The 129123-nt window shown below is 32.0% G+C and overlaps 13 protein-coding genes, 2 long non-coding RNA genes and 1 other non-coding gene across 17 annotated transcripts in view; 12 read left to right on the forward strand and 4 right to left on the reverse strand.

Moving 5' to 3' along the window:
• LOC139095045 (peroxidase-like) overlaps positions 1 to 1255 on the forward strand; it is a 3437-nt gene extending 2182 nt beyond the window's left edge. Inside the window, exons 4-5 of the mRNA XM_070646292.1 lie at positions 259 to 921; positions 1080 to 1255. Of these exons, the coding sequence (XP_070502393.1) occupies positions 259 to 921; positions 1080 to 1255 (839 nt within the window). The remainder of the gene's footprint in view (positions 1 to 258; positions 922 to 1079) is intronic.
• A 2870-nt stretch (positions 1256 to 4125) lies between these two features.
• LOC139095046 (uncharacterized) lies at positions 4126 to 17256 on the reverse strand. Its single transcript, XM_070646293.1, has 7 exons — positions 17137 to 17256; positions 13399 to 13581; positions 11264 to 11356; positions 9437 to 9856; positions 4857 to 4979; positions 4710 to 4796; positions 4126 to 4401 (listed from the first exon to the last, which is right to left on the reverse strand). Exons 2-7 carry the CDS (start codon positions 13516 to 13518, stop codon positions 4282 to 4284), a joined length of 963 nt encoding a protein of 320 aa, XP_070502394.1. The 5' UTR covers positions 13519 to 13581; positions 17137 to 17256; the 3' UTR covers positions 4126 to 4281.
• A 4902-nt stretch (positions 17257 to 22158) lies between these two features.
• TRNAR-ACG (transfer RNA arginine (anticodon ACG)) lies at positions 22159 to 22232 on the forward strand. Its single transcript has one exon. It is a non-coding gene; the product is annotated as a tRNA-Arg (tRNA).
• A 1062-nt stretch (positions 22233 to 23294) lies between these two features.
• LOC139094996 (very long chain fatty acid elongase 7-like) lies at positions 23295 to 24838 on the forward strand. Its single transcript, XM_070646239.1, has 4 exons — positions 23295 to 23379; positions 23452 to 23503; positions 23637 to 24083; positions 24528 to 24838. Exons 2-4 carry the CDS (start codon positions 23479 to 23481, stop codon positions 24836 to 24838), a joined length of 783 nt encoding a protein of 260 aa, XP_070502340.1. The 5' UTR covers positions 23295 to 23379; positions 23452 to 23478.
• A 3805-nt stretch (positions 24839 to 28643) lies between these two features.
• On the forward strand, positions 28644 to 32206 carry LOC139094885 (very long chain fatty acid elongase 7-like). Its single transcript, XM_070646103.1, has 3 exons — positions 28644 to 28986; positions 29060 to 29506; positions 30821 to 32206. The coding sequence occupies exons 1-3, from the start codon at positions 28959 to 28961 to the stop codon at positions 31129 to 31131; spliced, it is 786 nt and encodes a 261-aa protein (XP_070502204.1). The 5' UTR covers positions 28644 to 28958; the 3' UTR covers positions 31132 to 32206.
• LOC139094884 (glutamate decarboxylase-like) lies at positions 30762 to 33927 on the reverse strand. Its single transcript, XM_070646102.1, has 2 exons — positions 32974 to 33927; positions 30762 to 32913 (listed from the first exon to the last, which is right to left on the reverse strand). The coding sequence occupies exons 1-2, from the start codon at positions 33841 to 33843 to the stop codon at positions 32251 to 32253; spliced, it is 1533 nt and encodes a 510-aa protein (XP_070502203.1). The 5' UTR covers positions 33844 to 33927; the 3' UTR covers positions 30762 to 32250.
• A 21582-nt stretch (positions 33928 to 55509) lies between these two features.
• LOC139094982 (keratin, type I cytoskeletal 9-like) lies at positions 55510 to 57080 on the forward strand. Its single transcript, XM_070646220.1, has 4 exons — positions 55510 to 55747; positions 55808 to 55865; positions 55922 to 56492; positions 56629 to 57080. The coding sequence occupies exons 1-4, from the start codon at positions 55690 to 55692 to the stop codon at positions 57043 to 57045; spliced, it is 1104 nt and encodes a 367-aa protein (XP_070502321.1). The 5' UTR covers positions 55510 to 55689; the 3' UTR covers positions 57046 to 57080.
• A 5009-nt stretch (positions 57081 to 62089) lies between these two features.
• On the reverse strand, positions 62090 to 65224 carry LOC139095019 (uncharacterized). Its single transcript, XM_070646267.1, has 3 exons — positions 64877 to 65224; positions 63695 to 63917; positions 62090 to 62792 (listed from the first exon to the last, which is right to left on the reverse strand). The coding sequence occupies exons 1-3, from the start codon at positions 64878 to 64880 to the stop codon at positions 62696 to 62698; spliced, it is 324 nt and encodes a 107-aa protein (XP_070502368.1). The 5' UTR covers positions 64881 to 65224; the 3' UTR covers positions 62090 to 62695.
• Positions 65225 to 66342: 1118 nt separating this feature from the next.
• LOC139094969 (synaptic vesicle glycoprotein 2B-like) lies at positions 66343 to 69876 on the forward strand. The gene is made up of 4 exons (XM_070646204.1): positions 66343 to 66999; positions 67591 to 67673; positions 67924 to 68809; positions 68917 to 69876. The coding sequence occupies exons 1-4, from the start codon at positions 66545 to 66547 to the stop codon at positions 69149 to 69151; spliced, it is 1659 nt and encodes a 552-aa protein (XP_070502305.1). The 5' UTR covers positions 66343 to 66544; the 3' UTR covers positions 69152 to 69876.
• LOC139094970 (protein takeout-like) lies at positions 69842 to 71902 on the forward strand. The gene is made up of 5 exons (XM_070646205.1): positions 69842 to 69981; positions 70044 to 70127; positions 70187 to 70453; positions 71315 to 71341; positions 71424 to 71902. Exons 1-5 carry the CDS (start codon positions 69924 to 69926, stop codon positions 71726 to 71728), a joined length of 741 nt encoding a protein of 246 aa, XP_070502306.1. The 5' UTR covers positions 69842 to 69923; the 3' UTR covers positions 71729 to 71902.
• A 168-nt stretch (positions 71903 to 72070) lies between these two features.
• On the forward strand, positions 72071 to 73707 carry TrpRS (Tryptophanyl-tRNA synthetase). The gene is made up of 4 exons (XM_070646168.1): positions 72071 to 72228; positions 72292 to 72559; positions 72713 to 72895; positions 72990 to 73707. The coding sequence occupies exons 1-4, from the start codon at positions 72153 to 72155 to the stop codon at positions 73633 to 73635; spliced, it is 1173 nt and encodes a 390-aa protein (XP_070502269.1). The 5' UTR covers positions 72071 to 72152; the 3' UTR covers positions 73636 to 73707.
• Positions 73708 to 80576: 6869 nt separating this feature from the next.
• LOC139095120 (death-associated protein kinase 1-like) lies at positions 80577 to 105228 on the forward strand. 2 transcript variants are annotated; one of them, XM_070646372.1, is made up of 9 exons: positions 80577 to 80810; positions 83706 to 84363; positions 96047 to 96137; positions 96238 to 96441; positions 96645 to 96903; positions 96994 to 97076; positions 97235 to 97508; positions 98631 to 98763; positions 102510 to 105228. In XM_070646372.1, the coding sequence occupies exons 2-9, from the start codon at positions 84330 to 84332 to the stop codon at positions 103541 to 103543; spliced, it is 2112 nt and encodes a 703-aa protein (XP_070502473.1). In that variant the 5' UTR covers positions 80577 to 80810; positions 83706 to 84329; the 3' UTR covers positions 103544 to 105228. The 2 variants fall into 2 exon arrangements, with proteins under 2 accessions (XP_070502473.1, XP_070502474.1); XM_070646373.1 differs by having other exon boundaries at positions 80579 to 80810; positions 102852 to 105228.
• On the reverse strand, positions 105212 to 107798 carry LOC139095121 (uncharacterized). Its single transcript, XM_070646374.1, has 3 exons — positions 107382 to 107798; positions 106979 to 107316; positions 105212 to 106907 (listed from the first exon to the last, which is right to left on the reverse strand). Exons 1-3 carry the CDS (start codon positions 107549 to 107551, stop codon positions 106843 to 106845), a joined length of 573 nt encoding a protein of 190 aa, XP_070502475.1. The 5' UTR covers positions 107552 to 107798; the 3' UTR covers positions 105212 to 106842.
• A 202-nt stretch (positions 107799 to 108000) lies between these two features.
• On the forward strand, positions 108001 to 109252 carry LOC139095001 (uncharacterized protein DDB_G0284459-like). The gene is made up of 2 exons (XM_070646246.1): positions 108001 to 108160; positions 108224 to 109252. The coding sequence occupies exons 1-2, from the start codon at positions 108044 to 108046 to the stop codon at positions 109214 to 109216; spliced, it is 1110 nt and encodes a 369-aa protein (XP_070502347.1). The 5' UTR covers positions 108001 to 108043; the 3' UTR covers positions 109217 to 109252.
• A 486-nt stretch (positions 109253 to 109738) lies between these two features.
• On the forward strand, positions 109739 to 110247 carry LOC139094998 (uncharacterized). The gene is made up of 2 exons (XR_011544823.1): positions 109739 to 109991; positions 110050 to 110247. It is a non-coding gene; the product is annotated as an uncharacterized lncRNA (long non-coding RNA).
• A 486-nt stretch (positions 110248 to 110733) lies between these two features.
• LOC139094991 (uncharacterized) lies at positions 110734 to 111494 on the forward strand. Its single transcript, XR_011544822.1, has 2 exons — positions 110734 to 110967; positions 111026 to 111494. It is a non-coding gene; the product is annotated as an uncharacterized lncRNA (long non-coding RNA).
• The last annotated feature ends 17629 nt before the right edge of the window (positions 111495 to 129123 follow it).

Raw genomic sequence — 129123 nt, forward strand, 5'->3', positions numbered from 1 at the left:
GATGAGTCACTTGTGGCATTCAACTGAGTCAGAGTTGTCTAAACTATGTGTCGCGGTGTACTAGAGGACTGCTGAGCAACGTCTAGTATGCCACAAATGTCCAAAGCGTGTCTTGACCTTTACAAGGTTGGACAACACTGATCTTTAACCCAAAAAGTCGATCAAGTCAAGTTGACTTGACATTTTCCCTACTTGAATTCAACTTGACTTGCCTGCCAACCAAAACCCCAAATTAAAACCATTTAATTACCTTTCCAGACTTCACAATCCCATCCACAAAATGCTACAATCCAAAGGTAAATGCACAAGTCAGTCTAGAATTCAACATTGCATTCCGAGTGCTGCATTACTTCATTCGCGATAAAATGGGACTTTATGATAGAAAGAACTTTTTAGTAAATGAAGGTATTCGTGGAAAAATGCCAACATTGACTGATCAGTCAATCCTTATAGATAATTTGACAGAATATACGAGCAATAAATGTGGATTGATGCATGGTCTTGTTGATACATCTTGGAATCTTGGTGGAATGGGAGATGTTGTGCATTGTAAATTCTTCTCGAAAAATTCATCGCAAGTTGGAACAGATTTACGTTCAATGGACTTCCAGTTTGGCAGAGAAGTTGGCGAACCGTCTTACTTGTCGTTCCTTAGATATGCTAAGCAGATCACCAAATGTGATGGTGATGTTAATGCTACAGACTTGAGTAATTCATTCGATTCTGGAACTTTGAACTTCTTAATGAAAAGATATCAAAATAAAATTTACGAGATGGGCTTGTCGATTGGATTTGACTTTGAGGCACGTAATGGAGCCATTCTAGAGCCTGGTGTGCAAGCTATAATAACAGATCAACTTCAGAGAACGATTTGTGGTGATCGATTCTGGTATAATCATGATAATGGGCTCTTTACGCAAAGTAAGTGGACAAATTTAACAATTCGAAAATTAAATTTCGAAATTTGAAATTCGAAAATCGAAAATCGAAAATTCGAAGTTCGAAATTCGAAGTTCGAAATTCGAAATTCGAAATTCGAAAATTCGAAATTGTGCTAAAATTCTCATTCCCCATTCCAGGTCAACGAGACAGAATAAACACAATCGACATGAACCAACTTCTTTGTATAAATCATGGTTGCAATGGCACAAGAATCCAGTTCTTCCCATTCTTATCAGCTGGAAGGAGTAATCGCAAAGCTATTTGTCCGACAACAGCAGACATTATAGGAATTCTTGATCTTAAAACATGGTGAATAATTTATCAATTTTATGGCAATAAAATGTTCAGCTAGTTTCAATGTATACCAATGTATATTGCTTAGTTTTTAATGAGGATTGGTGATTAATATACTTTAATAAAATTGTGAATCATTAAGTGCATTTTGAAATGTTGTTTTAATGGGTTTTACTAGGAGATACCAGCGTCAAGCATGGCAAGATTGTGGAACATCATGTCTAGTCCATACAATTCATAGTAGATCAATAGGAACCAATCATGTCCAGTCTAATAGAATCCACCTCATTTATGCTCTAAAAAGGCATTTGATCGCCTATTCAGTCTGATTATCTCACGTTTTTACATCCATTTCAATTTGCATCAAAACAAAATCACGAGACTGACAGCCAAATTTGTAAATAAATTACTGCTTAATTGTCGCTTCAATTTTATGACTTTTGATCATGATGGATCATAATGGATAGGCAACTTAGATTTTCCCATTACTTTATTGACGCTTGCGTGATCGGAGTGATCAGCAAGAGATGCATGATGAAGCTTCTTTGTTACAATTTTTTACTGCAAAATGCAAACAGGGACATGCTATATAGGATTGCGATACTCGCAATCATGAATATGGGGATCAGGGTTGACTTCTCCGGAGTAGGACGACACGTATAGGTACAGCATTTGCACGGGACAAGTCTACCACTTTGTCATATCAGGTGCACCATTGTGCCGTACCTGTGACGTGCCTTTCCCGTTCCGTACCTGTGATGTGCCTTTCCCGTTCCGTACATATGATATGCCTTTCTCGTGCCGTACCTTACCACCACCGGAGGAATAGCCCTTTGATTCCCCTACATTAAATACCACATTTTTATTGTGACTTACCTTTTTATATTTTTCTCGGACCGACGCTTTGCTTTCTTCATTTTCATCTTTTTTTGTTTTGTTTTTGTTATCCATTACCGTTTAAGGTGTGCGCTAAATGTAATGGATATATAATATTTCATATGTGGATAATAATTTCTATCATATTTAATTTGATGTTAAATAATCACGAGATGTATAGTAGAGATGCGAGGTAAATGTTAATGTCTGAGGCGGCGATGATGATTATGATTTTAGGCATGAAAAGTTCAAATATATGTGGCATATGTAACAGTTCTGCTTCATGCTTATAAAAGTAGTTTGAGGTTTGTGGATTGAAATTTGGATTTAAAATGTTTGAGAATTGAACAAAAATTCCCTGTTTTGATGCTTTAATTACTGTATGCATTTAAATGTCCATAACAAAAACTGAACGATCAATCAATCATGCCTTTAATAAGCAGTATAAGTGAACAATCAGCCTTCAATAAAATATAATCAAATATTGACAAATCCACAACTTAAACGCTCGATTGAACTAACAATTTAATCATTTTTTTGTGCCTTTGTGCAGCTGCAATTAAACATCTCAATAATGACCTTAAATTATTAAAACGTGTGGCTGAATATGATGCTTATTTGTTCTTCAAATATTTATTTATTTGTGGCTGTTTTTGTAATTATGATGAAAATATTTGACGACACTATTAGATTCAATTAATTAAGTTTTGAGTATCATAATAGGTATGAAGCATGTATGGAATCAATAGTGCCAAGGATGGATATTCGTAATGTTTTTAAGCTTTTTATTATGAAAATTATGAAAATATTTAATTTTAAAATCAACAAATTGGTATTTTAAAAGAATGGCAAATATCGAGGCATTTCAGGTTGATGCTAGGTTCTCACTGAATCCGTTGTCGACTCCATGTGCCCTAGCAGGCAATGAGACAGCTTTTAGGCACAGGCTCTTTGAAATTTTCATATTGATATGGACATTGACTCGACATAAACAAGTTAGATCGCTCTTATGTCCATTCAGCATTCGCGGAAAAGTTGAATGATCACAGCTAGTCCACAATAAGCCCAACCAAGGCGATAACACTCCAATCATGAGTCATCAACCATTAAATCATCAATTTAATCACTAATTTCTCAACACTTTACTTTATTTATCTCAAATTAATTTCCAAACAAGAGGATTTATAGGCATTTAATTAATGATTCCACAACAATTTCAATGAAATTTATAGCTGCATTTAAATATCAATGAGGAAATTTTGATTCAACAATATTTATGATTATCAATTTCATAATGAATTAATCAAACATGCTGTAAAATTCAAAATATCTCTGCTGCAATGTATGAAGGCAGATGTTCGACCTCATAATAAGTTCAATGTTAATTCCAGTGCTAGAGATTATTTGATGATTATAGAAATATGTAAATTTATTCAAACAATCAAAGTTATTAACAGTTAAGGCTATAAATATTAATTTAAAGTTGGATGTAAATTTTTGTTGCATTTTTCGGGTGTGTCTATACATAATGAGGAACTTGTTTGGTAAGAGTGCAGCCAAAATGCCGCTAAGAGTGGTTTGAGGCTGTATATCTCGAACATCGCTACATCATCGTATAAATGGAAAGACGTGTGTTGCAATGAGGGCAGCGTGAAGGCTGCATCGTGATAGTGCAGGTTCCCTCATTGTGCTGCTCGGGTACTAACACTTAGTGAAAAATTTTAACAGACTATTTAGTAATTTCTGTACAAATTTCCCATATAGTTAGTGATTTTGTCACCTTAGTGCACGAGATGACACTTACTAATTTGCTAATTCCCCCAAAAAATCGTGTTCCTTCTGAAATCCTCAATAAACAAGGAAGAAAATTGACAAAGTCATGATTCAAGATATACAAATAGAGCACACGACCCGGCACATGACAATAAATATTTAAATTTCTGTCTGACTTTACAGTCCACAAAATCTAAAGTGCTGGAAATAAAAAATTTGAAATAAAAGGTTTTATTGAACTTTTTTCCTACCCAAAAATCATGTCCATAAAATAGTTTATTGAAAGTTTCATGAAAAATATAAATTAATTAAACAAAAAAAAGCACATAAATGAGGTCTTTCTATTTTAAAAATAGTAAATTTTAATGTCAAAATTTTAACTACTGAAAAAATAATTTACAATCGTTCAGGTTCCTCTGTGGTTGTTGTTGTTGGATCGGGTATTTCAATTGTCAATGCATTTCCGAAGAGTGGCTTGAAAATCCATAAAAATTGGGCTGCTCGACGTGATGTGTTCTGTTATAGGAAAAGATAATTCTTGAATTAAAAAGTTCAGTTAGGGGCAACCAGGAACTAGTCCCTAATATTAAATCACACTGCTTTACTTAATCCATAAAATCATTTTTCCGTTAAAATTCGAAAAATCAAAAGCTTTCTCAAAAGCTCTTAGCAAGTGCATTTAAAATTTAAAATATGCAAAAGCTTCAATTTAAATATTCATGCAACAAAAGTTGGAAGCTTATTGAGAGCTTTTTAAAAGTATCTCGACTACTCTGTTAAAAGCTTATAATTCAAAAGCTTTCATTTGCCATATTTTATCTTACCATCATTAAATCTCCGACGAGTTTCGACACATTCGTGATTGTTGTGAAGGAACCTCCAAAAAGCTCGTCAGGAATGTCAATAGATACCTTAAAAATCATAAAAATTAATCAGGCAGTCAAAAATCTTTAATTTTAAGTCAATCTTACCACTTTTCTATCAAAATCTGGAGTGTCATCAGTCGTTGTTCTTAATGGCGGCTTAGTTGGTGAAAATCTATTTATGGCAGTGCGTGATGCAGTTCCGACAACATGTGCTGATCCCGATGATGCCTATTTAAATTGGAAATAAATAAAATTTAATTAAAAACTTGATTTTTTTTAAATTCGCAGCTTTCAATTTTGTATTTACAGAAAAAAAGCTTGATTTATTTTTGTACAGAAAAAATTTACAGCAAATTGCAGCAGCAATTACACAATTAAAACTTAAATGTGCAATTTTCAGCGCAATTGAGTATTCTGAAATGTATTTTTTTTGTGAAATTCATCACAGCAATCAACGAAATAAATGTAAAAAAATATCGCACATAAATCAATTTACAAAGGAAATCCATCCGATTATTTCTGATGCTCATAAATTGTTATGGTTAATGTTGCAGGCATTAAAAAAAATTCTCAATTGCTTCAATTTTACAATTTTTATTGACATATTGAGAGGATTTTAATCGAGGAAATAATTAATTTATGTACAAGATTAAATTACAGACGGATTTAATTGATCAGAATTTGTATGAAAATTTAATATTACAGAGTTACTGATAAGGACTGAGAGATTTAATTCAGTCTATTACGATGGGGAATATCCAGGTAAGGAAAAGAGGGTTGGTGGCAAAAATCAACCCTTATTCCTCCTTTTTGGGTACGGACTTCAATTTGTTAGGCTTTTTAGAGACAATATTCAAACAAAAATCCTAAAGGTCATAAGATCTGTACCCCTTTATGCTCGTAACCAACAATCCCATACCTACGCTCCTGCTAATATAACCTCTAAAGTGTCAATGACTTATTACGTAACACGGAAAATCAACTTTGACTATCTGAGGCTCAACAAAATCTCGACCCTTTCCCACAAAAGTATTACGACCCAATCCCTAAACAAGACAGACAAAAAAATTGCAAAAAACAGCAGCAAACTTGAAATTTAACACGCATCAAAAGATGATCAAATGAGTAACGTAACATCTGAAGCTAATAAGATGTGAAAGGTGTCAAAAACTCAGTTTCTGCATAACCTAACATGACCCAATTTTCTGTTATGATTCAAGCTGCAAAATCAGTCGAATGCCAATTTATATCATGAAATAAATTATGGAGCTCAAAATCAACTCGGATTTTTGTATGGAAAAGTCGACTCGACTGGAAGGAACAGATTAAGCTTAGAGCAGCCCTCACGAGCATGCTCACTTAGTATAATTCAGGTGAGTAAGCTTTCAAGAGTATGCTTTTTGCTTGTTAGGGTAATATTCAACTCAACTTCGAGCTCTGAAAACAACAAGTCGATTAAATTTCACAGGGCTAAGCATATCTTATGAATATGCAATTAAATTATGCTTATGGCTTCTTGGGACTTGATGGTTCATAAATTTCCATTAAAATTCAGCCACATAATCATGAAAATAAGTTCATAATGTTAACCAGAAACATATAAAAATCGGTTATTTAACAGTTTATGACATGATGTAGTCAATGTCAATAGTTCAAAAGTTTTTTATGCAATTTTACTCATTTCATGCTTAAAACTTTATGTCAACATTGTGAACGTTGGTAAATTGAGCAACTTTCGAGTTTCCAAGACATGAATTTTCAGCTACATTTAAAAAATTAATGTCGATTTTGGATTTATTATGCAATAATTTCATAAGATACTGATTAAGTATATTGTATAGAATGATATATAGTACATGATAATAATAAGTTTAAATCACTTTTATGACTGATTTTAATTTTTTTTGCAATAAAACTCAAGTTTTTTCTTCATTTTCAATTTATTTTCATACATTTGTCAAATAAACAATTTTATTAAGTTACAACTTTTTGAGCGTTTTTCAGATATGATGTCCATATAACCAAAAATTATTATTATCCTTTTATTAACCCCGATTCTTTAGATCTCGATTTAATAAATCTTAATTCAGAAATTAAAATCGAGTTTCTAGTTCAGAGTGGACAAAAATAGTTAATTGATATCTAGTTCTAACGCATTCATGTCCACTCGAGAGTTACATGGACTTAAACGATACTTGCTGTGTTCTTAAAAGAGCTCGAAGTTGACTCGAATTTTATATGGATTCAAATCGGCTTAAGTCGACTTTTCCATTCAAAAACCAAGTCGACTTCAAGCTCCGGTTCTTTCTTTATTTTACTTAAAATCATAAAAAAATCCCAGAAATTATTAAATCATTTACAGCAAAAATTGTCTTAAAATCTATCAACTCACATTCTTAAATAATAATTGAGTTTTAGTTGAGCAAAATAAGATGTTTTTTGGGATTGTTTACTTGTTATGTACTTGGCAACATGTGGCAATAAGAGATGTATGTAGGGGTAAGGGGTCAATCCCGTAATTCAGTGTTGTAAAAAATTTATTATGCCATGGCTTAACTTGATAGTGAGCCTGGTTCGTGGCTTTTCCAAAAAAAATCACATTAGTGTGCCGCGGTACACACTTTAAACAGTACTGCCCTATTTAGACAATTTGTCATGATTTTTTGAATCAAAAATCACGACTTCATCGATTTTTGGAAAGTGTCTGACCCTAGAGTCGATCTTATTGTCCTCTAATTCTTAGTTACTTCCAAAGTAATATACATCACAAGTAAACAATCCCCATACAAGACATAGTAAGTAAAAGAAGGATAGAAAGAATTTTTCAATAAAGTAAAAGAAAGCAAGTGATGGAAAAGAATTTTAAGAACTTTTGAGAGCATAAATAGTTTGTGCAAATAAATCAAAAGAGAAAAATGTGATTGATAGAAAAATGTAGAAGGATAGATGTAAACTTACATAAGAAAACTAGTGCAAAATCAAGGAAAAAGTTGACATTAAAATATTCACAGAGATAAAAAAGAAAAGAAAAAGGATTAAAATCCATTTAAGGTGACTCAAAAGTGATGATGAAAAAAAGAAATAACAAGTAAGAGTCAAGTAAGGTGCAAGGACAGAATGGTGCAATGAAAATAAATTTTAATTACGAAAGATAAGATTTTTTTTTCTTTTAAATTCTTTTAATTAAAGTGACAAAAAGTAAAAAAAAAAGAAATTAAAATCACAGTCAAGAGAGTGTTAAGAGAGACAGATGTAGTTACAGTGAAAGATGAAGAAAAAGAAGAGAAAATTAAGTGCATTAAGATTTAAGAAGTGTTGAATTTAGTTACAAATTCATAAGATTTGGAGTGGAAATGTGCTTGAGAAACATAAATGAACAGTAGCCAGTGATAGAACTGGTTTTTGGCGACTTCAAAGGATCAAAATTGGTCTGTACGGCCAATGAAGTAAGTAAGTAGGACACAAATGAAGAAGGTTCGAACACGAAGCTTTTAAGACTCCGATTAACATCTTTTATCAACAACAAATGGAATCTGCCTTTGCTTGACGTTCATATGACTGCCTTCTTAGGACTTAAGTCTTCTTCATTTATGTCACTCAGTGTATGAGTTCTTTTTAAAGACATTTGAAAGAATTATATGAATTTAGGAATTTTTTGGTAGTTCCTTTAGAAGACTGTGCATATAGCCCTAAATTTAAGGTCAGTGCTTGAAATTGTCTTGAATTTCATTAAAAAATCGTGTTTTCTTTACAAAATTTTAGTGAACTTTTAAGTGGCTGTTAAGTGACTTTTAAGCCTTGAAAGCACACGACGTAGAAATGGCCAAAAATTCGGCACTATGCCATCGTGACTGTACCCTTAAATTGTGATATCTGACCTTAGGCCAGTGTCGAATCAAAGCAGAGAAAAAGCAGCAATGTTCAAGTGGTTAGAGCGTCGGACGGAATAGTGTCGAGTCGGTCTAGAGCTTAATTTACGGTCATTTCTACTTCATGTTACTTTCTAGAAGATTAAGCTTTTGTTAAATAGATCAGATGAAGTTTAGTTCAAAGATTATGTTAGACCTAAGGGTCAGGCACGTCAAAAGGACAGGACTGTATTTTTTGAATTTATATGAAAGCGCAGTCCTGTACATTGGAGTATCTGACCCTTAGTTAGACCAGACGAAGACTTGTGAGTTGATCGAAGAAAATTACACAGAATTTAATTAAATTTTATAAATTTTTTAAACACATTTTTATAAAAAAAAATGAATAATTTCATTTAATATTGCAAACCCATCCAATATCTTACATCATATACAATTTTTTTTATAATACAAAATTCTCATCAGCAATTTCCATTTTTCATTAGTTTTTTTTTATATCTCATCTATTTACAGTTCATTTTACAATGTTAATCCACTTCCTCATCTTGCACAGACAGAAAAAAAGTTCGAGAATTTTCATAAATTTTAATTTCACTTCCTTTTCCAACTCTTTACATTAAAATATTCCTTCAACTATTGAGCGATGTCGAGTCACAGCCACGGGCGATTTTACACAAAAAAACACAGAATAAAGTAAATGAAGAGCAGACATGGACGTAAAAAACAAGTTAAAAATCGAATTTGATGGAAAAAAATTTTCAATCTTTAGAAATTTAAAAGAAGTTGGAAGCATTAACGGAAGCAGAAATTTATTTAAAAGTCATCATCTGGATCTGGTGTTGTGTCATCACTTCCACCAGCAAGTCCTCCACCGGAACTACCGCCGCCCAATGATGCTGATAAAATTGGACCAGACAATCTCAATACGGATGAGAGAATGTTACTCAAACCGCCAGCAGAGCCACCAGCACCATTTGAATCTGAATCACTATTTCCATTTCCTCCACTGCTACTTCCGCTGCTTGATCCGGCTGAACTTCCAAGTACTCCGCTACTCAAACTAGCAAATGCTTGTGATGCGGCTGTAATTTTGGGTGTAATGATGCCTGAGATGAGTGATTGGAAGTTTGGAACTGGCTGTGGTGCTTCAATTCCTAATTGACGGTTCTTTTCGACATTGGTGCGATCCAAGTTGTCAATGAGACGGGTTTTGGCATCAATGAATTGATCAATTTTCTACGGAAAATAGGTTTTTATGAATTATAGGAATATAAAGGAGTTTGAGGGTCATGATGGGAGGCAGTCAAGGGTTGGTCATCCTCAAGCTTTAATTTAGTGCTTTACTGCTTGAATTCGATGATTTTTTATTGAATTTGTATAAGTTTCCAACCCTTGACACAAGTTCTCGTCCATAATAGTGCAATTTACTGCCATAAACAGCATTAAAGCTTAATTATAGTGATTTTAATGAATAAATTAAGTAATTCTCTATCTGCTGGTGCGAAGCGATGCAAATCGACATCACATAATTACACAGTTTCATAAATTAGTAGCCTTCATCCCTATTACAATTAGATTAATTGATTCTCATGCATTATTATTGAGTTAATTATGAGGGCTTAGTTGTTCGAAAATTCAGTGTCAGAAATGTGATGTAATTCGCTTTTTTCTCTTTTCCTGGATATTTACGGTAATATTTAAATAGCTTGTCCTGTATGGTTTTTGAAAACGAACATTTTGACGTTTAATATGTTTAATAAAACATTATAAATAAGCCAAAATTTCAAAAACAAACTGGATTTCTGACACTGAAAATTTGTTACTTAATCCGAATTTTTCGATAAAAATGCTTCTAATTTTATGAATAATGAGTTCTAAGGAACAAAAATTAGTCGTACTAGTTCATTTTTCAGTGCTCTACGTTGTGAAGTATCTAAAGTTAGCCTAAAACCTGTTTAAAGTAGTTAAATTAATGTTTTTTTGTAAAAACGTTAAGAAAATTTTGAATTTTTCCATACAAATTCTTCGGAGTTTACAACAACAAAAATATTCACAAAAATTCGAAAAAAATTAAAATTAGTAGCTTAATTTGTTAATTAATGAACTGGAATAGAACTAGAGGCTGTATTTATGTTGCCTTTTTGTGTTTTGATACTCAGATTATTTAACAGAAGTCGTTTTTTAAACTTTTGAGTGATTTTAGAAAATGGAACTGTTTTTTCGTCTAAGCCCATGAGCTAAGCTGTTCTATGTGGATTATTTTGATGTTATGGGCCAATTATTTCTACATGTATAAAAACATGTACTTAATGAGATAATTACGTAATTTATTATGGAGGAATTTGGGAAATGGACTAGGAACTAAAAGTAGAGCTGTCAAGGTTGAAAATGAGTAGTTTATGTGCTTGGTCATTCTTTTGAGCAAAATATGTCTAAAATGAGGTGATTTTAAGCTTCAAAACATTAATTGGAATTGAAATTTGAGTTTTCATATCCACAAACTATCAAAAGTTGTAAATCAAACCTTAATCCAGCACTTAAACTTCTATTTGACATCATTTATGCATTATCCCACAACATTCTCAATATTTACACTATATCCAACATTTACAGCACCAAATAATAATGTTTAATTGTACTTACACCAAACACGAATCCTAAAACTGCATTTTTTGATTGAAAAGATGCTTCTGGATTGAAAGCACGTCTATCTCTGTTTACATCATCTGATGGTTCCTAAAAAGTTCATCACATCGAATTTGTTTTAAGCAGTCGACAGTTTATTTAAGGTAGTCAAAAGAAATGAAGACGACGAAAAGTCAATATTCAGTCGGAAAAGAATCAACAGAAATAAAAGGTAAAATCGGTAGCCGATTTGTAATTCAACAAATGATTTCGCAGCATTGAATAATTTGTGTATGTATGCATACCCAAAATATTCAATAAGGTCATCTCTTAGATTTTTGAATGCCTTCGATTATTGTGATTTTTTTTATTATTGCGGTCTTTTGAATGTGTAGTAAAAATTGATTGTGTGGAACTTTTTGGCATGGCATGAAAAATATTCATCCACATAATTGCGCAATTTTTGGTATATGGACATAAATTTGATATATTTTATGAATTTGATAATTTATTTTAGAGACGAATTGTGAGATTTTGATTTAATTTCCTATATTTTAGATGACTGCTGACCGTAAAGTATGTGTCTCAATATATTTTTGTAATGTCGTCATTTTTGAGCATGTAGAATTTGGACATTGATTTGTTATTATGGCCGAATGGTAAAAGTCGGTTAATTGATCCGAAATTTGTCATTAGGCTGACATGACTCTGGATTTGAACCGAATCCGACCCCAAGTAAGAGTCTTACAAGGCTAGGATCGGATTTTTGATCAATTTACCAATTTGTACCATTCGGGATAGTTTTTTCACGAACCGAGTCGAGTTTATGCAAGGAGAATCGAGAATCTAGTAGATTTGAGCCTTATCGACTTAAAAATATTCGATTTCATGCTTCCTTAAAAAGTCATTGACACAAAACTCTTATTTTCGCGTAGTTGAAGGTTAAATTTGAAGCCCACTATAAAAACCTGTCCAGCCTGACGCTAAAGTCGATACAAAAATGAAATAAATGCAAATCTAGCCTCAATTCAGAATGTCACTGTCTTTTGGCCCAATTTTAAGTATATATGCTTCAATTCGAAATTTAAAACTGTTTAATACCTTTAAACAACCACCGAATCAGACCAATTCTTTCTGAAGCCATATACATATATATGCAAATCATGAACATGATATTTAAAAGCACACAGATAATGTAATGACACAATTTAAAAAGACATTATGGCACAGTTAAATTTTGTTTGTTTGTATTCACGAATGGCAAGCAGCAGACTAAGTCGCCGAGTAATGATTTCGTTTTCATCCGATACATTTGTGTATTTATTTTGCAATTATTCTTTCGAATGGCTGTGGTTACTTTCACTTTCTGTGCCTTTTTATTGCTTCCTAGATTGAGTTTGTTTTGGATATGTAAATTTGGAATATGGAAGGTTGGATTTTAGAATTTTTTTTGGAAAATTGTCGATTCGGTGAACTTGTAAAATGTTGTAATTTTTTGAATTTTTGGAGCTATAGCCTTGCATAACCCAAAATGAACTTTAATTTCCCTTAACAATCCCAAAAGTATTTAAAATATGATTCAACAAAAATCATTAAATAACCTCTCATTGTTGATAAATCAGACATCCAACAAAGCAACCAAAAAAACAGTAAATAAATACACGACATTTGTCATCATCTCAAAATAATCAGTCACAACAACACAAAAAAATGAGTGGCTCAATGAAGATATTTTTCATAAGCGCGCACGTTCGATGGCTTCGAAGAAGAGAAAAATACAAATTTTTACATAATCCTAGGTTACTTATACGACATCACAATAAATTACCATTAGCTCGTGGTTTACTTTTTTTCTGTTTCATTTACTCAAGATTACAAAGGCCACAATATTCAGCCTCAATTTGCAGACTAATACAAAATATCTATAGCTTGCTATTAATTTGGTTTCTTGTGGGCAATTTCAAGCGATTTGTATTGATTTTCTTGTGGGGATTTTGAACCCGATCGGCATAAATGAGGATGGCTGTGCCACAGATGCTCTGTCACACAGCCATCTTCATTTGTGCTGTTCGAATTCAATCAATTCCCCACAAACAAGACTTCCAATTTAACAATCATCATTTACACACTTCTTTCCGTTACTCAACACTTACAGCAACATTTGTTGGGTCAAGTGACGCTTTATCGTCGCGTTTAAGTCGCAAGCTTGGTAATGCAAGCGTCATATGGCACACGACCACTAATACTGCAAATATACTCCAACTAAATTTCATGATTCTGCTTTTTTAATTTGAATATTTTAAGGATGTGATGCTAATTGACTGTTTGATGAGTGCCTGGAATTAGAAGATAGAAAGGTTGAGGATTAGTTAAATTAAAGGTAAATTTTAAGGTTTTTGATTAAAATTCATTGAAGCAAATTTGATGACTTGAAGTAAAATTTCAAAATAATCCACAAATCTCCGCAGCCACACTTCTCATTGTCTAATCCCATCAACACTGTATTATTCACACTGCACCAATAACAAGTGTTAATTTACATAAATTCAACTAACTAATGAGATTCAACGAAAGAAAAAGTGAACGGATTTTATAATATAGATGTAAAATTAAAAGAAGCAAAATTAGCATGTTGTGCCAACATTTTTTGCATCGTGATAAAGTGTTGCTGCTTTTTTGTTTATTAATTTATGAGACCTGTTATTAATTGAAGTGTGCTTGAACTTGTTTTTAATCTTAGAGGTTCTTTGTATGCATTTTACAAGATTGTTTTATGATTGTTATTAATTGAAATGAGAGAAGGTTCTGGATTTTGATTAGGAGTTGAGAACAAGCTGATCATTTAATATAGCGACACAAAGACTGTAGCAGACTGTAGTTGTAGTCTATATGTAAGCTACAATGAGCTTGGAGTTTTAATAAACTCTGAATAAGCTACATTTGGTCCATTTGCCCACTTTTGTCACTTGGAATGCTTCGATTTGATAAAGGAATATGGAATTTTAGACATAGTTCCTTCTAGAGCTTAATGTCGATTCAGATTTGATTCAGATTGTGTATTTGACTCAATTATAAAATTTAAATAGTCTTCCAGTTCAGGTTATTCTCTGTCAGACATAAAATAATAATTTTTTCAACTTTGATCAACTCTATTTCCTTTTCAATTCACAAAAATTCCCAACAAATGTTCCTCAAAATTTCAATATGCGAACAGCCCGAAATATGGAACAAAACTTAATTAAGGTTTTAATTGTCATTAATCAGATTAAATTCTAGAAAACATTTTTATTCCATTTATGAAATTTAAAACCCAATTCTTTTATAAATTCTGGTTGACATTGAGTATGACGTAAATCTGAGTTAAACAAGATTAAAAGGTGCAGTGTCATGAAACTAGTTTAAAGGTAGCAAGTAATTTTGATTTTTTATGTGTTCTGAGAATTTTATTAATTGTTATTTAATAATTTAAGTGGTTGATTTATAATTATAAAGCTATGGTATGTACATAGAAGGAGCATGTTGATGAATAGGCTCATAAATTGAACTAATTTGATCATGCTCACTGTCTGATGGAGATATCTTTGTCAAAAATAATGGATTTTGCAGTAAAATCGCCCTAAAGCCAAAGAGCATGCTTTCATGGTACAGAAATGCCACTACGGTACTTAAAAGCGATCTCTCAATATTGTTCAGTTAATCCACAAATATGCAGATACAAACATCAAATCCTTCAATCAATTGACTCAATTGTTTCATCAAAAAGCTTCACAAGTCAACAGAATACAGAACCTTATCAAACAAACATATTAATCCATTTCCATTTCCATTTCTTCATCCATCCATCCACATCAACATTGTTAATGCAATACAATCCAATTAAAAAGGAATTCTTTTCATCACTGGATGCAAATTCCACTTCTAATCCAAATTCTTTATCATTTCTGAAGCGCATTCTCATGTTCAATAAGCTTTTTCGTTCGAAAATGAAAAAAAGAATTCATGCATCGAAAGTTTATTACTTTTTATAACAAGCTTAGCGTGCCGACCTTCCCACTAGAATAAACTTGAACAAAGTTATTTGTTTCGTATGTGATTTAGCAATAAAAAACAATATGTGGAGATTTTGCATTTGAAAATCACTGTTGATTGGATACGCGTATGACTGAAGAATAATTTTTTTATATTGAGCTGAGCTTCAAGCAGCAATCAAATAATATATGAATGTTTGCTTGCGTTCATAGTTGAATTAACAAGTCATGAATGTAAATTAATATGTATTTGAGGTGGAATTGATGTATTAAATTGTTTTAAAGGCTTAATGGATTCAATTAGATGAATCAAGGATTTGGAATTGTTAAATGATCTGCAGAACACAATTTGTGGACTGTAAAATTCAATTTTAGATGTGATTCAATATTCTAATAGCAGAACTTAGGTTTCCGTTGCCCAACAAGTTCTAGAGACACAGACAGAACAAGTTCAAAGCTTTCTTTGTCCAACTTAATGTCTAAATTAATAAGTTTTGCAAACTTATTTCAAAAATGGATTTTTGTTCAATATTTCATATTTTACCGGTAAGCATTGCAACATTTTTAAGCAAGCTTAACATTTTTGCTTGTTGTTAAGCATGAACACGTAAAATCCAGTGCAGTAAAAACTATAATTAACGATAATCGAACAGTAAAAGGAATTTTTATTTCCAAAATGAAATTCAACATTATTATTATTAAACTTTGCAGCAAGTCCGAAGCTCGAGGGGACAATAATACGTTATAATAAGTTATAGGCGAGGTTATATGCAGTTCATGATTGATTGTAATGTATTTTTGTCCAATCTGGAGGAATTTTCCCGAGTGACACAATGAAAAATTCTAAGAAGCTTAAGGGATGTAAAATGGCGTAACCTTAAAAGTTCCGTGGAGGAACCTGGGTCACTCGGAATTTTAAAGTGTCTGTACCACAAACCCATAAGTTTAGCAGATCATTATATCGTAAATCAAAGCCACATATTGAATGTAATGTGTTTATGAATAGAGCTTTAAAACTTGCAGAATCAGAAAATCAATGTTCAACAACATTTTCTCACTGAGTGTAATTAAAAACAAATTTCATGGTAATCATGATTTTTTTTATACATCTCGCAAGAATTGGTGAATGGGGTCGTTTGTAAATGATGTCGGATAAATTGTTTTAGGAGCCTTGATTAAGGAGGAATTAATTAATATCAAGGATAATATATTATCGTTAAAATCGTAAGGATTGGAGTCAAATTTGAGCTCAACTGGTTTTGAGGATGACTAGCTTTTTGTAAGCCTTTAACCTTTAAGCTACTAAAATATCAAATTTTACGATATTGCATAACCCTTGATAAAAATTAGGAAATTATTGATTCAAATTTTATTGGAATTTTGAAAGCCATTCCAGCTAATTAACAAAATGTCCGTCAATTTACACCATAATATTCATCATTGTGTGTCAAATTCTATTCGTAACTTTTATGAATTTTTAATCATTGTCAGTTGTGCAACACAAAATATTCCCGCATTAAACAACAAGAAGATATTTCCTTTCTCTCTATTTTTCATTCAATTTTTTGTGTTTTTTGCTATGATGAGCAGCTCTTAGAGATTCCCATAGTTAACTCAAGTGGCTCTTGCCAATTACATAAAGTTACATAATTCAGTATATTTTTTTTTCTTATAAAATCCGTCCAACACTCAAAGTTTATTGACATTTTTGCTTGCTTCACAAATTTAAGGCAACTCCTCAGAGTTTTTTTGCTTTATTTTTTGAATTTTAATCAGTCTTGCTTCATATTTTAAGCCAAATTCAAATCACTGCACACAAAAAAAAATATATCCACTTTTGGGTATCCACAACTCATCACTTACAAGATTAGAAGAAAAGTAATTCCAACGAAAATTCCCAAAAAAAATATTTAAAAAACAGCACTGCGAGTCTCAATCAAGCTGTATGCTGTATGTGGCGTTCAACTCAACAGTCAATTACTAAATGCATGAGAGAAACGAAAAAAATCGCTAAATTGAGTCTTGAAGCACACCGAGGTAGCATGGTGGTGGCAAAAATGAGATTCACAAAAAAATGGAACTAAAAAAATTTATTTTTATGCCTCTCAGCTGACTCTTATGACTTGCATATGCACTGCAAAAATATTGTTGCCATTTTTCTCGAATTCTCTCTCGGGTGAGTAGCATTGCAAGCTTTTTTTTCAAGAAAAATGAATTACTGTCAATGTGCAATTGGGTCAGACAGAATATATGTGGAGATATTTCTTCTTGTGACTGACTTCATAATGCTTAATTTAATTTAACTTGTCTGCAGTGCATAATATATTTTATTATGTATGTATTTGCTTTGTATTTTTTTGTGACTTTGTTAAAATATGTTTCTGTGAGCTTTTGGGAAGGTTGTTGATACATATCAGGGTTGATGACTTAGTTTTAATTATACAGAGTATTGTATGAAGTACTGTATGGAGCTCATCAAAAGTCCTTGTCTGTAATTTAAAGCTTTGAGTCGATTCCAAATTAATATGGAGTCAAGTCGGCTTTCTAATACAAAATCCGAGACAAATTCGAGCACTACGTTGTATTGTTGTCATTTATCGTTAAAAATGCCAGGTAAAGATGTTTAGCTCGAAAATATAGTCGTTATGATACCAACATCTCGTCCTATAAATGACAAAACTTTAGAAAGCTCTGAATGTACCCAAATGGCTGTTTCTAAGCCAATTGCTGATGGTGAATAGAGACTTGTTAACGGATGTCGCTCGTTTTAATCATAAATCGGTCAATAGATCAAAATTCTGACCTCAGTTTGACGTTACTCAGATTAAGTTCTGGATTCAGCTTAAATCTAGTATCTGGTCTGAGTCACATCGACCGGGATCCAGATTTCAAATCGATTAATTGACTTGTACTAATCGAGAGTCTGTACACTCCAATATATACCCTAGAATTTACCCTTGTGCCAACTCTGCCTTTTATTTTTAGCTCACAAATTGAACAAAATTGAATTTTGGACTTCTTCTTCACCCCAAAAAGTCCATTCACTATACTTAATGAATAGAAGAATTTTAATTCACTTTTTTGGCAATCTGTTATTTCGATTTTGTACATACAGTCGAGTATAATGACAGCTATTGCTGCTATTTTCGTCATTTTTTTGATGGACAAATGTTTGAAATTAAAAGAAGAAGAAATTTTTGCAGACAATAAGACTGTCAGTGGCTGAATTTGTGTCTTAAATGGTATATCTGGACACACCTTCGAGGTTATCGTAATCTAATAGATTAATTTAGGTTAGATATGTTGGATATGGGCATTTTTAACAAGCCTATAAATTTGATTGGTATTTTAATTGGATTTTTGTCGCTATTTTGGGTGATTAATTGGATTATGCTGGAAGGTTTTGGAGATTAGAAGGTAATTATGGATTTTATATGAAAATTCATGGCTTAATATTGACATTTGTCTCAATAAATGACTTGAATCACTTGTAAATTAACCTAAACTCTTCAGTTCCATTTCTACATCAAAAAATTCCACAAATTTCACGGAACAAGAAGTCAAACTTAACTCAAATAAAGTTCCTAAAGCGGAACACAAACCATAAAAATTTAATTTATTCTCCTTGAAAACAAATCAAAGAAAAATGAACCGTGATAAAACAAAAAGCAAAGAAAAAGCTCCACAGAAGCTTATTCTTGCTCAATTCCAACTCAATTCTTGTTCTTATTCCAATGAACAAATCGTATGCTCACGAAATCAGTAGCCAGGAAATGTCTTTAACTGAAATTTAATAGCATTGTGTATTGAATAAAAGCATAATTCGTGCGAAGCCTTTGATTGATATCAATAAGGCAATTGATCTAATTCATTAGCATGAAGTCGAAGGTGCTGAGGTAATTTAAGGTTAGTGTTAATTATGAAAGGTACGAGAGGTTCATGAACTGTTTTATACTTGACAGAATTGATTCTCAATAATCCAAATCAACATTCTAATCTATAAGACTCCTGTCTGCCTACACCAACACACTATAACCCTGACAAGTCCGCCAATAATCACAAAAATGCTGTTCTTCATGTCTGCCATTCGTCAAAATTGTAGACTAATTGATATTGCTGTATTTTGTTGATTTTGTTGCTGATTCAACATTTCAAAAATAATAATCCGAATTATTTAATAAATTGAGAATAATTAAGCAATGCCAGAAAAAATTCTCTATTTGCTGAACCAAAAAGACCTTTCAATTTTGTTTTACTTCCTTGAACTGCTTTGTGTCTGAGTTTCTATTTGCATTATTTGTAAAATATTAAAAGCGGTCATAAAAAGGAATTGAAATTATCTATTTTATAGCAACAAAAGATCAACTTGAAAGTAAAGTCTTAAAAGTTTTTGCAATAAAATGCAAGAAAAAAATCCCAAAATGAAAAGCTTGTTGCTGAATGAGTAATGCAGCATGCAAGTGTGGGCACATACAAGTTGGGAGTGATGTTGGGAATAAATGTATAGAGCGCATTTCTATAGAATGAATAAAAAGTGCAGGTTGTAATTGATTTTATGAAGAATTGAGCTAGTTCAGTGATTCTTATGGATTAAATGGCTATGAAGCAATATTTGGGCAAGTAAAGAAGCAGACCATGTTGAAATTAGCTTAATATCATGCCAAACATAGTCAAAAATGTTCAAACTAGTGTATGCAATCATAAACAAGATGCATCAGTTTGGACACAAAGCATTTGCAAAACATGGACAAACTGACTTGTGCCATATAAAAGTCACAATTTCCTTCCAACAAATTGCTCTCAACTAAACCGGTTCTATTGATTGCAGCAAAAATCTGCATTTGTCGATTAGAAACACTCCACCGACTATTTAGACACGAGCAGAAATAAAGCAGTTGCAATTTAAATTGATAAATATCTCTCGCGATTCATGTCAAGGAGTGACTCGTTTATAAGATCGGACACCTTCAACCAATGTCCCCATATGAAAGTTGATCATAATGTATCAAGAGTAAAGGTCTATGTACTTTTGTGTCGGCTCAATATTGCTATTGAGTCGGCATTAATATAAAATGTGAAAGAATATTGAGCAGCTCGACATTGCTGAGCTTTGTGATGCTCATGACTTTAATAATGGATAAGGTCAGTTACATAACTCATATTTAATTTTTTTTAAGTAAATAAAAGAGCATAAAAGTCAAGTTTATTCAAACGACGATCTACATTAAGCTACAAATGATTTTTCATGCTATTATTATGAATATTCAAAGGCAAGAAATCACCTGCAGATCAGAAATTGTGAGCTCATAATTGTAAGTCTTAAATCATTTATGAATGACATGCTCATGCGAAAAGTTTGTTGCAGGCAAATGAGAACAATAGAAGAAGTTTAAGTTTTGCCTTGGTCAAACTTGAAAGTATTAGCTTGAGATGGTGATGCTTTGTTTTATAACTTGTTGCTTAAATTATGAATGCAGAAACTAATTTTGTAAGAAAATTATTATATATGCAATTTAGATGTCCATCTATGCATAATGTCTCTGCAATATTCCCTTATCTAGTTATTTATGAATTTGAATAGCCGTAACTTATTTCCTGCATTATGCAACTGAATAGATTTGAATTTGGCAAGACTGACCTATGATAATCAGGCATTTGCGAAGTCTTTAAATGGACATGGCGAATCTTCATTTTTATTTAAAGATCAATAGATTTGGGTCGATTAATCGATTGCTTAATCAACTGACAAAGCTATTCAGTGGACGGCACACTTACTCGAACAGTACAATGCATTCGCTAGGGCACCGCCACATCACCGTATTAACAGTGCCCTGATGGCACCATGACTGTTGAATTTGAACAATTTTTATGGCGTAAAATCCGATTTGCTTGATTACAATTAATACTCGACAAAATTCGCAGCATGCTACGGACATGTCGAAATTAGCCGTTATTTTTCGTTTGAATTTTAAAATAACCGTCAAATGTTCAATAATTTTAGTTAATTTTCATTGAATAACAAGGTTTAATTGAACAATTCTTGTTTGGAGATCAATATTTAGCTAATATAAATCATTAATTATGTTGAAATTAGACAAAAATATGCAAAAAATTCCAAATTCGACACAGGTCGACTTTTTTCAAAAATGTCGACTTTTTTCGACCCTGAAATGTCCGTAGCATGATTCGCAGCACGCTTAAGCATCACCCTTTAGTGTATCGTCGCACATAATTTGTCCACCAATGCAGTATAATAAGGAATCATAACCGAATGACGACCACAATAAAACAATATTTTTCAGCTTCCTTTAAAACAAATTTCTACCAAAACACTATTTTGTTTCTTTTCCGTTCCTTTTATCTAATTTTTTAAGCATATGACGTCATTGATCAATTGTGACGTCATTAACGACCTTGAATCGAGAATACCTATGTTCCAGTTTCAATAGAATTTCAAAAACTAACAAAAATCTGAAATTAGATATGTCAACGACATAGGAAGAAAATCATACACAATTTTCTGTACCAAATTTATTTATAAACCATACTGCTTTTCATGATTGTTGTGTGATTCGAACATGTGGTTTATAATATTTTACTCATTTTTACTTTATTTAAACAGATGTAAAATTTTTAATTTTGTAATGCAGGCACGGAAAGACAAAATTAAACAACATGAAATGTTCATTCAGATGTAAAAAAATGATATATGGAACAAATCAACAGCTGATTAATCATAATTAACCTTGAAAAATATTTAAGAAAGGAACTCCTTTAACATATTAAAGTTAAATAACACCAAATATCGATCATTTCAAAATGTTCTAAGAAGATGAGTTAAGAAAAATAATGTTCTTTTGCCAAATCGATATCATCAAATGTTGAGGTCTTGTGGCGCAATTGGATAACGCGTCTGACTACGGATCAGAAGATTGCAGGTTCGAGTCCTGCCAAGATCGAAAAATTTGAAAGTGGATAATTTTTTGTACTTTTTTACTATTTTTGTTGTTAAAATGTTTAATTATGTTAATTAAAGTTAATAATTAATTTTCTTTTCATGGTACTCAAGGTCAGGGGTTCGATCCCCGTCTCGGGCAGTCTTTTTTGGTATTTTATTTTTTTGTCAATATCGTATTTTTTTACAACAATCAAACAAAATAAGCAAAATTAATTTTAATTCAAAGGTAATAACAAGTTTATTACCATTGATCAATTCAAATGAAATGTGCCTAATTTTTTTAAAAGTTCACGGCTTTTATGATAATTACTGTATGAATTACTACGTTAAAAATAGTTTTTTGAAGTTCATGGCTCACATCATTAATTGAATTACAAGTGTTCATGATCATTGATGGTTCAAAAATAGTTTGTTGGGATTTAATTAAGTTAATAAAAATTCAGCAACTGTCAAAAATTGGAAGGAAGCAAAAATCATCACATTGTTGGACTTTTACTTTTTGTTCGTGGACCTCACGTTTTGCTGTCAACTCAGCGACGGTGTGACATCCAAAACCACACATGATATACGGTTCATGCCATTTCCAAATAATTTTGGCAACACACAGGTTGCCCATCACTGCAATAGTGACCACATTATTCTGCTTGGGTCTATATTGATGAACAATATAGTTTGTAGAGCTGTTGTGGAGCTCGTTAGAGATAAAGACACCATTGAGATCGAGACAATTGAAAGAATCGAGACAGTATGTACCCTCACAATATCTCTAATTCTCGTCCACAAGCCAAAAAACCACAAAAATTCTACAATATAAAATCCGAACCTTACTTAACTCATTCTCAACATTTACTGTATCCATTTCATTCACAACTTAAAGTTTACAAGACTAATTAACCATCAATTTGAATCTTTCCATACAATCAAGCCCTTAACTCAACACAACAGAAGCCTTAACTAGTTCATAAATATATTTATTGTGAAATTTATCCAAAATATTTATGTAATTTTATTAAGAAAATAATCAGCTAAACATGGTCATGAAAAAAAAGTCGCTAAATAGGTACGTGAAAATTAAAGACAATCAAAAGCTATGAATTGACGAATAGGAATGGAAAAACTGGATTGTTGAATATTGTGTCATATTTGAGGTACGGACTTGTTAATAAAATATAGTCTTTATTTTAAATCAATTTTATTTCAATTTTTTTTGGTTCCATCAGTCGTCTTTTGTTTGCGATACAGTCATCATGGACTTTCTTCCTCCTGCAAAATGTGAGTGAATAATTTTGTGAAAGTTTTGAGCAATTTTGCCATTTTTAGGTGCAAATTTTTAAGATTTTTTCAATTATTTTACAATTCCTAGTCTGCAAAATTTCTAAATTTGATTCCTTTGCATTAATTCTAGTGCCATTCATCGAAAAATGGATTTTCTTCGGATCACCGGTGCCATTGCTCATCATCTTCGCCGTCTACTTTGCAATTCTAAAGTTTGGACCAATTTACATGAAAAATCGTCCAGCATATAAGCTTAAAAATGTCATCAGATTCTACAATCTCATCCAAATATTCTCATGTACCTTATTTTCAATTCTTGCGCGTTATAAATGGGGTTACAATATGTACGAGGCTGCATTTCAGTGTCTATTGAGATATGAGGATTATATTGAGACATTGGATGAAATGATTTACATCTATACGCTGTACTGGTACTTCTTTTTAGTGAGGCTAATTGAGCTTTTTGAGACAGTTTTCTTCATTTTGAGGAAGAAGCAGGATCAAGTTTCATTCTTGCATATTTATCATCATACGAGTACGCTGGTGTTCTTGTATATTTTGAACAGATATTCAGCTAGTGAGTATTAATTGGTTTTGTGGTTTAAAATTAATGGTTTAGTGCTTAAAAGTGAATAATTGAGATTTGTAGAGTCATTAAATGGCATAATATAATGAAATTGTGATTAAGTGATTGTTATCCAGTCTGTGTGCCGCAGAACACTTGTGTGCTGTGACTAAGGTGTGCCATGACCCGAAAAATAGGTTACCAACTACTGATCTAGTCATTATTTGTAAATTTCAAGAAACTGACTTGATTGGTCACACGAAACTTCAACAATGCATCATGCACAAGCTCATGAACCTCTATCTTTATTTAACATGAACAGCATCTCAGCATGACTCAATTTTGACATACTTTTAATTACTTATTTCCTAAACAAAGCCATCAATTATGAAAAATTAAGATTCCCAATTTAAACTTGTCTAACAACATCTGACTCAATATTCCCTTCATTTTCAGGTCCAATGGAAGCATTTGTAGCTATTCTCAACAACAACGTTCACATCTTGATGTACACATACTATTTCTTCAGTTCATTTGGAAATCTGACAAAATACACTAATGTTTTAAAGCCTTTAATGACGACAATTCAAATTGTGCAACTAATTATCATTCTTGTGCAATGTTTAGCTGCTAGAATGTGTGGATCAACTAATTTGTTCTATGTCTTTTCATTTAATATTGCAGTGTTAATTTTCTTTTTTGGGCAATTTTATTATAAAAGTTATATTCTTAAGAAAAAGGAAGGAAAAGTTGTAAAAAATGAGTGAATTGATGCTAAATTTTTATTTTTAATTTTGTTAATTAGAATTAAAATTGTTGCAATTATTAAAACCGTGATGCGGAACTGACTAATTTTTCTTAATTTTGATAATTTTTAGATCATTTCTACAGCTACAGTGGACGGAAAAACCTGGGGAAAACCGTTAGTAATAATCATCAATTAGCACTAGCATTGTCTTTAATGATAATGAATTCTTATCCGAGAATTCAGTCTTATATCCCAAAGTTTAAAGCCTTAAAGAGCAGAGCTTGTTTGTTTTGTGTAACTTGAGTATTTGTCCTGTTGTAAATTGTATTACAAAGACGTCCTGAGTCCTTAGAATTGGTTAAACATTTTAGTTATTTTAGGATGCAGTTCTTTTGGATTATACCCGGATAGCTCAAGTCAGTCAATCGATCGACGATCCAAAATCAAGCCGGTGAAGCTCTGGTTTGGCTCTGGTGCCGGATTTAATAATTCATGCAGCATTTAAAGACATTCCTAAAAATACATTCAAGTCAAAAATGGACAAATGCTTTCAAAATTGTTCAATTTCAAACATTTATGTCCCAAAAAATTGAATAAGGAAATAAATTTAAGTCAAAATCCCGGATTTTGTATGGAAATGACCATAAAAGTTTTAGTCAACTTCAAGCTCTGATTTAATTAAACAAAAAGGCTTTAAATCCATATTTATTCACATCTTTAAAGAGTCATAAAATAGATTACCAAATTAAAGTCTATATACATCCACACCTGAGTTTCATCAGTATTATCTAATATTTGCAAATTTAAAATATTTGCTTCAATTTTTCACAAAATTTATTTTTAGAAGCAACAAATTTTAAGAACAGAAAAGTTGAACTTCCTCAGCATTATCAAATTTACATTACGCACATTTCAAACATATTAAAATTGAAATATTTAAAGAAAATTTCACCATACGCAATTTCCCATCGCTAATTTCCTCGAATTTCAAATATGTGAATATTTCACAGCTGTAATGCTAATCGACGATTACAAATTCAAGATTTTTTTTTGTTCCTCTCAATTCACATTTGTGTGAACATTGGAATAAATTCAATGATGCTTTTAGCATAAAAAAATATTATTTTCATGTGTAAAATATTAAAAGAGAGAAGAAAAAAAAATCCATTCAGCAACGATTTTTGAAGCATTTTTAAGTAGCAATAGACATGTTCAAGTATTTTTTAACTTATTTCCATTGATGAAGTCAATGTCAGTGAGTGTAAATATTTGAATAATAGGCATAATATGCTTTAGGGTTTGAAAATTATTGAGAATTAATTGTTGCTGTTTTTAAAGGTTTTCTGGGATATTCAAGTGATTTTTTAGAAAATTTGACACTTTTCCACAATAATGCTCATTTTATTGAATAGTTTGGGGGTTTTATTATGGATCCAAACTTAGATTTCACTCATACATTGCTGATGTTGTTGTGATACCCTTCACGAAGTTTTTTTTTTGCTTTTTGTTGCATTTTAATTTGATATATTGATAAATTCCCAACTCTGCACATTGCATGATTCATGCTACATAATTGCAATGTTCCTAACCCCAAATTGTGTTTAGCGAATCACAAAATTCGAGTTTACATGGCTAAAACTCAACAAAACTACCCAGAGATTGAATTAGCTTCTTTAGAATCGTTCGGTCCACACTCTAACCACTATGGCGCCAAGTCCAGTCAAACTCCGGAGTTTAACTATTTTTAATTGACCTTTTGCATTTAATAATCCGGATAGACACTCATTCAATGTTTTCAAAACAGTAACTAAACAGACAGAATAATATGAACCAAATGGACTCCAATGCCAGTGACAATTTAGAGGCTTTTTGTAAATTAATCTGTAAGATTTAATTGCCAAAATTTCCCAAAACATACTCTGTTATAATCATGATTCAAGAATTTACTCGTGCTTCCTTAATTCCACAAAAAATACAACAAAATCCAGCTTATTTTCAAGTTTCAACAGCAAAAAAACTCCAGAATCGAATAATATTAAGAAAACAATATTCACAATTAAACCAGTTAGCCTTCCAAATATAGAAAAAATAAATCTATAAGATATTTTTAACCAACTTCAATCGGACTTTAATAACAGCAAAAAAGCACACAATCGACCTTGACTCAATATTTCTTATTACCATCGTCATATAAAATTTGATGTTATCACATCTGTCGTCATTTAACGTTACTTTCAAGCGTGACTCACATTTCTAAAGCTACAGTCAATGTCGATATCTTTTTATTATTGCATAATTTCATATCTCATTTATGCGAAAAACAAGAAAGAAAGCAAGCAGCAAGCTTAAAAAGCGAAATTGAATTCTCTCACATGAGAGTGTCTGTCTTTAAAATATGCATACATATGTGCTTCTACATACGAAGAAGTGACTCGTGCGAGAGAAGAAAATAAAAAAGATTGAAAGTCGTAAAGAAATGTGTAAGGAGAAAGTGGTGGGCTCATGGAACTACTGACACACATTTGCTTCTCTTTTTCGTGTTTTGTTACAAAAAATTTATTGCTAAAAAATGTTAAAAATGCTTACTTTTTTGGATGCGATGCTGAGAAACAAAAGCTTGATTCACGGGAAATTTTCACTTAATTTTCGGTTAATTAACAGAGATTTTTGGTATATTGTCTGCAAATTCACTTGATTATTCACTTGTATATCTAAATGTCACATCAATTTGAAGGCTTTTGAATGGCTTTTGATGAATCTTTGAAATTTGGATTGCAAATAATTAGCACTGTTAATAGGTAAAGGTCAAGGTTGTTAAAATGTTTTGAAATTTAATAAAAATTAGTGAATTTGCTTCAAAATTCATTCAAATTTTGACTTTTCAATTTGAAATTGTCAACAAAATTTTGATTTTTTAGAAAATTCTAAACTTGATCTTCAAATTTTCAAAATTTTAAACCTTAAACTTCAAAAATTCACACAAAACCAATTCAAAACTCTTCAAAAATCCCCCAAGCTTCCTCAAATCCACTAAACTTCTTCCTCAACACAACACAAGGTCACAGCTTAATATTTCAAATTTCCACAAATTCTTCTCTCAATTCCACAAACTAACACGAATTTTCATCACCGGCACTTCCAAATCTCCCTTTAAGTTCTCAAAAAATACACAAACCTTCAAGATATTTTTGTAAATAAAATCGCGTGCAATTCACCTGTACAGTATATGTGGCTCAATCTTTGAGCACAACTAACGTATCACATACTTGATGATTTCGAATTTGAGCTTTTCGAAATTGATCAGTTCGCTCTCTTCAATGCATTGCTCATTCTCATGCGTATTGCTTGCTTATGAATTGGTATTTGGGTGAGCTTTTTGTGTGTTGTTTTCGAAATCAGCTGTTTTGAGGAGAAGGCATGGAAGTGCTTAATATTTTTGGATGGTAAGCTTTTTATGTTATTTTTGTGACTTGATTTGAGTCTTCAGTGGTAATCTGAAGTTGAGGTTAAGATTTCTGGATTCTTCTTTCTTATAAGGATTAAAATAGCTCATTAAAATGATTTTGGAGACCAACATGGCAGGAACAGGTACTTGAGGAGGTAAAATGAAGATCTAAAGACTCCTCAGTTGCGAAATTTCTGGGTTGGATATGTGGAAAGGACGTTAGAGCATCCAGAACTTTCAAACATTCCCATCACTCAACAGCAAGCTTCAGACAAGGAAGAAGTACCAATATCCCTAAAATTTGAACTTAAAACCAGTCATTTGCCTCCTTAAACCGGATCAACAACAGTAAATCCCCTTTTTATAAACAAAGAAATTAGGAAACTCACTTCTGCCTGCATTTCTTCATTCCTGAGCCACCAACAATCCTGTTTTGCTCCAATAATTCATTTTGAGTTCATTAATCCACAACAGTTTGAAAAAAGACATTATTGCAAGATAAAACTTACCAAAAAAACCGGTCAATCGTTTAGAGATGTGGTACACAAATCTACAATCCAACTTAGTTACACGCTTGACTAATACACCAATGAAAAAACGAAGATTTTTGACTTTTTTTGATCATGCTTTTCTGTCAATCGCAACTCAGTCGTTGAACTGATAACAGTGTTTTTGAAGTAAGCTGAAAGGAAAAATGGAACTGATTCTGCCTCCTGCGAAATGTGAGTAATTTTTGGAAGATTTTAACGAAATTTCAAAATTTGAATTTTTTTTAAATTCTTTAAAATATTCCAGATGACCTGATAGAGTCATGGGTGTTTCTTGGATCCAATCCAACACCAGTACTAGCCATATTTACCGTCTACTTCATTCTACTTAAAATTGGACCAATGCTTATGGCAAATCGACAACCCTTCAAACTCACAACCACAATCAGAATCTACAACATCATTCAAATACTTGGATGCTCTTATTTTTCATCTCTATCGCACTTGAAATTCAACTATAGTCCTTTAAAATCAATATGGAAATGCGAAACAAACAACATGTACATCAATTCACATGATGATGTAGTGGAGATTTATCATCTCAATTGGCTCTTTTATTGGCTTAGATTGATTGAACTTTTTGAGACGATGTTCTTCATCATGAGAAAGAAGCAAGAACAAATTTCATTTCTTCATGTCTATCATCATATCTCAACGTTGTTCTTCTTGTATTTGGCATACAGATATTCAGCAGGTGAGTGAATATTTTATGTATTTTGAAAGTTTTGTGATGAGCTGGTGTTATGTATTTTATGAGCTTTAAAGTGGGCCAAAATAGTGTTTATGAGGCAGGAGAGTACTAAGGGAGGAAGTGGGTTTCGTTCCTTGTGAGCGACGTAATATAAACTTTGATTAGTCCACTTTCCAATAGGCAAGAAGCGTCAATTATCCTTAAGTCACCTAACTGACCATTCTCAAGAACATACTCAACCAATATAGCTGAATATGCTCAATTTTGGAAGCACATTCATGAGCATGTTCCTTCTTTATTCGGGACTGTATTAAATCACCCAAATTCTAATGCTTAGTCATCCACAAATCCAGAATTTTCTTAAGAATCTGGAAGATTTTGTTTCAAATGCATGACTTAACAATTTTGTCGCTTTCAGTAAAGTAGTTTTCCTCAAATCTGTCTGATTGCGTGATTTTGCAAATTTTTATCACATTTTATATGCATAAATTAAATTTCGTCAGAGTTAAAAATTAGTTTTTTGTTTATATCTGAGAATGTGATTAAATATGCACGTTTTTATGACTATAACTTTGAGAGGAAATCAATTAGTTATCAAATTTTATGATGGCCACCTGAGGAATTTTCGCGAAATCAAATTTGTGTCATTGAATTAATTAATTGAGATGGTCACGCAATGTCCTAGATTTGATTAATTGAGGTGGATGTGAATGTGATGGACAGACAGAAGTGTAGTCAGAAAGTTTTACAAAAGGACCCAAAACGTGTCCTTAAAGACTTACTCCTGGTTATGTCCATGTACTCTAGTTCTGCAATGTCCCAAGTGTTTTTAAGAAGCTAGTAGTAGACCAATATAGAGCGAATCAAAGATTAATGACGGGCTTTACAAAGTCATCGGCTTGACTTCAAGATATGAATTTATGACTATCCCAAATTTCTCCAAATTCCACAAAAAAGCAATTTTACAATTTTACATAACAAAACTCCCATAAACAGCGTAGTCGCGCGAAATATTTCATCACATCTATAAAGGCTAGCCTTTTTTTAAAAAGTGAAAATCACGTGATAATATCCAAAACACATTTAGTTGTAACAGGAATCGTTCATTGACAAAACAAGATTTTAATTAAAAACCAGAATATCAAGTCCCTAATCTACCTTGCTTTCGTAATTTCTTATGAATATTTTCATCGAATTTTCATAATCAAAGCTCAATGCCAAGGTTTTTTGACACTATGTTGCATGCATAAGATTCAAATTAAGTAGAATAACAAGTTATTATCACGTTTTATTGATTTATTTATTTACATTTTTCAGAGGTTATGGACATGTTTATCATAATACTCAACAATGACGTCCACATCTTGATGTATATCTACTATTTCCTCAGTTCATTCAAGAAACTCCAACCAAGTCTGGCTAAATTGAAGCCAATAATGACAACAATCCAAATTGTTCAATTGATACTGATTTTTGGACAATGTATAGCCGTAAGGGCTTGTGGAATATCCAATGGAATCTTTTCTATTGCCATTTTCAATGTTGCTGTACTTCTTATATTCTTTGGCAATTTCTACTATCAATCGTACATGAAGAAAAAGGCAATAAGGAAAGGAAAGAATGAATAAGTTTTAAAGTGATTTAAGTACATCCAAAAAATGTAGTTTTAAGGTAATTTTAAGTCGTCAAAAATTTCTGGGTCACTAAAACTTTATTAGTGATTATTATAAAGATCAATTTTGAGTTACTTTGTGTCTGTAACAAACAAACTTTTCGTGCCTTTTGACGAAATCAACAAGGTGAAATTGACACAATAATAAATCGTGTTATCGTTGATTTAGTCATCTGTGTAGCAACATTGCCGATATTAAAATATGCAGTTTTGTTGAGGATGTTACACAATAATTCATTTTAAATTCAGTAGATTTGGCAAAGCATTAGCATCCGATTTTTATTTATGGATATTTAGTTGGTTTTGGCTTGCCAAATAGCTTGAAAACTGATATACCCGAGCGATACAATTGAAGAAGAGTCCGTGTCATATCTGAGCGACACGGAGCTATTGAGGCTCAGCACAACCTCTTTTATTATCATCAAATAAAATCTATCATCGTCGTTTGGCATCCAAATGCCACCGTATGGCGTCTCTATTTGGGTCCAAACGGCTCCGTATGGCACCTCAATTTTGATACAAATGGCTCCGTATGACGCCTCTGTTTGAGTCCGAATTGCTCCGTATGGCGCCTTTGTTTGACGGTCAAATAGTTGCCAAAAATTGGCGGCTTAGTTTTGATATTAATAACAGAGATTTAGCGGTGCCTTGAAAGCTCCATGGCAGAGTCTCCATCATTTGTGTCACTCGGGATCATATTTGTTTTGAAGACAGTAAGGCTAAGCTTTAATAAAAATCACAAATAACTTGTCAGCAACAAATCAAAACTTGATATAAATTTAATATATATCAACAAACAATAATTGGTAAAAAAATGTAAGAGTTATTAAGTGATAAGCTATCGATTCAAGTGCAATATTTACTTCAATTCTCTCCAATTGCATAAGTTAAACAAAACACTCAAGAATCTAAATTACCTCCACTTAAAAAGTACTTATTTGCACGAGTTATAAAGATTGTTATCTAGAAATTTTTAACATTTTTTTATTACAACTTAAATAAAATAAAATGATTCATAAAAATATAAAATTATACAGCATTAATGACCAATTTATAGCCAGAATACCCTCCAAATCTACAAATCCCTTCCAAGCCGGTCAAACTCATTCAGCATATAATCAATATCCTTCTCAGTAATAGCATCTTGCGATATAATTGATCTAAAGAAATTAGGAACTTTACCATCACGTTGATATCCAACCATAAGTGTTCCTGCTTTCATCATTCGTTCCTTAATAATTGGACATAGTCTTGCAAGTTCTTCTTCGCGTTCAGGACCATGTTTCATGTGACGAAAACGCTCCGGAATGTACCAGAAGCAGACATTCACAAACTCTGGTTCCATCAATAAATAAAACTTGTCGGGCATCTCTTTAATCTTCTTGACCTGATACTGAGCTAGTTCCATTAACCGATCAACTCGTGCTTCAAACCCAGCTTCACCGCGTGCACGCCATTGAAACCATAACTTGAAAATATCATTGTGACGTCCACATTGAATGACTCGATCTCCGGTGTCGTAGCGTGTATCATAGAATTTATCAGTCATAAAAAGATATTCAGCCGTCATTTTGTTACATTCTGCAAGAAGACCGTCTTCACGGACATGGAATGTTGAGCATTGTAGTGTGGTTCCCATCAATTTGTGTGGATTCCATGTGACTGAATTAGCACGTTGAATGCCGTGCAGTTTGTGACGATGCTTGTTTGATAGAAGTAGACCACCTTCCCATGCAGCCTAGAGAAAAATCAGGAAAATTAGCAAAAAATTCAAAAATTAATAATTGACTTAACTTACATCAACATGCAGCCACAATCCATATTTCTCACAAATATCAGCAATATCATTTATTGGATCAAATGCACCCAAAACTGTCGTTCCGGCAGTTGCATTCACTAAAATCGGATATTTTCCTTTAGCCTTTTGTTCAAGTATTAATCTCTCCAATTCCGCTGGAATAATTCGACCAGCTTTATCACTGGGAATATAAACACAATTACTTGTTCCCAACCCACACACCATTGCAGCCATTTTCATCGAATAATGACCTTGATCGTTTGTGAAGATGACAAGTTCACCAGGCAATGCCGTTGGTCCTTTAACTTTATATTCTGGGTATGCTTTATAACGTGCAACAATAACAGCATAAAGGTTACTTATTGTACCACCTGGAGCCATGACAGAATCACCACGATGAAACCCAATAATACGTCGCATACGCTTTAATACCTGATGTTCCATAATGATAAAAATCGGCGATACTTCATACGTAAACATATTACAATTAGCTGTTGCAGTCAGCCACTCGCCAGCCATTGCTATGACATCAAGACCACATGATAGTTGATTCATAAAATGTGGACTTCCAGTTTTAACACCATATTTGAGGACAGTTGCACAATCAGTTATTAAATGCTGTAATGTTATTCCATCATGTGGAATTGTCATGTTGAATAATTCCTTTAATTTGTCTGGTGAATGATATTCTAATACATGCTCACGTCGATCATAGCATAGCTCAATGTAGTCTAAGAGAATGTCGACAATTTTTTGTAAAAATTCTCGCGTTTCTGCATGCGCTTGCTGATTAAATGGCAGCAAGTCAAACATGGTCAGATTTGCGATTTTTGACTGAAGTTTGTAGATGTCTGGATGTACTGATGACATTTTTTTGGTGCTGTTTTGATTCTATTTAATAAAAAAATTTGCAATACTTTCTTGCGATATTTCAAGAACGACGGATGAGAAGAAACTGAAGCAAAATTACAAATGAGCAATAAAAGTAGCAGTTTTTATATAGTTTGACTGTATTTGTGAGATTAAAAAACAAAAACAACGCAGGTCATTGCTATCTTATCTTTTTTATTTTGTATTGTGTGTAATTGAAACTTATTATCTAACTTTCTAGATATTTCTGCAGCGCTGCTTGCAGCGGAAACATGTAATTTTTGTGAAAGCCTGCAAAAACAAACTTTGAGTTTATTTACTTTTTTGGAATAGAAGATTTGTTAAGATTCATGGACCGAATTTGTCAGGAACGTCATTCTATGAGTGATCTAATGAATGTAGACAACTAGTGTGGATTTAAATTGAATTTTTGAGCTGTTCACAAGTAAAATCCATGCAATTTTCACCAAATTAATTGGCAGTAACCAATAATTTCCAAAAAATTCCATCATTCTCATCTGTTTTCAAACTTACCAATCTAATGTCTTAAGCAAACTCAACTGCAGTAAACACAATCTGCATTCCACTAGTAAACATTCAATCAGCTTCAAATATGACGTCAAAGAAGATCAGAACAATTCTCATCTCAAGTTACAGAAGTTGTGTTAAAGAAATAATAAATTAGAAAGCAGTCGCGCGTATAAAAACATTTTAATTTACACTTATTCGCGATCTGCATTCGTGAATTTGTCATGAAGTCTATGGTTTATTTTTAAATAATGTAGAGAACGTCTTGTTCATCTTTTTTCATGTATTACAGCGAATTTTGTATTGTCTGGGACAGCACAAACTTTTATAGTGTTCGAGACAAGTTTGAGAGAGTTAATAACTTAATTGTTAGCACCAATTATGATTTATTTACGAGAAAATTGGTAGCTTTGGAAGCTAGATGTATGTATAGTATAGTAGAAAGTATAACTAGTCTGCAAAGAGCTACTTAAGAGCAAGATCTGCTATCTAAGAGCTTGATCTGCCATAAAAGATCTTGATTCGCCAGCAATGAGCTAGATCCGTCACTAAGAAGCAAGATCTGGGGACAAAGATTTAGATCGACTACCCAAGAGCTATGTCTGGCACTTAAGATCTCGATCTGCTAGTAAATAGCTAGAACGGCAACTGAAGACCTAAATTTACAACCAAAGTTCTAAATCTGCCACTAAAGAACTAGATCCGTGAGTAAGTATCAATCTCAGATCTAAAACGTTGCAGATTAAGTCTTTACATCGAATCGACAAGAACCTAATTCATCATAAATTCAACTCCAACCTAGCAACACGATATCCCTAACCCAATGTCATTCATATACTCAAAACATTACTTCCTATGGACTACTGCCTGTTCTCACTTGTTTATTCAAATGACACCACATTTTATGAGTCTATTAAGCCAAGCAACAGAGAGTTATGACACTACTAATTTACACAATATCCAACAAAGCATTTAAACTCCCAAAATATAAATTATTATTTTCCCAAAAGTACAGCATATGAAAAACTTTTTCATCCTGTTCAACAAGTTCAATTTTTTTTTGTTTTCTATACAAAATTTATTGTCAATATCGATTGCAGGAGAGGAACACATTTTGTTTCTCATTCAAAAACATTAAATTTATCGATACAGTAAAACTTTATTATTTTTATTCCTGTACATGAGAACTGTTTACATTCATCTATAAATGATTGTGCTATATGCTTTTACTGATTCTGTACACATTTTCTGTATTTTTTTTCTATTGTTGATAAAGTATTTTGTATTGGAAAAGTTTTTTTGCCTCCTTTTGCAACTACCTGATGCTTATGCTACTTACACATACTTTATTAATTTTGTGTTTGTTTGAGCATTTTCAACTGCTGTTGTGATGCTGTTTGGTGATGATGTTGTTTATTGTTTAACTATATTAATTTAGAGGATGATGATGTTGGTTTAAAGCTGCGATATTGTGGAAATCATCGAACTGTGAGTTTAGGGATGAGGATGGATGTCTTAGGTGACTGCCTGTGCTAAATTAGCAAAGCTTGGAATCGACTCGAATTTTATATGGAGTCTCATCCTTTTGTAATCTTCTTTGAATCAGTTGGCATTTTGTTAGCCACCGAGCTAGATCGTCAGCCTCTCCAAATCGCCCAACTACATTTTAGTTTCGAACATAGCAGGTTGTAATCGGACTAAGCTAAATCTGTTTGTGAGGCTGCTGCCTTATATGCTTCTTTAGAGTACTTATCCCGACATAGCTTAGGTCTACAGCGGTATTCTTAGTGAAAACAGAGAGTACCAAGTGAAGGTCAAGTGTTTGACCAGCTACCGAGTTTGATCATCAACCGAGTCAGATCAGCAGCCTCCACAACTCCCCTAAATTGAGTCTCATGCAGCAACTCATCATCAAATCGACAGAAGATAACAAAAAATTCTCTAAATTAATCCCCATCACCTTTTCTGACATTCACAATATCTACAACAAGAAAAAATCATAAAAAATTCCATCATTTTGACACCGATTAGAATCCAATAAAATAAATTCTCACCCTTTTTTTGAGATAAATTCCTAAAGCATCATAAATAATTGAAATCCAATTTTAAAAATATCTGCTGACATTTTTTTGACGAGACAGGGTGATGACAAAAAAGAGAGTAAAATGGGTACGACGAGTCGAACACAAAAAAATAAATCGCGACAAAAATTTTTATTTGATTTTCATTCCAAATTGTGATTTGATTGAATTCCTACCTGTCATTTGCTCGTTGAAATGATTATATAAACTTTTTTAATCCAATTATTATTATTATTTTTTTTATTCCTGCTCATCCAATCCTCTCAATTGAAAAAGGAGAAATGCTTTTGACCTTTCATCCATAAAAAATGCTGCGTGTCTGCATTGATTGGAAATAAAAATTTGATTTTTTCTATGCTGAATAAATTGTGGATAATTTTTACTAGTTTCTTTGGTTCTTTTATGGATTTTTATGGATGTAGAGCGTATCCGAGCGTATAAATGTGAATACCATATTAAGGGTTCTCGAGACCGAAACTTCCAAGAATTCCCTTGAAGTCTCAATATCAGTTACAAAAATTCATCAAAACCGAGACTTCGGGAAGCCTTAAATCTTTTTCACCATAACTGGGGTTACCATCTGCTGTATTTTCGCCGGGACGCTGCTGTACTTTTCTACCTTACTGCTGTGTCCCGACAAAACCTCAACCTTTTTATGTGTTTACAATAAAAAGCCTTCGGTTACTTCCTTTGTCATCTTAATCACTTACCAACTTTGCTAGCCGTACAGATCAATTGTGATAAATGCCCATTAATGTCGCTCTTTCATTGGCTTCTGTTTGCCAATTCTCGATTTCGATCGAATTACTGTCTCGATCAACACTTCATGGATTGAATAACTCAAGAGCTCATGGAATCAATGGACGTCCACGTGATCTTTTGTTTTGTCAACTAGTTTGCATAAATTCACTGTCCGCTTGTTGAACACAAAACCTTTCATAATTGTTCTATGTCATATAGCTTCAGAAACAGACTTTAGCCTTCTTGCCAATTGCCTTAAACAAAATGGCAATTGCCCAGCCAGAATCGACCGAGGTTTCAATTGTATTTAAAGATTTTAACTGTATTAAGAAAGAACTACTCAACCACCTGAACATAATAAGTGAACGTGAATGACCTCTTATTGACTATGTTCAAAAATGGAAGTAAATGTCCCAATCGAAATAATACACAGCAATATTGAACCTTTTGTCAATCACGTCCTACTTAATATCTATGATAAACACAATTTAACAAAGTATACCTCAATATTAAGTATTGCATTGATGATTGAAGGTTGTTAAGTTCAACTATTTGCCATCATAACAGCTATGAAGCCTCACATTTTTTTGTGAAAAATTTCTCATTTCAACTCCATTTATTTTCATCAATTCAATTCAATTAAAGATGATATAAAAGGATACTTTCAACTGCAGGAAGTAGTTCTGAAAAATATTATTATTGCATCTCGTCCTATTGATAAAAAAAAAATCGAAAAAGGCAAGGCAAGAAATTGCAAAATATTCTGGAAAGAAATTACAAAGAAATATCCTCAATAACATTACATTGTCGATGAAACCATTTCTCAATTTATTTGCTTCCATAAAATTGGTATGAAATGTTATTTTGCTACCATCTCTTAATGGATAAACTCATTGAAATAGAAATATCAATTTGAGTCCTTTTTTGTTGACTTATATTTTTATTTTATTATTATTGAAAGTTTCTCTTGGAATTGTTTATTTTTCAGTTTATACTTTTTGCTGATTAAATGGCTTATGATTTGAAATTTTGTGTTTTTCTGGAAAATTTTTGGAATGGGATCAAACTTATGAAGCTTGGCCTATCGGTCTAGCTTAGGCTTATGCCAAGCGAAGCTTGGCCTATCGGTCTAGATAAAAATGCCAAGCAAACCTATCGGTCTAGCTTAGTTCTTCAAATTTTGCCAAGCGAAGCTTGCCTATCGGTCTAGCTTATTTCTTCAAACTTTGCCAAGCAAAGCTTGGCCTATCGGTCTAGCTTAGTTCTTCAAACTTATGCCAAGCGAAGCTTGGCCTATCGGTCCAGCTTAGTTCTTCAAACTTATGCCAAGCAAAGCTTGGCCTATCGGTCTAGCTTAGTTCTTCAAACTTATGCCAAGCGAAGCTTGGCCTATCGGACTAGCTTAGTTCTTCAAACTTATGCCAAGCAAAGCTTGGCCTATCGGTCTAGCTTAGTTCTTCAAACTTATGCCAAGCGAAGCTTGGCCTATCGGTCTAGCTTAGTTCTTCAAACTTATGCCAAGCACAGCTTGGCCTATCGGTCTAGCTTAGTTCTTCAAACTTATGCCAAGCGAAGCTTGGCCTATCGGTCTAGCTTAGTTCTTCAAACTTATGCCAAGCAAAGCTTGGCCTATCGGTCTAGCTTAGTTCTTCAAACTTATGCCAAGCGAAGCTTGGCCTATCGGTCTAGCTTAGTTCTTCAAACTTATGCCAAGCAAAGCTTGGCCTATCGGTCTAGCTTAGTTCTTCAAACTTATGCCAAGCGAAGCTTGGCCTATCGGTCTAGCTTAGTTCTTCAAACTTATGCCAAGCGAAGCTTGGCCTATCGGTCTAGCTTAGTTCTTCAAACTTATGCCAAGCAAAGCTTGGCCTATCGGTCTAGCTTAGTTCTTCAAACTTATGCCAAGCAAAGCTTGGCCTATCGGTCTAGCTTAGTTCTTCAAACTTATGCCAAGCGAAGCTTGGCCTATCGGTCTAGCTTAGTTCTTCAAACTTATGCCAAGCAAAGCTTGGCCTATCGGTCTAGCTTAGTTCTTCAAACTTATGCCAAGCGATGCTTGGCCTATCGGTCTAGCTTAGTTCTTCAAACTTATGCCAAGCAAAGCTTGGCCTATCGGTCTAGCTTAGTTCTTCAAACTTATGCCAAGCGAAGCTTGGCCTATCGGTCTAGCTTAGTTCTTCAAACTTATGCCAAGCGAAGCTTGGCCTATCGGTCTAGCTTAGTTCTTCAAACTTATGCCAAGCAAAGCTTGGCCTATCGGTCTAGCTTAGTTCTTCAAACTTATGCCAAGCAAAGCTTGGCCTATCGGTCTAGCTTAGTTCTTCAAACTTATGCCAAGCAAAGCTTGGCCTATCGGTCTAGCTTAGTTCTTCAAACTTATGCCAAGCGAAGCTTGGCCTATCGGTCTAGCTTAGTTCTTCAAACTTATGCCAAGCAAAGCTTGGCCTATCGGTCTAGCTTAGTTCTTCAAACTTATGCCAAGCGAAGCTTGGCCTATCGGTCTAGCTTAGTTCTTCAAACTTATGCCAAGCAAAGCTTGGCCTATCGGTCTAGCTTAGTTCTTCAAACTTATGCCAAGCGAAGCTTGGCCTATCGGTCTAGCTTAGTTCTTCAAACTTATGCCAAGCAAAGCTTGGCCTATCGGTCTAGCTTAGTTCTTCAAACTTATGCCAAGCAAAGCTTGGCCTATCGGTCTAGCTTAGTTCTTCAAACTTATGCCAAGCGAAGCTTGGCCTATCGGTCTAGCTTAGTTCTTCAAACTTATGCCAAGCAAAGCTTGGCCTATCGGTCTAGCTTAGTTCTTCAAACTTATGCCAAGCGAAGCTTGGCCTATCGGTCTAGCTTAGTTCTTCAAACTTATGCCAAGCAAAGCTTGGCCTATCGGTCTAGCTTAGTTCTTCAAACTTATGCCAAGCGAAGCTTGGCCTATCGGTCTAGCTTAGTTCTTCAAACTTATGCCAAGCAAAGCTTGGCCTATCGGTCTAGCTTAGTTCTTCAAACTTATGCCAAGCAAAGCTTGGCCTATCGGTCTAGCTTAGTTCTTCAAACTTATGCCAAGCGAAGCTTGGCCTATCGGTCTAGCTTAGTTCTTCAAACTTATGCCAAGCGAAGCTTGGCCTATCGGTCTAGCTTAGTTCTTCAAACTTATACCAAAATATTAAATTAAATAATCATTTGACTAAAAAGTTGAAAATAAAATACTTTATAAAAAAAACTTTTTAAAAAAACCTCGTTTTTCGCGTGGACTAAAAAGTAAAAAATAAATTTTATTTTGTATTGTAGAGAAATTGGTTTGAAAGTTAAGACGACAGATGAATTACAAACAAGCACCTTGATCTTATCGTATAGTTCTACAACTTAAAACGAGGGCGCAAAGCTTTGATAAAGTTCTGTTAACAAGCGCCCTCGTTTTAAGTTGTAGAACTATACGATAAGATCAAGGTGCTTGTTTGTAATTCATCTGTCGTCTTAACTTTCAAACCAATTTCTCTACAATACAAAATAAAATTTATTTTTTACTTTTTAGTCCACGCGAAAAACGAGGTTTTTTAAAAAGTTTTTTTTATAAAGTATTTTATTCATCAATTCAATTCAATTAAAGATGATATAAAAGGATACTTTCAACTGCAGGAAGTAGTTCTGAAAAATATTATTATTGCATCTCGTCCTATTGATAAAAAAATCGAAAAGGCAAGGCAAGAAATTGCAAAATATTCTGGAAAGAAATTACAAAGAAATATCCTCAATAACATTACATTGTCGATGAAACCATTTCTCAATTTATTTGCTTCCATAAAATTGGTATGAAATGTTATTTTGCTACCAACTCTTAATGGATAAACTCATTGAAATAGAAATATCAATTTGAGTCCTTTTTTGTTGACTTATATTTTTATTTTATTATTATTGAAAGTTTCTCTTGGAATTGTTTATTTTTCAGTTTATACTTTTTGCTGATTAAATAGCTTATGATTTGAAATTTCTGGAAGATTTTTGGAATGGGATATTGAAATAAGAAGCATAAATCTAGTAAGCATGAATAAAAATCGAACCTGGAATTTTGTTATTTATAATTTAGACCAGGGTTGTCCAAACTGCGTGTCGTTAAAGGTTCCGGATGTCGAGACAAAGACATAGACTGAGACTGAGACACTGAGACATGAGACACTGAGACACTGAGACACTGAGACACTGAGACACTGAGACACTGAGACACTGAGACACTGAGACACTGAGACACTGAGACACTGAGACACTGAGACACTGAGACATTGAGACACTGAGACACTGACACTGACACCCGTGATCGAGATTGAGTCCGAGACTAACCGGGAATTCTTAAGATTTTTACGAAACCAAGGTTCGATATGTCATGGCAGGCCAAGGCACACTAGTGTTCTAGAAATGCCGTGTGCAGTTTCGGCCGTGACTTACCACCAAGATGTTCCTTGGCACGACAAAGCTTGGACAACACTGTTTTAGACTAACCCAGACATCTGAGTCAACTCACCCAATTTTTGCTTATTTTTCAATCATACCCAACTTCTCATAAATTTAATAAATATGTCATAAATATCAGTATTTAAATTGCCCTCACATCAACAAGTTTATTAAAAATTGGTAAATATATGAAGGACATCCATTTTCATTTTATCCTTTACTTACAATGGCAAATATGGAATTGACAAATATGATGAAAAACTTCATACAAGCATGAAAATGTAAACACGATTGTTAATAAAAAAATTGTGAGGACAAAGGAATAAAGGCCTTTTGGGATATTTCATTTTGATGCGAATGATTGAATTGGAAATAAAATTTAAATTTACTTTACGAAGATTGAGATTTTTTTATTGAATTTTTTATTTAAAAATTGAAAAATTCAGGGATGATATTAATTGTGAGAGGAGGCAATTTGGGGGTGGCATACTCATATTAATTGGCATACTCATGGATAGATACAGTGGAAGCTTCAAAATTGCCAAAAGTCACGAAAATTATGATTTTGGATCTCAAAACACCTAGCAAAATGTAGTTTTCTTTTAAAAATGGAGTTGATCCCTAAAACCCACCTCCTTACTCGGAGTATGCCATTCTAAATGCAGCTTCAATTTTTAGAATCTTAGGTTTGACCTCTTACTTACTTAGCTGACCGTACATATCAAATATGATCCACGGTCTCCCACAGATGTCGCCTGAAACTTTGAAATTTGACCTAAAAGCCATAATCATCCTAAAAATTCATAACTCCCCCAAAAATTTAGGTCATTTAATGCATCCACAAAACAAAAACCCTGAAAATGACATCTAAATCCTTCCCATCCCCCAAATAAAAAATCAAGTCCATGTGCGAATATTGAATTCTTTTTTACATGCATCCACATGTGACATTAACATAACAACTACAAAAATTGCTTTTTATGTGCTATGCATTTATGGCATTCTGTAGAAATTTTTAATTCCTCTTTTTTTCATCAACATCGCACGCCTCACAATTCAAATCATCGCTTCACCTCCTTTTTCATTTCTCATTTTGGAATGTGGATAGGAGATAAATTTGTAGAAATAATACAATAATATGGAGGGAAAAGTGGAAATAAGCAGCATATGTTAATTATTGAATTTTAATTTTTTCTTCTCCTCTTTTGTTATGTGATATGTGTTGTGTGATTATGGTGCTTATAATGCCACGCTGTGAAGGAGAAAAAAAGCTAGAGATGAAGTTAACTTTGGAATGAAAATTTATGGCCATAACATCAAAAAGATGATGTAGGTTGGAACTTTTTTTTTAAATTATTTTTAAAAATTTATTTTGTAGAGCAAATCTAAAATTCTAAGAAGTAAGATGTGCTTGTGTGGATGGTGACTAGGAGCGCATTTTCTGTTGAACAGTTCAACTTGAACTTCTTGACTTATAATACGGTTCTGGTCATCATATTAGCTATTAATTTGTAGATTATTATAAGATCCAGCCTGGAAACCAAGAATATTGGCGAATGGTAGCCAGTGTCAGTGCCATAAAGCCAGATTCATTCGCCATATAAGACTTTGAATCATAATTGGTCTGTACAGCGAAGTAAATAAGTAAGCATGTCAAGGAACGCACACTAGTAAGTAATCGTGACCAGGAATTGACAACCAGGAAGAGCTTCTAAAGCTCTAAAAAAGAAAATCTTCTTCAGTTTCCTAAACAACTTCAGATTCCTGAAAATACAAATTCAAAACCAAACTTTTTTTGCTTTGCTAAATATCCCTTAAATTACTTTATTTCCCATTTATCTATCATATCACATTGTAGTCGCAGTTATGTCATAATAAAACTTAAACAGTTGATGTCTTTGTTGTATATTGATTGTTATGTCCATCATCAACTTTTGTTACGGATGTTGTAGCTACTGAAATTGGTTGTGGAATGATATGAACTTGTTGTGCGTAGTTCCATTGTTCCTGATTATTGTTATTGTTGAAATTATGTTGATTATGATGTGCTTGATAGTTGACAAATCCATTGAAATGTTGTTGATTATGTGAATAAGTAAGTGCTGGATAGGCAGGTTCACGTCTAACATCAGCATCAAATCCATCACGGTCATTAGCACGATAACTAACTGTACGTAAATATCCGTCTGAGTCCATCATTGTGTATTGTCCAAGAACTTCATCACCACGTCGTGCTTCCTTATGTGTTTTCATATCTCCGGTTGTCATGTCTGTAACTGCATATTTATAATCGTAATTTGAGTCATCATGAACATTGAAATGGCGAGTTGATGATGGAATGTTGACAACAGCTGGCTGCAAGTGAATAATGGCTGGAGTTTGTTGATGATGATGTGGAACGAAAACTTTATGGACATTATTACGTTGATGATGATTCTCACGAACACGATCTAATCGTTCCTGTTCATGATCCCGAATCATTTGCTCTTGGACACGTCTTTGGTCATTAAACTGTTCAAGCTGTGATTGTCTTTGTTGATGCGTGAGCTCCTGATTCTCTCGAATTCTCTCATTTTGGAAGTTCTTCATGTCAATTTGCTGTTGTCTTTGATTCATCATGTGCTCACGAAGATTAGTTTGTGAACATGATGCTAATGCAACTGATGCAATAAGAATAATAAGCTTAGACATCTTCAAAGTTTTTCTAATTGTTTACTTGATGAGATACAAATGAGAAGTGACTTGATTTAGTTGAGAATCTGATGCTTTTTATAGTTATGAGATAGAATACTGGAAATTATTGCGTATAGTTAATGCTGTTGACAATTCAGTGCACAAAACCTTTTCATGCTGAATGAAACAAAAGATTCTCAAATTTCCTAACGGCCTTGTCATTTTGTGCAAGTGCGTTAGAAAAAGTTGAAAGTCAAACTGCTATTTGGACTGAATATTGTGATTTGTTGATGCTTTGATGGATTTGATTCTGTGTCGGACTGTTGATGTGGAATTTTGGATCTTCCTGTAAATTGGTCATGAAATTATGGACAGTTTGTATTCAGATATCACTAAAGCTTAGGACAATCTCAAAGAATTCACCGAAATAGTGTCTATACTCGAGATTTAGAGCATTAAAATCCAGAACAGCACAACGTTTTTGCTAAGGCACTTTCACGTCACTGCATTAACTGTAAAACGCGAAGTTGCATTGACGACAACAATACCGGCTGATTTTAATCCATTTATACGTCAAAAAGCGCGAGCAGTCGAGCAGTGCCGCTCGGAAAATCTCACAAAAAAATCACCATGTCATGTAATATTCCAAACCTAACGCGATTAGCAAATTATACCGAAAATTTACATACATTTTTAAACAGACATCATTTAGACAAATCTCCTGACCTTTCTCTGCATACGAAATCCAAAATCAGCTGTTTTAAGATTTCAAGAGAGGAACAAAACAAGAAGAAAATCTGAAATATCCCAAAGCGCAGACTCAACACATCAGCATTCCAGTTCTAAAATTTCTTCCTTTTTCTCTGATTTTCGTATTAAAAGACCTCAGTTCTGCATAAAAATTTGAAGGCTCAACATGCTGCTGACTTGAAAAATGAAAATTTTCTATGAGAAAATTCTCAAAATCTACGAAAAATAAAATTATGTCACTAATAATAATGAAGGTATAAATATTTCAAGGAAGTATATCTCCTTCTCCATTTCACAATAATTACAGCTACCCGCACATCCTGCATCCCTCAAAAAAATATTAAATTTTTGCTTACTTAAAAAAAGTCGACATTATTTAAGAATCAGGACATGAAAAAGGTACAGGAAGGAGAATCGATAGCATATCGAAAGAAATTAGAAATTCTATGTATGAAATACAGCACAAGAAGAATAAAAAAAAATCAATCTCAATTAAATTGCCCTTGCATCAGCACAAAAAGAAAAGAAGTAGAATAAAGTATATGTCGATGTATGTGAAATTCAATTCCATTATTTCCTCTTTTTTGTCATTTTTATTATTTACGGATATCGAAGAAAAAGAATACACATTGAGGAACAAGAAAACAATGGCAATAAGAAGCTTTTTACATGCTGGAAAGTAGAAGAAAAAGGTGTGGATGTGGAAGTATATCAAATAGACATATCAAATCATATGTTGAGGACGCACAACAGCACATAAGGTGATGATGAGCATGACGATGATTACTTCCGATAAGCTACCTGGCACCAGCCTGCATGTCATATGAATTTCACTTTAATTAAGGAATTAATTCAAAAAAACTTCATTTTTCATTCATTTGCTATTGTCTTAAGCTCCTCAAGTCGTATCATAAAGACAATAAATAGATCTTATATAAAATCATGTAAGAGATTACATGATGTATGACACACAATATTCATTTAAGCTGTGTACACACCCATACCATGTATGAGTGAACAATTTATTCATGATGGGAAAGGTTGAGACACTTTGTAGATTGCTTTTCCGTTTGAATGACTTTTTTTGCTGCTTATGATAAATTATTTGGATGTGCTTTTTGGAGGTTTTTGTGGATGTGAAGTAATGGTGAATGAAATTTCTAGTTTTGGGGGGTAGGGGCAGTAGTTAAAGAAGGGTTTTGAGGGTCAGCAACTGGAAATTCTCCAAATTGAACTTGATTTTCTAGAAAAATGGTAGTTCTCTAGATTCTCAAGTCTATTGCCTGAGTCTTGTAGGTCTTAGACCTGATTTACAGCATATCAAGGACGTGGGCTTTCAGGAAAGCTTGTTTTTAATGGATTTTATCAGAGATCTAGCTGCTGATGATTAGGGGCACAGCGAAGAGCCACAGGCCTGATTTTCCTGCATTTTAGATGCACAGATCTGCAGTTTACGACTGTACCTTATAACTCGTCCAAGTTGGCATGCCAGCAATTTCCGTCGAACCCTACTAATGATCAACAACTCTGTATCCAGAAATATCAAATTTTGAGACTTTGAATCTATCCATTCATTGGCTAATTACTCAACAGCCCCTAATCTCTCTTCATCTCCATCATCACCAGATAATCACTCCTTAATAAACTCAAGAATTGACAAGTGCCCAATCATTGATAAAAGTAACAAAAGTTTATACACAGATACAATAACATTTTAAGGAGATTGCAAGGAAAAATAATTAATCAAAATGGATCAATTTGATTGCCATGTAATGGCATCATATGGCACATGAGAGATAAATGTGTAAGTTCATTAGGGTGGAAATTCTTTTTTTAAATATTTTTTTGTGCTCTCATTCTCTTTAGTTCTACTTAAGATTCTCATTCATTCATAGTTGTTGTATGTTAACTTTACATAAAGTGATTTTTAATGTTGCGGTTCCACATGTCTTCATCGTGTCAAATGGGGGGATATGAGGTTTAAATATATGTTATGAAAACGTGGGCGTGTTCTTGGATGTTAGATGTGCGGGAATAAATTAAAGTGGATGAACATTTTGGATCCTTAAAGTCATGAATGCAATGACTTGTTGGGAGATTGTTGTCACATGTGATTGACAGGGTTGTGGTGCATTGGAATGTAGGAATCAACAGAATTCGGTCAAAAACTGAATTTCTGTCAGTTCCATGAGCCCGACCCTGTAAAGTCATTTATATAGCAGCTTGCAGATGACTGCATCATTTAATTTCCAAATCTGCACAGTTGCATGATCTAAAGTATCTAAATTCAATATATTAAGCTAAATTGGATTGGCTAGAGCAGTGGATAGGAACTAGAATCTCATTAAACGTTCTCTATCCAAACACATTAATTGAGATTCATCACAAAATTAAACAAGCTTTATAAAATCCATATAAATGCAAGATCCATGCAAATATTCAGCCATTTACACTGCCACAATTCAAGTTTCACATCAAATTTGAATGAAAAAAAAATATCCAACAACCTCAAACTTTTCGAAAGCTAATTAGCTACAGAAAATATTTTATATCTCAGTTACAACATCAACAACAAAGTTTTTGCCTTCATTATCCACAATTCCTCAAAATTTAAATTTTCTCCCTTTTGTTAGCAAATTTTGTGCATGATTGTGAGCAAGTCAGAAAGTTATCACCACTGAAGGTTGCTTGGATGTTAAATTGTGCAGAATTTCACAGACTTTTTGTCCTGATTGTTCCTTAAAGTTGGTGCTGGAAATCAGGAATTTTGATATTTGCCAAATATTTTTGAAATCAAGGGTTTGGAACTGATCAAAATGATGAAAATATCAACAAAAGCTAATCAGTTCCGTACTCTCGAAATAAGCAAATATGCACCTTAGTCATACAGCCTCACATGCATCTCTAATAGCTCCACAATCAACCAACATCATACAGCACATGATATCCCCGGTACAAATATAATTTTGTTGTTGAAACATTATAAATCCACACAGTCATACCGCATATACACAAAAGAAAACTTTATTCAAACTAACATGAGCTTGCTATGTACCTCGTTATTACATTGCAATAAACAAATATGTAGGAAAGTTGTGGCTTCTATAACCAAAATGCTTCATTAAAACAATGAAATTTTATAAAATATGGGAAACACATGAGTGGAAATATGAAAATTTTGTTAATTTTTATTCAGGTGGAAATTTTTTGGAAAAATTGAGGAAGTGCTTGATTTTTTTGCCGTCAAAGGAACGAGACTTTTATAGTAAATGACGTTCATATGGCTTCAAATTTCCACCGTCTGGGAGAAAAATATTTCTAAAGTTTGAAATTTTCAACATGAAATCTTATACGTACTTAATTTTCAAGATACTTCCATGTAGGCAGGATTTATTTGAAGTTTGATGCATTTTGTATGACGTTGATTTGGATTTTATGTAAGTAGATATAGAGCCATACCAGAGCCAAGCCCCAAGAGGCCTTGAATTTAGGATTCAGCCAATAGAGGTAACCAAAAGCCGTTTTAGATGCACAGACATTCAGTTTTCGGCTCATACCTGCTTCTTTGGTTTGCAGGCCTGCAGTTTTGGATGAAAAATACTCCCTAACTTGCAAAGAGACCACATTTAGATACCGTAGTAACCTTTCTGAACCATGAAAGCATGCTCTTTGCCTGTTAAGGACTTGAATTTAGCATAAACTTCATCCATATCCTCAAAATCATCCAAAATCTTCAATAAAATCGATATGACATCCTTCAAATTCACATAATTCTCTACGAATTCAAACTCTCAAGCTCCTTAAGCATGTCTGACATGTCATCACGTTTGTTACAGACAACTTCATAAAACTCAACACGCATCGAGTATTCCAATGTAAGTAAGTGCTTAAAGCGAAACTTTTTTATGAATGTATATCTCTAGTTTTCTTATCTTACCTTACATTAAACCCTTCTATTGTTCCATAAAAATGTATCTTGTTGCAGCACAGTTAGACAATCTCAAGTCTCAATTCAAAAGGTAGAAAATTATCTCCAAGTAGAACTTAGGTAGCATATTGTGATGCTGTCTTTATACTTTCTTTTTCACAATTTTTCAGCTCGACTGTCTTGAAAATCCTGACTTGAAATATAAAGTATGAAAAACATAATGAGATGATTGTTTTTATCGCTACACGGAAAATCTCAAATTTCATAGAAAACTGGATGGGAGGTAAGGATGGTAAAATTGTAGGTAAAAAGATTTATCTTACAGATGATTTGCATTCTACCGTTGATTGGCATTCTTTCATGTCTTTCAATTATTTTCTATTATGGAGATTAACTTTTTGTGAGCTTTTATTATTGTTTTGATGTGAATAGATGCTTGAGGAATTGTTTGTTTTGTGGAATTTATGCTTAGAGTGATATCTGGTAGTATGGCAAATTGTCAGAGGTAGCAAGCTATTTAAGATGAAGACAAAAAGTTAGGGTTTGGATTTTAGGATGCAACATAAGACTCTGGAGAACTAGATATAGCTTGTAATTAGCTGTATCAACTACAATATGGGCACTGGTGACGAATTCTTCAAAGTAAAAGAAGTTTCGCATTTTGGATGGATTTAACTGCTGTGTTTTAATTATGAAAGGGTTGATGCAACTCCATTACTGTTAAATTCCAGTCCTCCTTCCATTCCAACACTCCGCTCTATACTTTTTCCAACCTAATTCTTATAAACATTCCCTAATCAATGAAAGGATCACTTTGAAGCATGAGATCGTCGATTTTGATCCAAAAATTGATGCCAATATCCAATAATATCAATTTTTTGATACATATTTATATCAAAGTTCCAAATGATATGAGATCCACTCTGGATAACTTATAAATTGTTCTACTAATATTTAACAAGCACTGCAGATCGTTGTTGGGATACCTTTTAGTTTTCGGGGCACCTCGATGGTAAGCGTCATCCCTAACCGCGACAGCTTACGGTTCAAGGCATTTCTAGAGATCTTAGGCAGCATACTGGTTGCCTACCACTTCTATAGACTACTAATGAACAGCCAAATCCAATTTCTTCAAATTTTCCCACATTTTCTAAAATAATTTAGAATCTAATTCAATTTAAACCCAATTAAAACCTTGAATATTCGAAAAATATTTGAAATTTTCACAAAAAATTCAATTTCAGTTCCAAAAAATAATTTTAATCTTGATTTTTTTTAATTAAAAAATTCTGCCTACCTCCAAATTCAATTATGTTCATCAACAAAACAATAGAATTAAAATTGGTTGGAAAAATATCATCGTGAAAATCCACTTTTTTTTCACCCATCACTGAGTCTTTACTTCCTTGTGAATAATTATGAAGCACAAAAAAACGAAGTAAAAATTTTTTGGCTTAAAAAGAAGAGAATTTATCTGCTGTAAGCCATTTTTATGCTTCATACTTACACAAATTTAATTTAATTTGCTATACAAATTCTTATGATAGCAAAAAGTTGTTGCTGCGGGTGCTTAAAATCCGGTAAATAACAAAAACATTTTACATCCACGAACAACACAAGAAAAAAAGGAGAAAACAAAAAAATTTTGTTCTTGTTGTTCTGTCAAACTTCCCAGAGTATGTTTTGCAGAACCAAACAGTTAAGCTACCCATTAGTTGAATATGCTGAAATGTCATAACATCATGCAGAGTTTATAAAGTGGAAGTGCTTAGATGAAGTGAACGGAATTATTATATGAAAATGGTTAACGTGCATCGTATGGGCGGATTTAAATGTTAATTCAATTTTAACTTTTGATCTTTGAGATTTTTTCATTCTTTATTCACTGCTGAATAAGCTGTTTTCAGTGGTTTTTGAGGTTATCTTGAAGTATTTTTGGAGGAACTAAAAATTATCCCATTGGTCGGGATAAATATTTTTGGATTTTTGGACACAAAACTACTCAACAACTGTCATTTAATCATAATATTTATACCAAAACCCTTAAGAATCTTTGAAGACATTTTACAACATATTATCTGGAATGACAACTCTAAATACTTTATTTCCAAAGGAAAAACATTTTCATCACTTAAATTTTAGTTCCAAGAAAAAGAAAAGCAACTTGTCACAGTTGAAGTCTTACACAGCAAATACTTAAATTCCCACAAGAGTATTTTTAGAATTGAAAATCCCACAACATTTGATCACAATCAATACCATAAATTTATGCTAATGGATAAGTCAATCATATCAATGAATTTCTTGTATCGTACGTCAATAGTCATTGACATGAACATGCAAAGGGAAATGATGAAAGACTTTTATATTGAAATTTGTTACGTTTTTAAAAGGTTGATCGATTTATTGGATTGAAATAGTGAGGATTTGAGTGACTTTTGATGATTTTTACTAAGGTTGAGGATTGAGGATGGATAATCAGCCCATATAAAATTGGAAATCCAAAATTAAACCTGAACTTGACAAAATACGGACTGTTTTAATTCTGACATTATAAATACCGCAAAATATAATTCCAATTTCAAAGAAACATCAAACCCGAAAGGTATATGACGTGTAGAAGCCACATAATAGTGTCTCCAGTCCGGCAAGACGTTGACCCCGAATTCTGCTGAATCAGACTCGAAGCCAGAGTTATGTCAGCTCAGAGACATTATCTCCAACTTTTCCATGCTGTGTGCCTTTCGGGGAAGTACATTAATACATATTATACCATTAAATCATCAACAGCAACCTCATATCGCCTTCCGATAAAGCTCTTCTGGTCCGCTCTTCTAAGAAATCATGAATTATTCCCTCAGATATTCTATAATAATAATTTAATTAAAAATCAGACATTAAGTCCAGTCCAATCCCTCGTGGGTTTCTCAAATACTTAATCTTTAATCATTCAACTTTGACCTACCATGCAAGAGGACAGCTGTACGATCATTGAATATTATATTTTCTCTCATCTAATGGATATGGCAATGTTAAGAATTCCAACACACGCTATCGCTTGAAACAGCTATAAACTGAAATAAAAATTGTGTTCCTTCCAAGAAATAAAAAAATAAAAAAATTGAAACGATTTTTCAGTATGAATTATAATTTTGTTCCTTAACAAGAGACGAGTAATGTTGAGGAGTATCTGATACAAGATGACTGATGGAAAATAATTTTTCAAAAATAAAAGAAGCTCGCGCAGATTTAAAATGAAAATATTTCATTGCTCCTATTTCTGTGCTTCATTCATTTTATTAACCCAGCATGTTTAATGTTTTTTGCTTTGCTTTTGTTTGTGTCACAAATTTTTTGCTCTCATAATAAGAAGGCATAAGACATGTCTGATTTATTAGGGAGAAGAAAATATCATGGATGAGAGAGAGAAAAATTTAATAAAAATATATTTAAGGACTAATGGGGGAGTATTGCTCATTGTGATGGATTTAAATTAGTTTCTATTAATAAATTGTACGTGAGAGAATTTTTAAAGGAATTGTAAGAATTGAGATTTTGAGTAATTTTGACGCAAATTAAGGCTGTTATTATAGAATCTAATGAATCTCGTTATGTTGATTCTAATTATTATTAGTTTTAATAAATTGATTCTAATTCAAAAAGTCACGACAAGCTTAATTTGACTTTAAACAATTTCATAAATTTGATTCCAACTCAACCTAGCTGTATCAACCCAAACAGTCAAAAAGAATTCTCTAGAGAGCTTGATCATCTTAAATTTACGAGATGCATACCTGAGAGTGTTTCTCTCAGCCAACCTTGCTCTTGAGACCACGCTTTATCAGCTAGGACAAACTAAAACAAAATTAAATCTCAATAAACAAACTGATTCCAGCTGAGTATAGTCTTAGCCAGCTGATTCAGATACTAACCATTCTCACAAAGCTGAATTTGATTCAAAAGAGTCTTTCCTACCTGATTATTGCTGAGAGTTGTCTTTGTAAGCTGATAAAGACTCCAGTGATTCTAACCGAGCTGATTTTGGATCAAAAGGATCAATTCTTGCTGAGTGTTATCAATATAACCTAAACTGACTCTAGACAATATAGTTTTTACTCTAAGTAGTTTCACTAAGTCAATTGTACCTTTGAACAGCTTGGTAAAATTGATTTCAACTCAAAACATTGTTATGAAGCTGATTTATGACTCTCAAGTATGAATACTTAAATGAAGATCAAACAGTTTTATGAAGCTGATTATGATTCACTAAAATCTTTTAAAGCTTGATTCTATTTTTTACTATCTCATCAAACTGATTACGACTCAAAATAGTCTCAAAAAACTTATCTTCACTCAAAACAATCTCCCCAAACATGCAAAAATATGTTATAACTAGTTAATGTCTAGTGCTAACGTTTTTTGGTGCACTCGAACTCGTAAAGCTACTTTTAATCAAAAATCCAGATTCCCTCTCAAAGTTATCTTCCTCAAGTAAATTCCAACTCAATATTCAAATTAGTCTATCAAGCTCTTCACATCATCAGCTAATTCACTGGGTCTTTTTAAGCACATACTTCATATGACAGAAATAAAAGAATCTTAGGAGAAAGAAATAAATGTTTCCATACACAAAAAGTTGAGTGAGTGAGAGACGAAAGGAAATTTGCTTGAAAATGAGGAAACGGCATAGGAAAAGCTTTATGAGTGAAAGAAAATTTCCATTCATGCATTTTCTAAGCGACAATTTTTATTTCTCTTCCTTGAATTTTTTTCCTCCTTTAAAAGCGATTATGTTAATAATGAAAATGCGTTTTTTCTTCTCATTCATTCATTCCCACGCTTCTGTTCTATAAAGATATAAAAATTTTCTCATTTTATATCTCATTTCCGTTCTGTTAGTGTATTCTTTTTTTGTCTGTGTCACACCCCGTCTGTCACTCAGTGTACATCTCATGAAAAAATGATATCACTCATCGCGATTTTCATTCATTTAAAAGACTATGAATATTTTTTTTGTGTGCCTTTATCATTGTCGTTTTGTGTTCGCGGGTGATGGCATGCAAGAAGTTCATCGAATGTCTTTATTTTCTTTGTTTAAGGCCTAACTGGTTGTTTTAAATGACGTCAGAGAATGAGATTGAGGTATGATGTGGTATAGTATGGATTTTAGGTACATATTTGCAAATTTGAAGCTCTTTAATCAGTGATGTTCATCATTTATGTCGCTACTAAGTAGAGTGCGGTGGAATATAACATAAAGATTCACCTGTAGCTCTCTATAGGAGCTCAAAGTCAAGTTAACTCGACTCAATCAAAGCCAATTTTGAGTCAACTCGATATAAGTATATTTTGGTACATACTCACTTGATTGATGTGCCATAAATTATTTTTGGTCAGAAATGGTGTGCCGAAAACCAATTATCTAGAGTCAAATTATATCTCGTCTCTTGAAAGGTCGATGACATCAATTTTAGTTATAGAATTTGGCATTTTTACATAAAATTGCTTGATTTGTAAGCTTTGTTTATAATAGCTTGAGCTATTATACTCTAGGGTCAGGTCCTATCGTAAAAATATGCTCCGCTAATGCGAGCAGCTTCCCCTTGATCTGTGTCGCTCTGAAACTACACTATAGTGCTAAGTCACACTCACTATACTGTTAAATTTCACACTTATTTCTGTGAATTATCAAGTCAACTCAAATAAATTCTCATTAAACCATACATCATTTACAAACGACCCCCAAAAAACTGCTGGCAAAATTATTATTATTGTGTATAAAGAATAGAAGCCTAAAACAAGTTTAAAATGAAGAGTTCATGAGAATATGTTAGCATTCTAATGTTTAATTTTCAGAATGATGTTCATTCGGGTTTTTTTCTTATTCTACAAGTCATCGAATTTTTTTCAAAAATATTACATTAAGAATCATTCATACGGGACTATCCCAGTTGGATGCTGGCTGCGTAGAATATAAAATCTGCGATAGGAACCGATGATTGACGTATTATTCGTTTCCTCACATTATAAATCAGTGGTGAGCAACCTGTGTGCTACGACACTAAAAATGTTTGGATATGGCATGAACCGAGTGCCATGTGCGGGTTTGGTTGAGATTCACCATCAAGGTGTGCCGCGAAAAATAAAAGGTTGTTCACCACTGTACAGAATGTATTCGTCTTTAGCAAAAAAGTGGGATTCCCGATGTGTAATTATTGATAATTCTTAAAACTTTATTTTTGTTTTTCTACTCATGCTCATTGGAGTTGGGATCATTAATTGATGACGTACAACATCTTGGAGAGGACTGAGGGTCAGAAGCTGTGTCCATAGACTTTGATTTATGCCAAAATTTACGTAAACATTTTCAAAAAATTACTCAAATCCATCACTTATGAATGATCCCTTTGAGTATTTATTCCGAGAAGAATCGCAAGAATCAAGAGATTAAAGCTAACGAGAATTTATGTACGAAACTCAATTCTCTCATAATAGAATAATTATAATAAAAATCCTCTACAGAGTAACATTTTGAGTCAATTCGAATTTAATTTTCAAGGCAGTAAGTCAACAGGAATAATTTCGGGAAGTGATAAGACAAAATTTTGTTTCATAACTTTAGTGTCAAAAGTGCAAAGACTGCAAATCTACAAAAATAAAAATAAAAAATAATTCTAAGCTTCTGATTATTTATAAGTGTCAATAATGTATCTTGCTGTGATTTTTTGTGGACTTTTTACTGTTGGATTAACGTCCGCTCAAGGTAGAATCAGAAAATAAATTAAAAATGTTTGTGGATTTTAATAACTTTGTGTATTTCCAGTTGGATTTGCTGGAGGTTATGCTGGAACTGGAGTTGGATTCAATCCTGGCTTCATGCAGTAAGTAACTGATTAACCAGCTTTACTTTTTAATTCTTAAAATAACTTTCATTCAGGCCATTCCCAAACATCATTCCACCTTTAATGATACCTCAAGTTCCAATGCCATATGTACCATTTGGTCCAGGTGGCATTTCAACAGGTGGCGTTTCAACAGTCAGTAGATTTGGAGATGGTGTTGGAGGTCAAACAGTTGTTAGTCGATTTGGAGATGGAGCCGGTGGTGAAACAATTGTCAGCAGATTTGGTGATGGAGTTTCAGGCGGTGGCCAAACAGTTGTCAGCAGATTCGGTGATGGAGTCTCAGGTGGTGGTGTCTCAACCAGTTCAGTTAGTGGATATGGAAGTGGTGGAGTTGGCCATACTTCAGTAGGTGGATTTGGTAGTGGAGTTGGACATTCTTCAGGAAGCGGATTTGGAAGTGGAGTTAGCCATTCTTCAGGAAGCGGATTTGGTAGTGGAGTTAGCCATACTTCTGTAAGTGGATTTGGAGGTGGAACCGGTCAAACTGTTGTAAGCCGCTTTGGAGATGGTGAAAGCACAACATACGTATCAGGACCACAAGGTACTCACACATACAGAACATCACCACAATATCCAAACACACAAGTCTATCAAAATCAACCAGTAAGTCGCTTTCCAAGCAAAATATTAATTTACGACATCGGAAATTCCGATTGATCAAAACATAACGTTGAATTATCAACAACACATGATTAATTCCTAAATATACTTATTATATGTGATTATTTTCATCTCACAGGGTCAAACGGTCGTAAATTCGCGTTTCAATGATGATGGCTCACAAACAGTACAGACATCACATACATCTACATATTCATCACCCGGTGGTGGATCACATGCTGTTTACTCATCATCTTCTAATACCGGCGGCTCGTTCGGACCACAATCAGTCAATAGTCGCGGTGCTTATTCAGACGATAATGTAGTCTCAACTAAAGGAGGTTCCTCACATACAAATTATCAACCACCACAAGCAACATCACGTTTCAGTGGTAGCTCATCACAGGTTTCTGGTTCAGGACATCCTTCAAATTATGGTTCAACATCCTCATTCGTATCATCATCAAATGTTGATGGTCAAGGACATCATGAAACTATTTCATCTGTTAATAATAATGGAAATGTACAAACTTATAGACAGAGTAGTGGAAAATAAACATTGAAGCTTATGGATAGTAATTTTAATAATAATTATTATGGGTTTTTACTGTGATAAGGATGGGATAAGTGCTGAGCAGCTGATATAAGCTGTTTGAGTTGATCAGTACGTGTTATCTAGATGAAGGGCAAGTGAACAGCGACTGTCAATTGCTGATCAGCCAACACTTGGTGCTACCTATAGTAAACTGCTGTATCATCACCTAAAAACCATTAAAATTCCACTTTCTATCAATATATATCCAGGACATCCTTTTCAATTGAAATATCATTCAATATTTTTCTCAATCCTCTATTAAAACTCTTGCAGAAGCAGCAAATTGTCAATATTTTGTTCTTATTGCTCACTCCAATTTCAGCATTTCACCTTTTCCTCATGTGTTGAAACAGCAAAGCTTTCAAGCCATAAAGCATATTGCAATATTGATAAAAATTCCATTAAACAAGCTTTTCATTCTAACCATAAATAATTTGATACATCTATTTCAATTCCTTTCACACAAGACAGACGAGAAAGCATACACAGACTAAAAAGAAATAAGCAAACACACCATAACCTGACCGACAAATCATGGAAACATTGAGAATAGAAAGCAGCGGAAATATTTTCTTCTTTTTCCGGTTTTCATATTTTTTTTATTCCATTTTCATCCTTTTCTCCTCTTTACCAATTATTGTTATTTTTATTTTTTATTATTGCTTCTGTTATTTCTGCAACAACAGCTTTCACGTTGAATGAAAATAATGGCAGTGAAACATATTTATCGATAAAGTTTTCGTTTCTGTTGTTATACACATATACTATATGTTATGATAGAATATGATATTTGCTCTCCGAATTGTAGATGGTAGCTATAAATTCCGACTTTTTTTTTACTCACCTGTGCAGTTTTTTTTATATCCTATACATTCCTTGGATGTCTGCTTATTGGATATAAAACAAAGCCTTTTTCTCATTTGTACAGTCATGATAACTCATATTATTCCTGGTATAAGCATGAGCATTTGATTTAAAATAGAGGAATGATTTTGAGATGATTGTGGGAAATTCTGTCGATAAGATTGGGGTAAAAGGGGATTCACATGGGATGCTTGATGACTAGTAATGACGTTTTTATTTCAGTTTTGTATTTTCAAAATTAATATGAGTCAGCTTGCAGTCTATTCAAGTATTACATGGAGTCGAGTTGACTTTTCCATACAAAATCCTAGTAGACTCCGAGCTCTGGTATGAGCCATACAGTAAATTGGTCTATGATTGGACTGGTCGTAATATTCAGATCATTAATTAGGTTAGGAACTAAACTAGGAAAAACAAATTCAAGTCGGTTATCAACTTGCTGTCTTACTTACTTACTTCATTAGCCTTACAGATCATTTGTGATTCACGACTTCTATTAGAGGATGGTTGAAGTTGGCTCTATCGCTGAAAATTACTGGCCACTTTCCAATTTCAAAAGCTAAACTCTCGAATGGACAAGCTTTTATATGACTAGTTGTATGTCTAGCTCTAAATTTGACTTTTCATCTGACTATGTTGCTGGCTCTGTCACCTAGTTTGTACAAATTCTCTGTCCGCACGTTGAGCTGACATTCTTTCATTACTCTTCGGTGCCAAGTAGACGTCGTGATGCGTTGTGATCTAAAGACTGCTAATTATCTCTTAATAAGTCACAAGAACTAAACATCCAACTAGTTTCAGAGTAAATAGAGTATTGTGCAATTCAAGACTGTTTGTGTCAATGACCTCCTTTCATTATGGAAGGTTCATACAGAATTAGACTATCATGCTGCCCAGTCATCCAGCAAACGATACCACTTAACCTATATTATCAGCTCTTAATACCGAATCAATGAATAAAATACTCCCAAAATCTATTTTTGTCATCATTCTAATCAAATTTCAAATCCAATCAATACGTAGAATCATCCCATACAATCCTGTTGAAAAACTAAACCAAAAAAAGTATATCGTTTAAGCTTTTAATGCTCACAAATCTTATACTCACCGAAAAAAAAGGAACTTGTAAGCTCAGAAGTATGTTAGAGATTATTTTATCCTTTAAATATGTCAAACTTTTCATTTTTTTCATCCTCGAGGAAATTGGATCACGATCATGGAATTAAGTCAACTACCCCCAAACTTATAATCAGCAATTCCTTCTTGGAAAAAAATTTCAAAGGGAGCAAAAATTTTCTTTCCGCTTGTGACAAGATTCATGCTGAATCATCAAAAGGGAGAAAATTTAATGTTAAGGAAGAGATTTTTTTCTCCCATCTTCAGCAGGTTCTGCTGTATCTTTTGTTTCGAGATATATATTGGTGAAAATATTGTGTGAAAATGAAATTCTTGGAAGGGCTTTGAGAGATGACTCTAAAACATAAGGCTGCTGTAGAGTTTATCAAAAAGTCTTTAAGTCTTAATCTTTACATAAGGATGAATAAAAGGGGCTGTTCTGTGTTGTTGATTAATTGAAAAGGTTATGACTTTTTGTGTTTGAGATCCTGTTTTGATTCCTTTGTGGCATTTGACATATTTTGGGAATTTTGCGGATAGGATTATACAAGGCTTATATTGTTGAGTATCTGGATCAATGACCTGTCGCAATTATTGCCTGAAGGTTCAGCAGTTTACGATGAAATGCAGTAATTTAAGGATAAGATCTTAAACTCTTACTTATTTACTATTGCTGGTCGTACAGATCAATTGTGATTCATGACCTCCCAAAGGTGCCGCCTGTAGCTGAGTCTATCGCTGGCTTCCATTTGTCAATTCCCAATACCAATCATAAAAGCTATTAGTTCCTTTTAATTCAGTGTTGTTCAAACCTTTTATGCCAGGGTACATCTTGATGATAATCAAAGACACTGCATGCGATTTATGAAATTTTGACAGCACACTGGTATGCCATGCTATCGCAGCACATAGTTTGGACAGCACTGTTCTATATTTCACAATAAACTTCAATTTCAAGCTTAATTGTCCAGACACAATGATCATAAATGAAAAATTAAAAATAATGAACTAAAAAGTTCCACTTTAGAATTTTTTAATTTTACCCAAAACTTTCATCTGAAACAAGAAAAGAAAGTTAAATTTTACAATTGTTACAATATCCATTCTTACTCTCTTACTCCTCCTTACGTTACCTGGTATTTCTGTGATTTTTAATACAATTTGTAGAAAACTTTAATTAATACAGTTTGTTCTTTCTACTCTCAATGCAGAAAAAGAAAATTGCAACTTTCCAATTACTGCCCTAGTGTATCGTGCAATTAAAATCTTGTTTGCTCTGTATGACTGCAGAGAAATTCATTTAGTTAAACTTTACTTTTTTTATATTTCTCGATTTTAGATTGTTTTTTATTCATGCTGTATTAATTTTCCATCAAAATAAGAAACGAAAAAGGCGAGGGAAATTGAAATTCAGAAGTAAAAAGGTCAATGGATGTCGTGTTATGGACCAGAAGTCTTGCAAGTTTCGAATGAAATTTGCATAAAATTCTCAGAAAATACAGGACAGAATCTATGAAAAACCAAGTTAACGACCAACTTTAAGTTCAAAGGAAGTCGACAGCAAGACTAAAACTGCACAATATGATGGATTTACTTTGTAACTCCAACTCTTTTGTTTTAAAACTAATTTTCACGCCGAACATTTTTTCCAATTTTCCAACTTTGACTTTATTGAATTCACAAAGCTTTGATATTTATACACCTTCCATCCATACGCTATAAGCTCTTTGTAATTTGAGTCTATCATATTGATATGCTTATGCAATTGACAATCGCGACTTCAAAGAAAATGAGTAAAAATTTTTCCGTGAAAATGATATTCTTAAAGAGATTAATTTCAGCTATGAATGTGAATGAATGAAGCTAATTACCCCTTTGGGTTATGCAAGCTGTAATTACATTCCTCATTTGAAGTTTCAAAATTAGTTAAAAATGTTTCAGGCTGAATCGTTTAATTTAAAGAAAACCTTCAGAAGACTAATAAGGAAAAGGTTATTAATAAGATTGTTTATGGCAAGTTTATGGCTATTGTAATAATTCATGGAAATTTAGAAACATTTCTAAGTAATTTGATAACCTTAAAAGTCATGAAGATAGCTGTTGATGTAAATAAACTGCCTTAATATTTAATCAAAAAAATCCTCAATTTTTCAGTACCCACATTCATTTACATCATATTTTGAACGTTCATTCATTCATTACAGTCAGTTTCTTTCCCATGTATGGGCATTTGTAAATTGCTTTGCAGAGCTGGAGAGTTTTGGTGTGAATGAACTAAATAGTCGCAGTTTTGTCCATGTTAATAAGTTACGATTTGATTTACTTAATTAGTTCGCTGACTTCAGACTTAATGACTTTCTTTGAACTTTACAATTCCTACAGATCTTCAGCTTCATTTTAATATCATTGTGATCCATGGCCTCCTTCATATGGCACCTAAAACTGGCTAATCGTTGGCTTATGTCTACCAGTTTACATTATCATGCAATACTGTCTCTATCGACAGCTTCCATCCAAGAGTTCTTTAAAGGAACATCAGCAAACTCTTCTAACAACATGTCCTGCACATCCAATCCAGTTCACTTTAACACGTATTGCAATGTCATCCTCCTTAAAGTGCTGATAATTTACGATCCCATTCCTTAAATTGTACTAAGCAAGTTCTAATAAACTACAAAAATTATTCTCCCCAGAAGACCCTCCTGCTCTAATAAGAATCCAACAATTTTTCAACCCTGAATTAAATCAGAGAAACAATTTTTTTTAATCTCACTAAAAGCTTTCGGTTTGCTGCTATTTTGCTTTTTTTTTCCTTTCTCATCCCCCATCAAACACAAGTGTGTACATTGATAATGAATAACACAAGGGATGTGGGTCATCTCTGTACCAATAAAGTATTTTATGTGAGAAATAAAATGTCGGATATGAAATAAAATTTTTGTTATATCCAAAAAAAGAATATCCATTATACTCAATTAATAGGCCATAACTTAGACACAAATGATAATTAAAACCAGCTCCTCAGTTCCAAAATATCAAAATAAATAGCAAAATCTCACTTTTTATTTCCTGAATTAATTATGTTTACATCTAGAAAACCTTATCAATAATATCTCCAACCATTATGTCCTTTGAAGTGTTAAGACGGTCAGCAAGCAAGCTATTTTTGTGTAAACACAAAAGTGTATCTTCATTCCGAAAATCAAAATATCGTGATTGAATGTTTAATCGAGAAAGTGGATAGATAGACATAAACCGCAAATCGTCGACCTCAAATAACATCCACTATATGAAGACTACGTCCCGTCCCCCTCACAATAATCTCTAATGAATAAATTAAATTAAATTAAAAAAAAAAGTTGAAAGGCACACTGGATGTAGGTGAGATTAAATTTATACAAAAGTTGACCGAGAAAATTTGCCAATTCAGTGAACCGCAGCGGTACATGTGTGTGTATGTCTATGTCTCGTCCTTTTCCTTTTTTTTTGTGTGCTGTTTTTCCTCCTTATGGCAACAACAAAAAAGTTACTTTCTTTTATGCTGAACTAAATAAATAAAATTGCATTGACTCTTTTTTTGTGTGTATGTATACTGGATATATGCTAGTATGAGCAGAAAATTATCTCCTAATTAGAAAATGTGGAAGTAGATTGAGAAAAATAGTAAGATTCCGATGATAAGACCTGTTAGATAATTGAGATGGAACGATGTTTGCCTTTGATGATAGCTAAATGGATGATGGAAAGAAAGGGAAAAAAGCATTTAATTAATTAAAGAAGTTTAGTTGTAGGACATAAGGGAGCTGTGAGGCATGTTGTGATGTTATTCGGTTTAGTTCGATGAGCTGATTCTTTTTTTTTTTGCATGATTTGAAGTATTCAAAGGGTAAATGAGATCAAAAGTAGATTTTTTAGACATGCTGTTTAGCATTTCTGTTGACAACAAGGCATGGACACTCATGAGAAGAAATTGGATCTGCTGGATGGACAATGATCTGGTAATCTAATGAGTTCTCTGAGAGTTCAGTTGCTTTATTTGAATGTAATCAAATGCGGTGACTATCCTAGATAGAGTTGCATGAATTTAGCGACAAGACCAGAAATTGAAGAGTCGATCCAAAGCGGCAAGGTGCCGTTAATGCGAAACTAAGTCATTTTGATGAATTTCCGTCTTAAAAGCGTCGAAGTGATTCATGGTGAATGCTGTGCCACTCAGGTGCTGTACTTAAATTCAATCTGAGCACTAAGCTGTTATATTAATCTTAAAAACCTTGCCAAGGTCTGTTTCAATAAAAGAAGGGGCTTATTCCTTTTTCAAGGAGAATTAAGACTTGATTGAGACAGAGGAATCAATATAAACTCAATAATCTTTACTTCATAATCCAGCATATCAACTCTTTTGATACGACAATGACTCATATTGAACAAAAGGTCACTTCCCCAACTCTCAAGGTCATGTGTCGAAAAATCGATTCAAAACTCATTTCACTTAAATCGAATCAGAAACAGCAACAAGAACTAAGTATGTCAATTGTGCAAAACAAATTACGTATTTTCCATCAGTCTACAAATCAGCCTCAAATACTCGACACAATCACAAATCATCAGTCAAATAAAATGCTCAATTTACCTCTCTTTATCAAACACTGATAATGGTGATGGTGGAAATTTGCCGGGTTGATAGCTGTCCATATAAATAATTGACCAATATGCCAGCACAAATAGCATCGAAATGACAGTTGCTTGCAATAAATCACTTGATTTTACAAATTCTTGTGTTTGTATCAATGTGCTATTCATCATAACTTGAATTTCCGATGCCACAAGCGATATCTTTGTTGAATTGATGATATCTGTAAATATTTGCAAGGTCGTTAGATGCAAAGTGACAATTTTAGTGACTGTAGTGGCTATGATGTCATTAAGGTTGCAAATGAAATGAAATTACTGACTCAAAAACATCTGTTTTATATTATTCTCAAATCGTACACACAGTAAAAAAGTGGAGAGATTAATTTTATCGTAAATGTTACTGTATTATTTGTGAATTACAAGATTCACGGCACGCTGTCGGCTGTGTTTTAAAGAAAAATGAATCGCATTATTTTTTTGTCTGTTCGACAAGCTGTCGATCAAATCAAAACTTCTTATCGTTTTACTGTGGATTGCAAAAGGAACAATTATCATTTCTAAAAATAATCAGCCTTTTGAAGTTAAATGCTCATATGGATATTCACTCTTGAAATGAAGGTTAATACAATAACGATGATTTTTAAAATGCTATTTTGGTGATGGTATTGAGGATTTCGGGTTCGGTTTGTCTGGATGTTGATTTAGCTTGAAAATTAAGCCTTAGAATTGAATCAAATGCAAACTAAAACAGATTATCAAGACCCAGTCAACTGGATGTTGTTTTTCTCAATTTCCTTTGCTTATTCCTTGGAATCATTTGAACCTGATCCATCTAATGCGCCACAATCACACTAACCAGCTATAAATCACAAAACTCATTCCCCGTTTTGTTTATTCTCCATTAAGAATTCACAATTTTTCTTCTTAATACATTTCCATTGTTTTGTTTACCAACAGAGAATCATGACTAACTAACCGACTGAAGGGCGAGGCCCTTATTACATTAAAATACAACATATGTTCATATTAAACTGCATTTTTAGAAAATTATCAACTTGACCGAAAATCCGAATGCATTTTTATGGTTTGATGATTCATAGCAACATCGACGACATAGTTTTTGTTGCTGTAAGTTCATTGGATTCATTTTAGTTTCACTTTTTACACAAAAAAGACTCACCCATTCTTATCAGATTTTAAAGACCTTGTAAAGTGATTAATTGTTTATTTGATAATAAAATCTCGGCTGACTTCCGATAAAGTAACAAAAAAAATTTACGATGTTTTCACTTCAAAATATTGCACTGGAATGAAATTCTCTTCTTTTTTCACACAGAAAATATACACGAAAAAAATAATATTTTTAGATGCGATCGCTTACATTGAGAATAATCGACTGAATGGTATGTGCTATAAATGTTATTAGGGAAGCCAAAAAAACGCAGTAAAATCTTCAAAAACTATTTATAGACAGTCAGTTTCCGTTTTAATTCACTTTAAAATTGATTGAATGTCTGACAAATTTTATGCTTTATGTTGTTATGGATGCTCTCACCAATTGCGTAGGCACTAAGGTATTTAAATTCACTTTTATTCTCTCTCTTTTGTTTGACCTTTTACGGCTTTAATAAACATAAACAAAACTAACACATTGATATTATTGGATAACACATTCGATGCAATATTTTTGATTAATTCGTAAATCATGTCACGACTTGTTTGCTGTCTCTATTTATAGACTTGGTAACAACTGAATAATCACATTAGAACAGTTTTTGCTGATAAGTAAACACTCAAAATTTTAATTTTTCTACGTCATAAATAACTCAATGTTTACTTTAATTACGTCATCGATTCAACCCACACAATCATAACTAAATGTATGTGTAACATGCGGGTAAGTAAAAATTAAATAATACGTAACAACTCAACATAAAAACGAGTGAGCATAATTTCTTATTTACGCTACTTACACAAATTCTAATTGGAAATTCTTCTCTGCCTTCTTCTTCTTATTCGACTTTGTGTTGGTTTTAATTTATTTTTTAGATGCTTGTTGAGAAATTTATGGATTGTTAAGATTAATGGCTGGCGTTCTTTTGATGGTTCTGCGTGATTTTAAGAAATTTTCATGAAGTTCTAATTTATTGTTTACGGAAGTTGGGAATTAATTTCGAAATTTTATAGTGTTTCAGGGTTAGTGATATCAACTTGGGTTAGTAACGAAATCAGAGCTTAATGTTGACTTGTATTGTGCAATGTCTGGTTGGCTATAACCAAATTGTCCATACTAACTCTTATTCGATTCCGAGCTCTGAATCTGAGCTTAAGATCTGATTAGAACAAAGCAACCAGACGTTAACTGACTTAGAATCAATTCCAGTTCCAAATTCAAATCAACTCTTTTGCTCAGCATATTGTGCAAATCAACATTTTTGTCGTAATAGTAACCTTTGCACTCATGTCACTCTCTCATTACCATTGCAAATTACTTGTATAAATCTCAATGAGTCATAACAATTAATATACTGAGAATAACTGCGATTACAGAAGTTGATTATGTTTCAGCAAAAAATACAAAACTTCTCTCATTGGAATTTTATTCCACAAATTATCGCTTTATAATATTCTTTCAGTTATATTCGGTCGACGGACACGCAATTGAATCAAAAAATGAAAAGAATAAATTAAATGTTTTCAATCAACCAATTTATTTATTCTAAATCGAAATTTGTCCGGTAATAGACTAAATAGTAACAGTTGAGTGACAGTTGTGAATGGTTTATAGACGGGCAATAAAAGTTTATTTGCATGCAAAACAAGTGTACGGAAGATTTAATCTAAGATAATGCAGAAAGATAACAAAAAAGAGTCTTTTGGCTCTAATCATCGAGCAGAATCAGTACCGTTAACATCCACAGATGAGATGGGAATCTCAAAGTACAGTTTTAAACTTGAGGATGCAATTGCAAAGTCAAATTATGGAATGTTTAACTACATCCTTATCACACTCTCTGGAATCATTCTCACAAGTGGCATGCTTGACATAACCAGCATGGGAATGGTCTTACCAATTGCACAATGTGACTTAAATTTAAGTAACTCACATAAAGGATTTTTGGGTTCTGTAACATATATTGGAGTAATTTTGTCGTCTCACTTTTGGGGCTTTGCTGCTGACACAAAAGGTAGAAAGAAAGTTTTAGTTCCAGCACTTTTTCTGTCATTTGCAACTGCGACGATTTCAAGCTTTGCAACATCATTTTGGTTTCTGGCTCTCATGAGGTTTTTGAATGGAATATTGTGAGTATTAGAGAAGGTTGAGGAAGAAGAGTAAATTTGGTTTTTAAAGTTGGATTTAACTGTGTTTAAATCAATATTTGTGAAAGTGAATAGACATTAATTAGTGACTTTTTTATTGTCAATGATGTAATCAAATGTTGATTTTTTGGTATTAGCTAGTCAAGTGCATTATGGGATTTGATTCTTACTAACTTACTCCGCTGGATGTTTAGATCAATTGTGATTCATAACCTTTCTTAGTTTGCGTCTGAAGCTGACTATATCACTGGTAACCGCTTGCCAATTACCGATTCCAAATCCATTACCATCTCTATCGACAGCATCATTCTAAAAGTTTTTGGAGCATCCTCAAGATTGCTTTGATTCGAAATATCAAAAGTTCCAAAAAATTCCATCCATAACCTTGAAAAATCTCGTGTTTTCCAAAATCACCATTTAATTAGATTCAATTTAGATCAAATCTCGTCCTTCCCACAGCACTTCCCTTTCAACATAATGCATTACAACAGTGACATGAATAAATTATACCAACTAAAATGTCAAAAACCACACTATGACCTATCTCAACGTCAATATTTTACAATTTTTCAGCATTTGTGCATCACAATCGATTATTTATGCATTCATGGGAGAGTTTCATGTGCCGAAAAGAAGAGCGAAAATCATGATGTTGGGTGAGTAGACATTTACGTACGAAAATGAGTGAATTTAAATACAATTCACGTTTTGCTTTATCTTATCATTATAATTTTAATGATCTGACGTAGTGTGACGTAGTTCCATGATTCTAAGTTTAGACGTTTATTGTATGTTGACAATCTGTCTACATGTGTCGACGCCTTTTAATTAAAAACAACCTTTTTATAAACTTTACTTACAAAATTACAAAGTTTCTCATATTACTCTATTATCCTCACTGCACAGCATCTGTTGTTTATGGCATTGCATCGCTTATGAATCCCATCAGTGGAGTTGTTCTATTAAATCTGGTCGATTGGAGCTTTTACATACCGTTCTTAGATTTACAGTTCAAGACATGGAGAATATTTCTCATCGTATGCACGATACCGAACTTAATATCAGCAATACTTTTGATCTTTTTAATACCAGAGTCACCAAAGTATACATTTTCCCAAGGCGATGAGGCAAAGACATTAGAGATCCTTAGAGATATATTTCGTAGAAATACAGGTAGATCAATACTCGAATATGAGGTCAAAAGCTTGATAAAGGATGAAGAGTTCAATGAAGCAAATGTCAAAGCATCAAAAGGATTTTTTACTTTTATGTGGACCCAAACTACTCCGTTATTCAAACATCCACATCTGAAAAATACAATAACTGCATGCTACTTACAATTCTCTATTTTGATAACAATCAATGGCTTTTGGACATTCTTCCCTGAAATACAAAATAAAACATATTTATGGATGGCAAATCATCCATCTAATGCAACATCAACAGTTTGTGAGATTCTCGAATCGTTTCATCATAGAAATGAAACAGTTGCGGCTATAAAAGGATTGAGTCACTGTACAACACATTTACAAATTGATACATTTATCAACATTACTATTATTTCCTTTCTGTACATAGTTGGATGGACTATTTGTTCATTTATTATTGACTATACGGGAAAGCTTTTAATCATCGTATTGATTATGCTTATTTGTGGAATCTGTAGTGCTTCGATGATGTTCGTCAACATTCCAAATATTTCCGTGTATCTTTATGTTATACTACAAACAGCTGGTCTTAATATGACAATCATTAATTCATCGACGGTTGAGCTATTTCCGACGAAATTAAGGTAAGTTTAATTGGCCATTTTGGTCATTTTATTGATATTAGTAGGCATGTTGGATTGTGGGTCAGTTACTTAGGCATCCATTCTAATAATTCAATCTCATCCAACAGAGCCATGGCAGTGTCAATATCAATGATGGTCGGACGAATTGGAAGTGCAGTTGGATCCAATTTCTTGGACTTGCATTGGATAGCTTTTGTTCATACACCTGGCTACTACCTTGCGTATTATTATTATCAGGTGGATTACTCACATTCACAATACCAGACATTGGAAAGAGAAGAAAGCACTAAACGACCTCTCATGCTCAGCAAATTAAAAAAATGTAAACAAAAACAGTTTTAGGAGAATTAATCAGGTGTTTATGTATGGATGGAAATGAGAGAGAGCTGAGAAATAGTGAAGAAAGTAAAGAAAACATTACAAAAGCTGTATATATATCCACAAATACAGCTTTAATATATCACTATTGCATAATTTTGGCTTCCATACATTCACTTATCATGCTAAAAATACACCACTAAGATGCACGTGGTTTCGTTCCAACCGCATGTCATGTGGGATTGTCTTGAATGAGTCGATGATTATCAGTGACTCTACAATTAGATCTTTTTTTAATTAATTTAAGATAAATTTGTAAAATACAGAAATTGTTATGTAAGAAAATTATAGGAAAGTGAATTATGTGACCTAAATAGTGAATCATTGCTGCTTTCTTTGCATGATTTGGTTGGATGCTGTACTTGATTGTTGGTCATTTTGACTGTTTATGTCAAATTTTACTAAAAATTCCAAATTTTTGACATTTTTAAAATTCAAAATTTTTGAAATTTTAGTTTTAAATAAGAAAGTGCGCTTAAGTCCAACTCTATGCATCTCATAGACCATCTCCATTACTAGTTCTCCTCTCTTTTTAATAACACTGGAGCACAAGTTGAATGTAAGCTTTTTTTGGTGTATTGTATATAGGAAAATCTATAAAAGCCACAGTCGATTAAGGCAAAACTTTTAGTATTTTTTTAAAATTGTAACGATAGGTACACGAAATAAAACATAAAAAGTTAAATAAAGAGAGTTAATTTTTTCTCGGGTCTCAAGTGTGAAGCTTTGCTCAGAAATGCGTGTCGTTGTGATATTAATAAGTATATGCAAGATCGCACATGCATCAATATTTCGTAAGAATTTCTCGATAAAAATCAATTTTTCAGTGAAATAATCAATGTAACTTTTACTTTAGCTGCAGATCAAGAGAAGTGTCATTATGGTGATTCAAAGTGTCTTATAAGAGTTGCAAATAGTGTGGTCAGTAGAGCTAGTCAAGGTGAATGTTCATATTAATCTTATTCATTATTCTAAAAGTAATTGTGAAATATTTCCCAGGATTTCCTGAGTTAGGACTTCCAGTTTTCGATCCATTAAAACTTCGTGCATTGGATATCGAGCAAGGTGGAAATAGCCCAGTAAATCTTAAAATTCACTTAAGGAACTTTGAACTCATTGGACTTTCGAGAACAAAGTTCGTAAGCATTCAAGGCTTTACAAAAGACTATGACAATGCAAGAATGGAGCTTAAATTTAATATACCATCATGGCAGATTCTTGGACCATACAAAATTGATGGCCGTGTTCTTATTCTTCCAGTCGCAGGTAAATAATTAATGTCTGTATTATTGAATAAGAAACAATAATCATGCAGTGGAGTTATATACTGTCGAGACACATAAAAATAAGCAGGTTTATGTGTCACTGTTTTAATCCATTAAACAAGCTTTACAAGAAATGTACCTAAACATTGAATAATGTCGGTGAATGTTAATTATGTAAACAACTCAATTTCTTTCTGATTTACTCTACTGAAACGCAGCTTCATATTATTATTTAAGTTGAAGTGTTATGTTAGTGGATTGATATTATCAGCAGTAAGGCAATTGGCGCGAATTTTGATGCAGAAGTATTTTAATCGAAACTTCAAAACAATCAAGTGTTGAATTAAAGTAAATTTTGAGAATTATAAGTTTTTGCCTGCAAGATCAAGTTACAAATTAGTGGAAAGTCATCAACAATGTTAATTTGATGTCAGGATTATCAAGGATACTCAGAATATTTCTGAATTTACCATAAATTTGAATACTTTATAAAATTTTGGAAAATTAAATTACGTACATACAATTTACGTAATAAATTACGTACGTATAATTTACGTAATGAATTACGTACGTATTTTCAATTATAAAATTCCATGCATAAATTTCTGGAAACTTGATTACATTGACTAGAAGAAAGTAAATATCGATAGATTTCGTCATACATATTGCAAATATCACCACAAATAGCCATAACATAATAATTATACCCTTCAAATGACCGGCTCTAACTACTTCATTCAACTGTCTACCATTTTTTTTTTTTCAATTTTCAATCAATTTATAAAATTGCCATGCTTAAATTGCTTCATTAAATAATAATAAACTAATAATCATATGTTCAATTTTTTATTCACAATCGTAGGAAATGGAGTAGGAAATTTGACTTCATGTAAGTTGTTTATATGCAAACATAATAATACTTTCAAAATATGATTAACTAATGATGTTACATTTCTTCTTTATGTCTTTAGACAACAATGAGATTACGATGAAGCTGTTGACGAAAAAAGTGATAAAACAAGGAAAAGAGTATATGCAAATCGAGAAGTCTCGACTCGTCTACGTAACTGATAGAGTCGCATTTGACTTTACAAATCTCTTTAATGGAAATAAATTGTTAAGTGACACAACAAATCGATTCTTTAATGAAAATTGGAAGCAAATTCATGAAGAGATAAAGCCGAAGCTTTATGAGGCAATTGCATCAATTTACGAGTCGCTAATTAATAAAGTTTTTGCGGCTATTCCGTACGATGAGATGTTTTTAAGCGACTAGGCTGATATTAAAAGCATCCTTTAGCCTTCATACCAAGCAATTTCGACACAGAATACATTAAACATTAATCGTTGGTGAAATGAACAAAAAAATACTCAATTGTACTGAATTTCTTACTCATTAAGTCTATATTAAGTAATGATTTGCTTTTATGTGAATTGTAAAAGCACTGACTGTAATTATTTGTATGATATTTGATCGTTAAAAAAATAATTTGGTAATAAATTTCTCATTAAATTAGAAAATTTGTGTAATTATTTGCGAATAAAATTGACGGTTGAAATAACGAACTTTTTGAATTTGAAAATCCCTTGTAAAAATTTACGTACGTCAAAAAAACGTAAACATTGGGTTGTGAAATTCAACGTGTACAGTAAAATTTATTAAACATTTAAATTAGATAGAAAATATTGAAATAAAAACAATGACAGAAGTTGAAGTGAATATAGAGTCAAAAGAACAAGAGAAAGAAGATATTGTTACGCCATGGGATGTTGAGAGTAAGTCATTTAAATGATGTAAAAAGTCATGAAAATTTCTCATCCAATGAAAATTCTTAAAAGGTGCCAACGACACAGGAGTTGATTATGAGAAATTAATTAAGAGATTTGGAAGTTCAAGGATTGACGATGCACTAATTGAGAGGCTGGAAAAGGTAGCTAAAAAGCCTGTTCATCATTTTATTAAAAGAGGAATTTTCTTCTCACATCGCGATCTTTTTGGACTTCTCAATGCCTACGAACAAGGAAAACCTTTTTATTTATATACCGGTCGTGGACCGTCTTCGGAATCTATGCATCTTGGACATTTAGTGGCATTTATTATTACAAAGTGAGTAGTTCTGGATGTTTTTTAGTTTTTAATCTTAATGTTTATGATAAGCTACTGGATCTTAGTTTTAAAAGCTAAAAGCTACTACTTACTAGGTTTTGTTGATTTTTAATCCTAAGTAATTAATGACGCAACATTATTAATTCATTACAGATGGTTCCAGGAAGCTTTCGATGTTCCACTCGTGATTCAAATGTCTGATGATGAGAAAGTCATCTGGAAAGACCTTACTGTTGAAGAAGGAGTAAGATTAACAGTAGAAAATGCTAGAGATATTATTGCATTAGGATTTGATCCTGAAAAGACGTTTATCTTCTCAAATCTATGCTTTATGGGGTGAGTTATTGTGTCAATTCCTTAAAATTGTCTTTTGACATGAATTTGACGACTTATTGTCTAACATCAATGCATAAATTCATTCCATTCACAGACAATGTCCAGAATTCTACAAAAACATAGTCAGAATTGAGAAATGTGTAACATATAATCAAGTTAAAGGAATCTTCGGTTTTTCGGAAGCTGATAAATTAGGAAAAATTGGATTTCCTGCTGTTGAAGCAGCACCTGCACTGTCATCAACCTTTCCATTCATTTTCGGTGATAAGAAGAGACAAGTATTGATTCCATGCGGAATTGATCAAGATCCATATTTCCGTATGCTTAGAGATGTAGCACCGCGTTTAGGATTTCCAAAACCAGCACTTATACATTCAGCATTCTTCCCAGCATTGCAAGGTGCAAAATCAAAAATGTCAGCAAGTGACTTTAATTCTGCAATTTTCCTAACCGACACACCAGATGAGATCTCCAAGAAACTTAATGAGCATGCATTCTCAACAGAAGGAAATTGTGATACTGACGTTCCTTATAGTCTCCTTACATTCTTCATGGAAGATGATAAAGAATTGGAAAGAATACGAAATGCTTACAATTCTGGTCAAATGTCGAGTACAGAAATGCGAAAACTGGCAATCGATTGTTTGCAGCCATTCATTGCTGAGCATCAAGAGAAAAGGAAACTTGTAACAGATGAAGTAGTGCAGCAGTTCATGACAGTGAGGAAATTGAAATGTTAAACTGTTTTCTGTACGGAAATGAATTAAGAAATAAAAATTAAATTAAATTAATGCTTTTTTTCTGCAAGACAATTTTTTTGAGTGTCAATGACATAATTGAAATGTGCTGCAAATACTTTCACTACTCACTGAGCTAGCTGCTCTATTAATTTTTCTCCAATAAACGAAAAGAATAAAATTTTATCGCTGCAGGAATTTTTTTTTTCTCTTTTGTATCAGTTTTTCAATGCAGATCAATTTTCATTGAGCTAGAAACTTGTGCTGATGATAAAAAATTATTTGAATGGGAATTTAAAGTATTTAATTGTGAACTTGATAAGCTTTAATTATGAGGATATTTACAACGTCTTTAAAAGATCACGATAAACTGTTTTTTTGCAAAAGTTTTCCGTTACTAATTAAGTCTTTCAAGCAATATGTAGCTTTACGTAATTTTACGTACGCAGTTTCATGATTTACGTAAAACACGTACGTATTTTTAAGAGTTACGTACATTTACGTACGTAATTTCGAGATTTACACATGATTATGTACGTAATTTCTAGTGTAACGTAAAAACACGTACGTTTTTTCACCCTTACGTAAAATTACGTACGCAATTTCAAGTTGAATTAACCAAAATTCCAAAAACTTTCCCACTAAGCAGATACTCAACATCTTCACTAAAGTTAATAAAGTAAAAATTCATATTAAAAATCGCATAATAAAGTCAAACAACCTAATAAAAGCTATGGAACGTAAAGAAGTGTAAACAGCAAAAAACTTTTTTGCCATAAAATTGCAGTTTCTATGTTTGAGTTTTAGATTTTCATTAAAATAATTATCTTAATATCATTGAAACTTCTTAAAGGATCATTAATGGAAAGAAAAATATTTAAATTGTGAGAGGAAAAAAGTGGATCGCGATTATTAAGTTCAAGTGATTGTTTATTTTGGCAACATACTTTCGCTGAATTTTACAGACTTGCATTGAGTTTTTGGGGTGAAGGATTGCTTGTGTTAGGTCTCAATTGATGGAATGACACGCGCTGGTGGCTTAAATTTCCGCTAATTTATAATAAACATTTAAAAATTCAAATAAATTGTAACATTTCAAAAATTGACAGGAGATCTCACTTTATTTGATTTTCCACAGTCATTTGAACTCAAATAACCCAAAAATGTATCCACATCTGACCAATTCATCAAAATATATAGATTAGAGAGTCTGCAAAGTGAATAAACATGAAAAATGTTTTCTTAAGTTGTGGCCTAAATAACAAATTTTGCTTATGAGCAAATCTGTTTAATTTCACGTTGAGTTTTGAGTTTCCTTCATATTGCTGCTGTTTTGCTGACTTTGTTGATGACTTTTCGATAATTTATGGCCGACTGCGATACTAAAATACTCAAAAATATACTTTTGACCTCAAATTAACAGGTTATGAATGAAATTAGCAAGCTTTGTAAACAAAAACTTTTCATTTCAATCGAAAAATGCCAAATATTACAAAAATTCAGTCCATAAATCAACCAAAACCATAAATTTCATCCCTCAAAATCTCAACCAGTCACAATAAATTCTTAAAAACGAAAATAACTCAAGCGATAAAAATTCAAGCAGCAGAAAAAAAAATTAATTCAAAAATAATTTTGCAAATTTTTCTCTACGAAAAGCCGCAGACACAAAAAAAGTATGAAATTAAAGTTGGCATCTTGTGAATATTCCAAAAAAAAAGTATTGCTTCTAACCTTTTCCTCGACACTGATGTTCCGCACATTCCTCATCTCGATACTCTTTTTTTCCCCTCATGAATAATAAACGTAAACTTCTCAGCCACCCTGAGATTATTAAACAACATTTCTGACACATTTTCCTAGTCATTCATTCACAGCTTTTAATTTTTTGTTGTTGTTGTTGTTCATTATAATTCGCTTTACTCTCGTGCCATTCAACTTATTATTATTATTATTATGCCAAAAGCTAGCATCTAATTAAAATTCATTCAAAAAAATCATCATGATTGTTGGCACTTTTCAAGCCTGAAGTCTACAAATGGAAGAAATGTAAATTTCTTAATTTGGTAGTGTCATAAGAAATATTTAAATATTTTTTTTTATTTCACTTCGTCGCATTCTTGTAATGGCGATGAATATGCTTAATTGTTACTTAACATCAATGTTATTGTCTGTGGAATGAAGGTGAAGAAAATTTTAATTATAAAGGGGAAGAAATTTTCATTATTTTTGCTCATTCAATGGCAATGGCAATGACAGTGAGGGACTTTAATGTGGTGTCATGTCGTTCTGAGGTTGGAAAAATATTTTTGCGAGACTCTCTCTTTTTTAGACAGCTGATTGGAGGCGGTAATTTGTGAATGAAATGCTTTTTTGGCTTTGTTTACTTGGATTTATTTTTAAAATTAGAATTTTATGGATTTTATCCAAGATTTTGATGACATTAAGTGTCGGCAGAGCGTAAAATATTCGGATCGACGTCATTTGATCTTTTGGAAGATATTTCAGGAATATAACCTCAAAAGTTGAGTTCAAATGTTGGAAAGGATCAGAATCTGTAATCAAATTGGCTGATTAAACTGAAGTCGACAATTAAGTCTGAAACTGCTTGATCTTGTTCAACTGTCCATAAATATGTCAACCAGTCAATTCATAGCCTGCTTTCTAAGTTATCGGTTAAGATAGTGAAGAAGAATTGTAAAAATCCCTAAGATCTAAGATCAAACTCTATTAATAACATCCATGACTAATCAATCAATCAATACGCATTAAAAGCTGTAATTAAACAATTCATTGTATTCTTCTGAAGTGGACAGCTCATCACAATATCAAGTCATCCGAATTCTAGCAACAATAATAATCCTGAATCCACGATCTATATTTTGATCGGCAATCATAAATTATTCTTAAAAGTTCCCACGGTATCAACTTATTCGCCCACTTTTAACGAAACAAGAGCAAATTTCATGGAATGTTTTTCTTAAAATAAATAAATTTTCTCATGCGAACAAAGAGACGTCTGGATAATATTCATGAGTAAAGTTATAAAAAAGAACTCTTTCTGCTTTTTATTATAATATATATCTATATATTGCTATTTTTAATTTCATCAACAATGTGAAGGATAAATTCCATTTTCATCATCTTTTTTTATGGTTCACATCAGTCTTTTTAAATGTAAAAATCTGATTATTTCATCTCTTACGGGTAGGAAAATTGGTTTGCTTTGAGCAAAGAAATCATATTCATGTCGTAAAAACTTTTTATTTAAGTTTTATTATTAATGAGAATCATTTACAGCGCGAAATTACATTAATTTAATTATCTTGTAAGTTGAACAAACGCACAAAAACTTGAAGGAACATGATGAATATGAGTATTTAACTGAGATGCTTCAAAAGGAATTAATTATGATGAGAAATTGTGTAAATTGTTATGAGTAATAAAAGTAAGAACTACAAGAATTCTCAACGGCTTTGTAAATTTTAAATAGTAATATATTGAGTATTTTTCTCATGGGAAATAAGTAATTGACACGAATTAAACAGTAAACAAACCATTTTCTTCACGAATAAATTGAATAATTAAAGTTAATTTAATCATAGTTACCTTTAATTAATTACACAATCATCAACAAATCACATTTTACAAAATGAGCTAATAAAACGCCGCCTTTATTTCCTTAAAAGCTCAAAACAAAGAAAAGGAAGAAATCGAGTTAACTGGGATCATCTATATCATTTTAAATCTGTAAGTAAAATTAACATTGAATTACTTTATACAAATAAACTTCCACAACAAATAAATTTCAATCTTGTGAAGGTGAGGTTGTGATGAACAGAATTAATTTGACATAAAGAATTGCGTTTTGCGAAAAGATCAACATCAAAAATGAAAAATTCCTCATTTTTCTTCTCTCTGATTTTTTATTTTTGGAAGAATTTATGAATCTGTTCTAATTTTAAAAACCTCACGATCGTGAAATTTGTCATCATTTCAAATTGAAAAGAAATGTAAGTGCGACTATGAAAACAAGATATGGCGACAGATAGAGGAGGCATGGTAAACGATGCCACAAATCATAAAATTTAAGATATTTTCTATTTGTGGAGATATTTGCCAAAGAATTTGTTTTGTGGGTTTGAGTGAAAGACAGAAATTAATATTTAGGGTGACAAAATATGTCATTAATGGTCTAATTACTTCTTCTTATAAACTTCAGAAATACCAATAAATATTAAATTAATTGATGCTATTAATTAGTCGTAAGAATTCGACAATTAGCATCTCCAACATAACCAATCATTAGTGGTAAATGAGTGATAACAAGACGAGCTTCTAAGAATACCAAGTAATTAAATTTATATCATTGGCATTTTATTGATTGCTATTTTGGATAATTTAACAAATTTGATGTTTCAATGTTAAATGTGGGAATATATTTAATATGCATTAATTATGAGGGGTTTTACCACAACTTTATGGCCAATCATCAGATACCAAGATATGTGGGATGATGAGTTGAATCGAAAATTGGAGGATGATTATTTGTTTTTATAGATATGGAAGTGTAATAATGTGTAATAATTGATGTTGTTACAGGAGTCATCTAGATAATCTTGGGATGAGGTGTGCTGCACTTAGAATTGGTTTAATTTCAATACATTTGAAGATTAGCAACGTACGACTAAGACTTAAAAGACAATAGCAAAACAATGTTTAGATAGTATTAGGAACTGACCTGAAAATTACACAATAATGTTAAAATAACAATAAGCACCAAAAGTTTCAATTTCTAAACAATCACAGAAGCCCGATCAATGACCTGATCCACCTATCCATACTCAACATCTGTTTAAAAACTAGGCAAACCATCAATTACTCCCATTGATATCAAATTTCAGCTAGTCTGAGTTTCTTCATTTTCCGAGCTCCGAAAATAATCTCGAAAAGATTAAAAACCAATCTAACTTTAATCCCAGCATTGCCCTATTTAAATAAATTGCACACTAGCTGAGACTTTAAATTTAATAATACTTAATCATTCTACATTCCTTTCGTGCCGTTTGCAAATTTCATTAAAATCTGAGTCAAGACAATATTTCATCAAGTTAAATCCTCAAAGCATTAAAAAGTCTTCTTATTGAAATCTCTGACTGCACATCTCGTGAATTCCCAAAACAAGAAAAATTCTTTTTTATGATGAATATTTTACGTGTGTAAAAATCACGAGAGAAGTAACAGACTTGACATCTCTAATAATCTTCTTTTATAACTCTAATTTAAATTTCACATGTGATGCAAATATGTATACTGACTGGTAATGTAAGTTTGCAAGTGCATGATGAAAAGCTATTTTTGATATTTTAGAAAAGAGGAAATTTTTCAAACAATTTTAAACTTGACATCTCACTAACTGTATACACCAATTTCTGGGCTATGTAATGTCTAGCGCTTTTCTAGTGCACTAAAATTGACGCATTTACATGTGCAACAATGTGATTCGTATGTTGGGTCATGAGTCATTTGCATTAAATTTCACTTACAATTTCCCTACGACGATCTCTTAATTTGATGAATTAGTTGTATAAATGCATGAAACAAAATGCAAACTATAAAAAAAATCACATCATGTTGATGCCATTAGCAATTAGTCATTCGAAAAATATTTCCACATATACATGGGAATGAAACATGAAGGGGCATACATACATGATTGTGTTCTTTTTTTGTATATTTATCTCGTATGTGGCTTGCGTGTATTTTTTGCAAAAAAATGAAAATGAAAATGAAAATTTATTTTCCTACTATATCGGGTATCAAGAAAAGAATGCAGGAAACTTGGAAAATATTGTGAAGACATGATAGATATAATCCACATTGTAGAATTGCCGACAGTCTTTTTGAGAGACCCTGAATAAAACTTAAATGATTTTTTATGGGTGTTTTTTGGGAAATGTGTGATGCAGTTTGGGATGATGATTTGATAGTCAGTCTTGCTTGGTTTATTTAGGTGATTCTTGTTGGTAAGGGTTGGGTTTTTGAATGATCTGCATATTAGACCTCATAGAAATTAGTTAAATCCAGACAGTTGATTGATTATAGAATCTAATAAGTACGATAGCTTGACGAACCCTAGTTGATAGAACTAGAACTAGTCACTAACTAGACATTAACTTGCCTTTAACCAGTTATAATGTATTTTTGTACACCCGGCAAATCCTCACTAGTCGTAAAACGTTCCAGCTCAATTCTTCGGTTTGAGGTTGGATCTGAATAGGTCAATAGCCATTAAAGCCAACTAGCAATTCTCATTAGCAAGAATCAATTCATGTGTTCTAGTTAACATCTGCCTTATAACGAATTCCAACCCAAGTCCTAGAATTTAGCGCGTTAAGCTATTTCACCTCAAATTAAGCAACTTCAACAGAATTATTGCTGAATTATTTGCTTAGAATTCTTACTCGATTACATAATCCCAGCAAAATAAATTCGCAAGAATTTTTCAAGGTAAATCACTCAATTATCAAGAATTCATCACAATTTGTTTATGCATACCTTCATACCACAGCCTATCGAGCATTGAGAATACAAAAAAACTTCATCAATCAAGCTGCAATAAGAAGAAAATGCGCTTCAACCGATCAATCAATATTAAGCAGCAACAATCATCTTATTTATTTCTCATTTTTTCCCCAACACGATCACGAGATTTTTCATTCATTCAATAAAAAAGATTTTCACAAATTCGACGTTTTGTACATATACACGATAGTCTGGCGTTCATATTACGCTATATCTTTAAATGTATAAGTCTATAGCAAAAAGCGAATGAAAAAAAGAAAACAAAAAAAAAATCTTGAATTAATTTTTTTTTTCTTGTGAAAATGAATTTTTCTCTCTCAGTTGAACATGAGATTTTCATGTCGAAAGATTCCTGTTTATTTCAACCGTGAATTTGAAAAGAAATAGAAAAAAAAATCTTTATTTCTATTGATTCAAAAAAAGTTTTTGTGGATAAGAATTTCATTTTATCATTTGAATTTACTCAGCTTTTGATAGCTTTTTTTTTTAATTAAGATTTCTTGCATTTCATTGAAAAATAAAATAAAATAAAAAATCTCGAGTCTTGTTTGATAATTGAAATAGCTACGGCATACTTGAGTGAAAAAAAAAGTGTGAGTTGAATAGAATTAATTAAAAGGATTTCTTTCAAGCATTTTCATCAACGTACCAGAGATTCAGCGTTGAGAGTACATAAAATGCTATTTAATGGAACTACGATAAAGATAACAAGATTTTTCATTGTATAATTCCTTTTTCTATTTGCTCCGACTCCGAACTGCTTCGTGATGGAGAAAATATAATGAGATGAAGTGAAACCTGATGATTGTATTTAAATGATCAGCGGAGAGCAGAAGGGGATAAAAAATAATGTTTTAAAGACTCTTTTTAAAGTCGTTGATTGACATTAACGGATGGATATAAAAAAATGAGTGGAATGTGCTTCATATGTTGTAAATTTCATGTATATTAAAAATTAATGAAATTTTTTTCATTTGCTTTGAGAGAAAATTTTGCAATTTTCACTGCGGGAGAAAATTTATGGAGTGGCAAAAGATTTGCAGACTTTATAAAATGTGCAATATTAGATAAGAACTCGATGAATTTAATAGAGTGGGATATTTTATCGGTTGACGTAAATCGAGTCTAGTTCAGTCATATGAAAAAGTTTATTAATAAATTTGAAGGTTAATTGAATATTTTCTAATGAAGGCGTCTTATCCAGCTTGAAAAGAATCATTTTCATGTTAAGGATATGTTGTTTATTGAAATGATTAAGTTTTTTAGTTATAAGAACATATTATGAACCGGATTTTATTGCATCTGGTTCCATGCGAGAGTCACGTCGGCTTAAGGACACTATACGCCTTTTGTCAGCGCTTATTAACCAGCGGCTGCTTCTAAATTTCTTTAATATACAATCTTAATTGTTAAGATTGACCCGTAAAACAAACGGCTTAGAAATGACTGGAAATCCAGTTTCAGTCCGACTTGACTCAGTTCTAAGGTCAAATTTCATCAATTTTGTGCATGAAACATGAATTCTGGCTTCTTTTGTGATTCAAAATTTAGCTTATAATGTATGGCCTTAAAAAATTGCAATTTGAATGAGTTTACTGCACAAATTCATCTTTCTTTATCAGCTCTAAAAATTCCATTGAAATATAATCAAAATTTGATTTTCAAGTGACTTAGCTTTCGAATGATCAGCAATTTTCTCAATATGTTATGCATCTCAAAGTAAAATTCTAATAAATCTTCAAATGCACTTGAATATTTATTTTAAAATCACTCCACGAATTTATTATCTGCTTTTCCAAAAGCAAAATACCCTTCATACCTCTCCAAACAGACCAATAACAATGTTTACAACACACCGCAAGGTTCCTCGTGTTAAATCAATCACATCTGCATCATCATCATGCCATTTTCACATATTTCAACGCAATGAACTCTAATATTTACATATCGAAACAATAAATTTCATCGAAACTTAAAGGTGTGAGGAAGAAGCAAGTTAGACAAGGCCATATGCTATAAAATCTTCACAATAATATTTACCGCAAAACCAAAAGAAAGTTACTTTAAACAATAAATTTTTATTTTAACACGAGATGTGGCTTAATTAATAACAAATCATAAAACCATCAACCCCCAACATCCTTGAGAGAATCTCACATTTAAATGAATATCGTCCATGAACTTAAAATAAGTGAAATTTATTCACAGCTAACGCCAAAAAAGAAAAGCAAAACACGGAAAAAAATTAATGAAATTAAGCACGAATCAAATTTCCGTTTCCTTTATAGAAAGAAGCAAAAGCAGCTTCTGCAAATATGTGAGATTCGCCTTATTGCCCGAGTTCATACAAAATTTTGCTGTTTCTCATCGTTAAAAAAATTTGAAAAACAAACTCTTCAACTTTTTTTTTGATGCTTCTTCTTCCTTCTTTTCAAGATCGCACAAAAAAAGAAAGAAATACTTTCGTCATATTAAAGTATGAAGTGCATCAGTCTGTTTCTCGCTCATTCAATGAAATATAAAAATACAGACTTCAACAAGAATCTTGAAGTGGAATGAAACCTAATTGAATCATTTCAGTCCAACGATGCAGAGGTTTCGGAGCAAAAAAAGAAAGTAAAATTGAAGAAAATAAAAATTCAATTTTAGAAGGAAACAAGATGGTGGGGAAAATTTGGTTTTGGACTTTTTGGGGTGGTTTGGAAGCGCATTTTGATGGAGTTGATGATAATGAAGGGAAATAGCTATGTTTGTTGCCAATTTTGATATTCCTGGATAATCCCAGAGTGTTGACAAGAGATTAATGAATATTCCTTTGTTATGTTCTTAATGACTATAGTCACTTCTATGCTGAATTTGACATCGTTTTGGAATTTAATAGGTCTAAAAGTAGATAGCTAGCAGAAATAGCTGTTGTAGCCAGGAAAAGAGGCAGCATTGTAATTCTAAAAAGCCATGAAGTTGTTCAATGACTTTAATAAGGCTCTATGATTTTAGTATATCAATTCGAACTCAATATCTATCCATAACATGGAAAGAGACCGCTTTTAGGTCCCGTAGAGTTTTCTATGCACCATGAAAGCATACTCTTTGCCTTTTAGGGTATGCTGAATGCCAAAAGTCAAAGAACTTTTGGGAATTTCAATTATCTGTTTAATTTTGATTATATTTCACCCGGCAATGACACCCGGATCCATTGGGAGTGTTCCACATAAATTCACGACATCTAATTTCTTACTGCCTACCTTCTATGTCAACAAATTAACTCTTCAATCGAAATTTTCCAATAAATAAATCTTCAAAAATTCACCCTCTTTAAAAAACATTGATTATCCATACCATAAAAAAGTGACAACCAAGTCAATAGACATTGCGCAAATTCACGAACATAATTACTTTTCTAAATCATCAACTCGGAAAATGTGCTAAAAAAAGTGGCATAGATTGTGCTCACAACGTTCTAATGAGATTTTTATTTCTATTTATAGTGAAAAAAAAAGTATATAGTTAAGGAGAAATAAAAAGAACATCACGAGCAGTGCATTCAACGACAAGCTGACTTTAGCGTCACGTTGTATTAAACGAGTGTTTGATGTATCAAAGTAGCAACGAAAAAAAAAGAAAAATTAATATCAACATCTTTACAGTAGTTAAAGGAAGTTTCCGTTCCTCTGTGTGTACATAAACATTTTAGTGACATTTAGGAAGTGAAAAAATAATCCATAAAGGAGCAAGTTTAATATATTAAAATAAAAGAGTTTATAGAGTGCATACAGTAATGATAAAAAAGTCGACGATAAATAACCTTTAATACTAATTATATATACGAAGAATATAACTCACTCTCTCTCAAAAGAAATATAAAAATATTTTTTGAGGGTCGAAGAAAAAGGTGAAAATAAAATACTTAAACAGACGCTGAATAGAAGTAAGCAAGCAAGTTCCTTTTTTTTATCTTATTTTGTGCTTGTTAAATGTAAAGTGGAAAAAGCAATTAAAATACAAGAAAAAAAAAAAACAACAACAAGAGAGTATAGAGAAAAATTCTCATTAGTGGTTCAATCCGATTACGTCAATAAACAGAAGCACAGCAACAAACAGAATCAAGAAAGATGATTAAAGTTGATGAAACAGATCCTGTTGGAGGTAAGCGTGATATTGTTTAAGATTATTTTTTGTAAGTTTTACCTCATATGGTAATTATTTTCGGATATTAGTCGTTTATTAGTGACGTCAATGACTTGAAAGGAATCTATGAGAAGCTTTACTAGTGTTATTAAGATCTTAGAACTTGCAAATTGATTCTAAAGGAGACTAACATACTAAAGCAGTGGTGGGCAACCTGTTATTAATTCCGGCACACCTTAATGGTAAGTCTCGACCGAAACTTCGAATTGTTTACGGTTCATAGCTAATATGTCGCGGCACATAGTTTGCCCACCACTGAACTAAACTCTTACCAAACCTCATTTCTTAATGACACCCCCAAAGAGAATTTTGTTACATTTTGAGTAATTATCTTACTATAATTGCGGTTTGGAAGGATGTTTGTATATAATTTTATGGTTGATCGGAAACTCGTGCAATTTTAATTGAGTTAAAACTCCTTTTTGATGTTGGATTGTAAACTAGTGAGGAATTAAATTATAGAAACGTGATTTTGTAAAATGAGAAGGATTTATGATACTTAGTAGAAGGTATCAGAACTAATAATTGAATTTCTTAAGAATTTATGAGTTTTAAAATGACTGAACTTCATTAATATTGTGAGTCTTACATTACATTCAACTGATTTCGTTGAAATTTTTTGTAATTATAAATTGAAACTTTCTCAGAAGAAACAGCAGCATTATCCGTATTGACCATCATTCACACACTTTGTGCGTCATATTACTGACGTCTTACGTCTTATTTTTTCAATAGCAATATGTTTCTTTCAACGCTATTTTCTTCTCAATTTGAGACACGAGATGTTTGTTTGAAAATCTGGGCGTGTTTCGACTGCAAAGCTGCTGCATGAATACTTTATTGTGTGAAAAATTGTGAGAGTTCAGGTCTGAGTCATTGAATTGATTCGGTTTTTGGATTTGAGTTCTACATTTAGATTAAGGAATTTGAGTTACTACAATATTGTAGATAGGATTGAGGACCAAAGCATTCTGATCAGTTTTGTATCCTTGATTCTAATCCATAATAAGCCACTCAAGCCGGTTTTGAAATACAAGACAAAGACAGTAAACAAATGAGTAAAATCTAGTAAAATGTATGACCTAGAACTGCTGAAATCTCATTTTGAGACAACAACATCATATTACAATCCTGTGATTACTACGTGACTTGAACCACCTAGCTAGTATGAAATTCATCGACTAAAATCTCATTTAGTATGTAAAATTTATTCCAATTAAACAAGCTGATCGTAAACTTTTTACAATAAATTCTAAAATTCAGTATTTACTAGAAGTCTTAAAAGGCTCTAAACATCTCATTTCAATACGTAACTAATTCATTTATGAATGAATGAGTGAAATTCTAATTCAGTTTTCATTACAAATTTTCAATCTTAATGGATATTAATAAAATTTTCATTAAAATTATTAATATATAGTAGCTACCTGTATAGCTCTCTGAAGCTGTATATGTATGAAGAATTAAATATTAATCAAAATCTAATAATAATGAAGCACTTTTCACCCACCTGATGCTGAAATTTTCATCATCTTAATTGATATGAACAGAACGGGAAAAATTTTAGTCGTTCCTTAATTGCTTACAAAATTTATCGAAATAATTTCCGCAATTAACGAAATAATTTTTTATGGGATTTAATTCCAAAGCTTATTGAGAAAATTCAATTTTATTTACATAATTTTTGATCTGCAGACATCTATTGCTGACGTCAATTGTGTAAATATTAGAAAATAATGCGATACAGAACCCGTTTCCACACTGATTTTTCTTCGATATTGGAGAAATTTGCAGCTGTATCGAACTAATCTAATTATAATATGTAAACTGAGGCTGAATGACGCTAGAAAAGCCTGTGTAAATCATTAAGTTCAGTGACATGCTATCGGAAATGTGTAGTTTGATGGATATAGACGGAAAAAAGCAGGAACAGAAGAATTACTCAAGCGACACAACACTGAAGAAGGCTGCGCATTAATTTTAGGATTTCACATGAAGCTCTGTTGCACAGAGCCTTAACATGTGGCGAAGTCTTCTTCATTTGGGTCAGTCAGTGGATGAGTAGTAGTTCTACAAGTCATTATAATGAAAATATTCAAAATTATTCGAAAAATTAACCTACAAATTACTTCAATAATCTTAAAACGTGCTCATTAGTGCATTTTTATGACATTTTGTTTGCTCGTGTCATTGACTATTATTAATCCATCTTATTTCCTTTGAAATCGCGCTTCTGGCACAAACGACTTCCTTATAATTTTTCTATTCGATCTTAAAATTGGATTCTATCCTCAATAAAAATTTATGCATTTTTTGCGATTTGTATTATATTGATAAGGACAAATGACTTAAGTCATAAATAAATATGAATGTAGGAAAAAAGGGAAAAAAGAGCATCTTTTACGAGCTACCGTGTTCCATTCAAATATAAGAGAGAAAAATAAATAATATTTCTTCGTTTGTCGTATGATTTGAATGGCGTCTTAATAACCGATATATTTCTTTCCTCTTCCTTGCGATTTGGAATTCTGAAACTATCATGTGAAATACAGAGAAAAATGGCAAAGATTAAAGAATTGCTATTTCAATGGAATTTATTTCCGTCTTTAAAACAAATAAATAAATATAAATATAAATATTTTTTAAAGTGATGAAGATGTCAGGAAGGAATTTTGAGGTTGCAAAGTCACTGGATGGGTTGATGAGGCGCATATGGATGCGGAGGTTAGATTGGGATTCAAATGGGTTGGTTGACATTCAAAACCAGAGCTCGAAGTTGCTTTTTGTCGATCTTTCCATATAGAATCCAAATCAGCTTCGACCTCAGTTCAAGACAGTCATTTCTGGGAATCTAGAATCTTGTCTTAATGCTCTTGAAGGATTTAGAACTGAATTTTGACTTTTTGAACATTTTTGGTTAATAGTGCAGCTAGAAACTGATGTTTGTAGAGTCATCCTGCTCTTTTTCCTACTTTTGACCTTCCTCAAGGCTGACAATAAAACAAAAGTGCCAAAAAACATCCATTTTGACATCTTTAACTCTCATAATAACTCATTCTACGACAATAAATCTTGACCAACGCAATAATTTTTAAATTGTCCATCAATCCTTTCTACAGCCAGTCAAACACAACCTCATAATCCCATTAAAATCAACAAAAGAAACGCTAAAAATACTACATAATAAATTATGAAAACATTTTCCATAAGCAAATGCAGTCTACAAATTTTGTGCTCAATGTTAGTTTACGTTAAAAAATTGAAGCATTCATTTTTCAGATGAACGATCATGCAGAGCTGCAATTTCATTTGTTTTCTTTGTGTATACAAAAAAAAAACTCTCAGCTAGATATCTGAAATAGAAAGGTATTGTATACTGTAGTAGAGGGAAAGTAATAATTCCATTTTTCTGATAAATTGCACTTCCAACTCAATTCTTTTACAACATTTTCATTTTTCATGGAAAAATCGAATTAAGTTAAAGAAGAAGAAATAAAAATTAAAATGCAAATTGAACAGGTTTCCCTGTTTCTCACTCTCGTGTTGTGATGTAAATGAGATTTTCTTCTAAATTGTATATATTAAATTTGATGAAAGGATTATGAAAAAAAAGGTAGGAGTAAATAAGAATATGAAATTTGAAAGGCATAAAAAATTTGAAATTGCTTTTATTTTTAGACAATATGGAATAAAAGAAGTGACATGAGAGGAAAATTTAATTGAAAATTTTTTATGGTTTTTATGTAAATTGAGAAGTAAGTGGCTCTGTTAAGATGAGGTGAAGGACTTTTTTGTGTTATGTATGTGCTGTATCTGAATTGAATTTGAGAATTTCCAAATTCAATTTGAGTTCTTCTGAAAGGCAATCTGTTACGATGATATAGATTCAGGAGGTAGCCAAGTGAGACTGATTTGGTTCAATAATCCTTAATTCGATAAATTATCTTCTTTATTTTCCTAGAATCTTTTTGGGAAAAAAATATGGAATGAGGTCCTTGACAAGTTTCTGACTCTGCCACTGTATGGATTGATTAAGGCTATTAAGAATATTTGAAACATTTGAATTGCTTGGATATTAAGTTCTTAAGAAAATTAAAAAATATAGAACAATCAATGACTAACTAGATTGGTTTGAGCAAAGCAATTACTCAGTGAAAACCTCGACAATCCAGACTTTATTGCAGTTTAAGAATAAATGTTGATTAGCACCAAATATCATCTCTAGAGCTTAGCAACAAATAGTATCAGTTGTTCATTGAAGAAATTCCACAATTTATATTTTTGCTAATCTATCTGTTAAGAAGAAGAAAACATCACAAAACTGAACAAAATACCACAAATATTTAGACCTTCATGGTTATTATTAGAAGTAACCCATAAAAAACATCTTAAATTCAGCTTATTTTCATCCAAAGAATCTCAAAATATAATATATTATCTAAATTAACAGTTTTAATCTCAAAATTTGCAATATTTATATTTTCAAATGAGTTTGAAAAATATTCAAAAATGTAAACTGTCTACTCGAATCGTTATTATTATTATTTATATCGTCATGGCTTTTATATAGTTAAAGCTATTTAAATATTTTCCTTCTAATTCTCTTGTTCAAACACTCGACACGAGATTATCTCAAAACATGCTTGAATGAATGAGAAAAAAGAGAAATAAAAGAAAAAAATCTTTTGAAAAAGGAATCATCTAGATACAGCAACAATTTGAGTAAAAGAAAGAAAAAAACGAATCTGTCTGATAATATCAACAGAAGCAAATTCTGGCAACAACTCAATTGTATTTCTCGACTTCTCTCCTTCCTTAAGTGCGCAATTTATAATAAACAGAGAAAAAAAAAATGAAAGAAAATGGCAAGATAGGAATGCGAAATAATATTGTATAGTCAAATGACAAAGTAATGTAGTAAATAATATGCAGAGTTTAATGTCATTTTATTTCACTTGACATCCTCATGAACATGATTAATTTTAATTAAAATTATTTTTTTTGTCACTTCCTAGATTCATGAAAATGACAAATTGCGGAATGTGACTTAAATTAAAAATTCACATCCATTTTTGGCACTCGAGAATGTTTTGTAATAAATTTTTCAGTCCACTATTTCAGTGAGTATGACTGAGTGCTTAGTACCGCATATATTACAAACAATAATAACAACAAATGTCGTGGCAGTTATTGCGGCATTGCGATGACAGCTTCGGAATGTTTAGTCAAAATGAAAACACTTTTCTCCTATTATTTTTAAAGGCGCCAATGTGTACCACTTTTTTGCATTTCTCCATCTCAGAAATGAATAATGAATGACAAACAAAGTGTTTTCTCATGCGAAAAATATTTGCCTAAACGATTCTTTTTTGTTTCCTTGTATGTGCTTTTGTTTGACTGATATTAGAGGCTTGAAGGGTTTGTGAATTTCGTGTTCAATAGTTCGATTCTAGAGATGAGTTAAATTCCATGCAATTTTTGTCTATTAAATTTCTATGAAAAGCAAATTGGAATGAATTTTCAAAATTTAAGCAATTTCGCATAAAGAGTTTGTTCTGTTCAGTCTAAATAGTTGCTAAATAAGTTCAACAATCACAAACCTTCTAAGTTTAGCAATTGTATGTTGATTTGTGTCTAATAATTAAATTAAAGTACATTTTGAATGATATTTTCTGCAAAGATTGTAAGTTCAAACTTAAGAATGTAAACAAATATTAAGGGGTGTGAAACTACTGCAAGTCATTTCAAATTCAAAGGTTATTTTGACCGTTATTTCGTTATTAATGTAAAATTGGACGAAATGCTTCAATCTAAGGCTTAAATGGATTTCTGATGAAGTAAACCTCTAAAATTTCACATCAAACACAAACACTCAAAAAATCAATATTCAAACACCAATTTCTCTCAACCTTCATCCCAAAATTCCGCATCTCTTTACAATTCACATCCATCGAAATAGTCAATCAAATAAAAATTTTCACTTCATTCACAAACAGAAAAAAGAAAAATCATTTTCGATACCGTTTTGGTGAAAGACGAACAACAATATTCATGGTGGGTAGGGTCATTGATAAACATTTAAGATGAAAGTTATGTTCTAGTAAAGCTTTTTAAATGAATGACTTGTCTAAAATAAATTTATATATATTTTTTGAGCATAAATGCTTGTTGTTGAAAATTTATCAGAGATTTAAAGAGTATTAAGATAAATGATTGTTCTGAATTTTTTTCTCCCTCCCATCCACAGTAAGCCTAGGATATTATGGCTTTCGTAGAAGAATTTACACAAAATTTATTTTAAACTATTTTCAACATAAATAGGCTGAATAATGTCTTATTTTTGTTTACTCCGTTAAATTTATTATCCTTACACTCCTTCATCGAGAATTAATGAGCAGCAACAGTCTATAATTAAGTGTTGATTATTGTTAATTACAAGTAAATTGCGTTCATAGGCCTCTCATAAATGTTAATTGGAAGTTTCTTTTCTTCTTCTTAACCATCCCCGACCTTTGGTATGAAGATTATAATTATTTCAGACCATCTTGGTTAATGGTTATTAGAAATCCTTTGGCATTTCTCTCACACATATTATCTTTAGGATGATTTTGTTGGATTTTGTGGGATTTTGACCAGATGTGAACCTGAATTCCTATATATTGAATATTCATGGGGGTCTTTACTTTGAATTATTGCTTAGAATTCGAGAAATCCTTAAAATTTCCCATTTCTAAGTTGCGTATCTCAGGTATTCTTCAGGAATTCATTTTTGGCAGTCATTTGGCAACCACATGGATGCGGCTTACATTTGGTATTAATAAAAGAGATTTACTAGAGCATTTCAAACTCCTGGACGGAGCCTTCTTCATTAGTGTCGCTCAGGTTACCCCAATATCTCCAAATCAATCCCCACAAAATCACCATACTGGAACATCCTACCTATTACACCGACATTTTCGTTTTCCCATATAAATTAATATTGATGAATGTAATAATGTTTGAGGACTTAATGTATCGGATATTTATGGGTATCAATTAAACGAAATCGTATGGGTAATGTTGTCTCATAAAAATGTGATTTGTCTTGTAAGGAAAAACAGAATTTGCAATTAAATTTTCATATTTAATTATTTTCTCTTTCGCGTGCAAATATTACATGTATTAATCATCATGAATGCGGTCGTGTGGATGGGAGGATTTTTGTGTTGCTTTGAATTTAATAGCGTAATAAAACAATTTTTCTGTTTTTTGAGGTCTATGTCTCGTTAAATTGGCGCCAAATGTTCAGTTGGAACTTTAGTGACTAGATATCATGCTTGAGGCTTATTCGAAAGGCATATGGCGTGGAAATTGTCGGATATTAGTGTTCTTAGGCCGGTGTGGCTCTAGTTTCGAGTCAGATTGGACTAAATTCGGCACCACGCTAGGTTTACAATGATCTAGAAGACTATTTTCCGGTTTTTTAGCGTCGAGTGACTCTCGGATTAGGCAATGATTCTAAATCTGTGTTTTCAATTCAAGCTGTACCGGTTTCACTTTAATATTGTAGCTTTTGAGGCATTTACGCATTTTGAGCCATTTGCGCCATTAATAAACTCTAATAAATAAGCATAAAACCAAAACATAATCTGGTCACAAGTTGTCCTTTGCGTCATCATCATCAAAATAAGCCAATTAAAATTTGTTCTACATTTTTTGAAAAGTTTGTTTTTTTCTCGATTTTCTGACATTTTATTTTCAAGATCGTCTTTGTTTATATGCTGTCCACGTTCATGGTCAACTCAAATTCCTCAAGGCGTAGAAGAAAAATGTAAAATAAAAATAGCTTATTTATCATGTGTCAATAATTTAAAATTATGTATATATAGACCTTATAGAATGTAAAGGATCTGTCCGCATTGATGAATTGATTGAAATAAAAATAAATTTTCAAATCCCCAAGCAAAATTCATCAATTTAATTCACGACTAAAATATATTCGCACGAAAAATCCTGTAAATATTTTCATCCCAATGGCGTCATTTTCTATAAAGTCATCAATTTGAATTTTGTTTGATCTTATATAATTTATTGCTATCCATTTGTATCAACGAGCTCAATGAAATGATTCTTTACGCAGTATTGTTGGTTCCTCTCAGTTTTATGCTACAAATAAATATTCTAGTAACAAGAAGTCGCGAAAAACATCATTTGTTTAGGCCAAATTATAGGTCAATGCGACTTCATTCATAAACAAAACTATTCTTTATGTTGTTTTCGTTCCGCACAATTTTCAATTCGCCAAATGGCAAAATTTGCCATTAATTTTAAAATTTATTAGATTATATCCACTTGCTACAGCATGCAAAAAAGTATGATGATGATTGATGTGAAATTGAATGAAATCTCATTTAGGAATTGAATTAGTCTTAAATTAAGGAAGGATGTGAGTCAAAAGAAATTTCCTTATTTATCATTTTTTTTTTCAATTCTAAATTAAATTTTTATAACTTTAAGAGCTGAAGTGGAGCTGAAGTTTCAAGATGATTGTAAATTATTTTCGGAAATTACTTTAAATTGAAAAAAACAAATTTACAGACGTGCTGGAAATTTTTCTTTCTCATCCATCGACTGCTTTTGGATTGGCTGATGCTGAGGGGTTAGGAAAGAGTTTGGGAATAAATTATGAGTGAATTCTTGGAAAATGCGATCAATTTCTTGGAGTTTATAAATAAATATATGATTAATATATGGAAATTTAAAGGCACATCGCTATACCCCTGCTAAGAAGCCCTCCACCCCCCAAAATAAATTCACAGCACCCATCCTCCTCCCTTCCTTGAAACGAAGATTTAATTACAATATTTGAATATATCTCAAATAAGTTGACACTCTCAATTGAATGAAGACGAAAGAAAAAAGAGAGAAAATTGAAAAATTTGTTCATACATTTGAACAGCTGAGGGCTTCTCGATAGCAATTGATTTTAAATTAATTTTATTTCTGTCTGCTTGTGCGAATACACAGATGGATCGCAATCATGACGCTCTAAATTACATGAAATCGAATTTAGACGAGGATTTCATTTTGTTCAGCAAGTATCACATTAGGTAGTCTCTTGAACTTGGCAATATTATATGGGAGTGGCAATCAAATGAGGGGAAATTAAATCATTAAAGGAAATTGAGCGCATTTTGTTTGCAAAAAATTCAATTATTCACTAACAGCCTCTCAGCCGTTCTACAAAATTCTGATTCAAAATTAATTACTTCCTTTGTAAAAATCGAAATACACAGAAATTAATTGAAGTAGCTGTCATACTGATTTTTTTGATGAAATTCATGAGGCAATGAATTTCTATTAATTATGTTTACTGACAGTCTAGGGTTTCTAGCGATCTCATTCACTAACTGACACGAGCAGTATCGATTAGGCATGAATCATTTCAAGAATAATATCTTACATCCTCAAACTTAAATGTCAATACTCGTTACATGTTATCATATAGAATCTAAATTGACATATCATGCGCATATATTTTCATATGATGGTAAATAGGTTTATAAAAATGGCAATAATCTTTATTCAATGGCAAATTATTTCAATTTTAATCCTCTTTAAGACGCAATGTTCATCTAACGACGATGATACACACGTACGTCAATCAGATGAATTTTCTACCTCAACAAAACACTTTGTCATCCAATCGTATCATCATCATCATCTTCATTTTCATATATATATCCTTAACATTATCATCATCATCCCGACATCGCCTGAATGTAAACACGAGAGTGTTATTTATTAGCTAAATAGATGATAGATAGAATTGAGAGAGTGAGGAAAAAAAAATGTCAGTGAATGAAAGAATTGAAAGGAAATTCCTCTGTTGTCGTGCGCACATATAAGAACCGTTAAAGCGTATGAATGCCATTTACCTTCACCTTCAAACGCTTCTTCATTTTCTATTTTTCAACATTTTTTTTAAAGAAAAAAGAAGTAAGATGTAAGTGACATCGTAAAAATGATATTTACACACAATAGAATATTTTCTTCTTGACTGTGAATAGAATGCTTTTAATGTTTGTACTATGCACGATGAATGACAATAAGATGGAATGAAAGAAGATGAAAATATTGAAACTTATGTTGCGGAAAATTGACTTATATATACAATGTGATGCTAATAAGCTTTAAAGTTTACTGATGAATAAAGTGTGAAAGATACTTATAATTGATATTAAAAGTTAAACTTGATGAATAATGTTAGAAAGTTTAAATGTGGCTTTGTCAGATGAAAGTTTTCCTTTAAATTACATTAAAAAGCTTTTAAAATCACTTTTCAGTTTTATTGGATTTATTCCCAATTATCTGTCATGAGAAAACTTACCTAATATAGCACCGACGTCTTTTCAATTAAAAAATCTCTTAAATTAATTCAAAACAAAATTTTTTGCCTCATTTTCCGCATCAACTACAAAAAAGCAACGCTTCGCTTCAATTCAAATCTTAAAAGCAATGCCTCACACAATTTTCTGTTACAAAAATTATACTTTCCGCATTTTCTTCTTATTTTCTCATTAACCTTAAATTTAATTTGACTATTAACCCACAATTTTCTCTAATTTATGTATTTCTTCTTCGCTTCTTATAGTCATCATGTTCACACATCGATTCGCTTGTAAAATGTCATCTCCGTAGAACATTTTAATTTGTACGGTAAAAAAACAAAAAATTTGTGTGAAAAAAGCAATCATGTGGTGAAAAAAATGTTAAGGACGCCATTAAATTGATCGTTTTTGTGAAGAAGCAAAAATAAAGAAATATGTTTGCCGTACCTGACCTTCATTAAAATAAGAAAAGATTTGTAAAAAAATTGTGATGTCGTTGCTCATTTGATTTATTAAATTCCTTCACCTGTTGCCGAGTTACTCATATTTTTAGCGAGACTATTGCTATGTAGATTTTGAACTTCGGAATTAAAAGACGACCACATCATCTGGGCAGCGCCATTAATCTACATTTCTTTTTTTTTTGTTTTTTACACTTTTAATCACCTTTCTTTCTTCGTACACGGCATCTTATTTTTTATGTGAATAATTTGTGAAAAGTATAAAGAAGATTTAATGAGAAATGACGCGCATTTTCGTGATGAAAATTCCTTTTATGGTCAATAGAATTGTCAGGACGAATTTGTAACGAACTTAGAAAATTCAAATTAAATTGAAGCAGAGAAAGATGCAAAGAATTTACGTACGTTTTTGTTTCGTAAAAAACAATCGAGAACAATTAATTGCGGAAAATATTTTAAATTGTTAATTAATAAATCAATTAGCAGTTAATTGGAGTTAAAATTGTTTACAATTCATAATTTAGTACTTACTCATTAGTTTACATATCAAGTGTAATCTTAAAACAATGCTTATTAGTTAAAATAAGAAAATGTTTGCCGAGTCATCCAAATCGACAACAAAATAACATTCAATTATCATAAAATGTCGTTAGAAAACATCTCCTTTTCGCCACAGAAAGTAAATTTAATTTAAGGTATTTTCTTTCTGTCGCTTACTCACTCGACGACTATTTTTAAACCGAAAATAAAAGATGAAAATTTTCTGCTACTGAATCACCGCATTAAATTTAATTTCTCTTTCTCTTACAGAAATTGAGCCGCAATTTCCCTATCGTCAAGTGAACATAAAGCGTGGTGAAGACATAAAGGAATATTTTGATTTGTGTGAGGAAATTGGGAGGTAAATTTTATGCCTTTAGGGATCGTTTAGCTGTTACAACGATTTGCATCAAACATAAATATTCAACCTTTGATCTCTTTTTTTCCAAAATTATTTTTAGGGGCAAATTTGGCACAGTTTACAAATGCAAAGAGAAATCAACCAAACTTTGTTTAGCGGCAAAATTCATAGCCGTACCAAACAGAAAAGAGCGTAAAAATGTTGAACGTGAATTGGACATGATGAATCGTTTGCATCATCCCAGAATTATTCAACTGTATGATGCCTACGAGTATAATAAAATGGTCTGCGTAGTTTTAGAATTGTGAGTATAATAGTGATTTTTTGATTTTCATTACGACGCGAATTCCTGTTGTATGTATATGAAATGAAAATCATCGCAGGAGGTTGTGTAAACAAATGTGGTCTATGATTCACATGAACTTGATTTTAACTCTTAAATCAAAATTTAATCACCTGATACAATGCATACGTTACTGACATTATCCTAACCTCATTATTTTCCAGAATTGAGGGTGGTGAACTCTTTGACCGTGTCCTTGACGACAAATTTATCTTGACAGAAAAAGCCTGCTCCATTTTCATGCGTCAGATTTGTGAAGCAATGGAATACATTCATGATCAAAACATTATCCATTTAGACTTGAAGCCTGAAAATATTTTATGTCTATCAGAATCGGGAAATCGAATAAAGCTTATTGATTTTGGATTGAGTCGTGAATACGATCCGACATCAAAATTACAAGTGCTATTTGGAACACCAGAGGTGAGCAAAAAAAATTGTTCCTTTGTTAAGGGAGAGAAAATTTCATTTATTGTTGATATATTAAATATATTTTCATTATTCACAATGCAGTTTGTTGCCCCCGAAGTCGTGAACTTTGATGCAATAACATTTGCGACCGATATGTGGTCTGTTGGAGTTATTGCGTACGTTCTGTAAGTATGCATGTGCAATAAAATTGATTTTTTTTATAGGGGCATGGGTTCAGTAGTATGCGGGGGATTGGAGTCTCATAGCAGCATAAATATTTAATTTAATCTTTCTATCTATCTTTTCCAATTTCAAAAACAAATCACTAAACTGCATCACATAGTGTGAGCGGTCTTTCACCATTCGCTGGAGAATGTGATGTAGAGACGATGGGTAATGTAACGGTTGGCAAATATGATTTCAATGATGAAGCATTCGATAATGTATCACAAGATTGCATAGATTTTGTTACAAAATTATTAGTAAAAGAGCAAGACGATAGATTAACAGCAAAGCAAGCCCTACGACATAGATGGATTAAAAAGAAGCCACAATATCATCCAACAAATCCCAAACCATCTAATCCACTCTCATTCAAAGCTGTTTACATGGATAAAGTAAGTTAAATGGAAATGAAAACTTTTTATGGCTTTCCTTATAAAGTTGTTTATTTAAATTTATTTCTTTGATGCCTCATTAAGGCGCACAATTCAAAGGCACGTGAAATAATTTTTTACGCATTTTAATCTACAATGAATGACAATGAATTGAGGAAAGAGATGACTTTTTTTTGTCGTTTCCATTTTTGAAAATACGTAGATTTTTGAAGATAAGCAAACATTCACTTTAATGGATATTACTGAGCTTTACATTTAATCTAGAATATTTCCATTTTTCAACATAACCTAACATTTTTCACATAGAAAATAATCTCACGTATACATACATTCTGATATTGAGTACTTACTGTGTGTATATGCTTATATTATATGAAGATATGTTTTAATTTTAATGGCAATTTTCTAAATGCGAAACATTGAAATTCACTTTCTTATTCTTAGTTACATAAAGGCACTCTATCTTAGGGTGGAAGTGGAAGCATGAAAAAAAATATGCGAGAAAGTTAATGGCAAAACTTTCTAGTTAAGTGCTTTTTCAAGCTTAAATGGACGCACGATTTATGACTTTGTTAAAGTCATCAATTTGTGAACAAAAAAGATTCTTAAATCGATATTAAAGTTTTTTAAAAATGTTTTAAAATTTCTATGCAATTTAACGGCCAAATTAAATTTGAATAATGCAAAAATTGTCATAGTTTTACACCCTTTTAGTCAAATTTGTTTTGATTGTGAATTTCATCCAGTTTTATTCTAAAATTTAATGCAAAATACATTTAGTCTGCTAGTTTAAAAGTCCAATATCGTGTCCATTTAGGCTAATTGAAAGTGCATCAGGAAAATAGAAAAGATAATCCTTTAAAAAAATTGAAGCCCATAGGAATATGAGTATTGTACAAAAACTTTTGACTAAAAGCATTCAAATTAAATGCCAATCTAGATACACAGTCGAAATTAATTTCCCCGGCTCACGAAAAACAACATTTCAACTTTGTATTCGACACAAAACAAAAACAACATTCCTTTTAAGCAACAAATTTAATTAACGATTCATTGGATTTTGCTTTTCATTTGTTTCCTCACGTATGTCTAACTGTATTTCTGTATCTATTTCTTTCACAGGACAACACGCTGATAACAGCGAAAGACAATTTACGAAATTGTGTCGATAGATGGAATGACAGTACGCCATATGTGTTTGATAAACATTCAAATTCAATATCACCAGTCCACGCGAGCATCTCATCATCAATAGGTAAAGGCATTTCCAGATTTTATGTGTGATGTTGATGTGATGTTGTTATAAAAAAAAATGACAGCAATGTTGATAAACTGAGAAAGAAAGAATATACGCAGATATACAAATTGGCCTGCAGCAGCTCCGCAAAAAATGTATAGAAAAGCACAAAAAAAAAGCTTCTGAAGCAATAAATAGCTTGTTTTTTTTTTTATTTTCCTCCTACAAAAAAACATATTTGATGTATGCACATCATCATCATCACTATTGCACAAACATAACACTTTAGATGCCTCATAAAAATACTCTTTTCTTCCTTCTATCCCTTAATTTGAAATTCACATGAAAAGAAATCCGGAAAAAAGGAAAGAGGATGCTCTCATATAGAGATTTAATCGCTTTTGATGTTATTTTTTGCCTTTTCACTGTTGTATTAGAAACGGAGACAAAGTCTATTTAGAATTTGGTCTGAGACAGAGATGAAAATTAATGATGATGGTAGAGCTTGGATTGGAATTGCTAAACATTGAGCGTATCAGCTAGTTCAGTGACTTAGAGGAGTTAGAAGCTTAAGTTACTAACCTAAAATATCAACTGGGTCTAGTTGACTAGGAGGTTTGAGCTTGTGCATTACAGAGACTGAATTCTCCGTTACTGGTATGGTTATATCGTACCAAACCACTACCGGAGTCTGACTGAGTAAGCCAATGACAGTTCTGACTCAGAATATTTCAAACCCTAGTCAACATCCAGTATTGCTATTTGACAGCAGTTAAAAGTTACATGACATCCAGAATTATTTATAAAATAGCAACAAAAATTACATTCCTTATTAGTATTGCAGCTACTTTATTAATTTGAAGACAAGATTCCATAAATGTGTGATAGAAAAAGACAGTTAAAATCAGAAGCCTTCTTCTCGGCTCCTGTTATGTACTCTAGTATGGTTAGGATATACCCGAGATACTGACCCAAATATCTGGTTTGATCATGTAACTTACACAGCAATCTAAACTTCTGAACTCCATAGACCATAAAAAATCATTGATTATCATCTCTGCCCAAAATTGATACAAAGATCTACTTCGATAAGGCTTTTGATGTTTACTTAATTTCGTTGATATTTCTGATGATGATGATGATGATGGCAAAAAATCTAATCAAAAGCTTACTCAAAGACATTTTCATGTCATTTCCTTTCGCTTTTTTTTTTTGGTCATCAAACGAAAAGTTATTGCTTTGATAGGGAAGGTTGTTTGACTTTATTTTTTGATCCTATCTATCCACGACTCTTTATTTTGTGAAATAAAATGAAAATTCTTTTTTTCTCTTTCTTTCTTTCCATAAAAAAAAATCTCCAATCTATTAAAAATGCATAAAATACAAAACCACAAAATGCACATAAATTCCTATTTTTTTATTTGTGATAACAATAAAACATGAAGAAAAAACCAAAAACATAAATTACATAGAGGATAATGAGCATAACGAAAAATTAATGACATAAAAAAAAATATCGCTGTGCTTTTACAACTCATGTGTATAGACATCTCTATTGCATCCCTTCAATGCTACATTGATTCCGTCTATCCTTAAATACCGTAATGTTCGCTGTGGATGTAACAAAAATATATATATATTTATCACAATAGTGCCTAACAACAATGAATTTACCATATTCTTGTAGTTTTTTTTCTGTGTTTTGCGCATATTTTTCTGGGAAATTTGAGATGCTTTAGCATGGAAGGGATTTATATTTATTTGAAAAAAATTGAAAAGTCAATTCTTATTTGAGGTTATTTTACAACTCCAATGGCATTTGAATTTTACAAAACCGTTAAATTTGGATTCTCTTAAAATCGTTGAAATTTGAATCAAAAATTCTAAAATTTGAATTTTACAAAACCGTTGAATTGAATTCTACATAGAATGCAGTTTAAATTTGAATTCTACAAAACCGTTAGAATTTGAATTTTACAAATCCGTTAGAATTTCAATTGTTCAAAATTTACAAATCTAGTTTATAACTTGCCGTCAACTAGATTCCCTTCTAGAATCTTAGTGTCCCAATTCTTTCAGAAAAAGATGCGCTAAATTTCCTTGCTCAATATTATAATGTAAACCAAAACACTAGTTTTTAAGAAGAAGTAAAAAATATGTTGCAAAAATACAATTTATGTTATACATATCAATGTACATATACAATGGAATATCTTCATGATACAAAAAGAAAATAATACATATACATATCATAGTCATACCAAAATAGAATAGAATAGTTTTTTTGCTTGCTTTCTTTCGATTCCTAATAATAAATATAAAAAAATACTAACACATAATTTTAAATTTCGGGTTGTGAGAGAGAGAGAAAGACGAGGAAGCAGCTTCCATTTGAATAAACTTTTTATTTTTTGAGGGTGTATGGCGATAGCTTTTTATTCTGATTCTTATTTTTTCTCTCTGTGCATGTTTGTCGCTTTAACGCTTTTTTTCGTTTTCTTTTCCTTTTGCTAGCTATGATATCTAAAAGAATGTTCCTCTTTCTTTCCTATTTCGTAAGCATATACTTTGCATATTCACATATATTTTGAATACATATGAAAATGCCACCAGATGTTAGATTTAATAATAAAGAATATATCTACATAGATATGTGTAGGACGTACAAAGAAGGAGCCTTTTACTTTAACATTTTCATTTTCCTTCGAAAAAGTGCTTGAATTCGGGGAAATCAAATTGAGAAATTCTTTTTTTGAGGTTAGGTTGTAAATTTTCATTGACATTTGGTAAATATTGCTGAATAAAGGTTTGATTGAGAAGATTAAGAAATTCTTGGGCAAGGTCGAGGTCGATTTATCTTGAATAAGTGTGATAAAGTCGATTAAAGAATCCTAACCTCAAAATTAGGATGATACCATGCAGCATCCCTTGAAAACATCCAAAAATCCAAACAAGGATTCAAAATTTTGACTTGAACATGCAAAAAATAGAAAACTTTACCCAAAGGAAGTATGGAAAATGAAAAACACATATATAAATAGAATTTTAAAGCCAACAAAAAAAGGAAAAGAGATTGAAATGGGGATAGAAATAAAAAGTTGGACAGCAAAATATTTTCACACACTTTTTTAATAAAAAAAATGAAAGAAAAAAGAACTTATTTCATAAAAGCACAAAAAAAACTTTAAAGGCAGCATTTTTTCATGCCAGAAAAAAATGCGGAAGGAAGTAAGACACACAATGAAGCCTTTTCATGACTGAGTGGAACAAGAATAGTTCTGTTTCTCAATGGACTTGAAACTTTTTGTGGGATTTTTCCTCATTCAAGTTGGATTTTTTTTTCTTTTGTCGTTTAACTTGTTATTTAATTTTTATCAAGTAGGAAGCAAGTTTGATTGAATTTTAAAATCTGAAATGGGATGGATATCCTTGATTTTTGAATAGCTTGTCGATTATTTGGGAAATTTGTGAAAAAAAAAATTGTTATGTAAAAATTTTACGTTATTCAGAGGGTTTACGTTACGTAAAATTTTCGATGTGTAATTTGATGTGTAAACAAATTTAGACATTACAAAAAACATCAAATTTAGAAAAAGAATCAAAATTAATCATTTAGACACAACCAATTGCTTACAGATTAAGAGTATCCCACACGCCTTAAACACATTGCAAATTGTTTTATTGATTTTATTTAATACCGTATTAAAAAAGGCTTAATGAATATTTAATTTTTTTTTCTCATTTCATTAATCATAATCACACAGATACATCACCCACACCATCATTAAACAGCTCATCCGCAAGTTTGGCTGCAAGCGATGAAAACGATAATACGCCCATGTCATTGCATGATAACGATAAAATCATAAATACAAATATTAACTCATCAACATTACCAAAATTACATTTAACCACAAATCAAAATGAAGCACCATCGATTGTGAGCTTAAAAGATTATTTGCACATATTGGATCGACATAAATCAATTGATAATTGCTTTCTATTGCCTTCTGGTGTTGTTGATGGTTCTTACCCATGTTATTATGATGATGAAATTAAAAAATTAACAAATCATTTATTCGAAATCACAAAAAATCATTATTCAGAAACAGAGACACCGACAACAACCACAACAACAACAAAACCAGATAACAGCAACAATCATAATGTCAATGGTAAAAATGTGTGCCTGACATCAAATCGTATTGTTGATGATAATAACAACAAGATTGATGATAGTCAAATGGATCAGACTCATGAGACGTCAATGAATGATGATGATAAGAGGAACAATCAGTTTACAGAAATATTCAAAAAGTTTACAAAACTCACCGACGATAGTTCAATTGTGAGTAATGTGCCATGGGCTGTAACAAAACGTACCAAATTTCGCATTAATCAGACGAGTAGTCGAGATGTACCAATCGTTAGAACAGAAAAGCCAGCAAAATTGAAGAAGCAAAACGCAATTGATGATGGTCATGACATGAAATTATTTGATGAGACAATTAACCACACTTCACGAACTGATGCTGTTGATATTTTAACAGGAAATAAAATTGTTGACTTTCTTGATGAGACATTTTCAAATAAGACTCATCATCACATGTTTCAGTCGGTGCGGCATGAAACTTTTGTTGGTCGATTACCAAACGGAAGTGTCTCATTTGATTGTGGTCAACTTGGTGAGGAGCAACGATCAATAAATACAATTAAGGCACTTTTTCGACTTCACGCATCGACTGGAACAAGTGTGAAACATATGCAGGCACTGATTGAGTCGAAAAGAAGCAAATGAGTTTAAATTTTTTAATTAAATATTATTGAAAAATATGATAATTAACATGCTGGTGATTTTATAGAAGCTTTTTATGTTTAAATTTTATGGGACATATGGGGAATTTTAGATGTGTAGATTTCAATTTTGAATACATTTGAATGCTTTTAAAGCATTTAATTTGAATGGCATTCGCTTCTGATGAGATTCATATTGGAATTTGTCGGGATTTTTAGAGAAGGCTTCGAGTTCGCACTTTATTCTCGTGATGGAAATTTGTCTGAGAACAAGTTCGGACTCTGACTCTGCTGCCGGCTTGATTAGCTAGTAATCAAGTAAGATTCTTAAGTTTTGTAGCTTAATAGTGCAGCAAAAGGACTAAATCAGCCTTGTTAGGTTGAAATTATGCAAACTTTTGATTTTAAGGGTGTGAAACTAAGTTTTTACAGAAAACACAACAAAAAGGGCACAAAACTACACTTACATTAAAAAAACACAAAGAAATCTCAAGTTTTCCCGCATAATAAATCATTTCCATCATCCATTATCACGTATAATGAACGACTACTTAAGCAATTAAACCAAATGACCATCAAAAAGTTCATAATTTATGTCTACAAAAAGACGCAAACAATCTGTCAAGGAAAATTGTCCTTAATCTAAATGTTTTTGTATTGTCTCAGTATTTCAGAGACACAAAATCATTGCCACCATTGTCTCACTCAATTGACTGTCACTTTCATGTCCCTTTTTTCATTTTTGCTTTTAGTTAAGATTTCTTTTTGTTATTTTTTTTTGTCTCGTCCGTTCTTTCCACATTATTATGTCTGTTTTTCTTTTTGCATACTAAAGAAACATTAGTTCCTTCATTTTTTATGAAGAAAATCTCTAACAAAAGTATCAGTTTAAGTGGAAGTAAATTTTTCATCTTTTATTGTCAATGTCGTCGTCATGAATAAAATGAGTTTTGTACAAAATAATAAATTAAAGTGAAAGAGAAATTATTGTAACAATAATAGAGTATATATATATAGGGGTAGGGGAAACAATAAGAATTGAATTTGAGTGATATTTATAAAGGAAATTATATCATAGTAAGGGAATGGATAACTAGTTAAGACGCGAGGGGTTGAAGACGGAATTTTTTTGGCGGGATTCGCGCGATAAATTTTTCTTATTGTGTATGAATGTTTCCTGCAGTGGAATGCAAAAGGGTCATTAACCGTTTAATATAAATTCTCACATGCACAATACAATAGAAAATTAGAGCAAGTAAATCGACATGAAAATTTATATCGTAGGAATTGAAATGCATGGGAATTTATCTTAGAATTATATTCAGGTTGTGACACTTGGGAATTATTTTATTGCTTATTCAAGGCAATTTTTTGTTGCCAAATGACTTTGTATGAGAATTAATCCTTTATACTTGTATCAGAGATTTGTGGACGCTATTATAATAGCTGAACTAGTTGTATAAATCCTATCGAGTGTCGCAGCCTAGAATCCATAACCGGTATTCGCGGAAATGACTCAAAATCCTTCTTCGACCCCTGTTTTTAAATAAAGAAGTAAAAAATACTGTAAAAGTAAGGAAAAAGAGAAAGTTTAGCCTAGAATTAAGGAATAAAAAATATATAATTATGTAAATATGATGAATAATGTAAAATAAATGGAAATAAAGAATAATTTATGTCGTAAACAGATTTTTACAATCCTTTATTACTTTTTATAGCTTAATATTCTTTTTTTAGACAACAACTTACGACTTATGAATTATAATTTGAATGAAATTTGTGATTTTTGTTGTTTTAAGGAAGGAAAATGTTTTAAATTTGCAGGAAATTGATGACAAATCCTACAAAAATTGAAAATATTCTCAATTGATCAGCCTGAAGCTTAGTTTCATTCAACTATTCAGCAACAGCCATTCAATCAAGAACATTTCCGTACGATTCTCATTCCTCAAATCAACAACAATCCAAATTTTCAGAGATCTTGATAAATCTTCTATTTTTAAATGTTTTCAAACATTCTTTTTACAGATTAAATCCTAACTAAACATAATCTAAACCAGAAAAACTCTGCCTTAAAAGTACCAACAGAATAGTTTAATTAAAGTAGTAAATAATAATTTTTTTTTGTCAAAACAATAAAAAAAATCCTTCAAAATAAAAAATCTTTATAAGAAAAAAAATAAGGAAAATCACAAGAAAAAGGAAAACACGATTAATTTGCAAATGAATAAGAAAAGTACAAAAAAAAAATCACTAACAAAGCATAAAGAAAGTTTGGAAACTGAAAAGAATTAATTGGAGTGCGAAATCAAAAAACTTGAATAATTTCCAAGAATGAATAAGGGTGTAAAGCAAAAATATTTACATAAAAAAGAAATTTAAGGGAAGTAAAACTTTTTCTATCGTTTATGGCACAAGAATCTGCTATGGAATTATGGATGGGGGATAAGAAAATTTTGTGTGCAATTAAAAGGAATCTATATCTATTGTACATTTTGTAGAAAACTTCCAGCTAAACTTTCATCTTTTTCCTTAACTTAATTGTACGGATACGAATTTTTAAGAAAGTTTAGCAGGAGTAAATTGCACAATTTTAATAATTTTTTAAAATTGTTTAAATTCATATTCAAATAACTTTTTTTTAGAGCTGACTTGCAGCATTAATAATTTGAATGAGATTTTCTCCCATTTTTTTTTTTTCAAGTACATGAAATATCCTTTGATGTCGTGAACATTTATGTCATATCACTCATTCATGTTCAGCATCAAAGGTATTTTTTTAAGTATTATAACTTATTATTTTCTAGATTACAGAGGTAAAAAATATTCTGATTACGATTCTAGTTTTGATGAGATTTGAATACTATTGAATTGATTGTTTATTTAGTTCTAAAATCAAGTTTTTTATTTCAAAACGTAAACGTAACACGTACATATCAAATACGTACGTATAGACGTAAACGTAAACAAAATACGTATACGTACAAAAAAACGTACACATCAATTACGTAAGCATTTTTACGTAAGTTAAATATGATTTAATTCAGAAATTAAGTTAATTCACTTTAGAATTCTCAAATAATAATAAATATACAATGGATATTGTACAATGTACTCTCCACTTTCTACTGCTCTCATCAAAACCCCATCGAATCGAAGTAATCAGAAAAACTGATTAAATTCAACATGAAATTTTCTTCCCTGATATAAAGCGAAACAGAGAAAGATCGAAAAAGAGAATGAAAAATGTCTAGAACAATATACGAAAGGATGCATTACAGTTATGAAAGATTGATGAAGGGATCATATCATGTTCTTTGTTTTTTTCTTCGTCGTTACTGTAAGTCGTTTCTTTTCTTTGAGAAAATCTGTAATGAGAAAAAGGTAAGAAATAAATAAGTTATGGTATGACGATATAAGATGGTAAAGACATTATTACCTGTAATTTTCATCTGTCCTGTATTTCCATTTTTCTTGGCACTTGCGGTAATTGGCTGAGTTTTTATTGATATTTTATTTATGTTTTCATCTTCATCTTGAGGTTCAACCTTCTTTATATGATGATAATACCTTAGTTTAGGTAATTGACCTTCAAATCCTTGATTTTGAGTGGCGGAATGGAGTCTTTTTATATGATTTACATGATACATATGAGGAACTTCGTCTTTTGCCACTGCTTCCCATTTATAATTCTTCTGTACTTTTGTAGGCTTTCCAGCTTCAAAATCAAATTCCCATTGAGATGTCTTTAAATCAGTTCCGGTTGCTTTAATGTGCCTAAAATGAACAAGCATACTTGATTTATATATTTTCCCTTATTGATGTATTATTAATAGACTTACTCTCTCAATTCTGCTTTGTTAGACATTCCAAATAGTGACTTTGATATCATTTTTGCTTTTCGAGCACGTTCTGTTTGACATTTTGATAGTGATCTGGGTGATATCCTTCTTCTTGATGTTGCTGTTGTAACTTTTGTTACTAAAACTTTTTTCTCACTGGAACTCATCATTTTTGCTGTTCCTTTGTTTTCAAAACATAACCTCCAAAATATTGTGAAATTAAATAAAAATAAACTTTCACTTTCACTTTCTCTAATTTTATACAGTTCTTTAATTATATTGAGTATGAATAAGGCACTTTTGTTAATTATTTTAAATGTTTTGTAAAATTTACGCAATTTTTTATGCGCAGTTTAAGTCAACTTTGATATTTTTGAATTTTTCATTAATTTTCAATTTTTTAAAAGCACACTCCACTGTTAAATTAACATTTATTGATTCATCTTTCAGTTAAAATATTTTATATACACTAATTAAAAATCAATTAGGTAAAATTTAAAATAATAAAATTTTTTTGTATTCAAAATATAAACAAAAAATAATCCGAACGCGCATCCGGATTAAATATTTAAGCCGTTAATTTTGGCGCGGAAAAATTCAAAAAAATCCGTTATGATAAACATTGCACAAACAGTCTGACCAAAAATATAAATTAAGTTAAAATGAGTCGAAAAGTGTGTATAATATGCTTAGTAAGTGAAGTAACAACACGATTGTTCTGTATGCAAGCTGCTCAAAACGAGGATGGACGTAGATATGAATTGTTAACAGGAATTAAGGTGAAAAAATTAAATCATCGTTTAAAAAATTATTGAATTTAATGTAATTAATTACTTTAACAGCTTAAATGTCCTGCTTTTATTTGTCAAAGATGTTCAATTGACCTAAGTGTAGCAGCTATTTTGAAAAATAAAGCTTTAGAGTCAGCTAAATTTTTAATTCCATCACTTAACCAAAATAATGTTCCAGCAATCAAAAATTCACCTGTAACAAAATCATCGACTCAGTCACAGGTTCCAACAAATAAGCCTTCAACTCCATCCACTTCTCAAATGACTACAAGCATTACACAAGCACCCCTAAGTCAAACTTTGACACAATCCAGTAAAACTGCTTTACCGTTAGGCAGCAACATGTCAAGAACCGACAAGATTATGAGCTCCACAAGCATTATCTCATCTACAGTTATCAATCCACCTATGGATATGTCAAAAATTAGTGATTTATTCAAGACAAATCCCAGTATATCAATAATAAAAACCAAAAGAAATGATGATGGAAATAAAGATGCTAAGGATGCATCAAAAGAAGAATTTCCAATTGATCACGATGAGAAAAAAAGTCCGGTGAATTACAACACCCGAATTACAAAACGTCGTCAAACTATTTGTGCTGAAAAATTTTATAATATGCAAAAACAGGCAGAATCGCAAGCAGGAAGGAAGTTAGGGAGTTTTCAGCCTACTATATTAGCTGTTCCCAAGAAAATTGTAAAGGCTGAAGTTGATAAAAAAGCTGATAAGAAATCTTCAGGAACTAGGCAAGAGAAAGCTTCTCAAAAGAGACAAGCTGAAGAAATCATCGACAAAAGCAGAAAGAAGCAAAAAATTGACGATGAAAACTTCCCAAAGCAAGCAAAAGGGAAGAATCAGTCACAAAATAAGTACAATATGCGTCATAATGCTGTTAAATCACCGGTACCTGAATATCAATATTGGATAAAATCAAAAGCTGATGGATATTATATCGAAACTTTCAAGTGCTTGGAGAGAGCCACTAGTTACCTTGAAAAACTTCCAAAAGACGCAACTTATGGACCGTTATCAGACGATTAATAATTTTAATCACTGTGCAATAATTATTTGTGATATTTAAAGGTAAGATCCTTTGTTTGTTAACTTATAGTAGATCTAATAGCTACTTAACAACTAGTTTTAAAAATTTTTAAAATCAAATTTTTTTAAACTTTTATTTAAATGAAAGTCCTACTTATAGTCAGTAAAGCTTTGTAATTTGATAAAAGATTTGGAAATTAGACATTGAAAACCTTACAAATTAATAAGATTGGTTGAGAACCATACCAAAACATTTGTAGGGTTTTAAGCTTAAAAATGATACATTTAGATTTTGATTGATATATTTTGAAAATTATGTGCTGTATTTCAGTAATACATTTGTAAGTGAATATTAAGTATTTGAATATTGTTAAAGACTGTAAACTGCTGTTTAAAATGTTTTTATTATGAAGAATAATAAATCTTGTCATCTCATTTAATGGATTTCTTCTCGTTGGGTATTTCCCTCTCAAATTCTCACGAATTGGCATGTCTGTTCTGAAAGCCTTATCATTTGTTGCTTTAATTTCTCGGTAATAAGAGTTAGTCACTCAGTTTTGTTTCCATTCTCTTCGCATTTGATTCCAAAGAATTTGTAAGCCATCAAATATGAAAATTGTTTTGATTTTACATATTTTTGCTATTGTTATGGTCTGTAATGCTGGATTATTGCGAAGAGTTGTTAGAAGTGAGCCGGTAGAAAATGAAAATGTAGAAATTGAAGGAACAAAAAGCACAGAAAGCCCAAATGTCGATGAAGTTGTTGTACAACCAGGTGAATAATTTCATATGAATTGAGGTTCGAATAAAGGAATTAAAATTGATTTTTATAGTTTTTCAAGATATCAGGGCAATCCACATATTCGAAATTAAGTGTCCACCAGGAAGAGTCTTAATCGGTGAAACTTGTAGAGACGAGAAGAAAGTTAAAATATTTTACTAAATTAATTCTGATTTTTGAATTAAATAAATTGCAATTTTGATAAGAATGAAATAAAGCATGAGCAGTTTTAGTCATATGATGTCATGAATTGATTGGTCTTGTGTATGTTCTCATGTAGATCTACCTTTAAATTCTCAGAATTCTCTAATGCAGTTGTCCATATAAACCTGAAATGACCTATAAATTCATTACATCTACAGTCATTTTGTAGTAATATTCCTGACGACAAAACCATCGATATATTGATTTTGGAATCTGAACAATTCAGTTGATGAAATTTTGGTTTATGCTCTACAATTGAAAATTGTTTCACTGTCGAGTCTCAAACTCAATTTTGCTAGATTGATATTACATTATGCTGGAATTGCTTCACCCATTCAACCCATCACGACCATCATTAGATTGGAATTAAAATTTAATTTTAAAGCCACAACAATTCACATACCAGAAATATTTTATGAGCGGTACTTCCCTCTCAAATTCTCATGAAATGACAATGAGTTTTTGTAAAACAAAAAGAACCTTATCAGTTGTGACTTAATTTAATGACAAAAAATTTGAGTTGATCACTCAAACATCTTCAATCTAGTGCTATAAAATCTATGAATAATTAGGCTTATCTCTCAGTCACAATTGAGTATTCTCATCGGAATCAATAAAAAAATGAAGTTCCTCGTAGTTTTTTATATTTTTGCAATAATTTTGGTATGTAATGCTGGACTATTACGAAGACATACCAGAAGTGAAGCTGTGGAAAGTGAGGTGGATGTAACTACTGAAAGCAGTCAAGTCAATGGAACTGAAACAGGTATAACAAAATTAAGAATTAAAAAAATTTAAAGTTATTAAAATAAATCAATTTGTAGCTACCGAAAAAGCAGGTCCACAAACTATATTTGACATCAAATGTCCACCAGGACGAGTACTTGTAGCCAATACATGCAGAAAAGCTAATAAAGTCATAAGTTTCTTCTAAATTTGTCTCCCAAAAGCTCTCAAATAATATAAAAATAAGTTGTGATTGTGATAAGAATGAACATTAAAAATATATACAGCAACAGCATTAAATATGTCAGCCATAGACAAAAAAAAAATATATTTATTTAAATAGCTTAGAAAAAAATTGTAAATCAGATTTAATTCTTTACAATACACTTTTGTTAAGTAGATTTATAGCATCAAGTATTATGCGACAGTTTCTGTTTGTGCATAACGAAGATGGATTTCTCCTAAGTGTAACATTTTAGGTAACTTATTGTTTGAGGATGAAAATGGTAAAGATAAAGGAAAACAATCACCAGAAAATAAATAAAAATATGTAACATTGTAAGCAGATTTTGTCGTATTAAAATATCTCCTTATTTCCTTCTTGCTTAAGATCTTGACATAAAATTTTTATGCTTCATGCTCTCTGTTAATCCTCATTGTAGCAAAAAAAATTTATACTTTTTTTTCGCAAACATAGAAACATTTTTGCGAGGTAGGATTACTGATTGATGTGAGTTTCTAACATCATGATGCTCGTGAATGGATTTATATCGGTTTAAAGATGCTTGCTTTCCAAGTGTGCTTGCTCAAAATTATATTCGGCGATGTTAATATGGATTTACTTTTATTGAAGCTTTAGGAAATGAGATTATTTGAATGGGGATTCTTGTAGATATAAATTGGAGCTAAATAGGGTGAATTGCTTAAAGCTTTTTGGAGTCATCTGGTGGAGGTTTGAGGAAGTAGAATTTGAAGTTAACTAGGAGAGTCTTAATTCTGAAGTTGTTACCTTTCTCATCATTACCTGTGGATATTCTAAAATTTCCTGGATTTGCCGGATCTCCCGCGTTTTTTACACTGTGCTTTTGTCTTGAAGATCAGTGGCGCAGCGAAAGTTTACGGAACTTTTTGAATCTATTGAGTGTCGTTACGTGAAACGACAGTTTTCTAATTATTCGAATATTTTAGTTATGATTTAATGAATCAATATATTAAAGTAAAGTTTGTTATGATTATGGACATTGTTAATTGATTTAAGGATCTAAATGCTAAATAACGTATTAATTGAATTTGTATTTTGTGATGAAACATTCTACTCATTTATAACGGTCATTTACAATTCAAATGTATTAAGTAATTGTCAATGCACCTGAACATTCAGGGGAAATAACCTGAGACTTTCTTTCCCTTCAATCTCGTGGTCGAGTAAGATGTTCTCACAATTTTTCTTAAAATTTTAAATACTTAATTAAAGTAATTTAAGTTGTGAATAGTTTTCTATAAGTGTTAGTGAATAAAGTATATTTAATTACAAAGAAATTGTAAAGTGGATTTTACTCAACCACATATTTTAAGAAAAATTAGAAAAATAGGACATTTTGTGAAAATCTTGTGTGTTAGCCTTTATTAAATAATTTAAAAGTGTTTAATTAATTAAAGTATTTACAATTGGGTGAATCGAAGCCTAGTGGAGTTAATTAAAGTGATAATTTAAAAGTTTCATGTAAAATCGAGAATTTCCACGTGTAAAGTTTCTCGTATTATTTCGGTCGCGTGTAATTAAAATCGCATCATTTTGGAAGTTGTGTGAAGCATTATAAATCACACTGAGCAATCAGAAGCCACGTCAGGACATAGAAGGAAGCATTTAAAGAATCCAGTTGGCCAGAAATCAACATCCAGTAACTCTGTAGTAAGTAAAATAAAATACTTAACCTCTTCGTTTTCTTTTATCTTCCACAAGCATACAAAGTTGACTTGCTTACAAGAAGCAAGTTCAAATCGCACAACAAGCTACAGAGTAAACCATTTCTGGTCAACGAGTGAAACAACAGGCTCACATGAATCAAGTAAGGCAACATTAAAGTCGTTAAGCAAGAAGCGACTTTTACCGCCAAATAAAAGGCACATTGCACAAGTAGGACAACATATAAAGTCGTCATGCAAGAGACGATTTTTACCGCCAAACAATAGGCACCATTTTAAGCAGAAACCGTCAAAGTCATCAGAATTAACACGCAGTTTATCAGTCAGTCACTTTACACATAAGTGCATTCATCAGTTAGTCACTTTACAAGTAAGTGCATCGTCAGTCACTGTAACAAATAGTGCAAACCTTAGTTAGTCACTTTACAAGTAAGTGCATCGTCAGTCACTAATAAATAGTGCAAACCTTAGTTAGTCACTTTACAAGAAAGTGCATTCGTTAGTCACAGAGGTGCAAACAATTTAAGACTTTAGACGGTAGACACAACAGTTAGTCACTTTACAAGAAAGTGCATTCTTCAGTCACAAAGTTGTAAATCAACTTAAGTCGTCGGACAGTAGGCGCATTTACATCAAGTCACTTGCAATTACATAAGTGCAGCATACAGTAGATGAAGGGAAAGCATCGAAAGCATCGAAGTATTAAAGTCGTCATGAACCAGGACGCATGTTTATAGCAACAAATAAAGCATCAAAAGTCGTCAAGAATTAGGACGCAAAAAGTTATAATTAATTATTTCTAGCAAGTAGCGAATAATTATTAAGTCGTCAAGAATTAAGACGCATATATTCATCATCAATTTATGCTAGCAAGTAGCAAATTATTAAAGTCGTCAGTAAATAGGACGCATATATTCATCATTAGTTTAAGCTAACAAGTAGCAAGTATTTACTGAAGTCGTGTAAGAGCGCATCACAAGTTTGACATCAAGTCAAGTATTATAACATAGTGATCAAGTCACATCAGCAACAGCGCATTTAAACTAAGGAATCGTTATGAGAGCTGATGGATCAGAAGTTGATGTTCAATTAACATCACATAATTTAGAAATCAACGTAAGCAAGTTAAATTTCAATGCGAACAGTCAATTAATGTCGCATAATTTGAGGACTCAAAGGAAGTTCAATTCGATTGATAAGTCCAGCAAGGAATTGAAGCAGATTATATTGGCACAGACAGAACAACTCTCAAAGATACTGGGATTGTTACATTTATCGTCGTCTTCAAGTACTTTTGGAACAAGATCCAATAGTAATATAAAAGGAACAGAAGATCCAGTGAGGCTACAACAAATCTCAGTCAGCAATGCTTTACTGCATACAAATAAAGCATCAGCGCACATAGACGATAAGGCAAGGTATCATCAAGTAATATCAGCATCAGTGAACAATAGCGCATCGAGTTCAATTTATAATTATGATGATTATAAGTATGAAATTCGTGACAATAAGATAGCGACGAACTTAGGCTATAGTTTAGAAGCAGTTCAACAATTGCCAAAGCAATGTTTGATTTGTGCAAGAACAAATCACTACACGATAGAGTGCAAGACTTATCGTGATATGGAAGCAGACGCAAGGCATAGCATAGTCAAAGCAAAGAAGCTTTGCATTAATTGCTTGTTAACATCGAATCACAATGCAAAGGATTGCGATGTTAAGGGAGCATGCGGTTATAGAGCCAATAGGTACTCAAGATGTACGGCAAGGCATCATATTACACTTCATCGATCAAATGAGGATCCAAATGAAAGTGAGGAGTCAACAGATTCAGATTCAAAGGAACATGAGTTGTCACAGCAAGAAGAAACAGGAAGTCAACATGAAGCTTCGTACTTAAGTAGCTGTGTATCAACAAGTGCTCATGAAAAGCAGGATCAGATAGTGCAAGACTATTCTGATACAACATCAACAAACGATGTAAGTAAACCTTATCTATTACTTGCAATTGAGGCACTGCCAGTAAATAAATTAGAAGGCAATAATAAGTCAAATAAAGAATCAAATGAAATTCGAGAGTCAAATAAATTATTAGAATTGAATGAAAGTTCTACATCAGCTTTGGATATACCTGATGTATTGAATGAAAGTAATGAGCTTTCAAATTTAGTATCACATCTTAGGCTTCATACTGACAAGCAGTTTGAAGAAGTCAATAAGGACACAACAAATAAATTCAAGGTCTCTAAATTAAAAGTAAAGAATAGAGTGTCATTGAAACAAAGCTATGAAGCGTCAAGTAGCTTGCATAGTCACCACATACAGAAAGGAAATAAGAAGATCCAACAATTAAAGCTTGAAAGAAAGCGGATCTCACGAATTGTTCGATTAGAAAACATTAAAGGACGATATAAGGAATGGAAGATAGGATAGTTGAATTTGGTCATCAACATCAAGGAACATATTGGCATATGACGGCGCTTATTATTCTTCCGGCCCTCCCGAGGATGTCGTTACGTGAAACGACAGTTTTCTAATTATTCGAATATTTTAGTTATGATTTAATGAATCAATATATTAAAGTAAAGTTTGTTATAATTATGGACATTGTTAATTGATTTAAGGATCTAAATGCTAAATAACGCATTAATTGTATTTGTATTTTGTGATGAAACATTCTACTCATTTATAACGGTCATTTACAATTCAAATGTATTAAGTAATTGTCAATGCACCTGAACATTCAGGGGAAATAACCTGATACTTTCTTTCCCTTCAATCTCGTGGTCGAGTAAGATGTTCTCACAATTTTTCTTAAAATTTTAAATACTTAATTAAAGTAATTTAAGTTGTGAATAGTTTTCTATAAGTGTTAGTGAATAAAGTATATTTAATTACAAAGAAATTGTAAAGTGGATTTTACTCAACCACAATTGAGCTTTGATCTCAATGAATTGCCGCACCTTGGACGGTTTCTTAACCTTACATCCCCTTATAATTTTTCTAGACAACTATTTTCGTTTGGAATAGTATCCTGGGAGATGACTTGATATCAGAGCAAAACATCTGAGCTGACTTGGCTTAACTTCGAGATCTTCAATTCAGAGATCTCTAGATCTTCAATCTAATATGCTTGATAAATCAGATTTTGCTCCACAATTTCACTTATTCATCTAAATTTCATAACAGCAAGTCACCAGAAAATCAAAATTTATTGCTCGGGTGCAGCAAAGATAAACTTAAATAAATGATCACTTAAAATTTCTGATTTCTTTTGATTTTCTTCCTCTTTTTTTTTGAAATTTAAATACTTTTCATCTTATGCTTTTGTATAAGAGCTTCCATTTACTTTTTAAAACAATTTTTTTTAGCAAGATATAGAATTTGAGAAGAATGAAAGTACCTCAAGGGAAATAACTCGATATACCTTATTTGAAATTTATTTTTCTTCTTTAAAACGAAACTTACAAGAAGCATGGAAAAAAAGCACAAAGGTAAAAAGAGAAGATAGAAAAAAAACTGTCGTGAAATTTATGTTCTTTACTTTTTTTGTCATAAGAAAAGGAGCTCAAAGCTTTTGCTAAAAGGCGTAAGAATGAAAGTAAAAAAAAATCTGAGCTCTTTATCGTCTTTAACGTTCAAATGATTCATGTTTTTTTATGCGACAAACCAATGTAGATCTGAGAGCTTTACTTGAGTTCCTTCAGATTAAGATCTTTTCATTCGTACTTCTGAATTAATTGATTTTTAGCTGTTTATTACTTGAACTGAGAGTATTAGTGAGCATTTTGGTAAGAATATTGAGACTGTCTATTGATCTATTCATTTTGAATGTCGTTCGGTTCCATTTTGTTTATTATTTGAGGTTAGCATAAGATTTTGTGTTGTATTGTAGAAAAAAATAAAGTATTTACAGCTGTAAGCTTTGCAGTTTGAATTTTGCCATCTTTTTTCTTCAGGACAATCAAGTTTCTGCTTTAAACAAGCTTCTAAATCTGTTTTATCTCCAATAAACTTTTTGAAGTGAGAAAAAATTTCAAAAAGTTCGTTAAATTTGTTTATTTTTTGAAAACCAAATAATATCAAAGTAATCATTTTAAACGTTTTGCAAAAGTTGTTCAAAATCAATACTTGCTTTTCAATTCTGTTTATTGGCTCAAGAAGAAACAAAATTGAAATCAAATCGGATTTTTTTTTCTCTCCTAATGTAAGTAGAATTGATAAGTAAATAGAAAATCTTGCTCTTAAATGGTTTCCAGAGGATTTTGTAGTATTTTGAAATGTACAAAAAAACCTTAAAAGACAAATGTATTTTTAATAAGATTACCGACGATTTTATATTTTATATATTCATAAACTCTCTGTTCAAATCAAGAAAAAGGAACATCATCCTTAGTAAATGGGATTTTTCATGTCCAACATTCATTTTCTATTATCATAATGACAATTTTCTCTCTTACTTCCATTTTTTTTCATGTCCTTAAATATTTTACAAAATAAAAAATCTCGTCCTTAGAGATGTATAGACACACGTACATATATCGAGATATAAAACGGAAAAATAGGACTTAAAAGAAGGTAGAAAAAAAAGTCCTTGCCATGGAAGATAAATGATGAACAATTTTCTGTCTCATTTTTCATCTCTAAATTATCGATCTTGAAATATGTTAAAGTAAAATGAAGAAGAGACGATGAAAAAAATAAAGTTTTTCTTTCCATTCCATTCATGCGATACTTTCTAAATCTCTGCACAAGAAGCTATGTCGATTTGTTGACTTTAGGGGATAAAAAGGTGCCAATGATTTCGACAAATCGATTTAAAGTTATTTTTTTCTAGTCGACTTTTATCCTTCATAAATCTTTCCTACTTTTTTTTCGAGAGGATGAAATATCTTTTTTTGAAAGAAAGATTTTAATTCCTTAAATTGATCGTCGATTTCATACCTGAACATGTGTATCACATTTATCCAATGGGTGATGTAGACTTTTCTCAATGTTAAAGGTTGTGAAGGGCATTGAGTGTTTAAAGATTGACAGTCTAGATTCGGTTCCTTTGTACTTTTATTTACATGATTTGTGGCACATATTTGGATTAGCCAAGTTTACTTGACATACTTAAAGTATTTTTTAACCAAATTAATTGAAAATTCGAAAAAAAATGAATTGAGTTGAAACCTTGTGAGGTTAAGCTGTCAATGGAAGTTGAACTCATTATTATCAGGAAAATCGTAATACTGATGTGTATTCAGGTTGCATTTGAACAAACAATTGAGACAAAAGTTTATATTTGAACAATAACTTAAGAATACAATTCATTACTTCATCCTTCATTAAAAATCTGGCATTTATTCTTTACTTTTTGTAGATTTCTTTAGATTTTAATGAAACAAGAATTCTGTTATAAAATGGGTTATGCTTCCGAGTGACACAAATGAAGAAGGCTTCATCAGGAAGCTTTTGAGGCTTTTTTAAAGCAAAGATCGAAGTCATCTAGAATTTCATAAGGAGTCAATTTGACTTTTTGATAAAAAAAATCCAAGTCAACTTCAAGGATTGAGCTAAAGTTACGCCTCTCTGTTCCTAAACACCTCTCAGTCGTTCCGAGCAACACAAAGCAAGCAATTGCATGAATTGTCGCGGATATTGAGATTCCAAATGAAGCCTTTGTGTCACTAAGGATTCAGTCGATTAATGACAATGACTTTAATGCATTTTAGACAACGAATTGTCACAAAAATATGATGAAACAATATTTACATGAAAAACTACTTAACAAAACAAAATTCAATCCCATTAAAAAAATTATCACATCTTCACACCCCTTTATACAAACGAAATGTATTTACTTTTGTAATATTTTCCTCCATTTTAACCGTTATTTCTTTTAAAAACACTTTTATTAAAAGCATATTCAACATTTTTATCTCCTATGCAAATAGAAACCTTTTCCCTCCTTTTCAATTCATTTTTATGGTATCTAAGGTGAATAAAGTCGGGAAGAATGGAAAAATACAGGAATAAAAAAAGAGTGTGAAGATGTGAAACATAAAACCGTTTTGCATCAGTTCACATCCACCCTCAACTTTATCGTTTCTTTCTCTTGTCAACGATTCATAAAAAGCATTTTACTTTATACTTTATTCTTTGTGTAAAGCTATCCCGAGCGGCACAGAGCGGTGAATCGAAGTCAGTCGTCAAGGTGCTGTCAGGGCAACTTAGCGTCTCACTGTTAATACACTTGCATTGTTAAAAACCAATAGAAATAGCTATCAAGTAGACATGCACATGCCACTCGGAACGGCGACTTCTCGATGCCCTATCGAAGACCTTGTGCTGTTTGGGTTACTCACGAAAGAATACACATTGTATCACTTTTATTTCTGATTTTGTGGAACAAAAAACTATTTTGGAATCGCGAAAGCAAGTCACGTATAAATTCATACAAATTGTTTGAATTGTTGTATTTCTTTACATCTAGAGATGGTAACTTATGGGATTAAGGTTGTTTATGAGAATTTGGAAGATATCTGAGGATTACTAGACACTGAATTGATGTCAAAACCTTTAAAATTGATGGAAAAGTCTAGGAATGATGCAACAAAGATACAGGAAGTGTTACTGAGTCTATAACCTATACCTGCTTCAATATTCAGAAACCTCTTCATTCCTGCTCACTTTAACCAGATTTTAAACAAGCTCACCCTGACAAATCCCCCCAATTATCAAAAGATACCTAAAAAAATTGCGTAAATCTCTGACTATATCCACTTACAACTTTCTCGAGTCAGCACTCTTCTTTATACTTTAGATACTATTAAATTATCATGGTAAGTACATAAAGGATTTACAATAATGAGGTTAGTAAATTCTTTCTGGCATTCAGCATTCAAAGCTGAGGAAAAGAGAACATTCAACCAAAGCACAAAATCGCGTTGCGAGAGCAAATCAAAGTAAAAATAGCATCCGGGTATATAGAAAAAAAATGTTCTTTATTTACTCACGAGCCAGCAGAAACAAGGGAGAAATATAAAAAAAACGAGAATGAAGGCAAAAGCACTTAATTGCTTCGAATGCAAATATTTTAAAATACTTCTTTCTTCCTCCATCATCATATTAAAATGCAAGCATTGGCATGATGAAATGAAGAGAAAAAAAAGGGTTTTGTTGGATAATTAAAATTAGTTTTATACTCAATTTTAATGAAGTGTCTGGATTTTTCTTGTTTATTCACGTCCTTTCACATAAATTTTTATGATTTTATAGGCAACGGAACTGTTTGCACTTTTGTTTATGTTTGTTTTAACGTTATTTAATTGCCGTACGTTGAAAATTTATGAAGGTGAACGAGAGTCGGACAGTTACTTTAATGTCTCATGTTGAATTAGACTAGGGTTTATTACTTTTTAATCAGGGGAATCAATTTGGAAAGTATTCAGATATTCATTAAGGGGACGTGAGGAAATTAAGGAACTTTTAGCATTTTTAGGTTTCATGTTCCTGTTTGAATCTTAGACTACAACAAAAGACTTTCCATTTGATTCTATTGCTGACTCTATCAACTTGTTTGTACAAAATGTCTGTCCGCATATTTCAATGACATTCTTTGTTGACGTCCATGTTCTACACCAAGTAGCTTTTGGAGTTCTAGGTCACCGTTTCCCTTGTGAATTTCATCCAAGGACGGTCGAACAAACTTGAGTTTCCGTCCCAGCAATGACATTTCCACTTGTATTTTTCTTCCGAAAGACATGTCGAATCCAGTCGTACTTCCTCATCTGTAATTCCTTGTTGGTGTCTTGCTGACCTGCTTTCTGTAGAAGCTTCTCCTTCATTGCACTCCGTAACAAGAATTTAAAACCATCCTCTCCTCCTCACTAACCCCTAATCCTCCAATATTGACTTCAGCATCATTGTTTCAAAGGAAACAAAAGAATCATATCAGCAAATATGAAACGTTAGGCTTTCATCTCATTGAAATCTCATAAATGTGTATATTGTTGTATTAACAAAGCACGATAATGCTCATAGGATGTTTGAATAACAATATTTATTTAAGTATCATCATCTTGATTGCTAATTCCATCACAAATATTCCTGAATGTATTCAAAGATGAGCACAAAAAAAAAAGAAATTTTCTACATGCCTCTATGCTTAAAACCATAAAATGACAATTTATTTATGATTGATGTGAAGTTAATTTGCATAAAAATTATTCTCATCATTCAAATTGGTTTTCCTTATTTGTCTATTTTCTTGAATAAATTCTTGAGGGAAAAGTTACATAAATTTACATAAAATGATCCGAATCTAATCGTATTTTGGAGAAACACAACACACAGCATACAAGTTCACATCCTTCTCAACTTTTGGTTGGCTGAAATCTATGTCGATTGGAACTAACATACACGAATATATTAACTGACATGGAAATGAAGTAGAGAAAAACTAAAAGGTGGCAAAAACCTGCATAAATTTTCATTTTCTGTGGCTTTCTCAATCTTTTTGTGTCGCACAGATTCGCAAACTGTCTTCATGTCAAATGTCGAGATTTAATCTAGAGATGGAAACATCCTGTAGTCTATTTCAAGTCAAATTGTGCAGTTTTTGAAGAGTTTCCAACTCAAGCATATCATTCATCCCCAAAAAAAAGGAAGCATATCCTAGCTAGAATAAAAACATGGGAAAATTTACATAGAATACAAAAGAGTGATGTGTTGATGATACATAAAGTTGTCATTCGTTTAGCTGTCATCAAAACATCTCAAGAATGTGTCGGAAGTCGTATGGAAATGTTGAATTTAAATAAGTCTAGCTTGTACCTCTTTTTTACATCCACAAAAAAAAATTCTGAATTATTTTCATGATATTGCTTGGATGAATTTCTTTTTTGAGATATGTATAAACATTCTGCCTTCTTGCCTAGGTAAATTTGTGCAAACATGAGTTTATGTGTGCCTTAAACAAATATTATCAGAACCCATGGGTGAGTCAATAGAAAAATAATTTGTTATTTTCAATCAAAACATCACAAAAATTGGTTTTAAGCTTCAATTTTTTTATTGCGAGCCTTCTTGATTTAACCTTCAGGAATTTTTAGTACAACTAGAAAGCTTTAAAAGTTCTTTTCACACGATGTGAATTGAAATTCATGGCAATTGATCATATTGAACAGTTTTTATAGCTAAATCCCTTCTACTTCATTGTTGTTCAGTTTTACTTTTATTGAAGCATTTTTTCGGTAAACCTTTATGGGGATTTTGTGTGGATTATGATTAGATTAGAATATTTTAGATAGTTATTTGAGGTAGCTTGCACTTGCAATCGATAAAACTTTGTTTTCGAGCTAATTCCAAGGTAATCTATTTGAATCCAGTGTGGAATTAATCCAAGATTAATTGAAAAAGGCTACTCGGCGCTGGATGATAAGAATTCTAAAGTTATGACCAAATGGGATTAAGTCCGATCGACAATGGGTTTAGCCTTCCTTGAAGCTAGCTTTTTAGCAGTTTTGAAACTGGCATTTAGCATTATAGAAGCTATACATTTGGAATGGACCAGTGTTATTCTAATTTGGTGCTAGTTTCACTTCAAATCCAGTTTTACACAGGTTTGGTACAGGATTTTCCCAGTTTTGTAGCACAGAGTTGATCAAATTTGACTATATTTTGAGTGTTCAGATGGAAAAGAGCTATGTACAGATTAGATATTAGGAATTGACTGCCAACAATTAAATCAAATTCGGAAATCATCTCAACCTAGCAAAGAATTCAAATCAACCTGACCAGCTAACAAGAAATGCATAAAAAATACTTAAATTTAAAGTAATCATCACCTCAGAGACATTTCACCTCTTTAAACTCCATTGACCTCATTTAATAAAATTCAACGTGATTTAATTCAAAGGGACCCATTACATGCTTAGAAGCAGTAAGTAACATGCAGACATAAAAAATGAAAATAATCACATAAAAGTCTTGTAAACGTGCGTCCTAAATCAATTACATGAAAATTGTTGAATTGCTTTTTGTCCCAGCTACCATGTTTACGATAGCGGATGGTTTATTTGCTTCTCTGAACAAAAAAAAGGAAGTAACAAAAAAATATTTTCATTATTGCGAAAAGGACGGAATGTTATGTTTTTTGGTACCATGGTCGTTTCCAAAACTGTGATGACACACGCATGTCGATGCCTTTTTATGTTTATTTTCATACGTGAGACTTGAGGGTGAACATTCTTTACTGACCCAAAAAAAAGTATAAAGTTTTAACTTTAAATTGAGTTTTTTTAATGATGGGTTTCGAGTCATAAATGTTAAAGTTTTTTAGGTGATAAGTGAATCCTTATTGACAAATTTTCAATTTAAAGGCATAACACACTCTCGACTGGAAATGGGATAGAACATAAGCTTTTACAGTGATTGGATTTTTTGCTTTTTGGGAGAACATCCATCCATTATCATAAAATTTAACATTCTCAACCATAATCATTTTGCTATGAAACACCCCACCAAACTATTTTGATAGCATCAACAGAACTATTAAATGAAAATCTGCTTAAAATTGAAATTGCATTTAGATGTGGTAATTGGAAAATTTCCCATTTTTTTTGTTCATTCGTTTGACATTCACATTCCGTTTATGGCATACAACTTTTTTTCCAATGCATTTATTGCAATCGCACTCATCAGATATGTGTGTACGAGTGCATATGAATGGGATACATGTAGACACACAGATTGAACAATGTTGCATTTTACAAAATTATATTATTTTTTTGTTGTTGTGGAAGGGATAGGAAGAAAGTTAGGGAATTGTTGGGATTAGGGAGCTTTTTGTTAGTTTTAGGGATGTTGTGATTCAGTATTGAAATTGTCAACTAGTACGTGCTGAATTAAATTCATCAAGTAAGACTTTTAGTCAAATGGAATCAAGTGAACTCGACTTTAGTCGATTGAACGAAATTCCTATACAAAAGTAGACGCTTAGTCGACTTTAAGTCAAATTGACTCAAAAAATTCAATTTGAACCGACTTCGTACGTAATTTGAACCAACTCGATTGAAAATAACTCGACTCGACTTCAAGTTCTGATATATTTAAAAGATTGTTGATAACTTGAGGATCCATCAATCAATTGAAAAGTCTAACAAACTTGTGCTTTGACTTACTTACTTCGCTGACCATCAATCAGATCAACTGTATTCCGTGGGCTTACTCTGATGTTGTTTGAGACTGGCTCTATAGCTGACGCTGACTATCGCTTGCAAATTTCCAGTCGCAAATGCAATTCTGTCTGTATCAAGAGTTTCCTTCCATGAGTTCTTTGGTCGTCCTAGAAACCTTTTGCAATCCACAAAGTCATGTGCATTGATGTATTCATAATAAATACTTAAGTACTAAATATGCTCCATATTCATAGATTTTAAACACTCTTATAGAGTCATCCAGATGTGTTCATATTAAATACTTTACTAAATATGCTCCATATTCATAGTTCTGTAAAGTCTTAAAAAGTCATCCAGACAAATTGTCTTCCATCCAACACATCATCTAGTTAAAGCTATTAAGAATTTTCCACTTGACTTCCTTAACAGTTCAAATATTTAACACAAAATGTGAACAGATTACAAGATTACCATTCAAAAAATTTAAGCTAAATATTGAATCTAGACAAAAATCACATTTGAATATTATTGCATTGGAATTGATACAAGAGAGACAAACTTTCATGGTCAGCTATGATTTCGTCTCCCTCACACACACATTCGGCACTAAAATTGCTCAAGTTTGACAAAATAAAATGTTAATGACCCACAAAAAATTTTATAACTACATGCAACTGGCTCGATTCCAGCAGTCTCACAGAACTTTTTTATTCTTGCGGGATATAAAAATAAAGTATATTATGTCTATCGGATATACTCGAACATTTAAAGTTATTGTATTCATGTTAACATAAAAAATAATTCAATTTTTTTAAATAAAAATGCGTATGAGAAAGGAAAACGAGATATAAGGAACCGGAGCAATTTCTGATTTTTTATCAATGAACATTAAATCAAGTCATATGGCATATAAATTTCATATTGTACATAAAAAAATATAACGAGAAATAAATGATCAATCCAATAATAACAATTTTTTTTAATGCACACATAAAAGAAGGCACATTCGGGGACGAGGAATAATATTCAAAATCGAATATATAGCAAAGAGCAACAAAGGACTGAAAAAATAACAACTCACTCCGTGCTACATATTATGTTGAAAAAAAAAGAGAGAGTATAGTATTTCGTCCGGAAAACTTTTATGCAAATTAAATATTGATACAATCTGAAAAATGACTCCGGTATATTAAACTGTGTGGATGTTATTTGAGTCTATCCTACTGTACTAATATGTGTTTCGGAGTGGCTTCTTTTCGAAGATCAAAACGGTCGAAGTTAGAGAATATTAATGATCATTTGTTCCTTTGTTAACCTCAGGATGTAAAGATAATAAGACTAGCAATTGTAAAATAAGACTTAATGGCTCATAAAATCAAATTTAAATGCTAGATAATGCAGAACTGGACCTTAGTAAGCTATAAGTATGCTGCAGTTACTTGTGCGTTTTGAAAGTTTATTATCGTGTATTATATGAGACATCGAGATTCACAGTACTATTGGCAGCTTCATTAATTAATTGCTGAGATTGTAAGCATTAACTTCCACGTGAAACTAGGAAGGGCTTTTTTTAGAAGCTACTCAATTCTTCTTAAAGGAACTTAAAAAATGTCAATTTATTGGTTATCAAATGTATGAGACATCCAGAGTTGCAGCCCTATTAGCACGGATTGTGAGCATTAACTTCCACGTGATACAGGGAAGGCACCTTTGTGAAACTACTTCATTCCTTTTAAAGGATCATGAAAAATAACAATTTTCTACTAATTTATCCATCCATAAGTCATAAAGTGAACCTTAACATCAAAATATCAAACTTCAGCCATCCTAATCTTGACATATCCACCAACATAATATGTATGCAGATGATATATACAGCTATGTTTATTTTCAGAACTTATTCAATACTAAAATTTAGTTTAAAAAGATCAATATGAGAAAGCAAATTCACATAAATATACATGCATTGCATATATGCATAGACATATGCAAACTTTTAATGAGTTATCGAGCTATGTAGACGGGAAAAAGGCAAAAGTTTTTTTGTATTCCAATAAACTATCTCATCCTAGTTTTTGGATTTTAGTATCACACTCGGTTATGTGTAGCTATAAAATTGAAAAAAATCTTTATTACTGGTCTTACTTGATACTTTTTTAAAGAAATATTTACCATGATATGAAATAAGTTAAGTGAATTAAAGACATACAATGCACATCTCCTATCGTCAAGTTTAAATTGTGCTTGCTACTCACAAATCGTTACATTGCATGAAAAAGAACTTTATTCATTTAATACGTGATGGTATCATCATATCATGAAAGTGAGTATGGAGAAAATAAGCACAAAATGCACGCGCTCGTATGCATGCAGTGATTCATTGAATGAATTTTCATTGAGTAAATATGTTGGTGTGGAAAAGAAGCTTTAGAAATAGAATGAAATGGTGAAAAATGTGTGAATGGAGCTTAGGAAAAAAGTTTTTAGTTGTAGCTTGAAAGTCTGGAAAGAATGCGAATTCTTATACGTTTGGAACAGTGTTGTACAAGCTTGTTTGCGCCATGGTACAACTTGATTGTAAGTCATGTCTGAATCCACACACGGTAAGCTGTTCATGGAATTTCCAAGCAAATTTTGGCAGCACACTTTTGTGTTGCAGCACAGAATTTTGGAAAACACTTGTTTGGACCTTGAATCAACTACCAAATTGGGTTTTTTTTCGGTCATGACTCGTTTTCAATCAGAATGCAAGCTGATTGCTTTGGTCTAGTGTATTTGTATTTCAAAATCAGCGATTCAGATTGAGATTCAACTTAGATTTAATGCCACAAATTCAAATTGACACAAAAGCAGCAAACCCATCCATATAGAAATCCATACGAAGTTCATATGAATTCCAAGCTCCATGTGGCTTTTATATAAACACAATAATGGAACAAGGCCTTTCGTTTAAACTTAGAAATCCTCCTGAGTGACATAAAGGCATGATTTATGAGCCACACAGAGTTTGGAGTTCATATGAACTTCGTATGAATTCCAAATTGCTGTTTTTGCCTAGTTTATGTTGCTAGTCTCACTTATTGATTTTTGAACTAGGAATAAGTATACATCAATTATCCGATAGCTCCCTGAACTTGCATCTGAAGCTAGCCAGGCTTGCGTATGTCAATCCCAAGTATATTAATCCATATAAACTATCCAAAATCCTCACAATTCTGCTGTAAACTTCTTACAAATGTCACAAATCCAGTCACTAAATTCTGCGCTTTATCACCAAATCTCCCAACTCCTCCATACTTACATCAGCGATGAAAGCTTATATAAAATTTATTTCATAGCACTGAAAATAAATGGAAGCAAAATTACACATGATATTTTAAGTAAATTCAACTAGAATTGTAATATATGTATTTGATTGAAAATGGAGAGATTTCTATTTCGCGAGTATTTTATATTCACAAAGTGAATTGAGCTTTTTTTTACATAAAATTACAGCTGTATGCTGAACAAAGAGATTGATTTCTTATTTAGTATTGTAAATAATTTAGACATTTCCATTTAGCTTTGTAAAATGGACGAAAAATGAATGGAATTTGGGTGAATATGTGAGAGGATTATAATATTAAATGATACAAAATATTGGAACTGGTTGGAACAATGCAGGAGATATTTCAAAAATTGTAAATCAAAAATTCTTTTTGGCTACTATTAAACAATTTTATTATGTTATTTAGACTATATTTCAGTAGAAAAAAATGTTAAAAATGCAGAACTAAACTTCAATTAAACTTTTTATTCAATTCCATGATCCTACATACAGAAATAGTTTTCATACCAAAAACCAACATTTTTCTCATCTAGTCCAATACAACCAGTTCATCCACACACAAAAAAAAAAAATTCCATTCCATTCTCTCCATTCCGTAAATTTAGTGCCCATTGTATAGCAATGGAATTGAATATTGCATTACAATGGGAAATGATAACAAAAAACCGATCAATCTCCATACAGGATACAGAATTAAAATCAAACATAAAACTTGTTTATTCTTTTTTACATCCTTCTGGATTTTAAAAAAATTTTCTTTTTCCAAAACATTCCCAAAACTGCAATTGTCAATATTTTTTTGTCCTCCTTCTATATCCATATACATTTTCCAAACAGACTGCAATTGACAATATAAAAAAAAGTTTTTCTCTTACTTCCTTACCGACATTCGATATTTGAACCCTTAAAAATAGCAAACATTTGTGGATTGAGGAATAAAAAAAATAAGCACAAAAATGAAAAGAAATATAAAAAAAAGTTTTGTTGAATTAAAATTGGATTTTTGTCAATTTCATTTTGAGAATGATGTAATTGAATGGAATGTTGTTAAGTAGCAATTTGGGTATTTTTTGGGGAATTTTAAATTTGAATGGACTTAGTTTGTTAAAAGTCAGGGAGTTGGTCTGTACTGGACATGATAAGAGAAGCTTTGTAGAAGTTGTCCTATTTAAAGTGTTTAGTCAGACTTTGTAAGCAAGATTCAGGCAATTGAAGGAAAGTTTAGAAAGATTGAACAATTTTTTCAAGGAAACATTCAGAAATTACGTAAAATTCAGGGAGAGGGGGTCTTTGTGATCTATGACTTCTCTCAAGTTGGCGTCTATCAGACGCCTTTCAGACGCCAGTTTGCCTTTTCATATGCAATGCCTAGACAAAGTCAAAAGCTACCATGATACTGCTAAGCACCTATCCACAGGCACCTATCAGACAACTCTGTCTAAAACTAGCTCTATTACTGGATGTCTTTTGCTAATTACGTATGCTATATGCTTCACTGTCTCTATCAACAGCCTCTTTCGAAGTGTTCTTTGGATGTCTTTGTGCTCTTTTGCCATCTAACACTTTTGTTACGATGTGTAAGTTTTGTTACGAAACGTTACTATGAAGAAGATGAGGTCGGTTCTGAGAAATCAGATTTTTTGGTTCCTGTAAACATTCGATGAACATTTCAAAACATTGATTTTACCTCAAAAATTTGAAAAATAACCGACAAATTTCAAATATAAAACATAAAAATAATCCAAATTCTAAAAATTCCTTCTATAATACTAAAATA

Source organism: Chironomus tepperi, unplaced genomic scaffold (genome assembly GCF_022539635.2).
Source record: "Chironomus tepperi strain 1889 unplaced genomic scaffold, CSIRO-AGI_Ctep_v1 contig_359, whole genome shotgun sequence".
NCBI classification, from domain to species: domain Eukaryota; kingdom Metazoa; phylum Arthropoda; class Insecta; order Diptera; family Chironomidae; genus Chironomus; species Chironomus tepperi.

Excerpts from the sequence above, each read along its gene's own strand:
- LOC139095120 (XM_070646372.1), top strand. The coding sequence starts at position 84,330 with ATGATTAAAGTTGATGAAACAGATCCTGTTGGAG. Across the intron at positions 84,364-96,046 it reads TGAAACAGATCCTGTTGGAG|AAATTGAGCCGCAATTTCCC; the intron begins GTAAGCGTGATA and ends TTTCTCTTACAG. Across the intron at positions 97,509-98,630 it reads AAGCTGTTTACATGGATAAA|GACAACACGCTGATAACAGC; the intron begins GTAAGTTAAATG and ends TTTCTTTCACAG.
- LOC139094884 (XM_070646102.1), bottom strand. The coding sequence starts at position 33,843 with ATGTCATCAGTACATCCAGACATCTACAAACTTCAGTCAAAAATCGCA. Across the intron at positions 32,914-32,973 it reads GATTGTGGCTGCATGTTGAT|GCTGCATGGGAAGGTGGTCT; the intron begins GTAAGTTAAGTC and ends ATTTTTCTCTAG.
- LOC139095019 (XM_070646267.1), bottom strand. Across the intron at positions 62,793-63,694 it reads TCAGTGTTTGATAAAGAGAG|CTATCATCAAAGGCAAACAT; the intron begins GTAAATTGAGCA and ends TCATCCATTTAG.
- TrpRS (XM_070646168.1), top strand. The coding sequence starts at position 72,153 with ATGACAGAAGTTGAAGTGAATATAGAGTCAAAAGAACAAGAGAAAGAA. Across the intron at positions 72,229-72,291 it reads TACGCCATGGGATGTTGAGA|GTGCCAACGACACAGGAGTT; the intron begins GTAAGTCATTTA and ends AATTCTTAAAAG. Across the intron at positions 72,560-72,712 it reads GTGGCATTTATTATTACAAA|ATGGTTCCAGGAAGCTTTCG; the intron begins GTGAGTAGTTCT and ends AATTCATTACAG.
- LOC139094982 (XM_070646220.1), top strand. The coding sequence starts at position 55,690 with ATGTATCTTGCTGTGATTTTTTGTGGACTTTTTACTGTTGGATTAACG. Across the intron at positions 55,748-55,807 it reads TGGATTAACGTCCGCTCAAG|TTGGATTTGCTGGAGGTTAT; the intron begins GTAGAATCAGAA and ends GTGTATTTCCAG. Across the intron at positions 56,493-56,628 it reads AAGTCTATCAAAATCAACCA|GGTCAAACGGTCGTAAATTC; the intron begins GTAAGTCGCTTT and ends TTCATCTCACAG.
- LOC139095001 (XM_070646246.1), top strand. The coding sequence starts at position 108,044 with ATGAGTCGAAAAGTGTGTATAATATGCTTAGTAAGTGAAGTAACAACA. Across the intron at positions 108,161-108,223 it reads AATTGTTAACAGGAATTAAG|CTTAAATGTCCTGCTTTTAT; the intron begins GTGAAAAAATTA and ends TTACTTTAACAG.
- LOC139095046 (XM_070646293.1), bottom strand. The coding sequence starts at position 13,518 with ATGAAATTTAGTTGGAGTATATTTGCAGTATTAGTGGTCGTGTGCCAT. Across the intron at positions 9,857-11,263 it reads TTTTAGGATTCGTGTTTGGT|AAAATTGATCAATTCATTGA; the intron begins GTAAGTACAATT and ends TATTTTCCGTAG. Across the intron at positions 4,797-4,856 it reads CAGATTTTGATAGAAAAGTG|GTATCTATTGACATTCCTGA; the intron begins GTAAGATTGACT and ends ATGATTTTTAAG.
- LOC139095121 (XM_070646374.1), bottom strand. The coding sequence starts at position 107,551 with ATGATGAGTTCCAGTGAGAAAAAAGTTTTAGTAACAAAAGTTACAACA. Across the intron at positions 107,317-107,381 it reads AACAAAGCAGAATTGAGAGA|GCACATTAAAGCAACCGGAA; the intron begins GTAAGTCTATTA and ends TGTTCATTTTAG. Across the intron at positions 106,908-106,978 it reads AGGACAGATGAAAATTACAG|ATTTTCTCAAAGAAAAGAAA; the intron begins GTAATAATGTCT and ends TTCTCATTACAG.
- LOC139094969 (XM_070646204.1), top strand. The coding sequence starts at position 66,545 with ATGCAGAAAGATAACAAAAAAGAGTCTTTTGGCTCTAATCATCGAGCA. Across the intron at positions 67,674-67,923 it reads AGCGAAAATCATGATGTTGG|CATCTGTTGTTTATGGCATT; the intron begins GTGAGTAGACAT and ends CTCACTGCACAG. Across the intron at positions 68,810-68,916 it reads CTATTTCCGACGAAATTAAG|AGCCATGGCAGTGTCAATAT; the intron begins GTAAGTTTAATT and ends CTCATCCAACAG.
- LOC139094996 (XM_070646239.1), top strand. The coding sequence starts at position 23,479 with ATGGACTTTCTTCCTCCTGCAAAAT. Across the intron at positions 23,504-23,636 it reads CTTTCTTCCTCCTGCAAAAT|TGCCATTCATCGAAAAATGG; the intron begins GTGAGTGAATAA and ends CATTAATTCTAG. Across the intron at positions 24,084-24,527 it reads TTTGAACAGATATTCAGCTA|GTCCAATGGAAGCATTTGTA; the intron begins GTGAGTATTAAT and ends CTTCATTTTCAG.
- LOC139094885 (XM_070646103.1), top strand. The coding sequence starts at position 28,959 with ATGGAACTGATTCTGCCTCCTGCGAAAT. Across the intron at positions 28,987-29,059 it reads GATTCTGCCTCCTGCGAAAT|ATGACCTGATAGAGTCATGG; the intron begins GTGAGTAATTTT and ends AAAATATTCCAG. Across the intron at positions 29,507-30,820 it reads GGCATACAGATATTCAGCAG|AGGTTATGGACATGTTTATC; the intron begins GTGAGTGAATAT and ends TACATTTTTCAG.
- LOC139094970 (XM_070646205.1), top strand. The coding sequence starts at position 69,924 with ATGCGTGTCGTTGTGATATTAATAAGTATATGCAAGATCGCACATGCA. Across the intron at positions 69,982-70,043 it reads CGCACATGCATCAATATTTC|CTGCAGATCAAGAGAAGTGT; the intron begins GTAAGAATTTCT and ends CTTTTACTTTAG. Across the intron at positions 70,128-70,186 it reads GGTCAGTAGAGCTAGTCAAG|GATTTCCTGAGTTAGGACTT; the intron begins GTGAATGTTCAT and ends AATATTTCCCAG.